Raw genomic sequence first — 121,335 nt, 5'->3', positions numbered from 1 at the left:
CACTATTGATGGGTTTGGGTTCCAACTGACCATATAACTATTTGTTTTCTATTCATCTCATTGTCTGTTCCTTCTTTTCTTCTTTCTTGCATTCTTTTTCAAGTTCCAAGTTTCCATTTATTCCTCTCCATGGCTTTATTTACTCCTTATTTTACTCTTCTTTTGTGGTACCATTAACAATTATGACAAGCATCATTGAGTTACTTGTATCTGATGTAAATTAGCACTTTTACCATTTCAGAGATGATGAAAAGACCTTAGAAGACTATTACTCCTAACTCCCTGTTATTGTTGTCAGGTGTTTAAGTTCTGTATATTTGAAAGACCATACAATAGTATGATTGTCTTAAGTTAATTGAATTTAATAACATATTTACCCTTCTGCTCTGCATCCTTCAACATTATTTTCACTGGGTTTATTTCTTATTCCCAAAGAACTCTCTTAAGGATTAATTTTTGGCTGGATCTTGATAATGTACCTTTTAATTAGTTAATTTGTTGGTTTTTTTTTTCTTTCGAAAACTGTCTTCTCACTAAACAACTGTACTTCCATGGAGGCCCTTGTCCTAAGGGTTCAGCAAACTTCCCCCATACCCCCAACATGTCCTTCAAGCATGGTTAATATATGGACTTTAAGATGATAAATTATTCTCTGTGCTCTGCTTTGGCTACATCTCAGAAGACTTGCTATGCCATATGTTCATTATCTTTTGATTGAAAGTATTTTCTTATTTTCTATGTGATTTCTTCTTTGACCCTTGGCTTATTGAGAAATATACTACTAACTTTACAATAGCTAGAGTTTTCCAAATTATTTTTATTGCAGTTGTCTACTGTGTGAAGCATAAACAATGAATCCCAGAACACTGAAAAAATAAAATGAAGTTTAAATTTTTAAAAAAATACTCTGAACTCTTTTCACCTTTTAAAATTTTGAGATTCCTCTCCTTTTTGATGATCTGAAATGTTTTTACTTTACCTTCATTTTCAAGAAAAATTTTGCTGGCTATAGAATTCTAGGTAATTAGAGTTTTCATTTCAGTTCCTTGAAGACTTGAAGTGGCGCTTCTTAAATTGGTCTATTTCCAATTAACATGCAGGTTGTGGCCCTTCATGGTCTCAACTGAAGTTCTGGGATATTTGCTACAGCTCTTCTTCTTAGCAGGTGCTGAACTCCAGGTTTTGTCCCCCACTTGAGGCAAAGAAATACCTCTTCCCCAGGGTACTGAAAGCCACTGCCTCCCATTCCTCCATTCACACCCTGGTACCCTGTTACTCCTCTCTCCTCTCCACGTCTTGCTTTGAGTCAAGCAAGACAGAGATGATACAGTTCCACACCGCAGGAGTGTCCATCACCACTTGTCTTTCCCAGGGGCAGTAAGTAGTGCCTATAGCCTAAGTTCTCACCAGAAAGACAAGGCTGAGTCCCCAGGTAGGGGAGTTTAAGCATCAAGGAGCAGGTAGGGATGTGCTGAGTTGAACTGCTGCCTTCTAAGTTCATTTGCAGTCCTGATGAAGGCTTTCTTTCAAACTGGTGGCCCCTGTGCCCTGGTGGGTATCTATAGGTAGATGGAATCTCCCTTGGCCAACCTCTTGTGCCTCTCAGATTTAGGTATGGCCCATCTACAGAATGCCTGTGCCCTGTGAGCCTGGTGGCCGGAGTCTGAAGCAGAAGTAATGTGGTCTTTGCTTCCTGGGAAATTCTCCTATAACCCTTGACTCTCAGGAGGTTTGTGTGAAAAGAAAAAAATTTTCATTCCTCTTGAAAGAGCACTGAACATTCAACCTGGCTCTACCTTAAAGTTCTCTTCATTCTGTCTTTGGCCTCCGGTCCACGGTCCAGCACTGCCTCTGGAAAGGTCAGCAGGACCATTTCCCTCCTTCCCTATAGAGATCAAGCCCACAGGTGACTGGACTCACTGTAGACTCATAGACAAAGCAGAGAGCTGCCCAGGTCAGGACCCCTGGGAATTCTACTGGGGTTTGACAGTTACTGCTCCAGAATGGGGCTTAGGACTGAACAGATATGTACTCATCCACGTCCACAGAAGCATTAGGCACAAAAGTCCGAGGTAACCTATATCTACCAACAGATGGATGGATAAACAAAATATTTTACATCAATACAACAGAATACTATTCAGCCTCAAAAAGAAAAGAAATTCTGTCACAAAGGATAACATGAGTGAACATTGAGGGCATTATGTTGAGTGAAATAAGCCAGTCACCAAAGAACAAATATTGTATGACTACACTTATATGAGGTACCCCGGAATATTCAAATCCATACAAACAGAAAGTGGAAAGGTAGTTGCCAGGGACAAGAGGGTGGGAAGAGATGAGGTATTACTATCTAATGAGTGCAGAGTTTAAGTTTAGGAAAATGAGAAAGTTCTAGGGATGGATGGTGGTGATGGTTGCACAACAATGTGAATATACTTAATACCAATAGAATGTACAATTAAAAATGATTAAAGCAATAAACTTCATGTTATGTATCTTTTGTTACAACAAAAACACTACATATACCTATTAGGGGCTCAGGAAAATTCTCAATTACAAAGGAGAGAAGCATATGGTTCTGCAGGGAAGTCCAGGTTGCTCCCATCACATGCTGGCACCACCCTCCAGAGCCCATGTGTCAGCAGGGAGAAGCAGGGAAGAGAACCCCTTCCCTGAACATAAACGAACTCTAACCTGCTGGCTGTCCTCTGCCAGTCTCCCAGCTGGCCTGAGCACTGCTGCCTCTTTCTACAGCAATGTTATCCACCAGGGGCTATTATTGGCCCCTCTCAAAGCTGTGCCCTGTATCTCAGAACACCTGATGCTTGCCTGGGTGTCCAATTCTTATATAACATTCAAGATCAGTCATTCCCAAGTAAACATTAAAACTCAACAGAACACACAGAGTAACTATTATAAGAATATGTTATCCTCTGTGGAGAAAGGAAAACCCTCTTACACTGTTGGTGGGAATGCAAGCCAGTACAGCCACTCTGGAAAAGAGTATATGGAGGTTCCTCAAGACATTAAAAATAGAGCTACCCAATGGCCCAGCAATTGCACTTGGTATTTTCCCCAAAGATACAGATGTAGTGAAAAGGAGAGGCAGGGCACCTGGGTGGCTCAGTGGGTTAAAGCCTCTGCCTTCGGCTCGGGTCATGATCCCAAGGTCGTGGGATCCAACACCGCATCAGGCTCTCTGCTCAGCAGGGAGCCTGCTTCCCCCTCTCTCTCTGTCTGCCTCTCTGCCTACTTGTGATCTCTCTCTCTGTCAAATAGATAATAAAATCTTAAAAAAAAAAAGTTAAAAAAAAGAAAAAAGAAAAAAGAAAAGGAGAGGCACATGTGCCCCAATGTTCATAGCAGCAATATCCACTATAGCTAAACTGTGGAAGGAACCAAGATGTCCTTTAACAAATGAATGGATAAAGAAGACATGGTTCAGATACACAACAGAATATTACTCAGCCATCAGAAAAGATGAATACTACAATTTGCATCAACATGGTTGAAACTGGAGGGGATTATGCTAAGTGAAATAAGCAGAGAGAGACAATTATCATACAGTTTCATTCATATGTGGAACATAAGGAGGACCATAGGGGAAGGAAAATAAAACTGAAGGGGAGGAATCAGAGAGGGAGACAAACCATGAAAGACTCTGGACTCCAGGAAACAAACTGAGGGTTACAGAAGGGAAGAAGGTAGGGGGATGGGGTAAAAGGGTGATGGGTATTAAGGAGGGCACATGTGGTAATGAGCACTGTGTGTTATATACAACTAATGAATTGCTGAACACTATATCAAAAACTAATGATGCATTATATGTTGGTTAATTAAATGTAATAATAAATAAATAAAAGAATATTTTATCTTCTTGAGATCTGAAAGTTTAGATAGCAATGTTTTTTTTAATGGTGCAAAGAAAGTTCTGTTCCTCAGTCGTTCAGCTATAAGTCAGAACCAGGACCAAGCACCAACATAGTTCAATGCTCGAGGAACCCAGACCAAGGCCAATAGGCCCCTGCTCTCCTGCCTCATCCCACACTTCTGGCCTTGTCCTTGGGATGATAAGCCAGTGAATAAACATGCTTTCTATAGGGACATTACTATTCCTTAGCTCTGAATGAGTCTCATTGTTACTATCTCAAAAGTTGGAAAGGGGAGAGGGATGAGTAAGCCTTGGTGGTGGTTATTAAGGAGGGCACATATAGCATGGAGCACTGAGTGCAGTACATAAACAATGAATCTTGGAACACTGAAAAAATAAAATTAAATTTTAAAAAAATGTTGGGAGAGACCAAGACAGCTGGCAAGACAGCCACAAAAAGAACAGAGCTTTCCTTTTTCAGGGAGGTAGGGTCAGAACTGGGGCCTTGAGAGGAGGTGGGGTATGTGTGTCCCCTGAGGCCAATGGGCACAGACCAGGAGAGATCCACAGACAGGTTTCTGTACTGTCAGAGCACTTACCAGGATGCCATGCTATTGCACAAATTAGAGAAATACATATTTAGGGAAATTCCACAGTATAATGCCTCTTCAAAAATGTCAAGGTCAGGGTGCCTGGGTGGCTCAGTCAGTTATACTTATGGAAGTATAAGTCATGGGGATGAAAGTCACAGCATAGGGACTATAATCAATGGTGTAATAGCATTGTATGGTGACTGATGGTAGCTACACCAGCTATACCTGTGGTGAGCACAGCATAACATATAGACTTGTTAAATCACTCTTTGTCCACCTGAAACTAATGTAACATTGTGTGTGAACTACAATTTTTAAAAAGACACCAATGCTGAAATAACTCAGTCTGACAAGGAGTTTAAAGCAACTGTTATAGAACATTCAAAGAAATAAAGGCAAGGACTTTTGAAATGAATGGAAAGGTAGGAAATATTAACAAAATCAAGAAAATTTAAAAAGAGGTAGCAAACAAAAACAAATACTAAAATAGTAGGCTCAATCCAAACACAATCAATAATTACATTAAATATAAGTGATCTAAAGTAAGAGATTGTCAAAATGAATAAAAATATGACTCAACTACATACTTTCCTTATTCATATACAACATGATTATATGTATGCCCAGAAACATCATATGAGTACATGCATCATGTTGTGAAAATCCCAAGGAAACCAGCCCCAAATCCTATAGAGCTAGAGTATGGTTCCTGCAAAATGGTAGATAAATACATGGAACAGAATAGTCAAGAAATATAACCACTGGTAGCCTACTCACTTTTTACATTGATGTAAAAGGCAATTCAAGGTAGAAAAACACTCTTGCAACAAATGGTGTTGGAATAACTGAGCTCCTTTGGGCAGTAAATGAATCTCAAACTCAAGGAGTAAATATGGAGGAAAGAAGAAATAAAATCATCCTATTATGCTCATGCTGGGGTGGGGGGTGGGGGACAGAAGAGCAGGAAAAAAAATAAGTCTAAAGAGTTCATCTTTAAGGGGAGAAGGCGTGAACAGATAATAGTCTTGAACAGCAGGTGTGATAATCATTTTAAGAATAGGAAAATACAGTTTTACTTGGGACTAATATTCTGTGCTAGATTGATAAAATGGTTACAGTTCTTTAAGCCTCCCTATATCCACCCCCTTTGCAAAGGCGACTTTACAGTTCCTCTCACTGAGAGGTGGAGTCTCTTATCCTTTTTCATGGAATGTCACAGAAGTGTCTGTAAGCCAATTCCAAGTCTAAACCCCAAGGACCTAGAGCACATCCTCTCATTCTCTTGGAAGCCTGTCACCATCATGGGACATGCCTGTTACCCTGCTGAAGCATGAAAGGCCATGTGTAATAGAATCAGGTGGACCCAGGTGAGACCCCTGACACATGAGAGAATGCCACCAAGATCAGCAGAGCAAAGATTATGCTTAAAAAGTTGGAAGGGAGGCGCGTGGTTGGCTCAGTCAGTTGGGTGTCTGCCTTCAGCTCAGGTCCTGATCTCAGGGTCCTGGGATTGAGCCTCACATCAGTCTCCCTGCTCTGCATCAAGTCTGCTTTTCCCCCTCCCTCTGTGATTTCTCGCATTCACACTCTCACAAATAAATAAATAACTTAAAAAAAAAAAGGTTGGAAGAGCTGAGAACACAAAATAAATCAAGAGAAAATGTTAGAACACTTAACGTAATATGCAGAAATTAACTGCACAAACTGCATTAAACCTGAAAGAATCTGGGCAAAGCAGCAGACACTGCTTTGGAAAGTGAGAAGCCATGAAACTTTCACGATAGCCTTATACCAACTGTAGAAGGATTTATTGTGACTTCTTGTTTTTCAGACTGTTCCTGAGTTATTATTAACATTTATTTAAGTAGAAAATATGCATATTGTTTGCATCTACATTGATATATGGATAATGTATCTTCAGTTTTATCTATAGTTTGCAGATGATATATTATAGACTTATTTATTATCTATAGATGTGTTTAAAAATAATTTCATACAGTACAAAATGGAGTGCATGCATGGCATATACTGAAAACAGGAAATATATGTCAGTTCATTAAACTTTATTTCAGTTTTATATATGTAGGTATGTGTTAGACCATAATAAACACTCTATTTCTTCCTGTGGAATGATCTAACATGTTTATAGCCTAGTACGTTGAGTAACAAAAGAGTCTGTGCAGCCAGCAGAAAAGGCCAGTACAAGAATAACTATTCTTTTTCTGTTCTGTACACACACCATCTTAACCCCTCAAGGCCAGGCTGCAATCACTCTTTGATAGGCTCATATTTTTTGGCCTTGTCTTTTCAGATTTGCAGTCAGACAGTGATCCTCATTTAAAAGAACTTCCTCCATTTGCTATGATTACTTATAAGGCTAGGCATTCTGGTGGCAGGTTCCCAGATATTTATAGCTCTGCCAAAGGTTTAGAAGTTGTTTACACCTCTTTGTGAGGTTTTTAGAAAAGACTACTTTAGAAAGGATGGCTTCTCACAGATATTATCCCAAACTCCCCCAACCCATGGCTTGAACAGGCCAATCAAGAAATTCCAGTTAATGAATCTATCAATAACCAAACTTTACCTGAAGTCTTTTGTGCCTCAACTGGTTTCATTTTTGTTTGCAGTAGACAGCATTTCCCATGGGCATGAACGTTTAGATAGCTGGTGCACAAGGGGTCAATGCTTATGGAGACATTTAACTGTCCGAGTCAGCATCTATAACACATCAGAAGTTTCCCACTTGCCCTGCCTTGAGCCTCCATAGCCACCTTCAACAAAAACTTCCAGGAGGCATACATGACTCCAGAACTGCCTCCAAAGGGAGAACCTTTCTCACATGCCAATCAACACATGACCAGAAATCTCTCCCTAATAGTAGGAAAGCTAGCCAGTCCCACAGCCAAAGCAGTAGCAGCCCAGGGGTAATCACTTGACTCGCCAGATAAAGTAGTTATAGACAATCACATGGCCCTTGATTATCTACTTACTGAACAAAGAGGCATTTATACAGTTGTGAATTCCATCCTTTTTACATGGATCGATGCCTCTAGAGAAGCAGAAATTTAATTATAGAGGATCAGAGAGCAAGCAAATTTCTCCTCACACTCCACCATCTTGATCTATTTAGCTGGCTACCCTCAGGTTTCAGCTCCTGGCTTAGAATGATCATACAAACTGGATTTACCACATTACTCTAATTCTACTTTGCATAATTATTCTTCAACTTCATACCTGCTGCCTGTCAAATGTCTGCAAAAGGGATGCATCCAAGAGGATGATGTTGCTTCAATGCGTGGAGATGATCTCCAATGCTTACCACGTTGATAAGATAAAGAGTGTGGGTGGAAAAGGCCCGAGACTTCTCCCTCCTACCCTTCCTTGTTGCTCACATGTGGCCTCAGTAGTTTCAGTGAGTGCACTTTACCTCCAACATAGGACGTGACAGCCAGCACAGGGCTTTCCTGGCAACAGGACAAAGGCACAAAATGGGAGAAATCCTTGTGATCAGTGATGCTCTCTAGGAAAGATCTTGATCAAAAGCGGAAAATGTGGAAATGCCGAAAGGACACCTCATTTAAAATGGAGTCGGGAAGCCCTGAAGGGAACACTCTCTTGCACGTACTGTTCCTGGCAGTGGGCAGCACCAGCAGGAAGAGAAAAGATAAAAATTATCTTGACAAGGAGGACATTTTTCACATAGGAATTTCGTCTCCTGCCTTTAAGAAAAAGGAGGAAACCCCCTCCCTGTCCCAGCAACGGTGCACTAAGCACTGCTTGCCCTCAACGAGAAACCACCACAGTCTGTAAGACTTGTTCTTCTCCAGTGAACTTTTGCTCAAAATAATCCTCCCTGATGTCCTCCTAAAACCTAATGAAAGCTGACCTTCCTTTTGTCTCTTCAGACTATCCTATGGTTCACCATACTGTGTATGTCCCAAAGTGCGATTCCTCTGCTATCTCCAAATAAACTCACTTTGCCAGTAAAATAACTGGCAGTTTTATTTTTAAGGTTGACGTCATCAGAGAACTTACAAAAGCACAAGAGAATGTGCGACTTTTAGAAACAAACCAGGCAGACTTCCTCAGCATGTCCTTCAAACTGAGGTGAGAGTTTGGTGGTCAGATAACTTCTTCCAATGGAGCGCATCCAAGCCTGTGGCAGGAAAAACATTAAGCAAATCCATGTAAACCTGAAACTAAGTGTCCTGTTCAAAGTTGAGCGGAAGACTTTCTGACAGCGGGCAGTTACCCTCCCTCCCCTTTTAATTTCAGCCTCCAAACCAACTGTCAGTAGGATGCGGAAAGCCTCCTGCCAGGAAGAATGTTTTTTTGTTCTTTTTTTTTTCACTGTATGTCCTCATCTTCCCTCTTTATTTTTTTTTTTTTTGATTTTTTGAAATCTTTTTTTTTTTTTTTTAGTTAACATGTAATATATTATTAGTCCTAGGGGTACAGGTCTGTGAATCGCCAGGTTTACACACGTCATTGCACATACCTTCCCCAATGTCCATAATCCCATCACCCTCTCCCTATCCCCCCTGCCCTCCCCGCCCCCCGCAACCCTCTGTTTGTTTTGTGAGATTAAGAGTCTCTTATGGTTTGTCTGCCTCCTGATCCCACCTTTTTTCATTTATCCTTTTCTAGCCTCCAAGCCTTCCACATTGCCTCTCAGCTTCCTCAAATCAGGGAGATCATATGATAATTGTCTTTCTCTGATTGACTAATTTCGCTAAGCATAATACCCTCTAGTTCCATCCACATTGTTGCAAATGGCAAGGTTTCATTTCTTTTGATGGCTGCATAATATTCCATTGTATATATATATATCACATCTTCTTTATCTATTCATCTGCTGATGGATATCTAGGTTCTTTCCATAGTTTGGCTATTGTAGATATTGCTGCTATAAACATTCAGGTGGACGTGTCCCTTTGGATCACTACATTTGTATCTTTAGGATAAATACCCAGTAGTGCGATTGCTGGGTTGTAGGGTAGCTCTTTTTTCAAATTTTGAGGAACATCCATGCTGTCTTCTAGAGTGGTTGCACCAGCTTGCATTCCCACCAACAGTGGGAATTTTCTTTTCTTTATTTTCTTTTATTTTGCTTTCTTTTCTTTTCTCTTCTCTTCTTTTTAATAAGATAAATGTACTAGGAAGTGTACCCATAGATGCATTGTCTTGTGGCAATAAAGCCATTGGCCCATGTTACCCATAAATGATCCATGGTGGGATGTGGGCTGAAAATGGTGAATGAGGACTAGGTGGGCCTTGGTGGCTGCTTTTGGGACTTCCAAGGGACAGTTATGTGGTACACCCAAATGGGCAGTTTGAGGGGAGTAAGGACGATCTGGTCCTGAGTTTGAGGAGCTTCACTACACAGTGGGATTTTCAAAGAAATTTGCAGCAACCAGGTAGAAATATAGGATCGGATCTCAAAATAAGGACCTGGCGTGAAGGCAGTTATATAGGGGTCTACTCTATGGAAGCACTGAATGTGGCCAAATTCTTAGTAGTTTTGAGTATGGAAATGAGGTTCTTCATTCAGAACCCATGACAGTGGGTATAATTTGGGGATCTATAACCTCTCTAAAGTTACATACAACATTTTATGTGGATGTTTCTCAATGCTCAAATGGGCTTTTTTTTTTTTTTTGACACAGAGAGAGAGAACACAAGCGGTGGGGGGTGGGGGTAGCATGAAGAGGGAGAGGGAGAAGCAGGCTCCCCACCGAGCAAGGAGCACTTTGTGGGACTCAGTCCCAGGACCCTGGGATCTTGACCTGAGCTGAAGGCAGATGCTTAACCGACTGAACCACCCAGTTGCCCCTCAAATGGACTTTTTAACTGAGAGAGATTTCAAGGTGAGGTTTTAGAGAAGAATGTGAAATTTCTCACAGTAGGCGAAGACCCATAGATATTGAGGAAATAAAGCAGTCAGGAGTTGGAGAGCAGAGAGAAAGTTTTAAGCAATGTGGGCTCCTGTCTGAACCTCACCAAGACTATAAGTTGAGACTGACTCAATGCTTTCCAGCTGGGCACCCAAGAAACAGCTGGGCCAGAACTGGTCTGAGCAGAGAGAGCTGGAGTGGGAAGGTCCATACACTTTAGCTTAAAGAAACCAATGGATTCCCAGGGAGCAAACAACCAGATGGAAGACATCTGGGGCAAACAATCAGATGGAATGCTGCTGGGATTGACAGAATAACTTCCCCCCAGAATGTTCTGGTCCAATTCCTGGAATCTGTGAACAGGCTGCCTCCAAAAGCAAAAGGAATTTGCAGGTGTGATTAAGCTAAGGCTCTTAATATGGATAGATGAACCTCAATTATCTGGGTGGGTTGAAATAATTACAAGGATGCTTGTGAGAGGGAGGTAGAGAGTCAGAGAAGGACAGGTGGTAGAAGAATCAGAGGTCAGATGAAACATTTAAAGATGCTACACTGTTGGCTTTGAAGATGGGAAAGGAAATATAGGCTAAGGCATGCAGGTGGCCTCTACAAGCGAGAAAATGAGAGAAATCGGTTCTTCTCCAGAGCTTCCAGAAGGAATGCAACCCGGCTAACACCTTAATTTTAGAATTTGTAATCTCCAGAACTGTGAGATAATAACTGTGTGTTGTTTTTAAGCCAGTGTTGATGATAACTTATTACAGCAGCCCTAGGAAACTAACACAGCTTCCAAGAGAGCTGTGGAGGAGAGGTTACTAGCAGTGGAGGCTGGGGTAGAGCCAGGAAGGGACTCACAAGAACTGTATACTGCATAATTCCCAACAAGTCCAGAAGCACTGCAGCTGGTGCCATGTAGGAACTTCTCAGTATCTCCACCCCTTCTTTTTCTCCTCATCCCCACATCAGAAGGGTCCTGAAGTAAGATGGTAAGATGAGGCAGATGGAACAGATGGGGAAAATGAAAAAGGAGCTATCACTCTTCCCTGTAGGCAGGCCTCCAGGAGGAAGAAGTATAGCATCACAACACAATCCAAGCTCTAACCACCTGGAGAGACTGGTTCTTGATTACAAGACTGAGGTTGTATGTATTGTCTGAGAGTGCCCTAAAAGGTTACAGGGGACAAATAGCATAGCCGGAGCTATTCAATGGGACAGTGGAAAGTGAATATAAAGCTGTCTCATGACTTCATGCATACATGGAGTCTGCTTCCCATATGGGGCACATCTTTTGTTATCTGAAAACCATTGGCTTCTCCAAGGGAGGCCATGCACCTCCCAAATTTAAGAGTTCTTAACACAGGGTGTCATCTGGGTGGCTCAGAAGATTAAGCGTCTGACTTTAGCTCAGGTCATGATCTCGGCGTCCTGGGATTGAGCCGGGCTCCTCATTCAGCAGGAGCCTGCTTGTTCTTCTGTCCCTCCCCTTGCTTGTGTTCTCACTCTCTCTCAAAAATAAATACATTAAAAAAAAAAAAAGGAAAGAGTTATTAATACAGGCTGTCGCACCACTGCCATCATCGTGCCAACCCCTTGGATCTCAACAAAGCTGGATGATGTTTCAGAATGGCCGACAAGCCTATTTGAGAGCAGATTGCATCCAGATTCATTCAATATGACAGGAACCAACTGGGAACAATTTATATTGACCCATCATGCCTTAAATGGGAGGGACAGCAATTCCTGAGGAAAGCTGCCATTGTGGAGAGGTTGTCTAGTCTTCCATTCCAGAAAACCCAGTGCAGCATCACAGTGCAGAACCAGCAGCCCATGCCAGATAGCTGCATCAACAGCATGGTTGTGGGCCAGCTCAAGGCTGATGAAAACCCCATTGTGGGGTTCTACCAGATCTTCCCATTAAAGAACATTGCCAATGCTTGGCTTTGCACCAGTCACATGTTCAAGGCTTTCCCTGCACAACTTCAAATGGTTTCCTCCCAGCCAAGCACTTCTGCTGTTCCTCTTTTCTCCTCTTCTTTATACTATTCACATTCCTCCAGATATTCAAAATATTATACACAAACGATCAGGGTCATGGTGGGAGTGGGCTCAGTGTGCTGCTGCTATGGAGGTATTGGGCATGACGTTTGGACACTAGCTGCATCTGACAAAGTCTGTGTTGAACCAGCACATACCTTGGAAAGACTTAAGTAATGCAAAAGCTTGTCCTTTTATTTCCTTATTTTTAACCTACTGGCAAGTTGCCCTAATAACTCAGAAGTGAAGGGAAAGGTGGCTGCCTAACTGCCTGGATATTCATCTGTTCAGATGTTTCAATGTCTCATGATACAATAACATCACAAATATTTTCTTTAAAAAAAGAATTATTAACACAGAGGAAGAGACCAAGATTTAGGCCTGAAGGAAAGGTGATATCCTGGCCAGGCAGAGTATAAGGAAAGGGTGATAAGAAGAGTCCAAGAGAAAGGCAAAGGACAGAGAGGATGTGGTGTTCACTTGGCTGACCTGTTTGTGCCCCACTGCCCTGTGATCCAGCATCCCCCATGTCTCCATTGCTTTCTGTCACTCCAGACCACCCACGGTGCTGGCTGAGATGGGTTCAATAGACAGATGCACCTGGCCTGGCTTCCACCCAGATCATGCTGGGCAGCAAGGCATACCCAGCATGGGGTAGCAAGAGGGTGTGTGTTGCTAAGATGGAAGCCCCCAAAAGAGAAGAGATGAGTATTTGCATAAGTGTATGTGTGTGATAGGTGAATGTATGCAAAAAGAAGAAGAGAAAGTGGGACTGAACTTGCCAACCATGACAGAGTATTCCTGCTCATCCACCAGGTCCAGCTATAGTAGAGAGGGTGGAGGAGGAGGGCTGTGGGTTTCAATTACTGACCATTTAAATATGGCCAGGCAAGGAAGGTCAGTGGGATCCTGCTTGGCCCTGGAGGGTAAGGGGGGGTTGGTTTCTTCCTATCACTCCCCAGGTGAGGGACAATGGCCAGACTCTGGCAGGTCCCACAAATCCTGCTGGCCATACTGGTATCTCTGATGGCCCTCACCTACCAAGAGAAAAGGAAAACCTTTCTGAGGGTCAAAGAAGTTCCTGCATCAGAGTGCTATGTGGCAGCCACTATGCAGTATGTGATCAATGACTTCAATGAGAAGAGTGATGACAAGTACAGTTTCCAGATTGTGCATGTCCTGAAGGTCCAGAAGCAGGTCAGTGCAGCCCCCTCTCCTAGCCATGCCTTTCCAAAGGGGACAGTCCAAAGGGGATGCCCATACAAGTGAATTTCAGCCTCATTTAGTTTCAAGTGGGAATTTTAGGAGAAACATAAATTCACTGACATGGATGAAATTACTTAAATGACACCTAAGAGCAGGGGTTAACAGATCATACCCCAGGAGCCAAATATTGCCTGACTGAAACTTTTGTAAATAGTTTTATTGCTACCCAGCCATGTCATGCATGCACACATCATCTAGGGCTACTTTTGAGCCACAGCAGCTAAGTTGAGTACTTGTAATTGAGATTGCATGGATTGCAAAGCCTAAAAGATGGACTATCAGGCCCTTTACAGACAGTTTACAGACCCTTGGCCAAAACAATTAGTATCATTTGAGTTGCCCAAGGGGTGCCTTTGCCCAGAGATTGGTTTCTGGAGAATTCTCTTTGAATGGCAAAAGGACAGGAGTCAAATAAGAGGGGGAGAGACAAGCCCACCAATTTGTCCAGGAAGGAGTACTTGACCTTGGGCACCATGCAAAGGAGTTTTTGCCACAAGAAGCTACAGAGAAAGGAGAAGTCCTTTAATCTCCTTGCCACTTGCTCCCCACAGATTACCAACCATGTGTAGTATCATGTGAACATGGAAATGCGGCAGACCACCTGTCAAAAGTTTGAGACTACTAACTGCTCCTTTCAGGAAGGAGAGATTTATAAGGTACTGTGTGAATGCACATTAATTCAGGAAGAACTCACTGGGGTTTTCTGTGGTATTAGGATGAGGGAGGGTAGAATTACTGGGGGTATATTCAAGCCTGCTTGAAAAGAATGCATAGATAACAATGACTTACACAAAGAGGAGAAGTGAAGGTAAGAGTGACCAAGATCCTACTTGGCAGGCATTGCTCCTTTGTTGCTGAAAGAATTTGGGAGACAAGGAGAGTCAGGAGTCTGAATAATTGACTATAACAACAGGGTAAAATCAGAAGATCTTTTTGATGTGACTAAGCTGATGGAATTGGTATTTTGATTCCAATTTTAAAAGAAATGTAAGTGTGTAAGCCTCCTACCCCCAACCCTGGGCTTTCAAATGAAAAGCAAGAAAACAAAATCAAACTAAGAAACTGTTTATTAATTTTTCATTATGGGATAAAAGAGAAGTGAAAAAGAAAAACAAAATCTTGAGAGAGAATAGGGACAAGGGAAGGAGGGAGAGGGTGTGATGAATCAATGGATGAACAAAGAGAAATGCAGGGAAGGAAGGATAGATGGTGATGGGTGGGTTCAAGTAGATGGATTCAAGTGGATGGATGGATGGATGGATGGATAGATGGATGGATGGATGATGGATGGACGGATGGATAGATGGATGGATGGAGAATGGATGGACGGATGGATAGATGGATAATGGGTGGATGGACAATGGGTGGGTGATGAATGGATAGATGATGGATGGATGGATGAGGCCAACAAAGGCTATGTAAGGGAAAGTATGAAGTAAATGACACGTGAGTAAAAATAAGGAGGAAAAAAGAATCACTGGTTTCTATTATGAGTATGGCAGGATGGAGCCTATTTTTAGTCTCCAATTATCACCATAAACAGAAGGATGTTTTAGGGAATGATCTCACTAATTATACTATCAAGTGATTGAAATCAAAATAAAAGTCAAATCATGTTTGGATGGAGGCATGGTGAAGTGGTGTCATTTCCCCAACTACATGTGTTATATCCTCCTCCTGCTCCTTTAAAATTTTCACTTTGCATGTTGAACTTTTTTGAATACTGTTTTTGTTTTTTTAGCAAATTGAATGCTTCCACTCAGTGTTTGTTGTTCCTTGGTTTGAAAAGTACAGAATCCTGAACAAAAACTGCACCAATGGCTAGGTGTCCCGGAGCATGTACCTGCAATCACTATACATGAAAGTATCCTGCAATAAGCAGTAATTCTCAATATAGAAAATAAATATTTGTCGAACTATTATCTTAACACTCTTAGTGTTTATGATTCCACTCTTTTTTTTTTGCCAGATTCTTCAGTTCATAATGATATAATCTGAAGTTACTCAGGGCAAGGGCAGTTTGGGGATTCTAATGAGGCAATGTGGATAATTCCTGACCTTATAGACTATACTTGCATGACAGCAGAATTTCAACCCCAGCCTCATTTCAAGTAGGAGTCTTTAGACTGTAGAATAAGTAGAAGATGAGAAGGAGGAGGGGAAAAGCTGAGGTTACTTATCTGATCAGACAAAATCTGTTTGCAAGTGTGACCTACAATGCATTCTCTGAAGGGCCCAATGAGGAGGATCCCTTTTCTTGCTTAAAGTGTTGAATAAGGACAAATAATACAAGTAATTTTAAAAGATGAGAGTCTTTGTTACCGATAAGGACTAAGTTGGGTGATGTGTGTTATTTTTTCAGGACAATGAACTGTCTAATACCAAACTATAGATTTATACCCCTAGCCTCAGCAAAATTGGATCAGGGCACGTCTCTTCACAGAGGACTTCACTTGGAGTTACCAGGGGAAATATGTGCCCATGTGGGCACATATTCATCCCAGATAGACCCATCAGAATAATTCCTCCAAGAGACAAATGATTGAAGGTGGAGAGAAACTAGGAAGACTATAAAGGGACTCCCTTTCCACTGGTGCCATATTAGTAGTGGGGACTGAACATATACACACACCAAGCCAACAGTTTGATTCAGGATTTCAAATAGTGTCACCAACTTCATCTCTCCACTCCACTTCTTCCATGTGGTCTCAGAGGGCTGCCAGCTGGGTCACATCTGTCCTCATTCACATCCAGCAGGGGAGAAAAAGATCTCATTCCCAGGAACTGAGGAAAAAGCCTTATGGCTTAATACTACTGGGGAACTTTAGGGACATTATAAAACACACACACACACACACACACACACACACGCACGCGTGCACTCACAACTTTCTAATTCTTACACACACATGCGTGCACAATCACAACTTTCTCTTACACACACACACACACACACACACACACACACACATATCTACCTGAAGGGAGAGGGAGTAAGGTATTTATGCTACAGCCCAGTTAGTCATTGACTGCATAAAAGCTCCTATAGGAGAAATTAATTCCCCAAAACCACTGGTATGGGGTGGCTTGAGGGCAGAGAAGGCAGCCAGAGATGAAGGGGCGTAGGTGCTGCATTTGGAGCTGACATGCATAGTAAGATAAGACGTAGGAGGATAAAGGCAAAGTGTCAACGGGGTACTCTTTCTACATGTGGACTGTGTACAGGGATTCAAAATAGACACATCAAGTCTCTACCAGATAGAGAGAGCCGGGAGCTTTGAAAGAAAAGTATTTTTGCCTCCTACACTTCCTACCAAAGTTCTGGAATGCTCAAGACCCCATTCCAGGTGGTGCTCAGATAAAACTCCCCTCCATGAACTATTCAGGAAAATGTTAACATAGTTTCCTCATCTTTAATTGAAAATAACAGTACCTATTTCTTGGGGGTAGTTATAAATATCAATGATGATAGTGCATGTAAACTACTTAACAAAACAAATATTCAAATGGATGGTAATGATTAGTAAGAATGCTGGCAGTAGCATTAATACTTTAATATTAATCAGTCATACAACTATTTGCTGGTGTTTTGGCTGCTTTGTCTGAAGGCAAAGTTTATTAACCTGGGCTAGAATAAAAGAAAGTTAGAACATTTATGTCCATTGATTCTTTTGGATTTATCAGGCCAAGTTTTTTTAATTTATTTTGAAACAACAAAAAGAAGACACTTATCAGATAGTACAGGGGGGTCTCTTGTATGCTTCATTTATTTTCCTTGCATGGTCACATCTTTTGTAGTTATAGAAAAATATCACAAGCAGGAAATTGACACTGTTATAGTTTGCATGTGTGTCATTTTGTCATCTGTGTAGATTTGTGTGACTGTAATCACAATCAAGATATAGAACTATACTGTCATCATGAAGTTGCTCTGAACTAACCCCTATACAGTCACAACTCCCTTTCTTCACCATCTGAAACTCCTTGAAGCCACTAATTTATTCTCTCTTTGGTTGTACCATTTTGAGAACGTTATATAAATGGAATCAAGTATGTGACCTTGATGCCCTTGGAATCCATCCAATGTGTTTCATGTTATCAGTAACTTGTTTAATTGTTGAGTAGTATTCCATGGTATACGATACCATCACAGTTTGTTTAATTATTTACCTATTTTAGGATGTGTTTGTTGTTTTCAGCTTTTACAAATAAAGTTTCTGTGAACAATCATATATGAGGTTTTGTGTGGAGGTAAGTTTTCATTTCTCTGGGTTAAATTCTGAGGAGTGCAATTGCTGCACCATATAGTAAAGTATATTTTTGGACTTTCTCTCTTTGAAAAAGAAACTGCCAAACTATTTTCCCTCTGTAATGTCCCTCTGTATCCCTGGTAATTTTCTTTGCTCTGAGATCTACTTTATCTGATATTAATATAGCTTCTCTCGCTTTCTTCTTCTTCTTCTTCTTCTTCTTTTTTTTTTTTTTAGTTCTCCAGGTGAGAATTTATTTTTTACTTTTTATTTATTTTTATTTTATTTTTTTAAGATTTTATTTATTTATTTGACAGACAGAGATCGCAAGTAGACAGAAAGGCAGGCAGAGAGGAGGAGGCAGGCTCCCTGCCAAGCAGAGACCCTGATGCGGGACTCGATCCCAGGACCCTGGGATCATGACCTGAGCTGAAGGCAGAGGCTTTAACCCACTGAGCCACCCAGGTGCCCCATCTCTCTCTTTCTTCTAATGTTCACATAATATAACTTTTTCATCTTTTCACTTTCAACTCACACATATGATTATATTTGAAGTAAGTTTCTTGTAGATAGCATTTAGTTGTGTCATGTTTTATTTAATCCACTTCACCAATCTTTGTCTTTTAATTTGCTTATTTAGACCATTTACTGTAGATTGCACATTCAGTGTAATTGCTGAAAGGAATTATGTCTATTATTTTATTTTTTCTTCTCTCTGTGTTTTGTTTCTGTTTTATAAATATATAAAAATATATAAATTTATAAATACAAATTTATAAATTTATAAATATATAAAAATATATAAATTTGTTTCTGTTTTATAAATACATTGACATTATAAATACATAACTTGTCATTCAACTGGTGCTGATTTCTTACCAGTTTGAATGAAATGTAGGAAGTTTACCTCCCTTTATACCCCTTTATTATTCCTCATTTACAAATGTCCTAAATATTTCTTCTGTATACATTGGGAACCACATCAGGAAATGATATATTTTTGCTTTAACCATCAGACATAATTTAGAAAACTCAAGAGAAAGAAATATTATTGTATGTACCTATATTTTTACTTTTTAAGTTTTTCTCTTCTGATACTTTAAGATCCTTTTTTTAAAAAGTTCCTTTATATTTAGAGAACTTCTTTTAGCTGTTATTTTAAGGTGGGTCTTCTGGTGCAAATTCTCTAGTTTCCTTCCATGTGAGAATGACTTATTTCCCCTTTATTCCTGAGGGATATTTTTGGTGGATACAGGATTCTGGATTGACAGTTTCCTTTTCTTTTGGCTCCTAAACAACATTGTAACACTTCTAGTCTCCATGGTTTATTATGAGAAATCTGTTGTCATTCAAATTGGAGTTTCCCCCCTATAGGTAAGGTGCCTTTTCTCTTTCACTGCTTTCAAGATTGTTTTCTTTATCTTTAAATTTCAGAAGTTTAACTCTGATGCATTTTGCTGTACATCTCATTGGGTTTATCCTGTTTAGTATTTACTCACTTTAGTAATACACATTTGAGTAACATACATTCACTTTGATACTATACGTTTATGTTTTTTGCCAAATTTGAAAAGTGATCAATCTTGATGTCTTCAAATAGTTTTTTAGTCCCCCTTTCTCCTATCTTTCTGCAATTCCAGTGTGTTGGATATTTTGTAATAGTTTCAGCAGTTTCTGAGGCTCTGTTCTTTTCTACTCAGTCGACTTTCTCAATATTATTCAGATTGGATAGTTTCTATTATTCTCACTTCTGCTTTATTTATTTTTTTCCTTTATTCCTCCCATTCCACTAGTGAGCCCACACATTTAATTTTGTATTTCAGTTATTTCACTTTTTAATTCTAATATTTCCACCTGTTTTTTTCTTTACATCTTCTATTTCTTTGCTGAGATTGTCTGTATTTTAGCTGAGACTTCCCATTTACTCATTTGTTTGAGGCATGTTGATAATTGATCATTGCAGCCTTTTTATGATGACTGCTTTAAAATCCTTATCAAATGGTGGGTATCCATCCTTTCTGATGGCTGAGTAATATTCCTTTGTATATATGAACCGCATCTTCTTTATCCATTCATCTGTTAAAGGATATCTTCCCTTCTTCCACAATCCTTATCAGATGATTTTAAGATCTGTCTCATCTCTATGTAAATATCTGTTCCTTTTCTTTTCTCATTTAAGTTGACATTTTACTTAGTAGGACAAGTGATTTTCTATTAAAACCTGGATGTTTTCATATTGTACTTCTGGATCCCACTTATATGTCTCTTAGAAGGCCTCCTCTGACAGTGCTATATAGGGAAGAGGAACACCATCTCATCACTCCCAAGTGGGCAATGAAGGCTAGGTTCCTCATTCAGCCTCTGTTGACACAGGTCAGGGAGATTCCTCATCACAGCTGGGTGGGATGGGAACTCAGCCTTTTGCCCCACCCCCAACCCAGGCTCAGTGGGGAAAAACAGAACTCCAGGCTCTATGTGGCCTCCACTATCACCACAGGGAATGTGTGTGGGGAGCAGGGGGGTCGTAACACTCAATGAGGTGAAAGCTCTGCACCCTACTTGGCTTTCTGTGACACCATTTCAACATGAGTATTGGGCTCCTCATTACAGTCTCAAGAGGTTGAATATCTACTTTCCCTACTCACCCTTTGTCGGGGGTCAAGGGATTGTAGAGCCTCATTTTTTCCTTCAGTATTTGCAGGGAGTAAAGCACTTATCTAAATGTTCTCTGTTCCAATGGGGTACCCCATCCTGATCTTTTGGCCAGAGAGAGCACGTTTTTCCTGAGACTTTTTTTATCTGCCCCTATTGTCATTTCTAGGTTTCCCTCTTCCTCATCTCCAAGTCTGAGCTACAAAGCACAAAGGAAACACAGGGTATAAACTTCCTATAGCTGCTGTCAAATGTCCACAAACTTGTTGACCTCAAACTGTAGAGACTTGTTCTCATACAGTTCTGGAACCACAAAGTCTGAAATCAAAGGTGTTGGCAGGACTGTGATCCCCACAGAGGCTCTAGGTGAGAATCTGTTCTTTTCTTTTTCCAACCTCTGGTGGCTGCTGGCTTTGCTGGGCTGTGGCCATATCACTACCCTCTCTGCCTCTGTTATCGCACACCTTCTCTTCCATGATTCTCTGCTAAATCCTTCTCTGCCTCTCTTATAAGGAGATCTGTCTTGGGTCTCTTAGACATCAGGGACTGGACTCCCCTCCCCCATCACAGAGGCCTACCTTGTGTCTATCCTTCCTAGTTGCCATTCATAAAAGCAAAGCAAATGGGTAGGGCAAGAAGAGTTCACTTTAAAAATTCAAAGCAAAGTTATAAAGTTTAGTAAAATATTATCAAAAGAATAAAGTATTATTTGAAATCACATAAATAAAGCTACAAATAAAACAATTAGGTCATATAACCAAAAGATATTTTAAAAAGTAAAAACTAAGAAGCCGAACAAGGTTTAAATCAATAATTAAATAACATTAGAGAGGTAAATTAAGTAAAAAATTTGAAAATATTTTAAAAATCTTGAGTAAATTAGCTAAAGCTGAATGTACATATATCCTATTATCCATGATTCCACCCTTAGCTGTATGCTCCACAGAAACTCATGCATATGTCTCCCATTAGACACACACATGCATATTTATTCTTAATATCTATTATTCTTTAGAAACTAGAAACTACCATAAAGTTCATTATCAGTAGAATGGATAAATGTAGTGTGGTATAATCACAAAATAGTATTCTACACAATCTTAAAGTGAGCTACAATTATACACAACATGAAAAAATTCAGAAATATGTTGAATGAAAGAAGCCAAAATCAAAAGAATATATACTGTATGATTCCATTTGTAAAAGCTCAACCAACACGTCAAACTCAGCTAGGATGGTAGGATCTGGAGAGAGACTCTTTATCTGTAACATGAAGGTGGGAGTTGCTATTTCATAGGTTGTTATGATAACCAAATGAGAAAGTGAGGATAGCAGGCCCATGCAAGTCACCCACTCAGCCCTCAGTGACAATAGAGTTGCTAAACTGGATGTTTCTGCCTTCTCTCTTGCATGAAAATTTCACCACCTCTAACACTGCACCTCTGCTCTCCCTTCTCTCTCAAGTCACTCAGGTGAATCTGAGGTTCTTATTTGTGTGTTTACTCTTTCCCTTTGCAAATCCTCTTTCGAGCTGCCATTAGAAGTGTGCTGGTGGGTCTGGTCACTGAGGACGTTCTCACTGTTCATCTGCTCCCCATTTCTGGTCTAGTGTACACCTAATCTGCTCAACTATGAGTTACATAAGGGAAAACGCCATAGGTCTTATTCCTCTAGCAGTGAGCACTTAGGAGGCTCAGGAACTCTCTGTGAAGAAAAGAGATCACACAGCCAGCCCAGAATGGTCTTTGGAAAGCCCCACTTGTAAAGTTGGTCTTCGTTAAGTGTGGGAACATGGATGGCAAACAGTTCCCTAATCTGATACAAAACTATCTCTAAGTGATGAGAGGACCTCATTGTGTCTATACTATTTATACAATGTGATTTATACTGAATACATTTTTTTCTTTCTGGGAGTCTGAAGCTTGGACACATCCTAGGCAGAGACTGCCTATGTGTGCAGCTCCAGGGAAAACCCATGACACTGAGCCTGTAATGAGCTTCCCTGGGAAAAACATTTCATACATGTTATCATAACTCACTACTGGGGAATTAAGTGCATACTATCTGACTGCACCAGGAAAGGACTCTGGAAACCTGCACCTCATTCCCTGGAACTTCTCCACATTAGCCTCTTCCCTCTGCTGGTTTTATCTTATCCCCTTTCACTGTAATAAGTCATAGCTGTGAGTACAACTATGTGTTGAGTCCTGAGGGTCTTTCTACTGAGTTACCAGACTAGTGAACTTAGGGACTACAGCCACACTCACAAAGATGTGTAAGTCACAGAGAGTATAGGGAAGAAACATAGCTTCTGCAAGCACAGGCCAGGGGTCAGAATGTGCCTGAATCACAACAACTTCAGAGACAGGCACTGAAGTAGAAAAACTCTGTTTCCCCCAAAGAATTAACATCCTTCTGTTCAAATTGCAGCCAACACCCTAAGGGCCACTGAATATGTGCATGAGTAAGTGTGAGCATGTGAACATGTGAGCATGTACATGAGTGTGAGTGTGTGTCTGCGTATGTGTGGTTATGCTTGTGCATGAGTGTGTTGTGAGTGTGCATGTACACATGTGTGAGTGTGCATGTGTGCACAAGTATGAGCAGGTGTATGGAGACCCTGTTGAGGGGGAAGAGGTCCTTAGAAGTCTAATAGAAAGTGCACAGTATGACCATCTAAGTTTTCAACAAATATCTTTGCACCAGTGCATTCAAGCCTCCAGACAAGAGTTGTTCCAGAGTTGGTAATAGTTCATCCAGGGCACAGTGTACACCAAAAAATCACAAATGAAACTCTGTCGAAGGAGAAAGAAAACAGCTTTCAGGGAAATATTTTTTGAAGGTGAACAAAAAGCTCCTGCCCCCCAACAAGCCTTTATCTGGGGGAATCTGGACCAGTCCCCATGTCTGCAGTCACATGGTTGGGCAGAGTGGGGTCAGCCTGAACAGGGATGTCACCCTGGACGCCCCCTGTCCAGTCACTTGGGACCTGGAACAGGTGCACCTGGAGCCTACAGCCCAACAGGATTCTGAGATGAAATCTGGGCAGGACAGCCTGCAGTAGCAGCATTACCTACTGTCCTCCTGCTTCTGCACTCAGGAACAGAGTGTCCCTTCTGTCTACACCAGCTTGCAGGTGGTTGCACCAGGATAGACTGGGAAAAGCCAGAAAAGATGAGCAGAAGTTGGAAGACAAGAAAGAAACTAGATAATTCCCAGGGACAAGAGAGTATGAGCTGAGACCAGAGCAAAGCCCCAGGGAAAGTAAACCATTTCCACCTGAAGGTCAGGGGCAGGACTGCCAGGGGAAGGCAGTCAGGGCTATGACAGCTCAGGGTGAAGAGACTGCCCAATCAGAGAACCTTCCTCCCACCTCTGGACACCTCCAATGGCACTGGGCAGCCTGAAGGCCCATATCCATACAGTTAGAAAAGCTGTCGATGTCCAAATACTTTTTAAAATTTTACTTTTCCCCCTTTGATCACAAGTCCCTGCTCAAATTACTGTCACCACACACCTTTTTCAGCTTCTTTTTGCTTTGAATGGGGCATGAATTTCTTGAGCTGTTTCTTTTGCATTTGGTCCGGCTAATCTTCACAGATATCATATATTCCACTCCAGTTGTGAGCTACCGAGAAAGAGTGGCACGGTTAGTGTCGGCTCCCAGCATCCAGTTGCTGAACTTCTCCAGGAAAAGCTAGGCCATGAAGCCCCAGGACCCACACTCCCTGTTTCCAGAGCTCATACACTAAAACATGTCTCCCTCCTCTCCCAGAGGGAGGATGCACAGTATCAGCTGAAGCCCTTGGTCGACCCTCAGCATGTGCAGAGTCCTTCCCCTTGCTCTGGACTGCCTTCACTTTTGCAGCCATAGAGGGTTTCTCACCTGTCTCCCTTGCGTCCTCAGGATGAAGGACTGGCAAGACATTGAGTTTGGCTGCCCAGAAGCCCCAGAACACCCCATATCTATACACATGATCCCCAGAATGCATAGGGGTGCATCTTGTCCCTTGGCTTCACCCAATGTCCTCCCTCCCTACTCTCCTTCTCAGCCAACCTGAAGGAAAGCAATTTAGCAACACAGCTAAAAAACAGGAGTAGAAACTGAATTGATTTGGGGCATTTGTTTCCCTCCTACCAGCACTGCACCCTTGAGCAAATGCCCAGCAGCCTCCCTTTCTTCAGCTACAGATAATAATAATAATAATAATAATTGGGCCAGCTCAAGTTGTTGTTACATGCGCTACAGAGAAGCATGCATCTTACTGAAAGCACAAAGCAAATTTTAAAATAAACTATAAGGAATTATTAAGTGTTTTAACAAAGTGTGGGGACCATTACTCTGAAGCAGCTATGGAATTAGGAAAGCAATGGAACAGAAAACAGAAGAATTGTGCTCGAGTTCTGCCTTTACAGCTGCCAACTCTGTCTCCGTGACCAAGCCCTGCCACCTCCCTGACTCAGTTTCCTCATCTAGAAGATGGGGAGAACAGTGCCAATTTCCTCCTAGGCTGTACGCAAACAGTGAATGTGTAAACCATAGAGAACACACACTAGGGCTATTTCCAGCTGCTGGGCTCTGTCTTGTTTCGTTCATGATTGAGTGCCAGGCTGTAAGGACTCTGAAGGCAGGGAGACTGGGAAAGCCCTTTGTGGCAGGACCCACACCCTGCAGTGGAACTCCAACAAATGCTTTGGGGATTCATATCCTCTACTGGAAATGCCTGGGTCCCTCAAGTCAACACGTGGGAAAGAGAGCTCTACCCTGGGGAGGGGAGAAGCTCCTGGAAGTTCTTGCTTCCTTGTCCCTTCATCAGGGTCAAACCAAAGGAGAGGGCTTTGTACTCTCCCTGGTGGTGGTAAAGGGAGAGAGCGCCCACACTGCCCTCTTGAGGAAACTGCCCCCAGAAAAACTCAGGGTGGTTGCAGGAGAAGGAGGCTTGAGGGCATTATGGCCATCCTGGTCCCAGCAACTGCCACCTGAAGAACCTCAGGATGCAGGGCTCCTTTATCTTTGTCAAAGGACAGTTCCATCCAGGTGTTGGCATCTTGCAGAGCTTTCGCACAGCATACTCCATAGATATGAAAAATCTAAAATACTGGCCATAAATTTTACTGACATTCCAGTGTGCAAAGTGTTTTTGTACTCATTATTAGACTGGATTGCCAGGTAATAAGAGGAATCATCATACTCATACAAATATTTTCACGAGTGCTGCTTTACTCTTATCCTGTCCACTTGCAGGTGAAGAAACAGGCCTGGAGAGTATGAATAGCTCTTGACATAGATCTCACAATGAGAGGGACCTGGAACCTGGGTGCATGTAGCACATCAGGCCCTCCTCCTATACCCCTCTGTGAGGTATTAGGACACACACCATCAAGCGGCGGAAGGACCTAGGTTCCCCTGGCTTCCAAGGGGCACACACACTCTGTTCCTTTATCCTTCTGAATGACATTAATAGCTCATAAACTATTCTTCTAGAGTTAACTGTTAATGATAATGGACTGACTGCACAAGACAGCCCTCTTGGGAGTCTCAGATTTATCCTTGGGAACGTGGACCTGGGAGAACAAGCCAAGTTGGCAAGAACTTTGGTCATTAGCCGCCACCTTGTGGCCAAGTCACCTCAGTGTTCGTGGGCCGCATGAGCCACCATCTTGGGGCAAGAGTATGTGACTGAAACAGGGACAGACTGATGTCCACACTATGATGTCAGGCCTACTTTGTGTCACACTAAGACTGACTGCCCCTTTCTGTGCCCCGGCCTTGCTGGTTTCGCCTGTTTCCACTGCCTCCTGCCTCTCTCTTCTAGCCAGAGACCTTTACTCCTGTCATTTTTTTTCCCCCAAAATCAGGTTAATTGAACTAAAACGTGCTATTGCCTCCACTCTAACTTACATATTGTTTACTATGTAAACTTGAAGGGAAGTTGGACCCACGAAAGTGGTTTTCAAACAACTTCTCTTTCCTTGTCATCTTCAATTGGTGTATTTCAAAGAAACTTTGTGTGCAAAACACATAAAAAGAGAGATGATCTGGTTGAAGTCTGTTCCTCACTCCCTCTTCTCCCTTTCGCCCGAAAATATGCCCTGTGCAATTCCAGATTCCTTTAGAATACAGCTAGAAAGCTGAGACTTTACAGCCCTGGACACTGAAAGACTATGTTGAGGGGGAACCTACAGAAAATGTTTCTATTTCACCAAAGCAGACTATTAAAGGAAACGAAGTCATCCTCATTGGCTGTCACTCTGGTAGGACTAATTTCAGAGCAAAAGGCAATTCTTTTCAAGAAAGAATAGCTGAGAACCTCAGAAACTGTTTTTACTTCAGACCAAGAGTAACAGAGTTAAGGTTTCATTCCAGTCATTCGGCAAACTTTTTGAAAGTGTGGCAAAGGCAAGTCTGGGTCCAAATCACTCCAAAGCATGCTCATCCCAAATGAAGCCTCCCCACAACCTTGGTGAAACCATCACTTGGTTCTCTCTGGGAACCATACCGCATCCCTGAATGTCCACGTGGACATTGCCCACATGCAGAGAAACTGAGACACAAACCTGCATCTGACTTCGAAGTAGCTTGTCGACTTGAAATAAGTAGGTGTCATTGCTAGCATTGTTGTAGGTTTCCATGAAGAACTGGAGTGTTGAATTCATATTTGCCTTGCTCATGGACTTCTCCTGGAAGCCTTCCCATCTTTGAAAATGACCTAGTTTGGCTGCCAGGACCAGGGCAGCCAACAGCCACAGAGCGTTCCTCCAGCATCCAACTCCCATCTTGCAGCCTCGGAAACCTCCTATTCACTGCACCTGCCAGGGTGGGGTTGGAGTCAGACTGCAGCACACTCACCCTCCCGCAGTGCCTCTTGTCCTATAGGCTTGCCCAGGTTAAGCAGAGATTGAGACCCCAGCCTCGTCCTTCCAAGCTTCTGCCCCCAATCCAACCAAAGGACCAACCCAGGAAATCTCCCTGCATGGGTGCTCAACTCTCTTTCAGGTCTGTACATTTTCCACATATTTATAATACCCACTTCATTCTTCCATTATGCAGGCAAGTATAATTTCTAAACAACTGCAAGATGGACAAAACCCTCTCCCTGCCTTCATAACTATCAGGAAGAAAGCCCCCAGAACAGAGCTTTACAGTGCTGTGTGGTAAGAAGTATATTGAACAGAGAAATGTCATTGGTGTGAACTGAAAACTTACAGAGGAAATTGTATTTGAACTGGGATATGAGGAATCAGGATATGGAACAGGGTTTGATATATTCTACTTACCTATCGTGGGTTCTACCTGTCTAACCCAGCCATCAACTATGCCCTGTGCCTCGTTCAGAGATGGGTTCTCTTTACTCTCCTGCCTCCTTTATCAACATAGATTTCTGCTGGCTGGATCCCACTGTACCTGCAGGCCCTGGCACTAGCTCTTGCTATCTTGGTGTGACCCTAGTAGACCTTTGTGAGGTAATATTAGCTTCCCTGTGAGGGGGGAATAAACTCTGATCCTTATTCAGAAATTAATCCTGAAGACCCCTGAGGGTTAGGTGTTGCTAATTTGGGGCAGGAAAAAATTCTCTTCAGCCCTCTTGGGGTCTCCGGTTGGACCTAAGAATTAAACTAATAGAAGAAAAGCATACAGGTTTTATTGATGGTTTATATATGCATGGGAGGCGTCACAAGAAAATGAGGACATGAAGAAGTGGCCAGAACAAAAAGCTTATATATTCTGTAGACAAAGAAACAGTAAATGTGTGAAGAATAAACAAGACAAGGTGTTCTGACTAGGAGTAATAAACAGTGGAGAAAAAACAAGGTTTGCTTATACAGCCTTATCCCCCATCTCTGGGGATAAGGATGTCCTCCCTCTTCCTGGTACATGGAAGTTTCCTTTCACATGGGCAATTTGTCTTCTGTTTTCAGGGAAGAACGGCTCCGGGTGGGGGGTGGGGGATGATCAGAGTGTCCTTCCTGCTTCACCATTTTCTCAAACTCCTTAGGCTTAAGATCTTCAATGCACCAAAGTGCCGTATTTGGGGGTAACATGCCCTGAACCCATCGCCTGCATCCAGAAGCCTGTAATAGCTCCCCAGTTTAAAAACTTTTAAGGTGGGATATTAAATGGGGTCCTGCCACAGAAAAAAAAAAGAATTAGTGGGACAATTAATGAAATGTGAATCAAATCTGTAGATCAGTTCATAGCACTGCACCAATGTTAACTTCCTAGTTTTTACCGTTGCACTGTACTTACATGAGATGCTAACATTTGGGCAAGTGGGGTGAACATTTTTTTTTCTATTTTTGTACCCTTTTTGTAAGTCTGAAATTATTGTAAAATAAAGGTTAATTTTTTTAATTTTTTTGTTTAAATTCAATTTGGTTAACATACCCTGTATTATTAGTTTCAGGGATAGAATTCCCTTCAGCAGTTCTCAGTTTGTTTCCTAGAGTTGAGTCTCTTATGATTTGCCTCCCTCTATGTTTTCATCTTATTTTTTTAATTTAAATTCAATTAGCCAACACATAATACATCTGTAGTTTCAGATGTAGTGTTCAACAATTCATCAGTTGCATATGACACCCACTGCTCACCTCATCATATGCCTTCCCCAATGCCCACCACCCTGTTACTCCATTTCACACCCACATTCCCTACAGCAACCTCAGTTTGTTTCCTATAGTTAATAGTCTATCATGGTTTTTCTCCCTCTCTGATGATTTCCCTTTCAGTTTTTCCCTCCCTTCTCCTATGATTTTTTGTGCTATTTCTTATATTCCACATATCAGTGAAACTATATGTTTATCTTTCTCCAATTGACTTATTTCACATAACATAATACCCTCCAGTTCCATCTATGTTGATGTGAATGATAAGTATCCATCCTTTCTGATGGCTGAGTAATATTCCATTGCATATATAAACCACATCGTCTTTACCAATTCATCTGTTGAAGGACATCTGGGCTCCTTCCACAATTTGACTATTGTAGACATTGCTGCTATGAACATTGGGATTCAGGTGCCCCTTCAACTCGTTACACCTGTATCTTTGGGGTATCTTAGTAGTGCAATTTCTGGGTTTTCATCTTATTTTATTTTTCTTTCCCTTCCCCTATGTTCATCTGTTTTGTTTCTTAAATTCCACAAAATAAAGGTTAAAATGTTCAAAAATAAATAGGACCTTAGTCTTCAGGAAGCAGCACACATGCAGCACCACCTTGCAATCTGAATCTCCTGGGTTCATATCTCTTGCTGGGTGATTCGGAGAGACAGTTAATCTCTGAGTCTCAGTTTCTTCATCTGTAATGTAAGAATAGGAAAAACTACCAATCTTGGTTTGTGGTGGAGACTAAATCCAGTACCAAACAACCTGTTCCCAGGTCAGGCATCATCCAGAGCTCAGAAACATCCTCTAGGGGATTCTTCCATGACTCTGAATGTACACGCAGAAGCCCATGGTCTGTCAGACCCCAACTGCCCAGGGATAAGATCACCCTCTAGTGTGAAAATCCTACTAGGACTTGTTACAATATCCTCCCTGACCCTCAAAGCCTGCCTTGTAGGACTTGTCCATCTGATGGAACTGGCTGCTTTGAACAACCTGAGCCAGAGCTGCAGGAGCACCACTGTCACATAGATGCATAAGGATTCTGACTGATGTGCATACAGACTGGCCTGGAAACCCGAGATATACCCTGTGGACCTGAAGAAGGCAAAGTAATATTCAATGGACCGTATTGGAAAATCTATGAAGATGGGGCCAAATACATAAAAAAATGATCTACTTAAAGTAATAAGCAGTGTGCCTATCTCCAAAAAGTAAGGGAAAAATGAATTCCCAGTAATTTGCATGGAATAAGAAAAAATATATAGACCATGGTTCTCCCCATACAATTAAACAGAAAAAGGGACCATATCTGTCACACCTGGAGTTCTTTGGCTTATGGTGGCATAACAATCTCTGCCTCTCTCCACATGGCCTTCTCATTTGTCTCTTTGTCTCAAATCCCTCCCTCCTTTCTCTTAAGAATGCCAGTCATTGGATTTGGGTCCTACCCTCAATCCAAGGTGATCTCATCTTGAGATCCTTAACTTAATTATGTCTGTGAAGACTCAATATCCAAATTAGTTCACATTCATAGGTACTAGGAGCTATGACTTGCATATATATTTTTGAGGAACACAATTCAACCCACTAACTTGTCTACAGAATATGAAGAAAATTGGGGAGTACAAGTGTATCCATGTATATTAGTTTCCTATGGTTTTGTAACAAATTCACATGAATTTGGTGGTTTAAACCACAGAAATGTATCGTCTTATAATTCTGGAGGCTAGAAATCTGAAGTCGTTTTCACTAGACCAAAATCAAGATGTTGGTAGGGCTGTATTCCCTCCAGAGGCTTCAAGGGAAAATCTACCGCCTGCTAGCATCTCTTGGTTTGTAGCCACAATACTCCATCTCTGCTTTATATGCCCTCCTTCTCTTCTGTCTGCCTCCCTCCTATAAGGATATATGGATGGTATTTAAGGCCCACCAAAAAAATCCAGAATGATCTGCCCATCTCAAGATCTTGAACTTAATCACATCTGTAAAGTCCTTCTTTACCACATAAAACAATGTTCACAAGTTCCAGGGGGCCATTACTCAGCCTACCACACTATGGATTCAGGAAAAATAGGAAGAGTGATTATTTCCATGAAGGGAGGGTGACAGGGGCCCTGGTCATGTCCCTGGAGAAGGAAAAAGGAGAAACAAACACATCCATGGGAATAAGGGGAAATAGGAGACCTCATCAGTTCTGTGCTTAAAGGAAAAACAAGTATCCTGGTTATGTCTGTGGAATAAGTGAAAAATAGGAGACCTGATAAAATTCATGGGATAAAATGCCATCGCATATGCTGAAAAATAAAAATAAAATAAAACAAAATAAATTTTCATTCTAAATTAAAAAAAAATTTCATGGGATAAGTTGAAGATAGGGATCAGCATTTACGCATGAATCAGAGGAAAAGTACAGGAGGATAGATGGTTTCCATAGTTGGAGGGGAAATGGTGGTTTTGATTATGTTCATAACAAGGAGAAAATAAGATTCCAATAATGTTTGTGGTATGAGGGATAAGCATGGGGAGTGGTTAAGATCATAGAATAAAGAGAAAATGAATAGCCTGGTTATATCCACAGTCAATTGTGAGAAAAGGCAGTAATATAAGGCCATAAAATGAGGGGAAATTAGGTACCTTGGTCATGTCCATGGAATATAGTGAAAATAAGGTGTCTAGCAATGTCCATAAATTAAAAGAAAAATACTGAGCCTGATAAAATCCAAAGAAAGGGAAAATATTAGGGCTGATATTTCCATTCAATGAGGAGAAAATACAGGGTGTGCCTGTTTAATGTGGGGAAAGTTGGGGGCTTCGTTGTGTCAGTGGAATAAGGGGACGAGCAGAGTTCTCTGGTCATATCTGTGGAATAAAAGAAAATTAGGCAGCTTCGTTGTGTCCATAAAAAAAGAAATAGAGAGGATGGCTATGTCCATGAGGTAAGGAGAATATAGGAACCCTGGTTATGTCCATAGAATGTGAGAAAAAGCCCTAGTTGTATACATGAAAGAAGAGAAAACAGGGGACTTGGCATGTCCATGCATAAAGAAGAAAATAAGAGGCCTTTAGTGCCTGTGAAATAAGGAAAAGCATGAGGTCTGATTGCTTCCCAAGGAATAAAGGGAAAATAAGGGCCCTAGGTGTTCAGGAATAAGAAGAAAATTGGAAACATGGTCATGTCCCTGGAATAAGGGGGAAACATATGGCCTGATTAAGTCTATGAAAGTCTATAATGAAGATGGGAGGTGCTGATTATATCCATTTAATAGCAGACACAGGGAGTCTAGTCATGTCGAGGGAATTAGTGTGAAAAGAAAGCGGGGTCTCTGTGTGTTTCCATGGAAAAGGGGGAAAGTAGGTAAAAGGGAAAACTCAGCTTCCCACCTTCCCACCTGTGTAGGGAAAACCCTAGCTCTTCCCTGTGTTCTCCTGGGAACTCCGGGGAGTCTCCTTTTCTATCTTACAAAACATACTTTCTGACACTTCTGGCTACCAAATATGTGAGTTTTTCCTCACAAGCAATTCTCCCCAACACAAGTTACGTGTCCACTCTACCTGGAGACAGCCTCAGACCCCACAGATGAAGGGCTTAGTTTGCCTATCACCACCTTCAGACACTAGGTGCAAGTACAGGTTGTCAACTGGGCTTCAGTGACCGACTGGCTATAAATCCAAGGTTCCCATGACTCCCTTTCTAGGTTTAATTAATTTTCTAGAGTGGCTCATAGAACTCAGAAAAACACTTTTTCCCAGCTTATTGTAAAAGCATACAGATGACCATCCAGATGGAAGGGAAGCGCCGGGCAAGGTATGAGGGAATGGGTGTGAGACTTCCACGTCCCATCCTGGAGGGCAACTTTCCCAGCACTTTTACATGGTGACCAACCTGGAAGCTTTCCAAACCCTATATTTTTAAGATTTTATGGAGACTTCATTGTATAAGAAATGATCTATCTTTGACTCCATTTTTACCCTTCTCCCTTCTCACAAGCATAGAGGGCAGGGCTGAAAATTCCAAGTTTCTAACCACGGGTTGTTCTGTCTGGTGACCAGCCCCCCACCCAGGAGCTCACTCAAAGTCACCTTATTAGAACAAAAGGCACTCCTTTCACCCAGGAAATACAAGGATTTTAGGAGCTCTGTATCAGGAACCAGGATCAAAGACCAAAATCAAATATTATAACTAAAGATGCTGTTCGTACTCTTACCACTTAGGAAATTACAAGGGTTTCAGGGCTCTGTGCCAGGAACCAGAGGCAGAGACCAATGCATATATTTTATATTATCTCATAAATTAAAACCTATTTATGTCCCTAAAATAAAAGGGAAGTAAGTAGAGGCCCTGGCTCTATATATGGCCCAATAATGTCCACAGAACAAGAGGAAAACAGAGAACCTATTTATTTCCATAGAATAATAGGAGATTATATTGTCAGTTACAATCATGGGCTAAGAGGAAAATAGGGACCCTGATTATCCATGGAATAATGATATATATGGTGGGCTGGTTATGTTCACAGGAAAAATGAAAAATAGGAGCCTCATTTTGGTCAATAAAAGAAGGGAAAATGAGGTTCCCAGTTATAGCCTGAAATTATAAGAAATATGGAGTCTGTGTATGTCCATGAAATAAGGGTGGGTGCATGGGAGGAAATGTAAAGGGACATGAGGAAACTTTGGGTGACAGATGTGTTCATTTTATGGAGTAGAGTGGTGATCTCACAGGTGACACACATCAAAGCTCATCACATTGTGCCCTTTATTATAGTCAATTATACCTCAATAAAGCCATTTGGTTAGACAGACGGATGGATCGATGGATGGATGGATGAAGGGTGTGGAGAAATAAGCACAGAGCTTCCTATGGGACAGATTTGGCTGCCCTTTTGCCCCTTTCCATGACTGGCACCCAGGGCACTGACAGTCCAGAGTTACGTGGGTGCAAGTATGAGAACATTGAGGACTGCAACGCAGCATCTCCCACCTGCATGGGCCCAGGCCACCTTCTCACTTGCTGCTGCACCCTTCAGAGGAAAACAAGTCAGCCTCATTAGTAATTGGTGCTTAAGAAAGAATAAGCATCTTTCCCAAAAGCCCAGCACACCTGGCCTTCTGACTCATAGGCTAAACCTGGTAGCAGGGCCACTGTTGGAGCAGTCACAGTGGCAAGGGCATGAGATGTGTCTTAGATCAACCCAAGCTGTGTGGTGTGTGGGTGATATGGTGGCAGGCTAGAGGGGGCTGTCTGTGAGTGCACAACTGCCTAGTTGTTGCCAACCAGCCTTGGAAATTCTTTGTCAGGCTGCTCCCAGGGGAAAAAAATAGCAGGAAACAGAGGGAGAATGTATCTTATCACTGCAGGCAGTATGGCTCTGCTGGTGTGGGGTGAGGAGTCTGGAGACTGGGAATTTCCTGGCTGCAGCTTTTAATCTACCCCTTTACCCTACCTTGTCTTTACTACCCCTCCCTCACAGATGAACTTCATAGGCTCTTCCTTGACCCCAGTTCTCTTGGGCCTGCACAGACCACTCACCAGTCTGGTCAAAACCATTGCTCATCATGATTTGCTTCTGATTGGAAACCTGAAGCAGGGTGCTATTGCTCCCCAAAGCGGGAAGGGACCGGGAGGTCATCTAGCAGGTGAGACTCCATGCCCCAGGATGCTGTGTATGTTCCAGGACAGGTAGCTAGGTAGACCATTCCCACTGAGTCTAGATCTCCAGGCTGGTCCATTCTGGTGTCGCTGTGGGGCCAGGGGCTGCCATGAAGAGTAGGAGAGCTGCACAGCAGAGTCAGACATGGAGCTGCCTTTCCACAGTTGCTTGGCAGCTGCTTCACCTTCTGAGTCTTAGTTACCTCATCTGTAAAATCCATATAATAGTAAATACATCAGGTTATTATAAAAGGTACAGAAGAACCTAGCAGAGCCTGGCACACAGGGCTCTATCATGTTGGCTATTTTAATAAGAAGGGGAAACCTCCAAAAGCCTTGGCGGTAAAGCAGGTCGAACTGCCCTGGGGGCTTCAGGCTATTTCCTGGGAACTTCGCCCTCCTGGCCTCTCTCCATCCCCATTGCCATTGACATCACACGACATAGAGAAGAGTCATGGTGTGATAACTCTCAGAGAACAAATATGCCATTGCAAAAAGCAGGGATGATCTCGAGTTCTTCTCCCCTTATTTACTTACTTACTTATCTATTTATTTGTTTGAGCACTGTTTGATAAACTCTTCCTTGTTCTGCTGTCCACTGGCTGCTGACCTGAATATTACCTTGACAAGAAGCAAATATATTTGAGAGCCCCCCGCCGCCAGAAACCCCTCAAAGCCAGCCCAGCGAGGAACAGTCTGGGCACCTACTTGAGTACTCTCCCAAGCACAGCTGCAGGGGAGCATTGCTTCGGCTGCTAGTGGCAGCTCCAATGACAGCCCCAAGCCCCTGAGCCCTCATCCCTGGAGCTGCAGCAGAAGAGTACGGCTGACATTGGCTGGAGATGCCCGCTGGTCCCGGGGAGCAGGCCAGCAGCAGGCGCAAAATGTCAACAATGACAAGGTGGTACTACAGATGGCTCAGAGCTGGCATTGCCCCAAAAGGCTCAGTGTACAATTTCCCTTTCCAGTCAAGGGAACAGGGGAAATCACAAGGCTCAGAAAGTCAGACATGTCACAAGACACAGAATATTCTCAATGTCTCTGTAGGACCTTCACCTGGGGACCGAGGGTAACAGGGTTTGTCAGCTGGCCATTGTCCTCATGCAGCCTTTGGTCTCCTTTCTGTGGCCATTCTCCCTGGTACAGCATCGGCTTACCAGCTCCTAAACAGGCTACTCCATTTAAGGAACCCTCATGTCTCATTTTGAAAGCAAATAAAAAGCACATAGTCTCTGCAGACGGTGGTGCTCCAGCTGGACTTCCGTTTTCCTGTGAGCAGGCAACCATCCTCCTGAAGCAACAAGCAGCAGAAGTTGAAGAGGCCCAAACTTTGTTGTAACTTTCAAGTGTTCAAGTCCTTTGTCCATCTTTTCTATGTGGTTGTTTGCCTCCTATTGATTTGCAGGGTTTCTTTATCCTTAGTAATAACAATTTTGGGGTATATTTGCTGTGGATACCTTTTCTGGGTTGTGATTTTGTCTTTTCATTTGAGTTCTATGCTATGTTAGTGAAAAGAAATCCTTCATCTTAATGGAGGAAATGTATTGATCTTTTCTCTTATGGTTTGCAGTTTTGATATCTCACTTAGGAAGTCAAGGTCATGAAGCTACTTTCCTGTATTTTCATCTAAAACTTCTGAAAGATTTCACCCAAAACTCATGTGACACTAATTATACTTCAATTAAAAAAAAAAAACTTTGAATAGTTTTAAAGTTAAGCATTTCACACTTATGTCCATAACCATCAATATTTTTGTGCCAGGTGTATTTGCTAATATCTCATTCAGAATTCTTGTATCCATGTTCCTGAGTGAGACTTGCCCAAGATTTTCCTTTCTTACACAGACCTTTACTAGTTTGGGTCTCAAGATTGCACCTTATACAACAAAGCTGGGGAACATGTCAGTCAGGGTCCCTGCAGTAGATAGAGCCATGATGAAAATAGGAAGGTTTATTTAAAGGGGATACTTACAATGTTGCAGGTATAAATGAATCCAAGGGCACAGGACTGTCATTTGCTGGAAGATAAGGGGAGTAATCGAGATGTCAGGGAGCCTCAGCTGACTACCTGGCAGAGGGACCAGGGAACAAATGCCTTGATCTCACTCACTTTCTGCCCTCCACCTCAGGCTGGGTACCTCATTGGCCTCCTGCACCAGAAGTCAGAGGACATGGGACCCTATTGGTGGAGTCCCTACAGATAAGCCTCTTGGGGCAGAGAACAGCAGAAAGCAAGGTAATACGTGGGATGGGGGGTTGATCAAACACAGGGACATTTCCCTTTATCTTAATTCCCTGGAAGAGCTGCTAGTTTGTTACTTTTTGTCCATGTCTTTTAGGGACTGGGAAAGAGAGAGTCTACATGCAGCTGCATTTCTTTATTTGGACACTCTCCCAATGTACAGCCAATTCTCAATTGAAGTAGTTACGGTCTAGAAAATCACTACAAACACTGAGTTAACAAGTACTGAACCATTGCTCCTAAGGGAAGCACAGGTTTGGTTCCCTTGAGTCTCTGGTCACATTTTTGTAAGCCCATTAACACAAAACCTTGCTTTTATTTGACACATATCTTGGCATGTTAACACTGAACTCATAGACAACAGCATTATAACTTGTGCCTGAACAAATCTTATCTAACATGTATCTTCTCCCTAAAGCACAGCACCATCTTCTTGTGCTGAAGATCACCAGGACACTTATTTACAGTATGAGCTTAAAAAAAACAACAACAAAAAACAGTGTTGCTTTGTCCAGCCTGAGCTGAAAACATGTATATCATGTCACTCAAATTTTTCATGGCTCTACACATGTCTGTAAACAACTGCAGAAATGCATAGTAATGATATGAGGCTTATAAATGGATTTTAGCAAATAGACAAATTTGCAAATACAGAACCCGTTAATGCTGAGCATTTACTGTATTTTCAAATACAGTCACTATGACAGCGTGGAGTGGGCTTAATTGCAAAGATCAGTAGCAATCTGGAAAATGCTTATATATCCTAAAAATGAAATACAGATATACATTCTAATAATACCTGTGCATCTGTAGGTTTAAAAAGATTTGATAGAAACAAACAAACAACAACAACAACAACAAAAAATCTAGTAGAAATGGCTGACTTTTTCCTAAAATTTCTTCTAGTTAAAGAAATTTAGATCAATTAAATTAAAATAATAATGTGAAAGGAAATCAAAACAGTCCAGGAAGTACACCCATTTTCTTTGTAAGTCATTGTGCCTGTAGTTTAGAACCATAACTCTGGCAAGAACTATATCAACTATTGAGAAGAAAAGTCTTAGAATATTTCATTACATAAATAAAAGTTGGGTAATCTTGGTTCTTACGTCCATTTGGCATTTTTAAAAGCATCCAGTTAATTTTAAGCTGTGTGGTGGAATTTCATATCAGTTCATGAAAAGAAGAACATTAATTAATGACAATATTACTTTTTCAGAAGTATTTACTTGAACTTAATTTACCATTTTCTATGTTTCCTTTAACAGATATTTTGTAAATTTAATTTTGCTTTTTCTAATATTTTGGTCTAAACTTCACAGAATAATTTCTTAAGAAAAGAATATTAACAAATATAATTAAAAATAATAAATATAAATAAATATTTAAATATAATATTTAAATATAAAATAAATATAAATAATTAACAAAGCTGTCTTCAGGAATATTTGTAGCAATTTCGACACGTGAAATCTCTCAAACACACAAACATACACACACTACTACTGGCTTGAAGGTTAAAAATATATATATAATAAAAACCACTTATTTAATTATCCCTCTGAAGTTCCCCATTCAATTTTCTCAGATTTTGTGAGTCCATGAGGAAAATGAAAAGAATGACCATAAATAGAGTAATTAAATTCTAACCTCAAAGCTGCACAAACTGCGGAAGCCCAACCTCATCAACATGAATAGAGAACATTTATTTTCATGAATTCATTATGTGGATGCTTTTGGATGAAGAACCTGGAATGAATTCTTTTCTTCACTGCCTTCTAAAGGGGACCACACTGGAGCAGCCCAGGCCTTCTCCCTCCCGACACCTTTGAGCCACTCTTTGAGTAAAGACAGAAATAAGGCTGAGATATCAGTGAAGTTGGGGCAGAGTCTCCCAGGGTTCCAAGGCCCTTGCAGGTGACAGGCTGCTCCCCAGCCTGGAGGAGTCCAGCTTCACAGATTTGTTGTGCAACCAGGCTCCCTTGAATACAACCCTGGTGGGTTTAACACATCTGCAAATCCTGTAAGACCCTGTCCTTGAAGACAGGTGAACCTGAGCAATTTTCTTCAGGAAAACAGAACTGATGCTTCAAACTTGAGACATTAAATCGTAAAAGTAATTCAGCAGCCGTCTGGCTACCATTCCTCTAGCACCTTTGGAGCCCTGGCCACCATGCAAACATTCAGAGAGAGGTACTAGGAAGCTCAGCTGGTCTAGCCTTTAGAGTCTTCCCCTCTCAGGCAGCAGGCATGAGTAGCCCTAAGATGACCACAGCTCCAGCTACCACCTGAGTGAGAAACCCTCAAGTGAAAACAACCCATCTGAGCCCAGTCAGGGCCCAGAACCACAAGTGATAACAATAATAAACAACTGCTATAGCTTTACACCCCTACATGTGAAGTGGCAACTGGAACCCCAAGTATACAGTTATTCACAGATGACAATATCGGTTTATGAATTTGTAATGAACACCATGATTGTGCCTGGGTACCAGAACACACCTACTGTTCCTCAGTGCATATGCCCCCTATCTTAGTTTGTGTGGTCCCAGAAGCAGACCTTGAGACCAGGATTCTAGGGAAAGCAATTTCCTGGGAGGTGACACCAGAAGGCAGCACCAGTAGGAGTGTGGGGAAAGGCAAGGGAAGAAAGTCAATAAAGAGTACAGAACAAACAGTGTTCTACTGTGAACAGCTGGAGCTCATTGCCACTGCGGATCCCTAGGAGAGAGTGTAAAACATTGCTCAGAGTTGTCCCACCAGAAGGGTACTTATCTTCCAATTTTCCAACACTCATTGATTGGGAGCTGCTCTTATGAGGCCAAGAAGTACTAATTTCCTTGTTAATGTAGTTAATTAATCCTCCTCATTTCTTTGGCATTCAAGCAGAGCAGCCTGGAAGGCCAAAGAGAACCCTGAGGAGAATTTCAGGTGCTAGCAATTGGGACCCACAGACATGGGAACACCCAATGCTAGTCATAGCCAGAGGTTTCCCACAGACTTTGGAATCAAAGGGAGGGATGACATTAGGTGAACTGCTCCTCACGTAGCTGCTGCTCAGGTGTGGGTTAGGCAGTGGTCCTGGGAGCCAGCTGAACTCAGCGGCGTGGGAGATACTCACCCAGTGCATTGGGCTGCTGCACTGGCCACTCAAGACATTAGTCTGGACAATCCTGGAGATACAATGCATTTGTGCCCACTGCACCTTCCCTTGGTGCTGGTCTCCACACAGGACTCTTCCCATGCTGCACACCCTTCTATGAAAACATACAAAGGACCATACCTTGTTTTTCACACAGACCATTTTCCGATCCTGCCTCTCTAACAGCTGGCTATTCTTAAATGGCTTCAGCCTTGCCTTTGCAGAGCACATCTCAGGGTGAATAGTTGGACACTCAACATTCCAGTTTAACTTCCAGTGTTCATTCAGTCTGAATGCCCATGAGTCTTCCCTGATGGTAAGGAAAGGCCTGCAGGTTGTGTTTTGTTCTGCCTGGTAAAGTATGCAGACTCCTCCTTTCTTGCTCCATCTTCTAAGAAACTGTCTGAAGTCTCTTCTTCCAAGTGTCCAGAGCTGCTGAGAGGCAAGACATGTCTAGACCAGCAATGCCAACTTTGTGCAATAAATCGAAATGATCTGTATTTGTGCATTCCAATTGAGCATTTGAAATGTGGTTAGAGTGACTGAGAAACAAAATTTTACATTTGATTTCATATTATTTGAGTTAGATTTAAATGGCCTCTTGTGGTGAGTGGCTACCATCCTGGTCATCACAGGTGTACATCATGGGTCCTTCGTGCCTACTCTAGGACAGTTTCTACTTGAGGGCTTCACTCTTTCCCTGGTCCACAAGAGTGCAGGTCCCCATCTCCCTCCTGCTTGGAGGATTCCTCATCTGTCTCTTGTTATCCTTGTTCTTTGAGTTTTGTCTCTGTGTCCTGCTACATTCCCTTATCTAGTCTCTGCAAGAAGAAAACAAGTGCTTTATAAAATTGTGATTTGAAGTTTTTTTCCCACTTGGGTGTGGATTGGGGAAGGATGGGAGTGCCTGTCAGAAACAAGAGAATGAAAGAAATACCCAGAAACATAAAAAAAAATGTCAGGATGTACCCTGTCACCCCTAGCTGCATGTTCTGGCTTAGAGGAGGCAGTCTATTCTACCTCCTTTTGAGCTGACCACAGATTTGAGAATCTAGAATTGTATGCTTTACAATAGTGCACAGAGAATTCTTTTTAAAATGTACATTTCCTAGTCCCCAACCTCAGGAGATCCTGATTTAAAAAGCTAGCAGCTTAGAGATCAGTATTTTTGAACATCCTTTTACTTTGGGCCAGCTTTGGGAGCTGCTTAAATCAACATATTGATGCTGCACTTAGGAGCTTTTGAGTTGGGCCGACTCCATGAAATCCCCATGGATTGCTCTGCTTTTCAAATGTTTATGTCTGATTTTGCAGTTTTTCTCTTTAATCCTACATTTACTGACACTTCTAATTTCCTGCCTCCTTATTCTCCAATACTGCTATAAAAGAACACAAATTAGGTTTTCAAAGTTAGAATACTGCATTTAGTGAATAAATTCTGCCTGAAGACCTGACACTTCCATCTCTAGAGTGCCTTCAATGTATGGACTCTGCAACAGATGCTTTAGTTACCTTTCTAGGAGTTTGGCCTTTGTTGCCTTGGTCTCCGAAGACAGCCTCATTCTCTTAGATATATTTCATGTGCCAGTGCCCACAGTGTATTTATTAATAGTTTGACTTTGTCACAAGTTCTCATTTGGCAGTGATTTTCTTGTTTCACCACCATTGCTTTAGCATTGCCAAATGTAAATGGTCTATCTAGATTTTGTATAAAACAAAAACAAAACAAAAATAGCCACTCCCTCCAGGACGGGCCTGGAAATTGTTGGCACATGATAGCATCTATCTATGGATACTTCTGCCCTGAAATTAGAAGACCTCTGGGCAGGCCAAATTGTGCCCGAGGAGACTCAGTCTCTACGGCTAGCACCGTGTAAAGGAAAAGAGAGCTCAAAGCCTCCCAAACATGGGAAATAATTCAGTCAATTAAAAGAGTGGATTATGCATATGTAGCCTAAATGCAACTTATTTATAACCAAGGAAGAGAAGACCCACATTAGGTTGTAACATGAAAAATAACTCTTAATTTATATTGGGGAAAATGATAAATTCTTAAACGCCTTGCTCTGGGGATAAAAATGGCTCTTTCTGCCAGCTGTTGCTGGTGGGTGGGTGGGTGGATGGGCATCACATGGTTAATGAATTTGCTTTCGGTGGCTGCGTTAGATTCCCTCCTGCAGAACTTGCGCGTAGGCTGAACGTTCCAATCTGTTACCTCCCGTTTCCTCGTCCATCGCCTCGCCAGATGTCAGTCGCGGTGAGCAAGGGATTCCTGAACCAACGTGATACTGCGTGTTTGAGGTTATCCTTACTAGAGAGCCGGGCGTCATCTTCCATTTCCCCCGCATACTTAAAAGATTAAAGTTCACCTTGGACTAAGACCCCTACGGAGAGTCACGCCTCTCGCCCCGAAATCCCTGGCGCTGGCAGTCTGCAAGCTCTGATCCCCACCCCGCCCCGCTCTGCGGCCTTCTGGGAAATGTAGTTAACGCCTCACACATCTCCGCCTTCAGGACCGGACCCGGCACTACAAGTCCCGATAGGCCTTGCGCGCCTCGCCGGCGCTCCCCGCCTCTGCGAGAGGAGGGCGAAGGCGCGGAAGGCGCGTCGGAACCGGCTGAGGAGGTTGTGGTGGCTGCAGCGGGCGACATGGACAACGCGGGGAAGGAGCGTGAGGCAGTGCAGCTGATGGCGGAGGCCGAGAAGCGAGTCAAGGCCTCCCACTCCTTCCTCCGAGGGCTGTTTGGGTGAGCACCAGACTGCGAGTGCCCTGAGGGGGGGGTCTCCCGTCGCGGGCCCCCTCCCCAGCCAGTTGCCCCCTTGCGTGTCCTGTTGAATCCCCTCTCTCCCCTGAGACGCCTGTGGGTCCTCATTTCCCCTGCATCTTCCGGACAGCTCCTAAGCCTTAGGGCATCCTTGAAGCACCCCCTCCAAGAATGCCCCGGTGGCTCTCAGAACCCCCGCCCTCCCTCCAGAGATGCCCTTGGGTCCCCAGACCTCACCCCCGTACCTCCTGGAACCTCCAGAATCTTTCGGGGTCCCTCAGCCCCCACACCGTCCAGACAGCCCCTGGGGTCCCCAGAGGGCCCCCATGCCCTCCACGCCCCCACCTGCCGGGTGTTATCCTTGCGTTGGTGGGGGGGTGCCCCACCGTCTCACCTGGAGGGTGCTGTCGCCGCGGCTGCGGGACACATTTGTTCATTTCGCCATGGTTGAAGCTGCATCTCTAGGAGACCGGTGTTGGTGGGAGGCCAGCCCAGGAGGAGCCGGAGGGGCAGGTCCGGGGACACCCCCGCCCCCCCCCCCCGCCCCGGCGCCTGACCCTTGCATCTGGGCGCATCTGGCTGAGCGGTGGGCCCCGCGGAGCAGCAGACTGGCGTGGCGCCCCCATTCCAGAGATCGTCTGCGGGTTTGCCTTGCGCCAAGTAGATATTTAATAAACGTTCGTTGGAGAACGAGTACGTTTCCTCAGCGTAGTATTTTTACTTCAGCAGAGATTGATGGGTTTGCCAGGGCCTGCTGTTTGATTAAGGATAACGCAGCTCCTGTCTAAGTAGGTGTCTTTTGGGAATCCCGTTAATTTTCTGTAATTCTCCCATGTTCTCCTAGGGAAGGTCTTAAATTCAGACTTAGCAAAAAGCAGAGCTTGCACTGACAGTTCTGGGCGGTTAAATATGTGAATGATTCAGCTATTTAGGATTAGAGAGGCTGAAATTTCCTTGTGGTTTTTGTTGTTGTTTTTCTTTTTGAAAGTGAAAGATCTGCCGAGCAAGAGCATATTTTTATTTTTGAGAAGGACCAGTACTTAATCGTTGCATTATTAGACAGGTTTATTTCTGCTCTGAATTCAGTTTGGAATCTGTTTGTTTTACCACCAGGATTCTTTTGATTATAATAAAACACTACCATTGATACATCCCCAGGAAATGCTTAGACGCAGCTTTCATGCAGAGCACTGTAGTAGGATGGAAAGATGCGTAAAGGTAAGGGTTCCTATCTGCAGGAACCTCTCAAAGGGCATTTATCCTAGCTGGTTTCTAAATTTCTCATAGGATTTGTAGTTCCAAACATAGCAATTAATCACAAGTCCCCTCCTTTAAAAGTTACCCAGATATACAGTGATACTTAAGAAACACTGTTCCCCCTTTAAAAGTTACCCCGATATATGCTGTTACTTAAGGAGCACTACCTAATACTTGATGCTAACACCAAACAATAGCTCCTTTCTGTGATTCACAGCACATTTAAAATATATTCATATAAAATTTAATGTCCTAGCACCTCCTGCCTAGAGGTGATCTTAATGTCACAGAAGATTTCAAGTCAGAATGTACTTCCCTGGAAGAGAATCTATAATTGGCAGAGTAAAACATTACAGCACTTGATACTGGTCTCAGGGGAACCCTTCTTTTTGTGAAGAGGTGTCGTGTTTATTGTTTTTATGAAACTAGGCCAAGTCTTGAGCCAGTAATCCTAAAAGGATTTTAAAAAGGCTTTTATTTATAAACAAGCGTCTGTTTTCTCCTTGATTGTTGATCACCTGTTTCATTGACAGAAGGTATAGGAAGACTTTATTTAACCTTCGCCCTTTACAGTCAGTTTGCACAAAAGTAACTTCATCCTAGGCCTGGATATGGCAGGCCAGTTGATTGTCTTAGCTTTTGGATGGCGCAGGGGGCGGGGGTGGCAAGGTATTTAGCCTTTCTGTGCATTAGTTTCGTCTGTTATAAAAAGGGATAATAATAATATATCTTACAGTGAGGGTTGAGTGAGTTTATGCTTGTAAAACATTTAGAACCATTGGAGATGTGATTATGAAATATTAATTAGCATATTCATAAAAATTGTCAGCCACTACTTACCGAGGAAGCAAAGAGCCAGACAGATTAGGTGACTGCCAGAATTTCAGAGCCAAAGACCTTGAGGACTAGGTCTTTGGTCTTTTAATTAAAGATTTGAAAGAGCTTTGTACCATTTAAGTTTATTTATCCTATGGGGGACTGTGTTATTTTCAGTGAATGTTGGCTCCAGGAAAGTTTAGGGAAGAAGAGTGCTCAGGGTTCTATGAGTTTTAATGGTATATAATTATTTGAAGCCGAAAACCAGGCCTAGTTTCTCTGTCAGTACCAATAGGAAGACTGATTCTGTATCAGTTTTAGATGTTTAGAATCTTCCAATATATTTGGCATCATTTGTACCTCTCCTCATCCTTCTAGGCTGGAGCACATGTTAGTCCACCCTGCCACCCTTCCTTTGATATAGAAATTTTCCATCTACTTGTTATCCTTTCTTGAAACCACAGTGTAGTCCATCTCCCAGTGTCAGACTCCTGAATTCACTGAACATACATAACTGATGTGTATCATGAGTATCATCCAAGCCCAATGTAGTTAAGAGCTGACCAGTTAGTGCTTTAAAGGGAGCAGGTGATGCTGTTCTAAAGACATTGGCCGCCATTAGAAGGTGCTCAGCATATTGTAGAGTACTTTGTATGGACTCCTTCTCATAATCCAAACTGCAGATTAAAATGTATTAGGAGCTTAACTTCTTCACCCCCTGTTTATCCACCACCCACACAGGTTTTATGGCAATACTGTATTCTCTGTACTATTCTTTTTCTCTTCTTTGTTGCTTTCAGTAAGGTTAGTTGAAAATACACATTGTATATTCCTAAGGAAAGGTCAGTCATGTATTCTGTGTAAAAGGCACAAGTCCCATTCTTGTCTCCAAGATGTTAGCGAACCACTGAGGGATGCCACCATCACAAAATACCTATTATGCATGTTCTGCTTTTCTCCTTGACTGCCAGTTTAGAAAGTCGTGTGTTTTTATAGCTGTAGTATTGAATTAAAATTTACTATTTCTGAAGAGCTTAGCACAGTATAGCAAAACTACCACCAAAAGAGCAGTGTTTTCATTTCATTTTTTCCCAGGGACGAGCTATGGAATTTTGTAGTTAATTTCAAATTCAATTATAGAATCTTAATGAACTGCCAGTAAGATCTTAAACTGGCCTGAGTGTGACGTAGTTTTGAATTGCTAAGGTCTCTCTTACTGTCTTTTCCTTGTTAATAGGAGGCCAGATTGGGGATAGCCTGCACAGTGCACATCACAGAGAATGGCTGCTTAAGAATGACAATTGGAAGATGTTCTGCATGGCTAATGCTGTCTTTCGCTTTGGGTTGTTGCCCAGCCATAAAGCTTGTAAAGAGCCATGAATTTGGCAGTGTCAAATTTAATGAAAGACCCTATTGGGTTATCTTGATGCTATTGAGTCTGTAATTTCTTAGCTATTTTTGAAAATTGGGAATATTTCGGGGCACCTGGGTGGCTCACTGGGTTAAGCCTGCCTTTGGCTCAGGTCATGATCTCAGGGTCCTGGGATCCAGCCCTGCATCTGGCTCTCTGCTCAGCAGGGGGCCTACCCCACCTCACCCCCACCCTGCACCCCCTGCCTCTTTGTCTGCTTGTGATCTGTCAAATAAATAAAATCTGTTAAAAAAAAAAAAAGAAAAAAGAAAATTACTATTTTCTTAAATTTTTATTTCTTAAATATTGTAGGCCATTAATTATGAGTATTCTTCACTCAGCCTTATTTCTACAAAGTCTGTTTTTAAGTTTTGCCAAAATGTGGTAAGGACATATGATAGCATTTGTAAAGCATTAGGGGCACCTGGATGGCTCATTCAGTTAAGCAACCAACTCTTGGTTTTGGCTCAGGTCATGATCTCAGGGTGGTGGGATTGAGGCCTGAGTCAGGCTCCTTGCTGAGTGTGGAACCTGCTTGAGATTTTCTTCTTCTCTCTCCCACTGTCCCTCCCCACCACTCCTCTTTTTACAAAAGGGGGGGGGTTGGTTTTGTTTTCTAGTTTTAGTGCCAAGTTATAGTTTGTGTATCAAATGATAAAATCGTTCTAGATTGGCCTATATTGTTTGCATTTGCAGTGTTCACCTCTGTTCTCTCATTGTTGTGAGCTCTGTGAGGTACACTTGTTTAGAAGAGGTAGGGAGGACCCATGGTGGTGTGTAGCTCCAGAATGTAAGCTCCTGGGGAGTCTGTCCTCTGTCATTGCTCTCACCCCACACCTCACTCGACCTGTGTCATGCAGTAGGCACTTAGTGGATATTGGTGGAGAGAATGTGTGAATCCTCCTATCATGCTGATTTTTTTTCTCTTTAGTTTTCAAGAGCAAAGGCAACAAAGTGAAGGGGAGTTCATGTCACTTCCTTCTATGTTTTACTTAAATATGTGTTTATTATAAATGTAGTAGCTTCTACATATGTGAGAAAAATGCAAGGACTATGGTAAAGTTCCAATTAAAAAGTAAAGTATTCCCTGAGTCTCCTCTCTCCTAAAGAAGAATGATACTCCCAAGAAGTAATGATTTTTAATTTCCTTTTAATTTTTCTGATGATTACCACTGTAATTCTAAATAATTTTGGAATACTTCTACTTCCTGATTTACTAATTTTAGACAATATCTATTGACTCTGCTAAAAATGATGAATAGTTGCATGGCCTTGTATTTTCTCTTACCTCTTGATTTTATTTAGTTAACTGTCAATCTCTGAATATTAATGTTTATATATGAATAACATTTAAATTGTAATTCTAGTTTTAATTTTAAAAAATTTTTTTTAATTTTTAAAATTTTTTAAATTATAATTTTACAATTTAATTTTTTAAATTAAATTGTAGTTCTACTTTTAATTCTTTTTTCCAATGGTTCCCTGTTTCTGTGAGTTACGTAGTGGCCATGAGTAGGTTGTCCAAGCTGGGATATTTTCGAGCTGCCAGGAAGATGGGTGTCTGTCCATCCAGCCAGGACACAGAATCATCCAAGTTCTAGGATACTTTGCAATCTGTTCTTATGCTTCACTTTGTGTTCATTTGATTAGATGGTAAGATCAGTAAAGCTTTTGTACCTTTAAAGCATTTTCAGTGACTAACACTTAGGGTTCATCTCTTTAATCTTAAGCCTTTTCAGAATAGCTTTATTTTTGTTGTATCTCTCTTATTGAGCACACAGTTGGCTTTTGTTTTATGAGCAAATCTAAAAACCTTCAGTCCATTTACATTGTTTGTATGACTGGTATATAATTGGTTTTTAAATCTGTCATCCTGCTTTGTTATATTTATTATGTCTTTGTATTGATTATGTATGATGCTTTTATTTTCTTTCTTCAGGTGATCTCTCTCTCTTTTTTTTTTTTTTAAGATTTTATTTATTTATTTATTTATTTGACAGAGAGGAAATGCTAGAAGTAGAATTTCAGAATGCTAACCATTTCTGTATTTAAATGGACTTACAAGTAATGGTAATTTAATTATAATTGAAATAACTAACAGATCATTACTTTATTGCTTAAAGTGCATATTCATGATAAGGAAATCTCTGTCAACTTGTTTTAATGAGTGTTTTCATTAAATATTGAAGAGTTATATTTTAAAAAAGATTTTATTTGAGACGGAGAGAGAGAGCATGAGGGGTGGGGAGGGGCAGAGGATGAGGGAGAAGCAGACTCCCTTGCTGAGCAAAGAGCCAGACTTGGGGCTTGATTCAAGGATTCTGAGATCATTACCTGAGCTGAAGGCAGACTCTTAACCAATTGAGCCACCAGGTGTCCCAAGCTTACATTTTGAAGGCCTCTTTAGTATCTGTGGAGACAAACATGATTTTTCTCCTTAGTTACTAATATGTTAATGGATGTCCTCATATTAAACTGCTCTGGCATTCCTTGAATAACCCCTCTGGATTATGATATAATTTTTATTTTTTTAATGTGCTATTCGATTCTGTTTTTAATTCTTTTCTTTTGAATTATTTTCTTTATGGTTCTTTTGTGTATAGCCCATCAGGTTGATGTATCAGTGTTACAGGTGCCTCATAAAAATAATGTAGAGATTTTCCTTTTAATCTCATGCTATGGTTTTGAAGGTTTAAGTGAACCCTCAAACGGACTTTTTTTTATGTTCTTCAGTTCAGTAGTTTCTTCCCTCTGTCACTTCTGTGTTTTTGCATTTACCCTTCTTTCTTGATTCTTTCTATCTTTTTCCTCCAAACAACTAATATTTTTGACTTATGGGTTTTATTATTTTCCTGTTTTCTGCTTTTACCTCGATTGCTTTCTTCCATTTTTCCCTCTGGCTTTTTTGGGGTGAATGGAAGATGGTGTTTTTTTTCACTATTTTCATTATTGTATTTATATGGATCCGAATATTCATGGATGAATTTTCCTTTAAAACTGTATTAATGTTTTTAAATTGTATCCCCCCCATCTTGATATATAGTGTTTTTTGTTATAATTTGTTTCCTCTTTAGCCCAAGGGTTTATGGGTTGTGTTCGAGGTGGAGGTGCTTTGATTTCTAGTTTTCTTTCATTATAATCAGAGAACTTACTGAGGTTTTCTTTGCCCCTGATATATGATTGGTATTTATGAATGGCCCTTGCACACTTGCAAAGAAGGCAGATGTTCTCTTATTGGAGTATATGCCTGGATAGAGATCCCTGAGATCTAGATATTGATTATGTTGTCAGGCCTTTCACATCTGTGTTTATTTGTTGGCCACTTGACTTTCTTGAACCAAAAGGGGTCCGGTCAGATCTCCTTTTATAAATGCATTTCTGTCTGTCTTGCATTTCTTGTAGTTTCTGGTTTATAAAGGTGGCTATTTATATTTTGGTAAGTAGATATTCACAATTAATATAATTTTGTTATGAATTGTATCTTTAGCATTAGCAAGTGAATTTCATTCTTTCATTTGGTATTTTTGAGCTCAAATTCTGCCTTGTCTAATACTGGAGTAGCAGTCCTTGCTTTTTTATTATTTGCATTTGCCTGCTTGAGGACCGTATTATGTAAAAGGATTATACATTCGGCCTGCTGCCATGTGACCTGTGCTGCCTGGCTCTGGGCACTTCCCTTCCCCATTGAGTCTTCTCTGGCCCATGACTGACTTTGAGGGAGTGTGTGGAAGGGGGATGCACACTCTACTTGAGCAGAATCTGCAGGGGTCATCCCTTGCCCTGGTTTAAAAAAAAAAAAAAAAGAAAGGGAAAAAAAAAAAAGAGTACTCCAGATAGGGCTACATGCCAGAATAGAGAGAAGACACATGGAGAAAGAACAAGCACAACTGGCCTGCAGTTATAGGTAAACTGAGTGAGAGAGAAGCCTTTGAAGATTTGAGGGTTATTTGTTGTTGCAACAAATTAAAGTTGGTAGATGTATGTGGTATACTTGCGACGATCTCCTTAATCTTAAGCCTTTTCAGAATAGCTTTATTTTAATTGTATCTCTCCTATTGAGCACAGAGTTGGCTTTTATTTTATTTTATTTTTTAAAGATTTTATTTATTTATTTGACATAGAGAAATCACAAGTAGATGGAGAGGCAGGCAGAGAGAGAGAGGGAAGCAGGCTCCCTGCTGAGCAGAGAGCCCAATGCGGGACTCGATCCCAGGACCCTGAGATCATGACCTGAGCCAAAGGCAGCGGCTTAACCCACTGAGCCACCCAGGCACCCTTGGCTTTTATTTTATGAGCAAATCTAAAAACCTTCAGTCCATTTACATTGTTTGTATGACTGGTATATAATTGGTTTTTAAATCTGTCATCCTGCTTTGTTATATTTGTCTTTGTATTGATTATGTATGATGCTTTCATTTTCTTTCTTCAGGTGATCTCTTTTTTTTTTTTTTTAAGATTTTATTTATTTATTTATTTGATAGAGAGAGAGAGAGAGAGAGAGAGAGAGGAGAGCAAGGGAAAGAACATGTGCAAAAAGTGGGAGAGGGAGAGAAGCAGGCTCCCTGCCCAGCAGGAAGCCAGATGACAGTCTTGACTCCAGGACTCTGGGATCTTGACCCAAGCTGAGCTAAAGGCAGACACCCAACAACTGAGCCACCCAGGCACCCCCATGTGATCTCTTTTCTGTGCATTTTTTTGGGGGGGGGAATTTTGTATTTTTGTTCTACTGGTAACCTTTATACTATGAATCTTTTTTAATGTCCTTAGCTCTGGTAGGCATTTAGTATTTGTTTGATGTGAAAAACACCCTTTACCTATGTGCCAGTCCCTGAGGTTGTTCTAACTTTTTCCCTCTGTCCAGCGTATGTGTGTGGAAGGACAGGGTTCAGTTATTTGTACTTTTTTGGAACAGATGTCTCCATTTTATTTTTCTACCCTGTCTCTACATTTTTTCTCTTCTCTTTGATCTGTAGTAAAACATATTCAATGCCCCCACCACCAGCCTTTTCACTGATGTTCCTTAGTCATCCCCATAGTTGGAAGCCAATATGGTATTCCTTAAGTCCTTGCTTCCATCAGTAGTACTTATTTGTTGACTTGGCTGACTGTGTGATCTTTTCTTCCCTTGAGTTTCTTCAAAAATGTTGTTCCCCTGTCAACTTGCTTTGTAGGTTGTCTTGCTTTGTATGTTGGTGCTGAAGTCTAAATCAAGCTAACCTGATTTTCTTAATTTTGTAAGTGACTTTGCCTGGAAGCCTAAAGATTTTCTTGATTTATAAAATCTGATAGTCTTGAGGTGCCTGGGTGCCTCAGTGGCTTAACCCTCTGCCTTTGGCTCAGGTCATGATCTCAGGGTCCTGGGATAGAGCCCCACATCCGCACATCCGACTCTCTGCTCAGTGGGGAGCCTGCTTCCCACCCCCACCCCTGCCTCTCTGCCTACTTGTGATCTCTCTCTCTGTCAAATAAATTAGTAAAGTCTTTTTAAAAAATCTTTAAAAAAAATCTAATAGTGTTACTAGATGTGTTTCACTGGGTCAGTTTTCCTAGTACATGATGGACCCTTTCAGTATTTAGATTCACATCTTATTTTGTTTATATAAAATTTTCTGAAATTAGATTTTTAAATATTATTTCAATATTTTCTTTTGTTTTACTCCTATTTTCAGATACTACGTTTATCCTATCACTTTTTCTTGAATCCATTTTCTTCCCTTATTTCACTTCCATGCTCTTGGCTGTTTTCATTTTTCTCCTCAGTGTTAATAGAATTTGTTCTCCCCATAGGTATGTTCTAGATAAGACTTTACTTCTGAGATGACTTGGTCTTTTTCTTTCTTTTCTTCTAGAATTTGAAATAGGAGTTCATGGTCTTATTTTTTGTGTACATGTAGGGAAGAAGAACTTTACCTTTGTTCTCTACTCTCCTAGGTTCTCCAGACAGACTAACAAGAAAAAGTAGTTATTGAACACAGGTAGCAATGAGTAACTCAGAGGGGTAATTAGAACTGGGCTTATAGCGCCTAACAAAGAACGAGGTATTTATAGAGAAGTGTCAGGACAAAAGGTTTTAGTCTTCTAAGGAGGCAAACTGGAAAACAAAGGAGTAAAGTTTGTTTGTGCAGGCTCATTTCTGTATGAACTTTCCATCTGCTTCATGACCATAAAACTTTCCCAAGAGAGGGGATTATGGCAGTCCTCATTTCTTAGAAATTTCTGTGTTTAGTCAAATGGGGAAGCTCTTAGAAGGTGTCTTTCTGGATCTGCTATTCTCATTTTCCTCCAGCTCAAAATAATCTTTATGCCAAAGTGGTGTATTTTGGGGTGGCATATTCTGGTCCCCTGCATGCTCTTGCATTCTGAGTTTTAAGTTTCTGGCCTGTGATGTAGTTTCATATCTATAAATGTTTGTTTAATAATCTTTAAATTATATGGAATTGTTTTTGTCTGCTTTGTGGTAGTTTGGGGGAACATTTTTGTCAGTTGCAAAGGTTTTATTCTTAATTCTTACATGGTAGCTTTGTATGGTTGCTGCTTGCCTTCTTCTGTTTAGAGTGTCTTGGATTTTCTTGGGATCATAATAGCATGTGTTTCTGTAATGGGAGATGAAGGGTTTGGGTGCTTTCACAGGTTTCTTTCTTAATTTAAATCCTCTCTTCCATAGATATCGTTAAGGACTTTTTTTTTTTATTGAAAAGTGTTAGGGAGGAGTGCTAGGGGTGTGGTGTGACTCTTGGTACTGCGATACTCCTTCGTTTCACAGGACTCTTAGTTTATTTCTATCACTGGTTTTCTTTCCTTTCACTACCAAGCTTCCATGGAGCTGCCTCTGCCTCTCCCAGAAGCCAGTTCTTCTGGAGGCCACCACCTCTAGCCACATTTTCTTTGCATTTCCCTAGTTCTAGCGCTCTAGTGGCTGTGATGTTGTGATGTAATAAGAAATGTATATTTGTTCTTCATCCTTGGTTCCTGGCACAGAACTTGTAAAGCACTTGTGGGATCCTCAGTGATAAGAGTGAGAGAAGGATCTTCTGTATCATAATAAACCCCTTTCAACATTACTAAAGTTTTTGCTAATGAGGTGACTGTTGTTGGGGCCCTAGGTGGCTTCAGAATGAGGGCTGGTCCTCAGAGGAGCCAACCATATAGTTAGAGGGTTGGAACTTTCAGCCCCACCCCCAAACCTTCCCAGGAGAGAAGAAGGGTTGGGGATTGAATTGATCACCAGTGGTCAGTGATTTAATTAGTCATGCCTATGTAGTGAAGAATCTTCCCAGAACCCTAAATGGTGGGTTCAGAGAGCTTCTGCGGTGGTGAACATATGGAGGTATTGGGAGGTGGTGCCCCTGGAGAGGGTATGGATGCTCCTTGTACTCCTTCCAATATACCTTGCCCTGTGCATCTCTTCCATTAGCTGTTTCTGAGTTACATCGTTTGTGATCTTAAGAAAATGTTTTCCTGAGTTCTGTGAGTTCTTGAAAATTAATCATATTTGAGGAGGGGGTTGTGGGAACTCCTCATTTTTAGCCAAGTTAGAGATGTGAGTACCTTGAGGACCCATTACTTGAGAATGTTGTCTGAAGTAGGGGCAGTCTTGTGGGACTGGCCCCTTATCATGTTGGGTTTTCATTGACTCTGGGTAGTGTCACAGTTGAATTGAATTGTAAGACACCTAGTTGGTGCCTGCAGAGAACTGGAGAATTAGATGTGGAAAACCCACATGTTTGGTGTCAGAAGTGTTGTGAGTAGGGAAATAGCGTTTCTGTTAATGGAGATATTTTAAACAGAGTTTGAATTTTTCTCTCCTTTCTGGATACTTTTTGTGTTTGCTTTTTAGTTTGGATGATAAATGGGAAAACTTCCAAAAAAATGTAATGTGGGTAATTTCTTCCACGCAGATCCTGAATGGTCAGCATTGTTACTGAGACCTGTGTGCCAGGCCCTGTTCTGGTTTCTGTCCCTAGGGTCAGCCTAAGGGCTAAAGTAATGTTGCTCAAAGATAGTGAAAGTAAGGAGCTGTCCTCGTTGGTGAGGTCTTCTCCCACGGGTCCCAGGCATTCGGAAAAGTTATCCCTGTTTGCAGTCCTCTGATGTAGTTTGACATCCATTCAAGATACTTCGATTATGATAGAGTTGAATTTTGTCTCTAGTTCTGCTTTCACACCGAAACAGCACTGTCAGTGTCATTTTTTATATTTCTTCTCTGCTACTCTGTGATTTTAGAAGCAACTTTGCTTCTCCCTCAGTAGTTGCCTCCTTTTCTTTTGGGTACATCTCATTGTGTGTGCTGTTAGTCCCCATGATGCTACTTTAACGCCCCCCTCTTCTCACCCACAGTCCTAGAAGAGCATGTACTATGATTGCCAGTGTTTTGTAGTACTCCAAAAATAGTTCTTATTCAGGATGAGGAAAAATCAAGACTTTAGATTATTTGAGGATTAATTCGTTTTTAAAAAATCAATGACTGATCTGCGTTTAGATGTTATGGGAGTTCATTGAAATAATGGGCTGTAGTTTCCTAGGCTGGATTCTCCTCCCCGTGCCCCCCAGCATCTGAATCGGAACAGACAGGGTGGGATTGTGAAGAGAGGGAGGGACTTGCAGGCTGGGCTCAAGGTACAGCTCTGTGGTTCACTGGCTCCTGGTGGGACATGTTGGGGCTCTCACCATGTTTCTTCAGTGGAACATGGGAGGTGGGATGGGCACTCAGATCTTTTCCAAGCACTGAAGTTAAATATTTTTTCCTCGGTACTCTGATCTCTTCATGGGTGAGAACATTTTTTTTTTCTTAGTGTTTTCTGACACTGATCTCAGTGAGTGTCTCCTGAATAAGCAGTGTCAAGAAGGGAAGGGAGTCCGCCTTGCCCCTGGAATCGAGAGTTGGTGGAGTCAACTGAGGCTGCATGGGTGGGATAGTGATGGTGGTGGTAGAGGTGATGGTGGTGGCAGTGGTGGTTCTTAGGGCTGGTCAGTTTCCTTTTGTAGTGCAGAAGGCGTTTTCTTCAAACGTCTGGTAGCATAATCTCCCCAAATAGTTAAGTATGGCTCAGTTTAGCTTCTCTTAATGTCAGTTTAGTGCCCTGTACTTATATTTATATCACTTTATAATGTAGATTCCCTCTTAGAACTTAATTCTCTTTTCAAGGATCTTATACCTCACTTATGGAGGCTTTGAATAATAACCATTTGAATTATTTGAACATAAGTTCTGAGTATCTGTCCTTAAAATTCAGAAACATTAACTTTCACATGAATAGAACACAGTAGGCATTTGGAATGATTTCAGAAGTACATTTCTTCATAAATTGTTAAAGTTATGTTTTGTTTATGACAAGTGAGTTTTTCTAGTGCTTATAAAATGAGTATACTTCTCAAGATTCTATTTTAGGAGAGGGGAGTGTTTTAGTTTTTATAAAAATATATTCATTATTTTTATAATGATCACTGAACATGACATCAGGTTCAGCGCCACCACATGACCTTGGGTGAGCCATTGACCTCCATATACTGTTTTGTTTTTTCTTTTTTTAGTTTTATTTAGTTATTTGAAAGAGAGCACAAGCAGAATAAGAAGGAGAAGCAGGCTCCCCACTAAGCAGGGAGCCTGACGAGGGGCTCAATCCTAAAACCAGGGCTCAATCCCAAGACCCCTAGATCATGACCTGAGCCAGGCATCTGCAGATAGAATTTTCTCTTCTGTCAAATGGATTTAGCATCTTTCACTGTGGTTGTAATAATGATGGAAATGACATAACATATGTGGAAATATCCAGCATAAAACCTAGCATAATGTAGGCGTTCTATTATTCCTAGCTGAATCTGTCTCCAAAAATAATAGGGTAAAGTACATTTTAATTAAGCTAGTTTTATTTGGAAACCTTTAATAAGAATGATTGAACTATAATTACAGTGTAAGATTCCTGGTACACTTTAGAAAAATAAGACAAGAAAGTGGTAAGCCTTTGCTAGCTCCAGGGAATTATGGACGGCTAAGATAAAAAACTTAGGAATTTTCCATTGGGGTAATTAGCTAATTGTTTTATTGTTGTTTTAATATATAAGGGTGTGATTGAAAGAAAGCTTTGCTAATTCTGACAATATATTTTTGGTGTGGCTTGTCGCCATCCTGTCATTCACTGTGTGACATAGCCCCCAAAGGTTTTATTTTTTTTTCTTTTTTTGTGTGTGGGGTGAGGAAGAGAGTGGTACAGCTTTATATATAATAAGTACTGTATAATTCATCCATTTAAAGTGTCCAGTTCAATAGTTTTTACCATAGTCACAAAGCTGTGCATCCATCATAATCCAATTTTAGAACATTCTCATTGCCACCAAAAGAAACTCTACTCTCCTTGCTCCTGCCCATTTTTCTCCCAAACTCTAGGCAACCCACTAATCTGTTTTCTGTCTCTATAGATTTGCTTACTCTGAAATGATATCTTATAATATGCTCATGGCTTCTTTCATTTAACATAATGCTCTCAAGGCTTATCCGCATTAGAGCTTTAGAGTACTTCATTTCTTTTTATTGTCCAATATTCCATTGTGTGCATATACCACATTTTTTTATCTTCTCATCAGTTGATGGACATTTAGGTTGTTCCCACTTTTGGGCAGTTATGAATAATGCTAGGGTGAATGTATACAAGTTTTTGTATGGGCATAGTCTTTTCATTTCTCTTGGGTGTGTACCACTGGGTCATATAGTAACTCTACGTTTAACCTTTTGAGCAACTGGGGCGCCTGGGTGGCTCAGTGGGTTAAAGCCTCTGCTTTTGGCCCAGGGCATGATCCCAGGGTCCTGGGATCGAGCCCCATCTGGCTCTCTGCTCAGCAGGGAGCCTGCTTTCCTTCCTCTCTCTCTGCCTGCCTCTCTGCCTACTTGTGATCTCTGTCAAATAAATTTTTTAAAAAGAAAAAAAAAAACTTCCTCGGAAGTATGATTTGAGCAACTAACTAAATGTGGCTGCAGCATTTTACATTTGTACCAACAGTATAGGAGGGTTATAATTTCTTTACATCCTCCCTAACATTTGTTATTATCTGTCTTTTGATTCTAGCCATCCTAACAGGTGTGAAATGGGATATCATTTGTGGTTTTGATTTGCATTTCCCTGATTACTAATGATGTTGAATAACTTTTCATGTGCTTATTGGCTGTTTGTGTATCTTCTTTGAGGAAATGTCTAATCAGATCCTTTGCCTATTTTTTTTAAATTATTAAGTCATTTCTTTTTTTTTATTGAGTTGTAAGAGTTCATTACACATTCCAGATATAAGTCCCTTCCTTAGCAGACAGGCATGTCCCTTATTTGTACAAATATGCCCCCAAAAAAGTCTTTATGCCTTAGTACCTGCACATAATTATAATAATCATCTTGATTGAGTACGGACTCTGGGTTAAGCCCTGCAGCGGCCACTATATATGGATTATTTCCATTGATCTTTATAATGACCCACAAGTAGATATTCTGCTATCTGCTGTTTACACATGCAAAAACTTGAGGCCCAGAGAAGTAGTTACCGCCTAAGGTGTGAGTCACACTGGAGTCAGTGTACTGCACCGGAGGTGTACTGACACAGAATTGTCTATGTCCCTCTGCTAGAGCTCAGACTCTCTTTGAGTTTCTGATATATGCATATGTGCTCACTGTTGTTCATATTGTGCCCACTCTCCAAGGGTCAGCCTTGATCTCCCCTTTCTCTTAGTCCTTTTGTCCTTAAACCACTCTGAATTCTTCACTGCATATGGTGTTTTATCTTCATTCTTTGGTTATTTATGTTTATAGTATAGATAGACAAGGTAGAGAAACATCATTTATAAAAGGGTCTTCGTTTAGCTTAGGAAGAACGAAGGCTGAATTAGAAAACTCTGGTGCAAGTTACAGAGGATTATTTTTGCCTTTGTGTAAGAGGACATGTCTGACAGCTAAAGCTGTCCCTCAGTGGAATCAGCTGCCTAGGGGAGAACTTTCCATAACAGTATGTATTCAAGCAGCAGTTTTTAAATTTTTCTTAGGATGTTATAAAATGCATTTCCACATGGGTTGATGGTCTGAACACTGAGGCCCTTCCATGATGGAGAACAGCTTGTCTCCTGCCAGAGGTGATAATGTTGCAGTCAAAAAGCATGGCTTCAGGCTTTTGTTTTTGTTTTTTTTCGTTTGTTTGTTTTTAAAGTCTGGATAAACATAGTGCTAAACTCTTAAAAAACAGGGTAAAAAATGTCTTTAATCTTCAAATTTTAATCTTATGCAAGTATTGTACTTCTTGGGGCGCCTGGGTGGCTCAGTGGGTTAAGCCTCTGCCTTCGGCTCAGGTCATGATCTCAGGGTCCTGAGATCGAGCCCCACATAGGGCTCTCTGCTCAGCAGGGAGCCTGCTTCCCACTCTCTGCCTGCCTCTCTGCCTACTTGTGATCTCTCTCTCTCTCTGTCAAATAAATAAATAAAATCTTTAAAAAATATATATTGTACTTCTTATTTCTCCAATTGACCTAAAACTTCAATTTCTATACATGGAAAACTCTGATTAAAAACTCTGGCTCTAGAGCGTATCATGCTTAGCGAAATAAGTGAAGCAGAGAAAGACAACTATCATATGATCTCCCTGATGTGAGGAAGTGGTGATGCAACATGGGGGCTTAAGTGGGTAGGAGAAGAATCAATGAAACAAGATGGGATTGGGAGGGAGACAAACCATAAGTGACTCTTAATCTCACAAAACAAACTGAGGGTTGCTGGAGGGAGGGGGGTTGGGAGAAGGGGGGTGGAGTTATGGACATTGGGGAGGGTATGTGCTTTGGTGAGTGCTGTGAAGTGTGTAAACCTGGCGATTCACAGACCTGTACCCCTGGGGATAAAAATATATGTTTGTAAAAAAATAAAAAATTAAAAAAAAAAAAAAAACAACTCTGGTTCTAGGGCGCCTGGGTGGCTCAGTGGGTTAAAGCTTCTGCCTTTGGCTCAGGTCATGGTCTCGGTCCTGGGATGGAGCCCCACATAGGGCTGTCTGGTCAGCGGGGACCCTGCTTCCTCCTCTCTCTGTCTGCTTCTCTGCCTACTTGTGATCTCCGTCTGTCAAATAAATAAATAAAATCTTAAAAAAAAAAAAAGACCTCTGGCTCTGAGATGAGTCTGTATTTGAGTCTCAGTCTGAGACTCAGTCTGAGACTCTGTATTTGAGTCTCAGTTCTGTGGCATCCTTGGGGTATTTACTTTACTTTTGTATGCCTCAGTTTCCTCATTTAGAAGACAGGAATAATAAGTGTGTACCCTTTGGGCAAGCAGCTAAGATTCTTTACTTGTCTGGCGCATAGTAAATGCTCATTAAATGCTTATTATTTGAGGGAGGGAGAGTTAGAGATGTGGATGGTTGCTGTAGGAAAACTTAACCTCATTTTTAAATTTTTCTCAGAGGAAACACAAAAATAGAAGAGGCTTGTGAAATGTATACCAGAGCTGCAAATATGTTCAAGATGGCTAAAAATTGGAGTGGTATGTATACATTTTTTTGTTTTTTTGTTTGTTTGTTTGTTTGTTTTTGCTTTTCAGGCAGATAACTTTAAAATCATCTTGAAGGAAGAAATAGCTGTCTGCATTCCTCCTGTCTCACCTCCCTGGCTGAGACAGGTGTGCTTGCTGGAATAACTGGTGTGGCCACCGTGGCCTGGAAGAAAAGAACCTTGATCTAAGTGAACAAAGCCTGTTTTTTTGTTTGTTTGTTTTTTTACCTAAACATTGGTTGAGAATTTCTCACTGTGGGAGGAGCTCTGTGGTAGCTGATTGAGGTTACATTGAGAAATGTGACAGTAAGAGTGTTATTTCTATAAACTCCAACAGATTTATTGTTACTTTTTAACATAATGCTTTCTATCCAGTGAAATTACACGTAACAAAATCAATTCCAAAATAGTGGAATTATTTTATTGGTCTGAGAAAAGATGACTCTTTCTAACAGTGATTTGAGAATCAAACTTGTCCCCTACTATAAAAAAGGGGCTTGTTATGTCTCTGTGATAGGATCTTTCTGTAATGAAAATGGAGCCAGCCTTCAGCTAGAACAGGGACTGGGTCTGTAGTCCTGGCTTGCACCTGCTACATGATCTAAAGTAGGGATGTTGCCCTCTACACAAATCTTTTCCCATCTGCTTTTTTCCCCTAGCTTTATTGAGATATAATGAACTATAATATTGTATAAGCTTAGGGTGTAACTGTGTTGATTTACCCATTAAGGCTGACACTTTAAAAGCATTTCAGTATAGAAATATAAGAATCTGAATGAATGGCCCTTTCTGAGTAAAATTCACTTATCGATTCAGTTTTAGCTTAAAAGGATATGTTATGTTTTCAAAATGTACTTACACCTGAATTATAATATATTGAAAACTGTAGAGGAGAAAAGAGCATTGTCTCACCATTTGTATCTTTTGTATCGTATAAAGGTATAATCCAAGGAATGATTTGCATGTACTGATGAGATTGGCCATTGTATGCATAACAGGAGCCAATCTGTTAGAAGCATTTTACTTGGGAGGCCCAAGGTATTACTGTACTCTACTGAGGCAGAGCCCATCAGAGCTGCCATTCAGTTAGCTGCTACCACATGTGCTTGCCTACTCCCCTGGCAGCCCCTCCTGTGGGACCGCCAACCCCATGATTCACCAGTTTAAGGGTTAAAGCATGGTGGGCAAGGGTTCCCCAGTCTCACTCAGTGGGGGACCACTTCCTCTCTGATTGCTCAGACTGATGTCTGAGATTTTCAACACTGCCTGGGCACTCTTTTTCTCTGGCCAGAGCCAGAGTTGAGCCTGGGCAGACTGGATCGGGAGTCCGTACTGATTCTTTTCTTTTCCCTCAGGTGGAAGTCCAGAAGCCTGAGTAGGAACTGTGTGGTTACCTCTGGAAGAGGAGTCAGAATAAGGGATGATAGCCAAAGCTTTGTGGAATTGAATGCTTTATTTCTTAATACCAGCAATGGGTTTTTTTGGTGTCTGTCACGATTTTTGAAATGACTAACAATATTTTTTTAAGTACCAAAAGGTCTTCTGATGTTCGTCATCATGTTTTTTCTAGTGAAGGGATCTCTTTCCCTTCTATTCCTATAAGTGCTGACTTCCCTATTCCAGACCTCACTGAGCTGTGACCCCACAGGCCTTGTGCTTCCCAGTCTGTGGTGGTTCTCTCTGAGCCAAGAACTTCATGACACTGGGGTCTCATCCTTGTCCAGGTTCCTGGTGCTGGCATTAAGGCATTAAAGCCTTCCAGAATTGTCCCCATAGCATTTTCAGCCTTCACCTCCCCTGCCTGCTGTGTTCATCCCTCCTGCAGGTAGCGTGGGCTTATCAGTGGCCTCTGTTCTGAGGTTTTTCTTGCCTTCAAGCATTTATTCCTTGTTCATGTGACTCCTGTGGCTAGGCATTCCTTCCCTCCTTCTTTTCTGCCACTCCAGAATTTACAGTCCCTGATCAAAACCTTTTTGAAAAAATTCTTTGCGTAAACCTTTCACATTATGTCTTGTCCCAGCAGAAACCCGGACCGCACCTAACCAAACCCACCCATCATCCCACAAGGAATGTGCAAGTTTTCACACTAACTGGGAGAAAAAAACATGTTAAACCTCATATGAAGTTCAGTCAGATTTTGTTATAACTTAAGAAACTTTGAGTTTTGAAATTGTGGGCCTAATTTTCACTCTTTGAGATACTTACTTTGTCCGAGAAGGTTCCATCAGCGCTTTCTTCAACAATGACAGCCAAGTCCATTGGGCGCTGTGAGAAAAAAGATGAGCAAATAAGTATTCCTGACCTCAGTGTTTTACCTTTCTTCAAACACCTGTAGCTTGATGCCCTGGTCAGTGTTTAATATATGCTGGAGTTGAACGGGACTGGCTCTGGTACTAAATGGAGACCTGTTACTCAGGTGCCACTTGGAGGTTTCCTGGGGCTGAGAGATACTTTTGTCATTGTTCAACTTGGTTCAGGTTTCTTTACACATATCTGAGTTGCACTTGACCACATTTACATGTGCTTTTGACTGAAATGCTGCTTTTCAGTGACAAGGAACTTTTCCAGGAGTAGGTCCAGTACTTAAGAGCACAGACCACCCTGGGAACACCTGTTCCTCTGTGATTAATTGTAGTGACCTGTCTTCTTCAGCTGCAGGAAATGCATTTTGTCAGGCAGCCAAGCTCCATATGCAGCTTCAGAGCAAGCATGATTCTGCCACCAGCTTTGTGGATGCTGGCAATGCTTACAAGAAGGCAGACCCTCAAGGTAAGATGCACCTCCATCTCTGTGACTAGAACCATGGGGTCAATGTCAGGGACCTTTCTCACAGGATATGCTGCTCAACCTTGGAGTCCTGGGAAAAATAAATTTTTGTGCTTTGGGATGATAGACATTTTAGTAATTTTAGGGATTTTTCCATAATTATTTTGAGGTTTTATGAGGAGAAATTATGTTCAATTTGTCCTGGCTATTTAGTTGACAGCACTGTTTTCTTAAATGCCATTTAACTTTATGAATATATTATTACTCAGTAAAGAAAAAGAATGGTCCCTCACTCCTAAATATAAGTGCATTTTAAGATCCAGTTAATGGGAGATTATAATATCTGATAGGTAAAAACAACTTATTCACCCAATATTCACCTGGCTTTTTGAGGAATATTTTTCAAAGTACTGGTTTTGAAGAAAGAATGAACTTGTATATTTAAAGTGGCAAAATTTTGCAAATATTATTTCTTTTCTAGTTAAGAGTATAAACTCAGTGATTAAAAGTACTAACTTCTTCCTATAGCACATGCACTAGTAGCTGTGGAGTCTCATTTTTCTCTTTTAGCAGTGCATTTTAACAGAGAAATCCCAACTTTTATTATGAATATATAATTGAGAATGAAGCTGCTTCCAGGGCTTTTGTATAAAGATTAATCACATTCTATTTCCACATGTTAAAAACTGGACATGGCCTAAATGAACAGCACGGATAGAATGGTAAAATTATAATGCATCAGTATTCTAGAATATGATGCAGGCATTAATAAAGTCCCTGGATTAAGAGCTTCTTCAATGAGCGTCAATATCTACATGGTAACCAAAGAACCTCATGAGAATTGAGATCTCAAATTTATGAAGAAAGGTGTGCACATAGAAATGCATCCAGAAAACACTGGAAGAAAAGTGGATCATAATACTAGCAGTGGGTTTGAGTGGCATCGTGGGTAGGTTATTTTTCTGTATTTTTAAAGATACAATAAACCACATTTCTTAATATAGCGTGGGAGGAAGTTGCTTTTAATTTTGTTAATCTGTGCACCTTTCTAATGCTTCAGTCAGGCCTTTTCTCTTTGCTGCCTCCTTTAAAGCAAAAGCAATAAATTTGGAGCTGTCCCCCATATGTCAGCCTTATAAAGACCACCATTTTGTGACAGGAAATTTGTTGGCTCAGTGTTTCAGAAAATGAATAGAATTTATTAGCTGTATCACTAGATTTTTTTTTCTTCCTTTTGGCATATATCGGTACACCAAAAATTAGCGTCTTTTAATGTTGTATGAAATGTTGACTTTGAGTTGTTTGAACAGGTATTTCAAAGTGCTTTTGATTTTGGCTGCATGAAGAATCAAATCTATTGAAATGATCTTCCTTATGAAGGACTGTCTTCTATAATTCATATATATTATATATATATAATTCATATGAATTATATATATAAATTCTAGAAGACATATATATGTACCCATATATATATATATAACATATATATATGATATCATTTGAGGAATGTTTTTACATTTATATTTTAGCAACTAAAGCTGATCAGTGTTGATGACAGCCCACATGGTTTTGTCTGCTTTTTAATGTAGTCTTGGCCCTGGCTGGGGTCTTCACTGTCAAGTTGAGGGTACTGAGCCAGTCCCAGGCCAGCTGCAGTTACACCTGCTGGGAACTGACCATACTGAGGGGTCTGGCCTTGTGTGTGATTTCTGCTTGATTTTTACTAACTCACCTGCCCACCGTCCACAGCAAATGCAACCTCTTTAACATTCTAGTAACAGCCAGGAAGATAGGCTCCCCAGAACCCTCTTTGACTGAATGGATTTTTCATTGTTTTTCTTAAATGCCTTCGCTTCAGAGGCTATCAACTGCTTAAATGCAGCCATCGACATTTACACAGACATGGTAAGACACTGCCTTGCTTGAGCGGCTATGGGGTGGAATCCTGGAGATGGCTTACAGTTGTACTTTTGTCGTTGTTTTTTGCTTTCCAAAGGGATTGACATTCAAAATGGTAAAAGCAGGACGTAACTCTGTATTTTTGTTTGTTTTTTTTTTTTTTAACCCCAGGGAAGGTTTACAATCGCAGCCAAGCACCACATCACCATTGCGGAGATCTATGAGACCGAACTGGTAGACATTGAGAAGGTAAGCTGGGCACAGTTCCTCCACAGCTGGGTACGAGGCAGGTGGATGACATGACTCAGGGAGCTCTCTCCCAGAGTTAAGTGGTACAGCGCCATTGAGATGGCTTCATATGGAGGGTGGGTGGCCTGACAGACTGAAGACTAGATGGGCCTCTGTTGGGGTGAGCGCGTGGCCCCTGAGAGCCGGGTAAGGTTTACCAGGCCTTCCTGTTATCTCTGCTCTGGGTGACTCATGTCAGGAGGGTGGTGTCAGCAGAAGTCTTTCTCTTGGTCACCAAGGCCTCTGTGGCCCTGTGAAGGAAGCTTTAGGACTGCAGGCGTCTTCACACCTTTATATTCAGGCCCTGACCTGGAGGAGGAAGGGAGCTGAATGCCAGCTTGGCCACACCTGGTCTGGTTTGCTGAGCTCTGATTTATAGTAGCAAAAGAAGAGAGGCAGGAGAAAATGCTCACTGAGCACCACTGTTTCCCAGGCTCTGTTCTTGCTTGCATGGTGTGGATTTAACTGCTTTCCAGTTTTACAACACAGAGGTCCCCTGATGGGTGTGGGAGTTCGGACTTGGAAGGACTGCACTGCCTAGAACCACTTAGGTTGGAACCAGCGGAGCTGAGGCAAAGCTGGCCCCAGCACACAGCTTCCTCCTGTTTCATACTGTCTTCTCACAGGAGATGGCTGGCAGGGCTCAAGGTCAAGAGGAAGACATTTGTCAGACTCCAGAGGCTGCCACAGTTCTGGAGACAGATGTTTGTGTAACACTGTCCTAAGTACTATAGAAGGAAGACAGGAGGTGTGAGTGAGAAGGACAAACAGTAGTGGAATCCATTGGTTGTTTTTGCCAGGCTGATGAGCACCATGCATGCTCTTAGGAGTACAGCTGTGTCCTATCTGAATAGTCAGAGCACTCCTTGAGCCTGCTGTGGCATCAGACAGGCGTCCCTCTTCCTCTCTTTTGTCTCAGGGTTTCTCTCAACCTCTGGCACAGGTGCCTAATGGTGCCTCCTCTTCTCCCCGCCCTCTAGTGTGGGGCACCCAGGGTTGACTCCTTGTCTTCCCTCGCTCCACATTGCTCCCTTAGTACTCTTTGTGCACTCAGCATCATAGCTTTACAGATCATCTGTATGCCAGTGGCTTGAAAGTCCATCTGCAGTCTGCATCTCTTTACACCTCAGATTCTACCCTCCTGTCTGTGACCATCAACCTCCAACCCAGTGTGTCTGAGTCAGAATTCTGATACCCCACCATGATGTTCCCCTCCAAACCATAGGCATCCTTGCCTTCTCCTTTGCTGTACTTCCAGCCTACAGGCGATTTCTCTGATGGTGTCCTCCATGCTCCCACGTCTGGGCACCTCTCACTCAGCCTTGTTGTCAGCTTTCCCTAGATCTCTGCAAGGAGCCTCCAAACTGGCTTCCCTTCTTTTCCTGCTTGAGCTCTGAGTCCTGGGCATAGGGTCCTCATCACCCCTTCTTTTGGATTCACCCTCTTCTGCTTCTGTGCATTTTCTTAGGGAAAGGGGGCTTTATACTGACAAATAGCATGTTGACCAAAATTCTAGGGGACCATCAAGAGGGTAGGTGTAATATGTTAGCAAGTTAGGAAGATGGACACTGTTGTCAACATAAGAAATTTCTTCCTGATACGAAATGGTAATTTCATATATATTATACTGGTTTTGATACTGTGAATAATAGTGACCCTCTACCCCAGTGTAAGGATTGCCAGAGCAATCCTTGTCAAAAATACATCAAATTGTGTCTCTACTGCTTACAACCTGATGTTGCCTCCCCTTCACCCAGAGGAATAGCCTTGGAGATGGACTCTGAGGCCCCACTGATCTGCCTCTTCACCCGTGTGCCTCTCTGAACTTTCCTCTTGCTCTGCCTCACCGTTCTCCCCCATGCTATACCATGCTGTGGCCACCATGGCCTCTTTGCTGATCTTCATACATGCCAGATGAGCTCCTATCTCAGGACCTTTGTGTCGCTCTCGCCAGCAAGAACGACCCGCAAACGTGATGAGGAGCAAACTTCTTTATTAGGGTTTCTATTAGCGTCTGACGTCTCAAGCAAATTCTGGCAATATATACATGTAGGCGGTCCAGCCCAGTTATCTAGTCACTGCCCTGTGCACTCAGTCTCCTCGTGAACCCTTATGTAACCACAGAGGGCTCTATTGTTCTCAAGCAGTAATCATGCATTTCTCTCTTGGCTCCTGGTGCTGTTCATGTGTTAGCCACGAGCGCACCCATACCCTACCTAGCCAATCATTCTCATTTCCTCAATCTTCAGGCATTTTCGTCTACATGACTCCTTGCATCTGCTGGATGGCTCTCCACAGCTCCCCCTTTTTTATTTGTTTATATGGCAGGGATCGTGCCTGTCTTAGGTTGCCAATCCTCAGCACACAGGCTTACCCGTCATCGGGTACTCCCCCTGGTCGAGGAGCCCCTGTCTTAGGTTGCTATGGTGAGGGATCAGTCTTACCCGTCTCTGGCTACCGATCCAGCATACTAAGCCATATTTGGGGGGAGGTACCAGCCTCCAGAGCCATCATGGCTTAGACCAAAGCCCGTTGCTATAGCCGCTGTTGTCGCGCAATTCCACAGATGCATATTAGAAGGAGTACTTGAGCCAGAATCATCAACATGATCAGGGCTCTTATGCCTGCCCAGGTTTTGAGGAATGAGACTGATTGTTATGACATACTAACCCAATTGCTGACGGAGTCAAGAGATACTTGAGTGGCATTCAAGGTGGTACTTTGAGCCTATTGCGAGTGATTAACTGGTGGTTACGTACAATAGCTCTCACCTTATAAATTTCTGCGAATATAATTTTAAGTACACAAGGCAAGAGGCACATGAAAAGAATGATTACCACTAGTACTCCTACAATTGTTCCTACAACATACCATGCATGCGTCAGAGAAGGGAAGTGAGAGAATAAAGAGCTCACAAAGCTTTAAGCGTCAGTAACAAACATGAGTTAGGGTGAGAAGATTGCACTCTATGCTAAGCCATTTGAAGAAGGGCTTGAGGCTGGGCAGTCTCTTGTCTCGACCACAGTTGAACCGGCTCCGCCTTCATGGGAACTGGCTGCAGGACAGTCATCGTCGCTATCATCACCATCACCAGCATCCTCCACAGGTTCCACGGCCACCAGCCTGGTGAGGCGTTCCGGCACCCAGAGTGGAGCAGGCGCATCCTGTGGAAAAATACAAAGGGAACCTCGGTGCCATCTAAGCACCGGGTCGGGTTTGGATAATTGGCCTTGCAAGTCTCCTGCCCCTCTCAGAGTCTTCCAAGCCCTGAGGGTCGCCGTGGCTATCTGTTGATACACCGCAGGGGGGTATGTACTCTGCACTTGGGCCCCGAGATATGGCCCTGTGCCCGTCAGCATTTCCAAATTCCATTGCGGGTTACCTGCGGCTGCATTTCTCCGTGCCGTGTCCAGACAATTGTCCTGATTTTGGATTTTCCATTCTAGATATTGTCCTCCACTTAATACCGCCCTGGTCAGGTTGGCCCAATCCTCGGGAGCGAGGTAGAGTGCTCCCAGCGACTCCACAAGGGAGACCGTAAAGGCTGCTTGGGGCCCATAGCTGCTAACTGCCTCCTTCAGTTGCTTCACCAACTTAAAATCTAGTGGCTGGTGGTACCTCTGATGATTCTGATCTTCTAACACTGGAAAAAAACCTTTCCCCGGGCCAAGGACCTCTCTCCAATTCTCCGCGGCGCAGCCCGAACAATAGCACGTCTTGGTGCAGCTGGGCTTATAAGGTGGGGGCCACTCGTGGGGCGGCGCTGTGGGGCTAGAATGCGGAAGCGGCGTAACTTTCGTTTTTAATTTCGATTGTGCCACAACTGCGGCTTCCGCCCCTGCTCTCAGCTGCGCCATTACTTCTCCCTGCACCCTTAACTCTCCTAATACCTTTTGCAATTCCGCCTCTTTATCCTCAAGTCGTTGCCTCATGGCTTCCAAATCTGTCTGGAGACCGGGAGATTCCTCCTTCTTGTTGTTTGCCTCTATCTTTCCTAGCTCCTGCAACTCGCTTTCTGACATCCCTTCTGAGCTTTCGCTTTCAAGGTCAGAGTCTCGGGAGGAGCCCGAGTCTCGGGAGGAGCCCTTACGGGATTCTTCTTTCACTTGCTCAAAAACTTCCCCTCCCTGTAGTACTGCTCGCTGCAGGGGCTCTCGGGGGGATTGCAAACATACTTTCACCAGGGACCACACGGCGAGAGTCCCCGGGGATGTAGAGGGACAGAGTTTTAAGTCCTCGCCCAGGTGTTCCCATTGTGGCACATTTAGGAGCCCTTCTTCTATAAACCAGGGGGCAATCTCTGCTACTTCTTTTAAAAAGGCCCTGGCTGTTTTTGCCTTTAAGGGGGTACCGTTCATCTTGAGAACGTCTTTTAGGGGATCTTCCATTCTACGTCTACTAAACTCGTTCCCCATCCTGAGGAAACTTTCACTTGTATTGTCCTAATCCTAGGAACTTTCCCTGTCACTCACTAGACAGAAATAGGTGCACTCCTTACCTTATCGTTGCTCTATCCCAATCTCCGTTTTGCGATGCGGACAGTTTCCCGGGTTGTCGGCACCAGTTGTCGCTCTCGCCAGCAAGAACGACCCGCAAACGTGATGAGGAGCAAACTTCTTTATTAGGGTTTCTATTAGCGTCTGACGTCTCAAGCAAATTCTGGCAATATATACATGTAGGCGGTCCAGCCCAGTTATCTAGTCACTGCCCTGTGCACTCAGTCTCCTCGTGAACCCTTATGTAACCACAGAGGGCTCTATTGTTCTCAAGCAGTAATCATGCATTTCTCTCTTGGCTCCTGGTGCTGTTCATGTGTTAGCCACGAGCGCACCCATACCCTACCTAGCCAATCATTCTCATTTCCTCAATCTTCAGGCATTTTCGTCTACATGACTCCTTGCATCTGCTGGATGGCTCTCCACACCTTTGTACTGCTGTTTCCTCTGTGGGGCTTTTCCACAGATGCCTACATGGCTAACTCCCACTTGTCCTTCAAATTTTTGCTCATTTGTTACCTTTTCCATGAGACTTATCATAACCACCTAGTTAAATTGGAACCCTGGCCTGTCACGAATACATACCCAGACACCTCCCCTACCTTAGCTTTTTCTTTTTTTTGCAGCACACTTATTGCCTTACATCATATGCTACAAATGCTTGCTCATCATTCCTGTTATTCATCATCTTTCCCTACACTAGAGTGGGTGCCTATATCTGCACAGAGCTTTGCCTCTTGTTTACTGATGTATCCCAAGAGCCCAGAACTCTGATGAATAAGCAGATAATGCACCCATCTCTGCCATAGCAGCATACTTACCAAAGCACATAGAATCTTGGTGTGGGGAGTTGTCTCTTACTGCTAAAGTTGGATTGGCATTGTTAACCTTTGCCCTCTCACTTCATGCTAAGCTCTACCTTGTAGCTGTGCAGCACAAAATTCAATGGCTTTTACACAGAATTTGTGATTTGGCCATTTTTTGTCATAACATGCCATGGTTTTCTAAGAATACTTTGCTTGTGACTAAATCTGGGCCACTGAGTGTGTTGCTTGTGCCCCTTTTTATTGGGGAAGCTATCTGTAGACTCTGGAGAGGGTGAGGAGACCCAAACCTGAACCCTTCTTTGCTCCCTGGTGCAGAATTGATAATGAACAGAAAGGAGATGGGTCTGGTGTGGCTGGGATATTTTTTTGGTCAAGGTGTCTTGAAGGGCTCAATATCTTTATTGAGGTTGAATCATCGCGGGGACAGCAGTCATGCAGAGCATCTTTCTAGCAGAGGTTGCATTGTCGACTCCTTGCCCAGCATGGTCAGGAAGGAACTCTGAGTCAGGAGCCCACGGCACTGTGTTGCCTCTGCTGCCAGGCATATTTTCGGGCAACCACTTCATACATGGGTCTCCATAAAATTCAGAGTGGATAAAATGATCTATAGCATACTCTTGTTTTCCTTCTTTAAAGATTTTGATTTGTCATGGCAGCTTCTAATGCCCTGATGGTTTTCCTGCCATTCTACGAGTTGGCCAGCAGGTGGCATCTCCCTTCGCTGATGTGGTATGCCCTTTTAAAAGCAATTTAAGAGTATTACTCAGCACATGCAGGGTTACCTTGTGGTGTTTCCTGATATTTGGGCTCCTGTGTTTGTTTGTTTGTTTGTTTGTTTATTTATTTATTTAAGATTTTACTTATTTGACAGATATTGAGAGAGAGCAAGCACAAGCAGGGGAAGCAGCTGGCAAAGGGAGAGAGAAGTAGGCTCCCTGCATAGCAGAGACCCTCCCTCACTCCTCCCCCATCATGACCTGAACCCAAGGCAGACACTTAACTGACTGAGCCACCAGTTTAGAAACATTATTGCCTTAGCTTGGTGCTCGAAGTTTAAGTTTGAAAAATCAATGATCAGTTATATATATTGTTTGAAAAATCAGTTGTATGTATATAATGTAAGGTATCTTACATTTCATTTACTACAAATGAATTTTTTTCCCTGTTAATACAAGCTGTTGTATGTTCTCTGATTTAGTTAGTGAACAACAAAGTATGGAGTTTCAAAGACTCACATTAGTTTTTTGATTTTATGAATTAAACAATAATAAATGGGTCCTCTTTAAATGGGCTTTTTAGAAAAATTTTCTTAAGATTTAGTCATTTCTTTTAAGGAGAGAGTGTGCACATGCATGTGTGTGTATGTGTGAGAGAGAGAGAGAGCAGGGGGAGGGGCAAAGGGAGAGGGAGAGAGACAGAATCTTCAAGCAGATGCACTGAGTGCAGAGCCTGACTCAGGGCTCAATCTTATTCCATGACCCATGAGATTATGACCTGAGCCCAAACCATGAGCCAGACGCCTAAACAGCTGAACTACCCAGGCGCCCCTAAATGGGCTTTTAAATGACCCAGAGGAACTGTGATTCATTTCTGTTTCAGCCCCTCAAGAACATGATTTAATACTGTTTGTTACTGTGTAGGTGTGCTGTGGCAAGTTCATGTTAGGTCCTATCTAGGGGTACATGTTCTAAGAATTGATCCCATCTGAAAGCCGTTTAAATCTATCTACAAAGTAGACTCTTCTTGTGACTTAGAAATTGCATTTGCTTTAGGACACTGATGAGGACCACAGTCCTAGAGGGTCTTGTCTCTCATTTCAGGATTCATGTATTTTCCAGCATCGTGACATTTACCAGATTTCCCAGGAAGGAATATTATTGCAGTTCCTTTGGTGGGCTACTTAAATAACAGGATAACAAGCTGGTTTTGTATTTATTGTTATGTGTGGTGTTGCTATTGGTGGCTGTGCTCTACTTTTGATATTTATCATGGTCTTTGAAATTGTAAGAAACAGCAAGCAGATTTCTAATGGGAAGGGTCTACTTGTGCCTGTTAAATTTCACTACATTTTAAAATTCTAAACCAGGTGTGGACATCCAAAGATGACCTGTGAGGCTGTTGCCAGGCACCCGCTGGTGAAAGGACAACATAGGCAAAGGGTGGGGGCCACGGGGACTCTGGAATTTCCCGCCCCTTACCCAGAAATAGTTGTAGAGGAACATGGTATCACTGGTGCGAGTCCTTAGGAACCAGATTACTATTTCCCAGTGGGTTGCAGTTTGCAGCTGATTGGAACCTGTATCTTCTACACAGGGATAGTAGGGCAGGTCTCTGTCTGGTACTTTCCAGTGTCCTTGGAAGAGCCAGTCCCTAGAATGTGGTGGGTCAGAACTGATTCCTGGGATAGATGTTTAGTGGAGTAGGAAGTATCACACCACAAATAAGCTTTCTACTACCAAGTATTCGCCACAGCCTGTGGAGGAGAAGGTTGGTGCCTTCATGAAGATAACAGAAGCCATGGGATTTACAGGACCTTTGAAATACAGTAAATGGAAGATTAAGGTTGTAGCCCTGCGCATGTATACTAGCTGTGTGGAGAAAACTGACTTTGACTTTGAGGAATTCTTTCTAAGGTGTCAGATGCCTGATACATTCAATTCATGGTTTCTTATGACTCTGCTTCACATCTGGGTGTGTCTAGTCCAAATGAAGCAGGAAGGGCAGAGTGGGAAATACTTGTGTGGGATCATAGTTCATTTTATGTGGGACGATGTTACAGTGTGGCAGAGTCATGGGGCTTAGGATCATCTAAAGCAGAACTATCAGATGGGGTCACAAAATGGGTTAATGTGTTTTTTTCCATTACGATGTTCTCCCTACAGAGTGAGGAATGAACAGAGTTTATATATGTATTATAAAAGTCATACATGTTCATAGACTAAATAATCAAACAATAAAAAGCATTTAATGTAAAGACAAGTGTTCTTTCCCCATTCCAACCTCCCAAAAGTAACCATTTTTTTTTTAAGATTTTATTTATTTGACAGAGAGAAAGATCACAAGTAGGCAGAGAGGCAGGCAGAGAGGGGGGGGGAAGCAGGCTCCCCGCTGAGCAGAGAACCCAAAGCGGCCTCCATCCCAGGACCCTAAAACCATGACCTGAGCTGAAGACAGAGGCTTAACCCACTGAGCTACCCAGGCACCCCAGAAGTAACCATTGTTAAGAGTTGATGTGTATCTTTCTAGTTGTTTCCTATATAAGTGTAAATTATAAATATGTGTCCTTTAACATGACACAAATGGGCTTAACCATACAGTTTTGCATCTTGGCTTTTTAACTGAATACATATTAATTTTTTTTTTTTAAGATTTTTTTAAAGTAATCTCTACATCCAACCTAGGGCTCAAACTCAAGACCCTGAGATCAAGAGTTGCCCCAATGACTGAGACAGCCAGGTGTCCCTATATGAGATACGCTTTTACTTTATGATTGTTTTTAAAATTCAAAACATTTTAACTAAGACAAAAATCCCTTTAATCATGAATCTCATCGATAACCTAGTCAGTTACCTCTTTTCAGGTGGTAATCAACTGTTTCCACTCTGGTGTTTATCTTTAAAAATCTTTCTTCTGTGTTATCTATAGAAAATATGTAATATTGATTTTGTGTGTGTATATTTGATTATACATATCATCCTGTGTACTAATATGCAATCAATATGTACTTAATTTCACTTGACAGTATGTCTTGGAGATTTTTCCATGCTACATGGGAGTTACTAAGTGGGAGGTCGTCACCACATTGTATTTGTTATAATTATTTTCACACACTCCTATATCATTATCAAATGGTATCCTGTGCTTACTCTATGTATAAAATTGTGGTCTTTGAGGCTAAATCATGGAGGTGATGGTTTCCTACTGAGAGGATATTTCCAAATTCTCATGTCTTTGGAGGAATTGTATATATAGGAACCACAGTGGACATGTGTTCATCTTAAGATGTTTTCAGGGACATTTACATGCCTTTCTCTGGGACAGCAGACCATTGGCATTTCTGTTCATTCTAAAAGGAAGATAGCATATGTCAGAGTTTTAGCTCCTATATAGCAGCGTCATCATCATTTGTTTTGGAGTCAGTGAGTACTGACTGTCTTTGTAAGTGTGTTCTTTGGTTTCTTGTTCATTTTTTTTCACTATCAGGCCTTTCTGCTATCTTTGCTATCCAGAGTGGGTCAGCAGCCTTGAAGCTATTCATGTAGCAGAGTGTTCCACATGCCCTCAAGTACTTACTGTCCAACTCTGGCAGCACCCAGTGGATATAGGGTGGTACTTCTAGTACCAAATCACTTAATGACAACCAGTGACACCCCCTGGCCAGCCAAAGCTTTAGCTGACTGCCATGCAGTGGCACAGTAGCTCTTCTGATTAGCCTGTTTTTTTCTTGTCACCATTGACTAAACTTGCCTGGACGTTAGACTGCTAGAGCCATGTGGGCCCATGGCTTAATGAGCTATAGGTTACTGACTCTTAAACCTCAGGAACCTCTTAATTATCACCCCCCACCATGAATTTCCTTTGGACTTCCATAAATACCTCCATCATGATCTCCAGCACTTTGAACCTTCTGTGTTACTTTATAATGTTAGTTCCACTTGACTGCATGCTTTGTAAAGCCAGGAGACCTGTCTTAACCACGTTTTTGCTTACATAGTAAAGGGAAACACTGAGTGAATAAATACTTGTTGAATGAATGAATAAATTGAATTTCAGCCTCTGAAATTGTTTTAAAGCTTCCCCCCCCCAAAAATGAGCTGTGACAACTTCTTTTCTCTGAAACTTCCCTGTTAAGCCACTAGATTAGGCTTTCCTTTCAACTACAGCTTCTGTCAAAACTTGGGAATATCATAAAGTTTGATTATTGTTTTAATTAGTATTATTAAAAACTAAGCTTTGGTTTTCCTTTTTACTATGATAAATCTAGCTGTAGTTTACAGTTATAACATTTCGATGAACCACTATCATTATTGAAGAACTATTAGGTTAAACCATATTCTCCACATTTGGCCATTTATTTTTACCCCCAGAACAGCAGTTACAGACAGTTCAATCCAACACTGTTCATTGAGTTCTGGTGTTGTAAGAACTGTAGAAATAAGTAGTGACACTCCCCACCACCCTCCAGGAGGTCTAGGGGCCATCATTTGAAATGCAGCTTGCCTTCATTCACTTAGCATCTATTTATTGAGCACTACTGTATGATAGACATGCTAGGCTCAGGGACATAATGGTGAGTGAAACTCTCATACAACCTGCCCTCGCAGAGCTTACGTTTTAGTGGGAGAATAAATGCATTGATCAGATCATCCCACAGGCATGTGTATGTGACAGCTCTGACAAATGCTCCAAAGGAATCTGTCCCAGATGTTTTCTATATGTGTTTATGTATTTGTAAAAAGAGGGCCACAGTGTGTCTTTCATGTATTTTTGTTAATTTAATATTTCATGAAGAAATTTCCATATTGATACTGTCATTATCTTTTTTTTTTTTTTTTCAGGAGGCTCCACCCACCCAATGTGGAGCCCAACACAGGGCTTAAACTCACAACCCTGAGATAAGGCCTGAGCTGTTATCAGGAGTTGGACCCTTAATCAACTGAACCACCCAAGCACCCCATCATTATTCCTTTTTTTTTTTTTTTAAAGATTTTTTTTATTTATTTATCAGAGAGAGAGAGGGGGAGAGAGTGAGCACAGACAGACAGAATGGCAGACAGAGGCAGAGGGAGAAGCAGACTCCCTGCTGAGCAAGGAGCCCGATGTGGGACTCGATCCCAGGATGCTGGGATCATGACCTGAGCCGAAGGCAGCTGCTTAACCAACTGAGCCACCCAGGCGTCCCCCCATCATTATTCTTAATCTTAGGGTAGTAGTCTATTATATGCCTTGTTTCTAATTTTGCCTCTGTTATAAATAATACTCAGAAAATTTATTGGGGGAGCATATTAGTTAGGGTAGGCTGACCAAAAAGACCCAAACCATAATTGTTTAAACCTAGAAATGTCAGGGTGCCTGGGTGGCTCAGTCGGTTAGGCTTCAGCTTGGGTCATGAACCCAGGGTCCTGGGATCAAGCCCTGCACCAGGCTCTCTGCTCAGCAGGAAACCTGCTTCTCTCCTTCTGCCTGCCCCTCTGTCTGCTGCTCTGCTTACTTGTGCTCTCTCTATCAAATAAATAAACAAAATCTTAAAAAAAAAAAAATCCCGGAAATGTCAGTTTTTCACACACTGTCAATGTGCTTTGTAGTCCAGACTTGGCTAATATTGACTGTGACCCCTTTAGCCCGAGGCCTCAGAGTAAACAAATTCTATAAACCAAGTCATTTTTGGTCTTGGTCATTGTACTAGTACCTGCAGAAAGTGGGGGCTGAGGCATTATGGCCAAGTCTGTCTCCAGTCAGCTCTGAGGAGCCATACCCAAAGCTTTAACATGGTTCCCTAAGCCTGTTTGGTTTGTTGTTTGTCTTTGTGCCTCCCTCTTAAGTCATTACTTGGTACTTCCTTGAAGCTATGGGCTTAGTGGGAAGGGAACACCTCTAGACTGTTGTTTGCATAATGCCAGCTTCCTCTTTAGGACTTACTGGGAAAACCTTGAAATTTAAGGCATAGCTCTATAGACCCACCACCTGTTTCTGTACACCCACAAGTTAAGATTGGTTTTACAGGGACACCTGAGTGGCTCAGTCAGTTAAGCAGCTGCCTTCTGCCCGGGTCATGATCCCAGTAACCTGGGATTGAGTCCCACATCAGGCTCTTTCCTTGGCAGGGAGATGACTTCTCCCTCTGCCTCTGCCTGCTACTCTGCCTGCCTGTGTTCGCTCTCTCTCTGACAAAGAATAGGTTTTACGGGGCACCTGGGTGGCTCAGTGGGCTAAGCCTCTGCCTTCGGCTCAGGTCGTGATCTCAGGGTCTTGGGAACAAGTCCCGCAGTGGGGAGCCCGCTTCCCCCCGCCTCTCTTTGCCTGCCTCTCTGCCTACTTGTGATCTCTCTTTCTGTCAAATGAATAAATAAAATCTTAAAAAAAAAAAAAAAAGAACAGGTTTTGCATTTTTTAATCACTGTTGGGAAAAAAAGCAGTTCGTGACACATAAAAATCATGTGAAGTCGAAATTTCATTGTCTACAGATAAAGTTTTTGGAACATAGACACGTTGCTTTTGTGGCATTGCAGGAGAGCTAAGTTGTTGCAACAGACCGTATGGCTCACAAAATCTAAAATATTTATAATTTGGGCAATTACAGAAAAGTTTGTCAGACACCTAGTTTAAAATGTTGTTCAAGCTTACGTTTTGCTGTTTGGGATATAGAGGTCATTGGCCTTTCCAGTCTTATGAGGCCCTATCACTGGACTTTGCCTATTCTTTTATAATTGCCTACAAACAAGCTAATTCTTTCCCGAGTTCTCTCTCACAAAACTTTGCTGCCATAGAGCTTCTTCCCTTGGAGTTTCTGGCTCCAGTAGGGCTGTGTTTGTGTTCTGCCTTCTGAGTTGTCATATGCTTGATTTCACTCTATGTTATGCCACAGGGTTCCTAACTTTCCAGCCTGCAATTTGTTTCCTCTCCACTTGACTGTTAATTTAGCACCACATATTTTAGATTGAAGGCAACATCCTTATTCTAGATGACACTTAAGGTATTAAGGAGGAAATTCTGTGCTGCTGTAGTAAGCTGTAGATCTCTTCATATGTCTCTAATATAGCTGTCCTGGGTTTGGCAGCAGTGGGTACATGGTGGTTGAAGTATATTCTTCCCTTTGTAGTAATTTAGGAATCAGGTGGACAGCAGTTCTGCTGTCTTCAGTTTTTGGCTTCCACTATCACTCCAGACTTGTTCATTGGCATTCTAGGTCTTGGGAGCGGAAGAGACCTGGAGAAGGGTGCACAGTTAGTTAGATTGACAGACCAAGCCTGGAAGAGGCTCACAGCATGCCTCTTTACATTCTGTTGGAAACAACAGGTCACAATGACCTGGAATTGCATTGGGGGCTGGGGAAATGATGTAGCTGGGCGTTTGCTTTGGGGGAAAGGAGGAAGAGATTTTGATGGATGGTAAGTATTCTGTCACTAGGCTTCTGGATGTGCATGCTCTCTTGTCTTCCCCAAATAAAGGAGGCCAGCTGTGAAAGGTGTGCTGTTGAAATAGGTTTATTATCTATAGGAATAATACCACTGCAAATTAATGTGTAATTGTAGCTCTTCTGAGTAGTTTGAATAAAATGCATGTGTGTTTTTCAGGCTATTGCACATTATGAACAATCAGCTGATTATTACAAAGGGGAAGAATCCAACAGGCAAGTGCTGTTTTTCTTAATATAATTAAAATTGGTTTTGTTACGTGCGATAAAAGACAAACCTTTACTATACTCTGTGAGCATATCAGGCTGTACCAAATAAAGGTGTTGTACTGGGATACCTTTTAATTTTTCTGTTAAATTTTGTTAATTTGCTCTGCTCTGGTTCTTGATTTCAGTTCAGCTAACAAGTGTCTGCTGAAAGTGGCAGCGTATGCTGCCCAGCTGGAGCAGTACCAGAAAGCCATCGAGATCTACGAGCAGGTGAGGCTGCTGTGGTCTCAACAGTTTCTGGTAGAAGTCACTGAATCTTGTTCTTTCTTAATTATACATTTTATTTAATTTTACTTTTTATCAAGATATAATTCACACATCATATAGTTCACTCTGGTAAAGAATACAAGTCAGTGGGCTTTAGTATAGTCACAATTGTGTAACCATCACCAGCACCTAATGCTTGGAATTCCAAGTATTTTTGTTATCCACTAGTGGGGAGGACTCCATTCTTCCCTCCTCCCAGTCTCTGGAAACCAGTATATAGTTTCTGTCTCAATGGATTTGTTCATTCTAGGCCTTCTAGGATAGGTGTCCTTTTGGGACTCACTTCTTTCACATAGCAGTTTTTTTTCAAGGTTCATCTTTTTTTTAGCATGTAATGATACTTCCTTTCTTTTCATAGCTGACTAATATTCTGCCGTCTGTTTACCTGTTTATCAGGAAATGTTTACCATTTGAGTTTTCTTCATTTTTGAACTATTTACGAATAATGCTGCTCTGAACATTTGTGTTCATGTTTTTGAGAAGGGAGGCTTGCCATTGTCTTGGTTATATGCCTGGGATTGGGATTGCTGGTTTATGTGGCAGGTCTGTTTTTAATTCTTTGAGGAACCATCAGACTCATCCACAGCGCCTGCCCCATTTTACATTCCCACCAGCAATGTGCCAGGATTCCAGTTGCTCCTCATCCTTAGCAGTACTGTCTTTTTGGTAATAGTTATCTTAGTGAGTATGAAGTAATTCATTGTGGTTTTGATTTCCATTACTTCTTACCTTCATGGTTGGTGATGTTGACCCTTTTCATGTGCTTGTTAGCCATTTTATATCTTCATTGGAGAAATGTTTATTCGATTTCTTTGCCTATTTTTGAAGTGGGGTGTTTGTTTTTTAGTATTGCATTTTAGGAATTCTTATTTCTAAGAAGTTAGAAATTCTTGTTTTAGATATTTATATTTTATTTATATTTTAATTCGTATTTTAGATATTAATTCCTTATCAGATATATGATTTACACATATTTTCTCCTATTCTTTGGGTTGCTTTTTACTCTGTTGTTGATGTCCTTTGACATGTAGTTTTGTTTTTGTTTTTTTTTTAAAGATTTTATTTATTTATTTGACAGACAGAGATCACAAGTAGGCAGAGAGGCAAGCAGAGAGAGAGGAGGAAGCAGGCTCCCTGCTGAGCAGAGAGCCCGATGTGGGGCTCGATCCTAGGACCCTGGGATCATGACCTGAGCCAGAGGCAGAGGCTTTAACCCACTGAGCCACCCAGGTGCCCCTGACATGTAGTTTTTAACTTGGATGAAGTCCTAAGAGATTTATAGTTAGAGCCCTTAGGTTTAGGTCTTTGATTCATTTTGAGTTAATTTTTGTATATAATGTTAGGTGAGGACCCAACTTCACTCTTTTGCTTGTGGATATGCAGTTTTCTGAGCACTTTTTGTTGAATACACTTTTTTGCCATTAAATGGTCTCAGCCCCCTCATAGGAAATTATTTGAGTGATACTCTGTTTGACTATTCTGTCCCATTAGTCTTATATGTCTGTCTGTATGCCAGTATCACATTGTCTTGATTTTATGGCTTTGTTTTAAAATTAGGAACTGTAAGTCCTTCAACTTTGATCTTTTTTTTTTTTTTCAACCCAAGATTATTTGCCTATTCTGGGACCCTGTCATGTCCATATGAACTTTAAGATCAGTTTGTCAGTTCATACTTCTTAGCCAGCTGGAATTTGATGAGGATTACATTGAATCTATAGACCGATTTGGAAAATATTGACATCTTAACATTCTTAAGTCTTCCATACTATGAACCCAAGGTGCGTTTGCTTTTGTTTAGATCTTCTCTAATTTCGTTCAGTAATATTTTGAAGTTTTTAGTGTGTAAGCTTTGCACTTCTTTGATTAAATATACTTCTAAGTATTTTATTCTTTTTAATGCTATTGTAAATGGAATTGTTTTCGCAGTTTTCTTTTCAGATTGTTAATTGCTAGTTTTATATACTGCAACATTGATGAATTAGTTTATTAGCTCTAATGGGTTTGGGGTATTTTTGTTTGTTTGATTTTTGTTTATCTTTGATTCCTTGGGATTTTATTTGTACAAAATCATGTATTCATGCCATCTGCAGGTAGCTCTACTTATTCTCCAGTTTGGTGGCCTTTTACGTCATTTTCTTGTTATTTGCCCTGACTAGACCTTCTAGAGCAATGGTAAATAGAAGTAGCAAGAGCACACATCCTTGTCTTATTCCCATCTTAGACAGAAAGCTTTCAGTCCTCATCATTCAATAGGATATTAGCTGCAGGTCTCTGGTGGATATGCTTTATCAGTTTGAGGAAGTACCCTTTTCTTCCTTCGTAGTGTTTTTATCCTCAAAGTATATTGGCTTTAGTCAAGCACTTTTTTATCCATCTGTTGAGATGATCATATGTTTTTTGTTCTTTATTAATATGCTGTATTCCATCAATGGATTTTCATATTTTGAGCCAACCTCTTACATTCTTGGGATAAATTCTTCTTGATTATTGGAAAGTTTGAGGGTCTTCAAGAGTACCTTCGGGTTTGATAATTCTCTGGAAGCACTCACAGGATTCAGTGGTTAAGTTGTTATGCCACAGTTATGGCTTATTATACCAAAGGATACAGATTAAAATCAGCAAAAAGAAGAGGTGCTTAAGACAGGGTCCAGGAGAGTTGCAAGTATAGAACTTCCTTTTGTCCTTCCCCAGTGGAGTTGTACAGACAGTACTTACTTCTCCCAACAATGATGTGTGATGAAAATATCCATGGAGTATTGCCAACAGGGGAAGTTCACCTTATTGGGTGTCTAGAATTTTTACTGTGGCTCAGTCACAGATTCTCCAGTCCCTCCTTAGGTTGAGCTGAACCATATTGTCAGAGACATCCAAGTAAGCAAAAACACTCTTTCAGGTGGGCATTCCAAGCAAGGGCTTAGAGTTGACTCCCCAGGAGCCACAGACAAAGGCAAGACCTCACTTAGGAGAAAACTAATCCTGTACTGTATAATGTGTAATCCTTTTTATAAGTTGTCTCAGTTAGTTTGCTAGTCTATTTGGAGGATTTTCAATGTACATTCATGAGAATATTGATCTTAAATTTTCTTATGAAAGCTTTGGTTTTGGTAGCAAGGTAATACTGGCCTTATGGAATGAGTTGGAAAGTATTCCCTTCTCTTCGGAAGAATTTGTGAACGATTGGTGTTTGTTCTTTAAACATTTGGTAAAATTCAATGATTTTTTTCTGTACTTCTGTTTTTAAGTTTCATTGATTTCTAATGTTATTATTTCATGCTTTTTTTTTTTTTAATTTAAATGTTTTCACTCCTTTATAAATCTTCTGTACTCTGGCCACTCATTCCTCTCTCGGTACCTCACACCCCTGGCAACCACGGAATTTTTTATAGTTTTGCCTTTTCATCATGTCAAATGGTTAGGATCACACAGTATATGGACTTGCCCATTGGCTTCTTTCATTTTAGTAATCTGCATTTAAAATTCCTCCATGTTCTCTGATGTCTTGAGAGCTCATTCCTTTTTAGGGCTGAATTATTTCCCATTATGTGAATGTACCCCAGCTTATTTATCCATTCACCTACTGAAAGACATCTTCATTCCTTCCAAATTTTGGAATTGAGAGTAAAGCTACTATAAACATCCCCAAGCAGATTTTTGCATGGACGTTTTTTTCCACTTCTTTGGGTAAATATCAAGGAGCACAATTGGTGGATCTCACGGTAAGAATATGCTTAGTTTTGTAGCATACTGCCAAAACTGTCTTCCAGTAGGGCTGTACCATTTTGCATTTCCACCACCAATGAATAAAGTGCCTGTTGCTCCACATCCTCGTCAGCATTGGGTGTCGTCAGTGTTCTGGATTTAGGCCATTCCAATAGGTGTGTGGAGGTATCTCATCATTATCTGAATGTCATTTTCCTGATATCGTATGATACGGAGCAATTTTTCATATGTTGACTTGCCATCTGTGTATCTTTTTTGGTCAGATGTCTTTAAAGATCTTTAGTCCATTTTTTAATTGATTATATACTTTCATTTTCTGTTTTAATTTTTTAATTTTTTTTATAAACATATAATTTATTATTAGTCCCAGGGGTACAGGTCTGTGAATTGCCAGGTTTACTCACTTCACAGCACTCACCATTCATGCTTATTTTTTTAGATTTATTTTACTATTCTTTTTTTAGGGAGTTGAGATAGGAACTGAGGTTATTGGTTTTCCTCTTTGTTGTGTATGCATGTTTTGTGCTATAAGTTTCCCTCTAAACACTGCTTTCACTATGTCTCAACAATTCTGTTATATTATTTTATTTATTTCATTGTATATATTGATTTCTGTGGATTGTTTAGACATGTTTTGCTTAATTACCAAGTGTTTGGAGATTTTCTTCTTTATCTTTCTGTTGTTGATTTCTGGTTTGATTCTGTTGTAGCTGGAGAATACACTATAATTTCAATTCTTAAAAATTTGATAAAGTTTTATTACTCAGAATATGGTCTGACTTGGCATTTGTTTGTGGGTCTGCTGTTGCTTCATAACGTGTTCTGTGGTGTTGATCAGGTCTTCTTGTTTGATGGGACTGTTGAGTTCCATATATTTGTTGATTTTCTATCTCAATACATTGTTGAGAGGGGAGTGTTGGAGTCTCTGTGATTGTGGATTTGTCTCTCTTCTTTCATTACTATCAGTCTTTGCTTCAAGTATTTGCAGCTCTGTTGTTTGCTGTATACATGTTTAGGTTTGCCATGTCTTTTGGTGGGTTGACACTTTTATCATTATATAATGTCCCCTGCTGTCCCTGCTAGTTTTCTTTGTTCTGAAGTCTACTTTATCTGATACTAATATAGTCTCTCCTGCTTTCTTCTGATTAATATTTATATTATCTTTTCCTGTCCTTTTTCTTTGAACCTGCCTTTATCACTGTAATGGAAGTGAGTTTCTTATGGATAGCATATAGTTATGTTAGTTTCTAATCTATTCTCTGAATATCCAATCTAATCTAATCTAATCTCTGAATCTCTTTTAGTTGGTGTATTTAGACCATTTATATTTAATGTAGTTATTGATATATTCAGGCTTAAGTCAGCCATTTTATTTGTTGTTTTCTATTTATGCCCTTTATTGTTTTTCTGTTTTCTTTTTCCTGAATTATAGTGCGTTGGTTGATTATCTGTAGTGTTTTCAAGTAAATGTCTTTGACTAAATACTAGTCTTTGACTAGTTGCTGTAGGTGTAATATGTACATGATTTATCACAAGTTGATGATATTACCATTTTATCATTTCCAGTGAAATATAGAAGTCTTACTTTCTGTCCCTTTGTCCTCCCCATTCAGTATAAATTAACTGTTTTCTCTACATATGTTGAAAACCACCTCAGTCAAGAGGTAATTTTTAATTTCAATCTTCTAACATAATTTAGAAAACTCAGGAGAAGAAGAAAAGCCTATTGTATTTACCCATATTTTAGTTATTGTGTCCTTTTTCTTCTAATGTTACAGGATTACTTCTTTCACTGTTTCCTTTGCATTTAGAGAACATCCCTTTGCAATTCTTTTAGGGCAGGTTTTACTGGTGCAAATTCTTGTTCCTTCATCTGGGAATGTTTTGATTTCCCCTTGATTCCTGAAGCACGTTTTCCTGGGGTATATAGTTCTGGGTTGATAATTCTTTCCTTTTAGCACTTGAAAAATGTGCCACTTAGGGCCTCTGTGGTTACTGATGAGAAGTCTGCTTTCATTCAGACTTATTATTCTCCTGTAGGTGAGGTATTGTTTTCTTTTCTAGCCACTTTTTTTTTTTAATGCTGATTGTATTTATTCTATTTTTTTTTAAGATTTTATTTATTTATTTGATAGAGACACAGCAAGAGAGGGAACACATGCAGGGGGAGTGGCAGAGAGAGAAGCAGGCCTCTTGCTAAGCAGGGAGCCTGATGCTGGGCTTAATCCCAGGACCCTGGGATCACAATCTGAGCCAAAGGCAGACACTTAATGACTGAGCCACCCAGGTGCCCATTACTGGCCACTTTTAAAGTTTTTTCCTTAGCTTCTGTTTTTGAGAAGTTTATGTGACTTGGCTTGGGTGTCTTTGCTTTCATCCAGTTTGGATGATTGACTACTTCAATCTGTAGGTTCTATGTTCTTTGCCAAATTTAGGAAGTTTTCAGCCATTATTTCTTCAAGTACTCTTTCTTCCCTTCTCTCTGTCCTTTCCTCCCAAGACTTAGACAACCTGAATGTTAGACCTTATTTTATAGTCATATAGGTCTCTGATGATACTCTGTTCATTTGTTTTTGTTTTTGTTTTTTTTCAGTCTGTTGTCTGCTCTCTGTTATTCAGACTGAGTAATTTCTAGTGTTCTGTCATTAGTTCACGATTCTTTCCTCTCCTGTCTATTCTGATGTTGAGCCTATCCACTTTTTATGAAGTTATTGTGCTTTTTAGTTCTGAAATATCCATTTGTTTCTTTTTTATATCTTATGAGATTTTTTTTTTTTGCTGAAAATTTCTTTTTTCTTTATTGATGCTTTCTGTTTTTTATTTAGTTTTAAGCATTTTTTTTAAAGTTTTTATTTATTTGACAGAGAGAGAGAGAAATCACAAGTAGGCAGAGAGGCAGGCAGAGAGAGAGAGGGGAGGAAGCAGGCTCCCCGCGGAGCAGAGAGCCCGACGTGGGGCTCGATCCCAGGACCCTGGGATCATGACCTGAGCCGAAGGCAGAGGTTTTAACCCGCTGAGCCACCCAGGCGCCCCAGTTTTAAGCATTTTTATAATCGCTTATTGAAGCATTTTTTCTGAGGGCTCCTTTAAAATCTTTGTTGTATAATCTTAACATTTCTGTTACCTCAGAGCTTTCATCTGTTGGTTTTCATTTAGCTTAAGATCTCATGTCTTAGTGTTGTGAGCTACTATGACAGCTGGACCTGATCATGTTTAAACCTTCTCTCGGGGTGCCTAGGTGGTACAGTTGGTTAAGCATCTGACTCTTGGTTTTGACTCAGGTCATGATCTTATGGTCATGAGATCAAGTCCTGTTGTTAGCCTCAGCATGTGCTCAGCATGTGCTCAGCATGGTGGGTGTCTGCTTGAGAGTTTCTCTACCTCTCCTTCTGCCCCTCCTGCTCATGCTTTCTTTCTCTCTCCTTAAAATAAATAAACCTTCTCCTTCAGCTGGTTTTCTGTGACCCTGCTCTGGCAGAAGAAGGGGCGTGTTGCTTCACTTCTGGGTGGGGGTGGCCATTCCCACCCTTGCTTGCTCTCCACCAACACCACATTGGGATTGTTCTCATTATTGCCAAATGGTGATAGAAGTCTTAAGCCTACACTAGGCCTCTTCTGAAACCATGACTCCTGGGAGATTAGAGATGATGTCTTATTCCTACTGGGTGGAGGCAAGGCCCAGGCTCCCAACATAGTCTCCATTGCCTTGCAGCAGGCATGAAGGAGGATGGGCCATTACAAGCTGGCAGGGATGAAGACATGGCTTCCTTCTGGGCCTTCAAGAAGCCACTTTGGCAGGGGTTTGGGGTTCCTCCACAATTGCAGTCTCAAAAGCATTAACATCTCAGCTCCATCTAGGGTCTTTACTGAAGTGAGTAGGGTTAGGGACCATGGTGTTCTATGGCATTGGCTAGAGTGAGCAGTAATTACCTAAACTTTTCTGTCTTTTTAGGTTGCCCTTTTCCAGGTCCTTCAGCTAGAGAAAGCAAATTTCTGAATATTCAGAATTTTTTCTTTCTTTGCTTCTTTCCTCCTGCATCTAGTGTGGCATTTATGAGTTGCTGGCTTTTTCTATTTTAGGTTGGGGATAGATGAAAGAAAAAACCCAGAGAACTCCCTACTGTATTTTATGTGTGTCTCAAGGACCCTAGCTGGTCTGCTATTTTGTCTCTACTTTTCAGTCTCCTTTTGTTGATTTTATATAAAGTGACTGGGGCTCTCAGTTGCTCTTAGTAGGAGGGATAGAGAAAAATAATGTCTTTTCCATCTTCCTGGAAGTAGAAGTCTTCTGAGTCATTTTTAACATGTTAGTGCTTTATGTATCAAATATTGTTTCTTATATAGTAAAATTTTCTAGTGTGTGATACTGAGTTAAAAAAATATATTCATAGCAAAACTGATGTAAGATATAGATATTTTTTCAAGGGAAGGTAAGGATCAGTTTGCCTACTATAAAAAAGCAAACCTTTGAAATCTATTCTGCTTTCTGTGCCTAGGTTGGGGCAAACACCATGGATAATCCTTTGTTGAAGTACAGTGCAAAGGACTACTTCTTTAAAGCAGCCCTCTGTCACTTCATAGTAGATGAGCTGAATGCCAAGGTAAGGAGTCACACAGCGCGAGTTTCCACTGCACTTTACCCATGAGAACTCGCCCCAGGCCTTCTGTCATTCATGATATGCTTTGTTGGGTGATAATGGTTATAGCAAAACCAAGCTGCATGCATTAATAATAATAATAACAGTTATACTACGCTGTGCTTCCTAGCTGTAATCTTGAAACTGCTGCCGAAGTGGTAGCTGTGTTCCTTTCAGTAGTTTTGCTTTAAAGAAATTAGGGGGTTGGGGCACTTGGGTGGCACAGTTGGTTAAGCATCAGACTCTTGGTTTCAGCTCAGGTTGTGACTCAGGGTCCTGGGATCCAGACCTGTGTCGGGCTCCTGCTCAGTGGGGAGTCTACTGGAGATTCTCTGCCCCTCCTGCTCATGCGCTCGCTCTCTCTCACTCTCTCTCTCTGTGTGTCTCTCTCAAACAAATAAATCTATCTTAAAAAAAAGAAAAAGAAATTAGGGGGCAAAGTGGTGAGACAATAAAAGTGGAATAACATCCTTTGTTTTAAACTCCAAAATTGTGTGGGAACACGGACTGGGGAGACAAGAGGCAGAGACTTAGACTGTCGTTGTGTCTGGGGCTCGACAGAAGTAAAGCTGCTGAGAGGGAAGGTGTCCTTCCCTCCAGACTTAAGCAGAGTGGTATTTATGTGGAATCTGGACATTGTTAAGGAAGGGTTTCTTTATGTAGTGAATGGTCACAGAAACTTGGTTTGTGAGTTTTTACAAATTAGATTTGGTCCAAGTTGTTTTCTCTACAGCAACCTAATTTAGAAAAACTGATTTAGAAATTTATTCTTAACTGAAGTTAGTAATTCAAACTGAACAAGGTTTCCTGTGTTGATTTTGATGTTGAGTTTAACAGCATACTTCTTATACATTTAAATAGGCTGCAGATAATTCTTAACTGAAGTAGTAAGATGTTCAGATAGAAAGGGCTTTATTTCCTGATTCAGTGAGTGGGGGCATTAATGAGTGGCTTTTCTCTTTCAGCTTGCTCTTGAGAAATATGAAGAGATGTTTCCAGCATTTACTGATTCAAGGGAATGTAAGTTATTGAAAGTAAGTAACACCACAACTTTGAAGAAGAAAAACACCCTTTGCTGTCAGGTGGGATCAGGTCTAAAATGAAACTCTAATTCTCTGAGGAGCACTGGTACTCTCCTGCTTTTGTAGAATAGGTCTCAGATGCCAGCAGAGTCAAAGACATAAGCATTGTGTTCTAAACCAAGCAACTCAGAAATGTTAGCACAAAAACTAGATTCCTGACTTGGGGTAACTTGTGGCTTATATTTGAGAATTTCCTCTATTCTGTAAGGTGTTTGGCAACATCAGTTAATGTGATACTAAGGCTATTTCTGTATTTAAAGTATCTATTCATAGGTGGAACATTTTAGCCTACCAAACTAATTTTTTCATGCTTACGCTACCAGAAACTTCTAGAAGCTCATGAAGAACAGAACAGTGAAGCTTACACTGAAGCAGTAAGTTATGCATTTGCAATGTAGTACATTCTCAGTTTAGAAACATCTTTTCATTGTATGAGTGCTGAACGTTTATTTGAAGATTTTTCCGATATACCTAAGTTGTATTTCCCAAAGGCTATGTTTTATATGTCCCACAAACCTTTGTAATTACTTAATTCCATTAGCCTGTTGAATTTAGCTGGGAGACAAATTTAATACACTATCACATACTGTTAAAATTCGCTGTTTGAATGAAATACAGCTTGAAATATAAAAAACAGAATTTGGTATATTCTTGGCATAAAAGAAATGGAAGATTTTTTTTTTTTTTATATACTCATTAGTTTTCTGTTTTCCCATATTTGCCATCTTATGTTTATAATTAAGCAGATTGCTCAGTATCCTCCATTAATTTACTCATGGCTTTGACATAATAGTGGAAAGGAATGTTTTTCATTTCAGTTTGGCTCCCAAACCATTTGAATCATATTTGAAATACCACTCTCTGGTAATGCACTGAAATGAGTTAAAGAGATTCCACTTCCACATGTCCTTCCTGTCTCTGCAAGTACGCTGATTCATGTTCAGTGACTATTCGAACACCATGCATTTTCCATGTTCCATTCTTATACGAGGTTTCATTTCCCTTGTCACATTAAGTATGCTCTTCCAGTTACAAAGGCAGTTAGGAGCTCAGCATGTTAGCACATAGAGGGGTTTAGAAAGCACAGGAACTTGTCACTAGCTCCATCAAAATAGTCACAGAACACATAAGCCATTTTAGTGAAGAGAGTTATAAACTGGAATGAATGATATAAACCATTTTTCATGAAGAAAATTTATAAACTAGAATGAAGGATTTAAATGAAGAAAGTTGGAGGGTTATCACTTAGTAATGTTTAAATAGCTTGGGGTGTATTTTTTGTGTGTGCTTTGGTTATATTTCCATAGACTAATTTCTGTTCCCCTTTATTTTTTTTAAACTAGGTGAAGGAATTTGACTCAATATCTCGCTTGGATCAGTGGCTCACGACCATGTTGCTTCGTATCAAAAAGTCCATCCAAGGGGATGGAGAAGGAGACGGGGACCTAAAGTGAACATTTATGTCTTTGTGGCATGCAGCTGACTCCTCTTTAGTTTCATGTTAGGGCCACATGATCTTTATGGGATGCCCATTAAATGGCTTAATTCTGTTGCCCATGGGCCAAACCATCTGTGTGTTTAAGTTCCCTGTGTTTGTGTCTTCATGAAGTGGACGGCTGGGAAGCTCCTGTGCATATTGTGGGTGCAGTGGGCTATTTCATGTTTGTCAGAGACCCAGAGTTTTCTGAGAACTACTTCAGAATCTTATTCCTGTTGTTTTGATATCAGCAGAGCCTGTGTTTAACTTTATCGTGTATTTTTATGTCATTTTCTTAGACTGGAGTACCCAGCCTAATCATTGTAATAGATGCTTTGCATACTTTCCACAAATTCGCACCTGGATGTATTCTCTAAGTTTACATGTTTAGTTCAGGATGGTTGTTAGGAATGAGCTTTATGGCTTCACTTACTAAAAATGGTTTTTATTGTTCTTGTGATTCTTTTGATGGTGCTAGTGATCATTTGTTTGCTTTTTATATTGTTGTGTTTGCTAACATGCATGCGAAAATTCAGAACAGCCGGGGTCTGCCAGCATCACTTACTTAACATTGTGAGAAAAGGGACTTTCCTGGCAGGGCTTGCTGATGTGTATGGGCCAGTGTCAGGGTGAGTCTGATGGATTTATACTCCTTCACACACTAGAGATCTGTACACAACAGTTTTTCCTTTTCCTGGAGATAGTTCCCACTTTTAGTTGGAGTGGAACCCTTTATATTCACATAAAAGTAATTTGAAAGGCATGTCCTTTTGTTTACTTTCACGTTCATACACTTGTCCACGTTGAGATGATGCCTGGTGTGCCACCACCATGTGAATCCGCGTCAAGGCCACAGAGAGACCAGGTCATTAATTTTACCCTTTAATTAAACGTGATGGGTTAGGTGGTGTAAATACAGTACAGAGGTTTGCCATGTGTCCAGTTGGGGAAGAAGGGCAACGAGCTTCTGAGGAGAATTGATTTTCTTCTCAGCTAATGGAGTCATTTTGGCTTGAATGTTTGAATTTAGTTGTCATTTTGGTTTACATAATATTTGCTCTATTGGTTTATGAATTTAACATGCTGATACTGTGCTTTAGACATGGTCTTGTTTTCTGAATCTTCTCTGTATTTTTATGCTTAACTGACTTAAGTTTGATGTGTATTTTTTTGCCAGTCCTAGCTTGTAGGTCTTTCTAAAATTATGCTGCTACCATTAAAGACGATAATGAAATTTCCCATGTTAGGTCAGATGGAAACTGGCATTTGAAGGGTGTTTTCATTTTTGGATGTCCCTCCACTGGGATTGGTAGGCCTTTTTTGGGCGGAAGTAGAGGGTACGCCACAAAAAGGGCTGAGCATGGAGGAAGGCAAGGGGATGGTAAGCATGTTGGACTGAGATGAGGGAGAAAGTAGCAAGAAAGTAGCTGATAGGGCCAGCTGACGCCTGGTAGTAGAGGCTGTCCTTCAGGTCACTGTGGATTTCCTAGCTGCGGTTGTGGGGTCACCTGTGCCAACATAGCCTGGTGGAGAGGAAGGTCAGAGATGTCACAGGGTGGGCCAAATGGACCAGAAGACGTGGACACTCTGGCCTTGTGACCTGGGATCTGATGAATGTTCCTTCCTTTAAAGGTCTGGGATTCTTAGAAGAAAGCTGGCTATCACTTATAGTACAATTTGGAATGCAGCCCTTTTGGTACTTTTTCACTTCCTGTCAGAATCTCTTATGAAGAAATGATTAGAGCAGAGTGTGAGTTCCTATGCTTCATCTGTTCCACAACCAGCCAAATGCACTTTTGTAAAAGTGAGGTATGGGAAGGAGGGTGCTTTTTTGTCTGTGTCCTCAGACTGTAAGTCTCTCTCATCTGGAGAGCATTTAAATCCTAGCCTGCCAGGATGCTTGTTTCATCACTAGTGTGCAAGGTTTGTTTTCACTTGTTAAAAGGTCCTTCTGATGTGACCACTTAAAGTAAGAACCAAATGATTTCTCTTAGGATTCCTTTAGCTTTCAACATGGTCCCCTCAGACCCCTGTCTGAGAAAGAGGTATGGTTTGTAAAAATAGTACTGGCACCATTTTGTTATGTTAGTTGGAGAGTTGCTAGTTTGTCTTGAAATAAACACTGGGATCAGTGGCTGGGTTAAGAATTTTTTGTTTTTAATATTTCACATGAAAAAAGTAAAAATACTTGTAATGGCTAGAACAGAACTGCCAGAAAATAAGAGAATGAGAAGAAAGTCCATTAACATTATCCAAACTTTTGAAATGTCCCGTCAACATAGGGTAGTACCACAAGGCCCGAGTTAGGTTTTCAGGAGTTACAGAATGTTCTTTATGAATAAAATATAATGACCATTTATGTTGGGTTCTTGTATTTTATCAAATCTGGAGTTAGTTCATAGTCAGAGTCAGTTCAAATTTCTTACAGGAAAGCTTTGCTTTTTGTGGCAACATTTTTATAGCTTGTGTGAGTTCCTTTTTTATTTAATGATTTGAAAACAGTATTTTTGCAGTTGTGACAGTGTGTAATGACATCCCTGTAACCAAAGTGTGTGCATTTATTGTTTTCTCTGATACTGTGCATTTAAAATGTCCAAATGCAACTTCTGTGGCTTCCTTCAGGGGACCCGGCAGTACAGCATGGCACCTGCGACCCTCCTGCCTGCAGTGTGAGCTGTGGCCTGGAGCAGGCTCCTGCCTGCGCAGTGCTGTGTTGGGCACTGCAGGGTCTCCTCCCTCGTGTTCTCGGGTGGAGGATTATGTTATGAAAACTAACCATGTGATGATCACTCTACCTTAGCAGAAAGAATATGTATGTTTTATGTCACCCTGTACAGAAAATAAAGTGGAAATTATGAGTATTTTGATGGGTCTTTCGTATGTAAATTTATACAAATCAAGAGTAGCTTCCTTTCCTTGAAGGAGTTCCCATTAAGGTTTAAGGCAATGGATATTATTTGCTGGGCTCTTCGAATATCCATCCAAACAGTTTAGCTACCTCAAAACCTCCATCACTTGAAAATGCAAGGCACTGGAGCAGATCTGCTAGCAGAAGATTTTTGTGGAAGCCCTGGTTCTAGCCTGTAGGTACAGTCCCTGGGTTCACATGGTGTTGTCCATTCTGGCCACACCTGGCAAAGACTTTTCTGGCATCCCTTAGGCCACAGTCACCTCCAGGTACAAGGAGGTTGGGTTTCTAGAAAACTGTTAGGTGGGGGTAGGGGGGTGAGGAACCCTGAAGCCCCTCAAGTCTGTTCATAGTGTGGGTATTCATGTCACTCTGCAGGATGTCTTAGCGGGGTGACATGTCCCTGAGGCAGGTCGAGCCACAGGCCACTTGGGACTCAAGTTGGGGGTAGAGGCTAGTGTAGGCTGGCTCCTCCCCTCTGAGCACAGTGGTCAGGTCCATCAGTATATTCACAACAACTTAAATAAAGATATTTCAAAGCAAATTTTAAAAAATGAATGGTAGAACAGGCTGTTCCAGTTTAGCCATTCTGAGTTGATCTGTCTTATTCAGATGTCTCTTAGAATCCTTTCCTAATGAAAGCCACCATGGTGGTTTAAAAACCTGGTTTTGTCAGCTGTGGTAAGGGTCCTCGTACAGATTGGCAGAGGTAAGCGGGTGCTTTCCAGGGCTCAACTGGGATGTTACGCCAAATGGCATTCTAAGCCATGTTTATAGCCTGCTTGGTTATTTGAGGCCGTCTTGGTACAAGTGAATGCCTCTTTGTAAGAGTGTCTCGGGCCTCATACTTCCCACCAAAATAATATTGTTACTTCAAGTAACATGACCACCACCAAGTTTATTAGTTAAGAGACAAGCACTCATTTGGTCTCCAAAAATTTCCCTGGTGTGGCAAGGTATAAAATTGAATGGGTTAGAATTAAAACTCTCAAAGTTTTTGGTTTGGATTATCACATATAGCGAAACCATATTTCTCTTAAAGTCAGTCAGTATAAAGGTCTTCTCTACCTACCACCACCACAACATGGCTTTCTTCAAATTCTGTACAACAAATTTGGGTAAAATCAAAGGTGGCAGAGTGCTTTAGACTTTGTGCTGCGAGCATTTCCCACAAAATGTTTGGAAGGCACTAAATCACCCCATCGCCTATCATGATGCTATGGGAGGAACAGCACCAGCACTTTGGGTACTTTCTGATTACACTTTTGGGACCGATATACTCAGAGGGCAGCCTTGTTTTCTCTCAGCAAGACTGTACTTGGATGAAGAGGAATCATGACACCCCACAAATCCCTCTGTGCTGGGTTTTCTGCAGGGTTTTTGCATTTCTCTGCTCTCAGGAGCAGACTTACTTTCCTGGTAAGGACAGAAATGGGTCTAGTTGGAGACACAGCTGTGACGGAGCCTGTCACATCACAATGAAAAGGCCTCTCTGCCTCTGCCCCAGCACCAACTGCACAGGTAGTAAGCCGTCCCTCACAGGAGGCCAGCGTCCCTTACCACCAGGCTTTCACATCTGGCGTCAATATGCAGTCCAGTTACATAGACAATCCTAGGACTACCCACCCTGATTTTACATTTCATTGCCCATGAAATGGAAGAGAATTATACTTGTTCCAGTTAAGAATCTTATTTCTACAGAGCCTAGATTCTAACAGTGGAAATAAACTTTAGATATGCAAAACATTTTAGAAAGCAAACATTTATTAACACATTAAACAATTTTTTTGTAGAATTCTAAAGAAACAAATTCAAGACAAAAATTCTTCCAGTAGGTAACAAAATAATCTATTATTTAAATTCCTTCCATTAAGATGACTTTATTCCATGAAACAGTACATCAGCTGGGCAGTCTCATTCTTACCAAAAGTAAAATGCTTGTGTGACAGTTTCACTGTTGCTGTTCTGTAAACACAACCAGGATACACTGTCATCACTGAAAATTCAGTACTGCCATCTTCAAGAGCAAGTGTGAAACATGTTAGCACCTAAAACATCTTAGAGTGGTTTTAGTATTTACTTAACATGTTACAAGTTAAAACAAAATAAGCATTTAGGGAGAGTCTTCCCACATTAGTTTCTGGCATGGTACAGCTGTATCTTCATCCTGGAACTTAGGATAAAGTACCTTTCTCTTAGAAAGTGAACATGTTTTCACAGCAAGTTTAATAAATTAAAATACAAGGAAAACAACTAGTGAACAAAAAAACTCTTCGGGTTCTCTCTTTAAATATTATGTTTAGGGTTACATGTGAGTCAAAGCACAAAGCATGCGGCCACACATCCAAGCCACTGGAACCAAGAATCAGGCTTAGCAAATAAAGAATTAACTTCACTGCAAATTCATTTTAAGCAGAAGGCCAGCATGAGCCAGCCACAGGAGCACTGAAGGCAAAGTTCCTGGTTCTTCACAATCTACTCTTAAGGCATAATCAAAGACAAGTTCCAAGGGTTTTGGTCCCTTCTGCTTATGTGCTCACATGTTCCCAAGGAAAGAAATGTGAGGGAACTACTTACCTGTTTCAAGCTCTTGATACATAAAAGAGGAATTCTGCATTTCTGAAAGTCACAGAGTTAAGTCAGGAAAACCTAGCCAAAAATACTAACACTCTGTGTTCTAAGATTTGCCAGATCACCTCATTGCTACTTGTGAATAAAAGGACTCCACAGTGTTTCAAGTGTTCTAAAGCCTCTTACTTCACTTTTTTACACTTCTGCAAAAACACTACACCATTTGCTGCTAGAATCTTTGGTAGGACAGCTTTTACCTAATCAGACTTTAGGAATGAAACCCAACAGCTACACTTCATTTCAGCAGTCACTCTACGGCCAACTTCCTAGCTGTGAATGTGCTATGAGTACAGATTACAGAAAGCTATTTTTCAAGTGTTCAAATTGTCATTCCTTTTAGTGCCTACAGACAGGAGGTGGAAGAGAATGAATGCAACCATCCATTTCTTCAGTCCCAACTCAAGGGTCCCCAAGCAAATCGACTTGCTTCTGTTCAACAGCAAAGAGCTGAAAATACATGGTCCCAGTTTTATTTCAGCTTGGTAGAAAAATAGCTTAAAATTATCAGGGAACTAAACCCACACAGAGGGGTAAGGCAGGCTGAGAGACCAGGGAGATCACTAACATAAACTTCATGAGCTGGGCCAGGGCTCTGTATTCTACATTTCCATAGTTGTCCAAACTTCCTACACATCAGGACAAGCGTTATGCATACGACCTGCACCAGGATCCAGTGAGGTCATGTTAACTGCTTTGTCGATCAAGCATAGCTGAGATCATGCAGACTAGGATTTTTTAAGGGGAAGCTCTAAAAATGCTTTGATAAAGACGTGCAAGTTAGCAGAGATTCAGGAAAATGTGCAGAAGGTATTGCCCACTCTGCTCGCAGACAATTCGTCTTCGCCCCTGACGTGAACCTGCATACAGCAATCACACATGCGGAGACGCAGCGTAGGATCTGCCTGGCAGGCACCAAAGCTCTCATTCCATGTTGGTCAGCGAGTGAAGCTGTGTTGGCATCGTGTCTGCCTGTGGAGTCAGCTCACTGAGCTCACTGATGGTGGTGGCCAGCAGTGTGTCCTGAGACACCACGCAATCGTCCGACTTGCAGGCTGCGTCTGCAGAACTGTTCTCATGCACTGTGGACACACTGCCTTGGACTGTGGCAAGGTTGTGAAAATGGCCATTTTCTGCAAAAGACAGCAATTTATCCGAAAGTTTGGATGACGTATATTCTTCATCCAGCTGCTCAGTCTTGTGCGTGTCATCGCTCTTGGGTGAGCCATCTACAATAACAAGGAAAGACTTCCATGGAGTATTCTTATCATGTATCTACAAATCAAACACAAAACAGAAGTCACAACATGTCTCTGAACAAGTACATCTTTTACAACAGTGGTCTCTTTTCAACTTCAATTTAGTGTCCACCATGGCAAAATACCCTTCCACTAATGGCCAACTATTTCTCTACCACCACTGTCACTGTTAAGAAGCACGTGTCATAGACTGTGCTCTTGGGGACCCGAGACTCAGTTCTTCGTTCACATTGTGAATGTGCTCCCTGCAGAGAAAACCTGAAAAGGAAAGGCCCACTGTCGTCTTCTACGATGACCCTATGGAATGATGGCCGGCATTTCTGTCTAGAGTTACGTGCACCTGGGACCAGTGATTTGTCATGCAGAAACTGCGCTGCTGCTTACCGAGGTATGCCGCCGCAGGGTGGACTTGTCAGTGAATGTCCGCCCGCACGCGTTACACATGAATGGCTTCTCCCCCGTGTGGATGCGATGGTGACGCTGGAGCGCGTTGAGCTGGGTGAACTGCTTCCCACACTGGTCACAGCAATAAGGACGTTCCCCTGAGATGGGAAGAGAAAAAAAGTCACTGGTTGATCTCTCCAGCCTACTGTGTTGAATTCTGGTATGCTCTGGAATCATGCTCCTAGGAGACCACTGGAAAGCAGCAGTCAGAAGGCTATGCTGGGAACAACTCAAGAGTCGACTGACAGGTACAAATCTACTCCTGTGATATCAGGAGTTTATGCTAAACTTCTGGGAGTTTAAAAAGCAGGTACTACATCTACACAACTAAACCTGTTTTCCACAGTAACGGAATATAAAATTCCAAGTCCCATAATAACTGAATTTGTGTGTGTGTACACTAATATATCTGGACCATTACTCCGAATTCTAATCTGAAAGTATTAAAATGTCCACATATCCACATCCACATCCAAACACTCCTACCTTTCCAGTTTGTGAGAGCCAGAAACTAGAAACTCAGAAATTTTAAAATGCTATATGACACACAAAACAATGCTAAATTCTGATAGTTTTCTAGTAAACATAAAACTTTTGGGACATTATCCTTGCCACACTAGGGAACTCCCCTTCCCTAGAGACATGCCAGCCATACCTGTATGGACTTTAATGTGCTGGTAGAGTGAATTCCGCTGGGCAAAAGTCCTGAAACAAACTTCACATTTAAAGGGTTTGGATCCAGTATGGATTCTATTGTGATGTTTTAAATACTCCTTAGAAGCAAAACTCTTGCCACATGTTTCACACATGAAAGGTCTTTCACCTACATGAAAAGGTGAGACAGGAAGTTAGAAATGCTACAAGCACCAGAACCCTCGACGAGCTGGCCCACACTCTAGAACACGTATGAAGTCACAGCACGTGACATCTTCACATTGAAACTGTCCTAAAACATTTGTGTAGGATGCCTGCTATTTCCTGCAAGTTCAGGTAAAATATCCTTGGGAATCCTAAGAAGGGTTCCACTAGCCTAGAATTAGATCATTAGTCGGCCCAAATTTTATAAATTTAGTCATTCCAAACAAGAAATTAATATTACAATCTGTTTGGGGGAATTGTTGGATTTTTCCAAGCAGCACTGGTGTGGCACTTTATCAGAACCAAAGTGTCCCCTGAGAGGAGAGAAAGTTTATATGGATACATATGCACCGCTGTTCTGGGGCAGCAACTCCAACAAACCTGGGCTGGTTTACAGAACAGGAGAAAAATGTTTCTACTTCATGTTGCATAGTTTTAGTCTTTTAATCCCACAAATCAGACTCATCTGATCATTAGGTGTGCCCCTGACTTTACAAACATCAAAATAAAAATACTGGCTTTAAAAGACCGTGAATACATTAATATTTTCATCAACTGACCAGTTCTCACTTAATGCTTCAGTGTGACCTGACCTCACCTCCATCCCCAATCTTCCATCAGGCACCAATTCTTATTCAGGGTGTCAGTAATTCTCATCATTAAATGCCTCAGCACTGCCTTGCCTGCATGTGAACTTGAGGCTCATATGGCAGTCTTTAGAGTTAAAAATTTTTAAATGCAAGCAAGAAAGAACTGGATCAGTATGGTAACAGCAGTGTATGACAGTTAGATTCTACATCCTATACACTAAGGTTCTGAACCTCAGGATGGCTGTGCTCAGTTTGAATAGAGTCAACCTGAATTTTCTCCCTCACATAATAAAATCACATCACAAAACTTTGAAAAATAGAAATGAGATAATCCCACCACCTAATATATTATATAGCAATTTATTTTCATCTAGTCTTCTATGTGCAGGTTTTCAATGTAACTGGAATTAGCTGTGTGCACAACTGTACATTTTCCAATCCATATCCAAGCACAGGTGTTTTTCATAACGTTCATAGCCCTGGGAGTGGCCCCATCAGGTGCCGAGAAGGGATGGATTTACCAGTTTACTGAACCACTTCCTTGTGGTTGGACCATCAGGCTGTTTCCAATGCTCTGTTATTACGGAGAGCAAGAAGCGGGATGAGAGCATATAGCTTTTCCCATATTTTGGATAATTGCTTTAAGACAGATTCCTGGAAATGGAATTTGGGGCTAGAACAGTAGGAACTGTTTCATACCTCTTGATACGTAAGACTCACGTGCCAGCTCCTACTGCCCAGTGTGCACGGCTGCCACCATGAGCATGCCAGCACCAGAGAGCCATGGGCATATTTGAGTTGTTTTTGCTCACTTTCGAGATGGAAAAGCTATATCACGGCCTTAGCCTGCACCACTTTAGTAGATGCCAACTTCTAAATTAAATGGCAGTTTCTTCTACAGCTAGAAAGACATTCAATCACAACAGCATTGAGTATTTACCTGTGTGACACCTTTTATGATAAATCAGCATGTGGTTCTGAGTGAATCTTGCACCACATTCATCACAGACAAAAGGTTTTTCCCCTGTATGAATTCTGAAAGTACAACATTCAGATGATAACTTAGGATGTATCTCAAAGCTCACTTTGCAATATAATTTCCACTCTAGCCTGCAAAGATGGTTATTCCAAGAGACCAAATGAGAACGGCTGAAGGGGAAGTACACAGGCCCATGACCTCCATCCCCAAATTCGCTTCTGCTGGAGGCCAGCTGGCTGCTGTGCTTCCCCAGGGGACGCTGCAGGGCCCAAGCCAGCAGACACTCGCCTTTGCTCCCTCTCTTCACCACTGAATAGTACCATGCAGTATTTGCAAAGCTTCCTCATCACAGTAATTGACCACAAACACCTTGGGGACTACGGCTGACCAAGCACCATGTGATCAAAACCGTTACCAACGATTCCTAAGACGACATGAGCAGTCCAGAAAGAACGGTTCTCAAAATGTTGAAAAAAGCTGGTTTCTAAGGAACGCGCATCAGCATTTGAGTTTCACAACTAGGATGAAGCAGCGATCAACCACGACTCACTGCGTCCTTCCTGTCAAGGTTTTAACTGATCACAGAGTAAAAAGAAAATGAACACCATGCTACCACCCCAAAGACGCCCCAGCCTGACGATGGCAGGTCTAGAAAAGAGGAGAAACTGCTTCTCTGGATTTCAAGCATAAACAGCACTGGAAGGAAACCATTTTTTTTTAAGTAAAAAAATAAAAACCAGTGTACTCCACCTACAGGTCAAAAATTATGAACAGAAGACACTGTCCTCATTCTGAAGGTTAGACTAACCAGTGGCACTTTCCAAGCCCCGAGAACGAACACCTACAACCAGAGGAGGGTCCTAAAGCCCTAAGAGTCCTCTCACTGAGATCTTCAATGGGACCATGGGACCAGCTGGTCACAGGTCCAAGTTCTAAATGAAGAGTAAGGAAAAGAGAAATGAAGGCCATTAGCCCAACTGGCCCTCAAGTATAAGCATGGCAGGCATGGTAAGCTCCAGAGGCTACTCTGGGATTGGGAAAGCCTGGCCTGCAGTGGCCGTGCGACAAGACTGTCAGGGCCTGGGTTTCATGTCCAGGCTTCTGTGCTGGCACTGGGCACAGGGTGAGGGGGATAGCCATCAGCCCGGGGCCTGTAGGAAGGCTGAATAAAGAAGAGGCACTTTCACCAAGAAAGAGAATTCACAGACGTCCCAAAGCAGACCCCCAATTTCTAGAGGCCACAAATTAAGAAGTGGAACATCTGCAGACATAGCCACACTGGTCAAACCCTGGAACGACCTCGATCTCTCCCCAACCCCATCCTCAGAACACAAACGGGCCACATGGCAGGCAAAGAGCACCCTCGCAGTGGCTCTGGCCGGTGGCCCCGGCCCTACCTCATGTGGGTCTTCAGCGCCGAGGGCTGCGAGAACTTGGCCTCGCACTCGGTGCAGCCATAGGGCTTGTGGCCTGTGTGCGTCCGCTCGTGCAGTCGCAGCGCTGTCTTGGAGCTCAGGCCCTTGCCGCACTGCTGGCACTGGTGGCGCTCGCCACCACCCTCGTGCACCTGCACCACGTGCCGCTTGACATCCTTCTTCCGCTTGAACTTCTTGCCGCACAGCTCGCATGGGAAGTGGCGCTCGCTGCTGTGCACATGGCGCTGGTGGCTCTTGAGGTTGCAGCGGTTGGCAAAGGTCTGGCCGCACGTGTCACAGCGATGAACCACCTCAGTGGCCACCCCATGGTGGTGCCGGATATGTTTCAGGAAGCTCTTCTCATACAGAAAGGCTTTTTCACAGATAGTGCACTTGAAGTTGCTCTTCCTCTTCTCGCCCTCCTCCTCCTCGTCATCATCCTCCTCCACACCTCCTGCGTCCTCCCTGCTGCCTGCTTTTGGCAGCTCCTGGGCTGCCTCCACTCCCACTCCGCCCTCCTCACGCTTTGTGACGGGCTCCACCTCTGCTCCCATGGCCTCTGGGTTGGGGTCCTCGGGGCTTTGGCAGTCCCCCATGTCATCCTCGGCACTTTTCTGCTGCTCTCGCAGCCTTCTTGTGTATTTCTTTTTAGGGATTTCCACAAACACCTTTCTTCCAGCCAGCCTTCCACTGGCCCTTCTGATTTTGGGGTAGGGAGGCTTGATTGCATCTTTTTTCTTGTCAGGTTTCTCCTTGGACTTCTTCAGGGGCATATCTGGCAACACGCCATTGCTGATTGTCTCTACTAGGGGATCTGAGGAATCCCCAAGGCCATTAGTGAGAGGACTGTCCCCTGGGGAACGTGCCCTGGGGTCAGGAGCAACAGCGGCTTGGGAGTCACCGCTCCCTTCTGCCTCCTGAGACTCAGAGAAGTTCTGCAACTCCAGAAGTACAGATTCTAACATCTGTTTCTTCAACTGAAAACAAGTCTCTGATAAGTCCAGACATTTTAGTTTCTCAGCCATTTCCAGCATTCGCTGCACCCGATCTTCTTCTACCTGTACCTTTGCAGTGTACACAAACTCGAGAAATGAGGCAAAGTCAACAACTTGTACTTCATTTAGATAAACGTTAGTCCTCGTACCATCTACAGTCTTCTCATTAAGGAACATCTCCTTAAAGAATTTGCTGGTGGCTGCCAACACAGCCTTATGAGCCATGAACTCTTCACGGACGCCCTGGTATTCCACGCTGACAGTCACATCACACAGGTGACCAAGAAGGCGTAGCTGATGCATTTCATGCAGAAGGTTGAATGGTGAGGATTTGGATTCCAGCAGAACCGCACCACTTTCCATGTTTCTTCTTTCGAGTAACAGCTCTGAAAACAGAAACAAGAATTATTCATGCCTGAGCAAATACCAAAGTAAAAGGATTAAAAGTCAAGATTATTTCAGTTCTCTAAAGGATATCAACTGATTAACAACCAAAACCTAGCTTTCCTCATCTAAAGAGATAAGTCACGCTACTTCTTAGTGAGTTCTAAAGTGAAGTCCTAATGCACCCTCTTAAGGTAGTATATGCACCAAAAAAAAAAAAAAAAAAAAAATTACTATGATTTCTCCCAATGATAAACATAATTAACCAAAGTCATACTTAATGAAATATATTACAGCAGTAATCTGCTTAGCTAGGTCATTTTCTAACTTGCTTATAGACACACCTCAAAACCATAATAGAATTTACAGCAACAACGTCTATCTCTTTGACCAGGGAATCAAATAATTAAAACACATGGCCACCAAACCTTAGAGGATCATGTCTGCCTTTGAAAACAACCAACCTGGGGAGACTGGGTGGCTTAGCTGGCTGACTGTCTTTGGCTGGGGTCATGATCTCAGTGTCCTGGGATGGAGTCCCACATTGGAGTCTGCTTATCCCTCTCCCTCTGCCCCTTCTCATGCTGGTGCTCTCTCTCTCTCATAAAGAAATAAAAATAGGGGCACCTGGGTGGCTCAGTGGGTTAAGCCTCTGCCTTCGGCTCAGGTCATGATCTCAGGGTCCTGGGATCGAGCCCCGCATCCAGTTCTCTGCTCCGTGGGGAGCCTGCTTCCCTTCCTCTCTCTCTCTGCCTACCTCTCTGCCTACTTGTGATCTCTGTCTGTCAAATAAATAAATAAAATCTTTAAAAAAAAAAAAAGAAATAAAAATAAAATAACATAAAATAAAAATAAGAAAGAAAACAACCAACTTGGGAGACTGGGTGGCTCAGTTGGTTAAATGCCTGCCTTCAACTCAGGTCATGATCCCAGAGTCCTGGGATCAAGCCCTGCATCCCACTCCTCTCACAGTGGGGAGCCTGCTTCTCCCTCTGCCTACTGCTCCCCCTGCTTGTACACAGGCGCATGCTCTCTCTCTCTGACAAATTAATAAAATCTTAAGAAAAGAAAACAACTAACTATAACTACTTTCCACAAGGAAAACTTGATAAAAAAAATAGTCCATAATCCATGGCCATTTCCAGCACCCCTAGACACCTCATAATTGAATTACTGTTACTCTTTGAGAATAACTTCACAAGCTGTGCTACCTTGAACAAGTAACTTAATTTCTCTGAACCACAGTCTGCTCCTCTGTAGAAAGATGGCAGAGCCCATGAGGCTCCAGTACAAACATGTCAAGTGCTTACAGCTTCACCTGTGGCTTGTAAGCTACTTGCTACTGGCTTCCCATACACGAGGCCTAGGTGCTATTGTCGCTATTACCTTCCCCATTTCACAGAAGAGGAACTGACAAGATTAAGTGGTTGGGCCGGGGCTTGAGCCAGGGACTCCAGACTCACACTGAAACTGCTCAGCATACCTAAGCAGTGCCAAATGCAAAGAGCTGCTTTTCCTCCCTAGATCTTTCCATGACTGGAAACTGCAGATTTCACTCCCTACCCAAGGTCCCCTTCCCCTGGCTTCCGTGGCCCCCTACACCAGCACAGGTCACTTCTTTACTGGAACTACTCTTTCCTCAGACTCCCTATGTGCTTCCTCAAGATGCACTCCAACCCTATGCTCTAGAATCTACCTTCATTTGTAGAATCTACAAATGTTTTGGCTCCTAAATCTCCACCCCTGTCCAAAGTACCCGTCCTCCTTCTATCTCCCTTCAGCCAGATCTTAGATGTTGCCTCAGACTCAACATGTCTAGGGCAGAACTTGTCTTCATCTTTCCTGGAAAACCATCCTCACCTCTACCCAGTTTTCCAGTCCCACCAGTGATACTGTTTCCAGGACCTGGGGCTACAGCTGGCTTCCTACAACCACCAGCCACCCCAAAACACGAAAAAGACTGCCCTCTGAGAGTTCAACTGTAACTAAGAACATCCAGGAGGCCTGAACAGTTACCCGAAGACACCCCACAGTCAACTGAGAACGCCCACCAAGCCCAAATGGATAAGGCAGGGAAGGGGCGGTACACTGGCCAAGGACCATCACTGATTTCAGCCCCAGCGCCGGAGAAATGGCTGCAGAGGGCTCTCTCAATCTGATGCCCATCCTCCCCAGTAGCCCTCCACTGCCCCAAACCTCTGCCAACCGGGCCCTCAAGCAGACGTGTGAACCTACAGGCGGCGAAGAGAGATTTCTGAGTCAATCAATAAAGTGGTTGCTGAGTGCGATTTCCCATCCTGTCTGAGCACAGGAAGGGAAGACAGTGATCATGGCGACAGGAATCCTCTGGCCTGTGTGACAGCTGCATCTCCCACTGTAATTGGCTGGCGCCCGGCCGCACCTCTGTGTCCGAGCATCTCCCTCCCGCCGGCCGTTCTCCGCGGCTCCTCCGCACTAAGGAGGGTGCGGCAATCCCTCCCGGCCCCGTCCGGTCGGCCTCTCGCTTGGATGGCGCACGCCCCCGCCCCCTCGGCCCCTCCGACCCGCACACCTCCAAGGGACACACGCTCCCTCTGCAAACGGATCCGGTGCCTGCTGGGCCGCGGGGGCATCCAGGGCGCCCGCGAGATCGGGCCTGGACCCCGACCCCGGGCCGCCCGAGGCTCCTGCGCCCCCGAGGTCCGCCGCTTCTCCAGGAAGGCACGCGCTGCCGGCCCACTCGCCAAGCCCGGACAAGTCGGGAGGCAACGGCTGGGGCGAGAAGCCCCGACGACCCGTGGGCCGCACACTCACCTCCCAGCCGGCGTTGCCGCCGCCGCCGCCGCCACCGCGCGTCCACCGGACCAGGCCCCCGGGGACCGACGGCTGGCTGGGCGGGGCGGGACAACAGCGCGGGCGCCGCCGATTGGCCGCCCCGGCCCGCTCCGCCCCCAGACGGCCCCGCCCCTCCCGTGTCTAGGGGTGGGGGCTGCGCGCGCACGTCTGACTGCGGAGACCGTTCGAGCAGAGTTACGTGATTCGACAGATGCTTGGAGCCCAAGTCCATGCTGGATTGCGTCACCAGCAGCGAGTCACGGTTTGCGCCTGCGCAGAAGACAACGAAGGCGGTTCCGTGGCTGTTCTTGGCGCGGAGGGGGCGGGGCCAGGACAGCCCCAGAAGGTCACGTGAGTGGGGGAGGGGTGCGTGGTCACTTTCGGGCCTGTCTTCGGTTGCCTGCCTGTGGCATTTGTAGTCCGGGTGGTACACGTAGTCCGGTGCGTTGTCCGCCACTCGAAGAAGGGGAGGATCTACGACGGCGGCTGGCACCGGGAAGGAGCTGGCTTTCCGCGTGCGTCCTGAGACTGGCCGGTGGCGGACAAAGCGCTTCCACGTGCTGCAGGACTGGGTTGGCTAGGGGCGGGGTGCTCGGCGGGCATTCTTCCCGCAGGGTCGCCGCCAGAGTTGGCCCCGGCTCAAGAGCCACGAGACCCCACCTCTCACCTTGCTTCAGCGTACCGTGTAGGGTCCCGGGAGTCTGCAGCCACGCACGTGGTTTGAGTGCTCATTGTGGAGCTTCCCAAAGACCCAGCCGCCCTTCGGTGGAAAGAATCCATGCTCCGTCTTTGAATCCTTCAGCCCCAAACCTTGCTGCTTCCATGCATCCTGTGCACTCTTAATCAAAATTCTGTTCTGGAAGACTCGCCTTAAATTAAACTTCCAGTTCTCGATTAATCCGGCCTGACTTCCCGCTGCGAGCCAATGGCTAAAGATTTGCGAGATCCTGTTGCTACTGTGGCCGGTGCACTGGGCGGGGTCTTACCCTCAGGGTGTGCCGGTAATTTGTAGGACTATAAAACGCAGATTAAAAATCAGACGCTTAACTTTCTGTTGAAAATATTTTCCTCCCCTTTTTGAGCAAGTAGTTTAGAAAAGTGATCATTGTAAGTATTTTCTCTTTGAGATGTACCTAATTCCTTCTGAAGATTAGCTAGGCCCTGAGTCAGCTTTATGATCCAGAACCTAGAACAGCTGTGTTCAAGGGCTCCCGAAGCCATCTGTTCGCAGTGTAAGCATCCAGAGAGAAAGCGCCCAATCTCCCAGTTTCCTAGGAGACTAACTTTAATGGGCGCCTTGTTCCAAAGTTGCACAACTAACTCCTGTCATAAAGGTATGAGAAGTGTGTTTTTACTCTGGATAAGCCAAGTAGATGACCTAGATAGAGAGCATGAACTATGTGTGATCAGTAGTAGTGTCTAGTCGTCTTACTGGAGCACTAGTTATTACTGTACATTGAGACAGATTGTACCTAGTTAGCTAACATGAAAAGGCTGAGATTTCTTTCCTTGTCAATTGCCTGTGATGCATGTTACATTCTGGTTTAAGGCGTATTCAATAATACGCCTTAAAAAGTGTTTTCTTTACTACTTTTATAGAGATTAGGGGAGAAGATTTTATTTTCCGTTTTATCTCAACAGGAGCCAGCTTCCCACACATACTAGGTACTAAGTCAGTATTTGAAGAGTGAAAGAGATGCATCTTTGCTTAGGCACCCTCCTTTTTGTAGTCCATGATTCCAGGAAATTGGTATGAACACGATTTTCACTTGTGGCCCCAGATCCAGAATAATTTTTTATTTTATGATTTTATTTTACATTGCTAAAAGTTGATTTGCATGCTCACTTAAATCTTCATTGCTTTTTGGCCATTTGTGTATTTCCTTTGGAGAAATTTTTATTCATTCAGATCCTCTATTTTTTTAGTTATTGTTCTTTTTATTATAAACTTTTATATTCTAGATGAAAGTCCCTTATCACATATATTTTGTAAGTATTTCTTTTTACTTTCTGGATAGTATCTTTTGAAGCACAGGGGTTTTTAACTCTGAGGGACTCCAGTCTAATTTATTTCTTTCTTGCTTTTGGAAACTGTTGCTTAATTCAAGGTCATGATGATTTATCCCTACTTTCTTCCAAAAGTTTTAGCTCTTACATTTCAATTTGATACATTTTGAGTTAACTTCTGTATACATATGAGGTAGGGGTCCTGCTTAATTCTAACTGCAGGAGATTATCCAGTTTTCCCAACATTTGTTGGAAAGACTGTTCTTCCCCATTAAACTGTGTGGCCTTCCTGTCAAGAATCATTTGACTGAATGCCACCATTTACTTCTGGACTCTGTTCAGTTGATCCACAGGACTATCCTCAGTACCACACTGTCTCAGTTAGTGTGGAGTTTTCCTTTTTCATGGAGAGGTTTTAAAATTCTTGCTGATCTGCCAGTCTTTTCTCTTGGGTTTTCTTCTGCTGATTTTAAGCTCAGGTAACACTTGTAAATATAGAGAGGACAGGAAGAACACAAGTGCAGAGATGGTGCCCAGAGCACCTACAGTGTCCAGAACAGGCTGTACATGTGGCTCTGAGATTCCTGGTAGCCAAAGGGAAAAAAGCCATAAAGCTTTGTCTACAGAAAGAACAATGCAAATTTAGTTTGCTCAGAGGAAGTTTTACATACAGTGTGGGAAATATATGTCCTAAAGAGCATTCTTAAGATGAACTGACCTCCATGTTCTTCTCCATCATCATTTTCATCTTTTCTCTCTTCTTCAAATTTGCATTAAATGAATTTGCTCCCTCCTCTTCACAGCCAGCAGATTCCCTGTGATTGGCCCCTGCTGATCCAGGATCTGATGCTGCCCCTGTGTTCCTCCAGGTACATCTGTTTCATCATGTCTTGCCCCTGATCAGCTGGTTAAGTGGGACCACCACCCAGCAAGCACACTGGCTGCAGTTTTTGTCTTGTCTGGATTCATGTATTTCTCTGTAGAAAAACAAGATGTAATTGCAGTGAATAAACATTCATTTACATGAACTGGGAAACTATAAGAAATAAGGTAAACATTGGAATGAGATATAATGCACAGCTCACATCCCCTATGTGGGGATCAAGACTCAAAGGGGAAACTGGCTGATGAGAGACCGGTGGGTTCCGGATTTAAAAAAAAAAAAAAAAAAAAATTACTCCTTCTTAACCACAGGATTTGAGGCAAACAGCTCACCCAGTCTGTCAGTGCATGCCTCTCTAAGAGCCCCTGGACAGGTGGAGGCCTTGGGAACATCTCCCATCACTGTGGTGTTAGACACACTAAAAGAATGTGCTTTAGTGGGTTAGTGGTGCCAGCCCCTTGGTATTTAGTGTCCAAACATGGCAATTCCTTGGGGGAGAGCCTAAAACCTCAGAGATGGGCAAGAAAATGGCACGTACCATTCAGAGACCTCCTGGGTGTAGAGCAGTGGCTCTACACTGGGGTGGGCACAGGACAGGCTGCTGGAGTGGCTGCACATCTGTTTCAACCTGGGTGGTGGTTACAAGTGGGTTTGTTACTAAGCTTAATATTTGTTTTATGTAGTTTTCTGTATTTGTGTCTTATTTTTCAGTAAAAAGAAAGTAAAAGGAGATAAGAAGGCATGCTTATTCCTCTCTACCATGTAACATGTGTTCAGTCAGTGTGCATGCTCCATTGTTGACTGCAGACGTGGCCACTTCTCTACTTGGTCTTTTGTTTCCCACACGGTAGTTATTGGGTCACTCAGATCACCAGCAGGGTCTCTTTAGTTACATTATAAGCTCACTTTGTTCCCGCAAGTAAAGCAAAAGGAATGGTATGTGTCACCTTGAATTGCTGACCCTGCCAGAAGCCAAAGATATTTCCCAAGTTAGGCTGTAGAAATAAGATTTGAAAAATTCCAGCAAAAGAGCCAACTATGTAATAACTTGACAATCCTGCTACAAATCCTTAGAAATGGTAGCTTAAATATAGCAGCTGTCGTTTGAATTCATGGCCAAGTTTGCAAGAAATCTGGAAAATCTCTGGGGTCCAGAAATAAAGAGGGAGCTCAATATGAAGCCTGTTGTTGTGGGAGCTGCACTGCCCTAGAAGGGGCTGTGGGTCTGGTCTTAATAATAGAGCTAGGAGTCTGGATTTACACACACACACACAGAGTCTGAAAAGTAAGAGTGAAACCTTGCATAAAGCTGAGCCTCAGAAAGCTGAGAACCACACCCTCAATGAAAACAATAGTTTAGAGAAAACAAAATCTATTAGCACAGAGAATCAAGTAGTTGTTGAGTTTTTCCTGAGTTAGGGGTGTAAAAGTCTCTCCTGAAGGTTTATAAATATGGGCCTGCAGATGCACATGGAGTTGTTGTTCAAGTTATGCTCCCCTGAGACCTGGGAACCCGTTAACTTGGAAATTAACAGAAAGCCTGGTCTCTGGCCAGAAACATTCCAGGAGCACCCGTAGAAGCTAATGTAAAACTGCTCTGGAGGGACGGACAAGGGAGCAAGATTCCTGAGCAAGTGGATGCCAGCGGTGGAACATCAGCATGTTGGACCTGTAAAAACTTTACTGGGACTCTCAGATTCCACCATAAATATGTTCACATTGTTTAAAACAAAAGAAGGACTTAAATATGTGAGAATAAGATAAAGAATAAGCAGATATGAAACAGGACTAAATAAAACTTCTGAAAGTTAAATATACTCACTGAAATAAAAAGCTGCGTTGAAGTAAGCAGCAGGTTTGGCACAGCTGAAGAATTACTGGGCTGGAAACAGACCTAAGGATATTACCAAGAATGCAGTAGAGACACAGATGGGAGATAAGAAAGAGAGGTTAAGGAAGATGGAGGAAAGAATAATAAAGTCTAGTATATTCCCAGTAGGACTTGAAGAAGGAAGAAAGACTGAGAGGCAAGAGCCAAAGAAATATTGGCTGGTAATTTTCCAGAACTAAATAAAGAAACTCTCAGGTTTGGGAAGGATGGATAAAAATAAATTTATATCTAATCACAATATAATGAAACTACAGAACGACAGAACCAAAGAAATCTTAGAATTATCCAGAGACAGACCAGAGAGGACTGAGTAAGATTATCTAAGATCATAAAAGGAAGCGTGTGATGTGAAAAGAGTCATGTGGAGGGCCTCCAGATCAAGGTAAGGAGACAGGTAACCATAAATTCAGCAGGAGAAATGCTGAAGAGCAAGTAGCAGCCTTCTTTATGGAAACGAAAAAGGATGAATTCTACAGTAAAACAAAATTCCCCATTCAACAACTGAGATTTTTCTTCCCCTCAATTTTTCTAGTTTCTGGTCTTATCTGATGTGTGACAGTTAATTTTGTTCCAACTTCACTGGCCCAAGGGAGGCTCTAATAGTTGGTAAAATAGTATTTCTGCATGTGTCTGCAGGGGTAGGAGAAACTAGCATTTGGTTCCGTAGACTGAATAAAGAAGATCCACCTTCACCAATGTGGGCCGCATCATCTAATCCATTGGGCCCAAGTGGAACAAAAAGGCAAAGCAAGGGCCAATTCTCTCTTCTTGAGCCAAGACATCCATCTTCTGCCCTCAGAGCTCAAAGCTCCTAGTTCTTGGGCCTTTGGACTCCAGCATGTACACCACTGGTCTCTGACCTCAGACTGAATGATTCCCTGGCTTTACTGTTTTTCACCTTGCAGCCAGCAGAGTGTGGGGCTTGGCCTCCAGAGCCGCATGACCCAATTCCTGTCATGAATCTCCTCTTTATTTATCTCAATACATCTAGCTACTGTATCTCTGGAGAGCATGGACTAATCTACCATTCCATATCCTCTAACCACCTTGACCTTGCCCTTGCCTCCCACCCTCCATTTTAACTGTCACTTTCTGACCCTATCTGAAAATTCTTGGCACTAAGATATACTCGCAGGACAGAAAACCTATTAAATCATGGCCTCAATTAATTCTCCAAAGTTTTCAAACCACTAATTCTTGGAATATGTGTCACATTTTCTCATATGAGTCCATTACACTGCATTCAAATCTACAATTGAAAGAGGTTTCCTTTTTAATGAATCTATATTACAATGTAAAAATTCTTACGGTTGTTATTAAAATTTGATTTTATATTTTTATGTATTTTATATTTTGAATATCTTCAAATGAATGTCTGGTAGTTCAACTTCTTATAAATACAACATTAGATGATAATTCATTCACTTGCCTACTGTAAGGTTCAAAATAAGAGTCCAACCCGCAGGTTCTAAAATCAAATTATAAGTCTCAGCTCTCTGGTGATGAAGCAAATGTTTCTATCTGCCATTTAAACATCTTATCTTTTTTGCTGTTTATTTATTAAGCAATTCCAATAGTAAGTCAAAGTGACTGGAAGTTTAAACCCTGACAAAACCTGCTGTAACTTACTGTGAACACAGACTCTCTCTCTCTCTTTCTCTCTCTCTCTCTCTCACACACACACACACACACTCACACACACGTGTCCCTACCATGAGTGTTGCAGGCAGCTCACTACAGAAGCTGCACAGCTCTCCACAGCACCCACATTCATAGGGCTTCCCCTAGTATGGCTTCCACTGTGCCTGGCACACTGCACTTCATGACAGAAAGGACAACCTTTCTGTAACACTACTGCAATCTTACTATCAAGAATCTCATGTAAGTATTTAAAACACCACATGACGTTAGAATCTGCTAGAAGTCTAAATAGACATAAAAACAACATATGTGGGGGTGCCTGGGTGGCTCAGTCAATAAGCATCTGCCTTCAGCTCAGGTCATGATCCCAGGGTCCTAGGATGGAGCCCCGAATCAGGTTCCCTGCTCGGTGCTGCTTCTCTCTCCCCCATTCCATCTGGTTTTGTTCTCTCTCTCTCTCTTTCTCTCTCTCTCTCTCTCTCTCTCTCTGTCAAAAAAAATAAAATCTTTAAAACAACAGCAACAACATGTGTGGACAAGAGCAGCTAGGATTCTGTATTCCAGGTAAGATAGTTAGCATTCATTGTCAGAAAGACTTCTTCAGTTGGGTGTCATAATAACTCTAGTGCTTGACCAAGTGAAGAAACCAGATATGACTATCATAAATTTTATATTGAGTTCCCTTTAGAAATGCCAGATAATCAGGTTCAAAGGTAGAAATTATGTCAAGCTTCTTTACAGAATTTTTTGGAAATCAATAAGAAAAAAAACACACCAACAACCCAAAACAGAATTAGCAAAGAACACAGACAATTCAAATACAGGTGTACAAATAGCAGAGATTTCACTGACAAATGAAATAGTATAAAAATGACAGACCAATATCTAGATAAATTGCCCAAGGTTAAACACAACGTTTGATGCAGCACAAGTATCCATGGGGAATGCAATCTCAGGGTCAGTTAGGAAAAACAAAATCTATCTATTCACAGAACTGTCCTTACCCGTTAGCTATCCTGAAGAAATACAAGGAGGTGAGCAATTTTCACGTAAAGGCACTCACTGGAGTGCATTTACTAAAAGTTTAGAAACAGAGTACTTACCCACAAGGAGAGGACTGAATAATTTACATAGATCTATGCATTGGTTTATTATGCAGTCACTGAAGTAACGTTTAAAATTATTTACTGGGGGCGCCTGGGTGGCTCAGTGGGTTAAGCCGCTGCCTTCGGCTCAGGTCATGATCTCAGAGTCTTGGGATCGAGTCCCGCATCGGGCTCTCTGCTCAGCAGGGAGCCTGCTTCCTCCTCTCTCTCTGCCTGCGTCTCTGCCTACTTGTGATCTCTCTCTGTCAAATAAATAAATAAAAATCTTAAAAAAAAAATAAAATAAAATAAAATAATTTACTGGAACTAGTGGTAATTACTACACAATGTATACATTTATAAAGTATGCTATAAATGGAATTTTGTCAGCTATTACTTCCAGTAAAACTGGAAAACCGTGGGGAAATGCTCACTTTATCATAATGAGTAAAGGAGATTACACTATTCTCATAAGAAATGATCTGATTTAAAAAACAAATCTATAAAACTAGATAAGGAACCGTGCGGAACTCGACACTGGGGAGACGCGCGCGACCGCCTCGGCCCGCCCAGCAGGACACGCCCAGCCGCTCACCCGGCGCCACCCGAGTCCTCCCCGCAGTCCAGGCCACCGCCCTCACGGACTCCCAGACGCACCACTGAAGTGAGGGCCAGGCGGCTCACCACGCATTGGCTGTCGGGAAGTCCGCCCCTCCCAGCCGAGACCTCTCCTTTTCAGGGCTCCTTCGAGGGCAGACGGCGGAGCTTGGGCGCTGGGTCACGTGGGCGCGCCGCCGCGGGTGCTGTCAGGCCGCCTTCCAGTTCGTCCTCGGTGGTCGCAGGATGATGATGTTGGCGCCATCCCGAGACCCGGGAAGTCCCGCTAAGGTGGGGGAGCTCTTGGTTCAGAGGGCGGCTGCGGGCAAGGGCGCCGGTTTGCAGGGGTCCCCGAGTACCAGCGAGGGGATAGTAGTCAGTCAGGCGTCGAGGCCGCGGCGACCCAGAGCCTGGCGGCCTGTCGGTTCTCGGGAAGAACGACGGCGCCGCCTACTGGGTGATTTTCTTAACGTTTGTATTCCCAGGCTTCCGAAGACCAAGAAGTGGCTTATTCCAGATGAAATGAAGCATATCTACGTAACTTGGGGGTCAGTCAAAGTTTGAATTTTAGCACCCGCTGTAGATTTGGGCAGATCATTAGAACTTTAAGTTACTTCTCACAAGGTTAATTGGTGACTTTTAAATTTTTCAAATGTGTATTTTTTTTTGAGACCCCAATATGTTTCAGTGAAGCATCTACCTAGAGACTTCATTGCGCTAGGTCAGGCTCGGGTTGGCTGCTCTGTGGCGAGCAGGGAGGCCTCTCATCGTGGATACCTGCAACTTGAATGCCCTTTACACCTGCCTACGAAAACATACTCTTAATTCTTAAATGAGATTTTAATCGAAAAAACAAAACATGCATACTATAAAAATGGAGAGTCTGAGAATATACATCAAATGCCTTGTCCTTACATTAAGACCCTAAAATCCAAACCGGGACAGCTACTGTTAAGTTTTACATGAACTTAACTTATTGTTAAGTTTTTGCCAGTCCTTCCAGAAAGCCCACACATACAGCGCAAGCCTAACAGGAATCTCATTTTTTAAATATGAAAATCAATTTTCTCAACTGTAAAATGAGGTTGGAAATAGTGCAAAACACCTTGAATAGTTCTTGGAATGTTGACTGCACTGCCTGTAATAACAATTGTTAATATACTACAAAGATTTTAAATTTTTATCTCCAAGATTTCATGTCCTTCATACCATGTACAAGTCTGCCTCTTATTATTTTCAAGGCTGCACAATAATCCATTCTGTGGGAATATTATAATTTGCTGAATCTCTTCGTGTTGGACATTTGAGATTTTTCATGATTATCACAAAGACTGCTATGATTAATTATCTTGTATGAAGATGTGTGTGTTTATGGCCATCTGCAACATATTCATAGAGTTGACCCTTGAGTAACAGGGGGTTAGGAGCACTGACCCCTCTATAGTCAAAAATCCACATACAACTTTTTTTTTTTTTAAGATTTTATTTATCTTATTTGACAGACAGAGATCACAAGTAGGTAGACAGGCAGAGAGAGAGGGGGGAGGAAGCAGGCTCCCTGCTGAGCAGAGAGCCTGATGCGGGACTCGATCCGAGGACCCTGGAATCATGACCTGAGCCGAAGGCAGAGGCTTTAACCCACTGAGCCACCCAGGCGCCCCCCACATACAACTTTTAACCACCCCCAAACCTAACTACTAATAGCCTACTGTTGTCCAGAAGCCTTAATGATAACATAATTGATTAACACATATTTTATATGTATGATGTACTATATTCTTTCAAGAGAGTAAGCTAGAGAAAAGAAAAACACTAAGAAAATTATGAGAGAATGCATTTACAGTCCTGTAATGTAAAAACTCCATGTTTAAGTGGACCCACGTCATTCAAACCCACGGTAACTGCACATAGAAATGGAACTACAAAGATAAGTAAGTGTGTTTGAAATGTCACTTGCCCTCAGAAGAACCTGCACCAATCAGCATCCCCCAAAACTGGGCAGGAATGCTCCCTTCCCTGGACCCTAACCAACATGGAGTACAGCAAAATGTTTTGGTTCATTATCACTATGATGAATGAAAAGTACTAGTGATTCACGTCTGTTGGACAACTTTATTGAAAGTTGCCAAGCGGCCCATCACACTGTCTTACATGTTAAAAAAGATTAATTGAGGGGTACCTAGGTGGCTCAGTTGGTTAAGTGTCTGACTCTTGGTTTTGGCTCAGGTCATGATCTCATTGGTTTTGAGCATGAGCTTGCCCTCTGCCCTTCCCCCCACCTTGAGCTCTGTCTGGCTTGCTCTAAAATAAGTAAGTCTTAAAAAAAAAAAAAATGACTTGACTTCCAAAAGACCTGGAGGTGGTGCACATGGGGTTTGTGGTTGGATTAGTTCTATAGTGCATCAAACCATCATGCATCCAATTTCCTTTTTCCCTCTGCTCCTCAGTTGTTTGCTTGGCCCAGGTCCCTGAACCTGCTGCTCTGGCAGTAGCAACAGGATTATTCTGACTGCCTGAGACCCACTAGAAGTTTACCCAGAGATGAGCAGGGGTCCAGTCCCTTAAAAATCTATTACAAGGGGGATTCCAGGGAAATGGCCACAACATCCACTACAGCAATATGTAATTTAAAAGTGAGATTGGGGGGCCTGGGCAGCAGAGTCAGTATAGTGTCCCATCCAACTCTTGGTTTCAGCTCAGGTCATGATCTCAGGGTTGTAAGGTTGAGCCCTGCGTCAGGCTCCAAGCTCAGCACGGTGTCTGCCTGAGATTCTCCTTCTCCCTCTGCCCCACCCACTTGTGCGCGCACACTGTCTCTCTCTCTCTTTCTCTCTCAAATAAGTAAATAAATAAATCTTTTAAAAAATTCAAAATAAAAATGAGGTTGGAGTGCTTTGTCTGATCTTAATAGGTCATCTGTATTGCTATGATCTGCATGCATGAATCTTTCTACAAGTTTTCCAGTTTGCTAAGCCTTTTACTGATTTATAGAAATTATGGTAAAGGAACTGGTAAATGGTAAAGAAATTCTCTTTAAATTGTTAAGAAAACATCATTGTCCTGTGACAGATATTTTCCTCAATTTATTGGCATCCTTTAGGCTCTGACAGTGGCACCTCCTTAAATTTTGCACCGTAGGCACCTCATCTTACCAAGACTCAGCCTTCTGTCTATGGGACAGAGGAACTTCCTGCAGCACTTTTTAAAAAAGATTATTATTTATTTATTTGAAAGACAGAGATCACAAGTAGGCAGAGAGGCAGGCAGAGAGACAGGGGGAAGCAGGCTCCCTGCTGAGCAGAGAGCCCGATGTGGGGCTCGATCCCAGGATCCTGGGATCATGACCCGAGCCGAAGACAGAGGCTTTAACCTACTGAGCCACCCAGGTGCCCCTCCTGCAGCTTTTTTTACAAATGAGACATGGTGCCAGAATTAGGCCAGGTTGTGGAGGAGGCAGGGCTGGTTTTTAAGGTCAACCAATGCAGCATCTGATCTCTGATCTTCCCCCAAGACACCAAAGCTACCTGCTCTGAAAGCAGCTCCTACCAGACTGCCCTTCCCAGTCTGAGAGAATCAATATAACTTTAAGTGATTAGTGGGAGAATTTAGGATTCCCTAGTCCTGTTCCCCTGTCAAGTCTTAGCTGCAGGATCAGACTCCTAAAGGAAGCCCTTCCCATTCTGCCCCCGAGCCCCCATGCTCCAGGATTGGGCCTAGATTGTACCGATCATTGGCCTCATCCTCACCCCGCATATGACCACCCTCTTTCCCATGTGTTTCTGCTTTTTCCCTAAGAGGTGGCATCTATTTCCATTCTGTTGACCTTGAACTCAGCCATATGACTTGATTGAGCCAATGGAATGTGCAGAAGTCACAGTGTGCCAGTTACAAGCCTTGGCATCAAAGGGCTAAGCCTATTCCTACTTGAACACTTGCACCTCTGCCATCACCATGAGACCACCCCTGGGAAAGCCCATTGATCCCAGCAGGAAGATGGGGGCATATGGATCAGAGATTTGCCAGCTAAGGTGAATCAGCTCAGCCCAGGCTAGAAGAGCACCCCTGCACACCCACCAACCATAACTTGCAAACTCCAATAAGATCAGTTATGCCTCAGCCTTGTGTCACCTGAACGAAGTAAAAGCTCCTGCTGTGTGCTACTGAGGTCTGGGGATTATCTGTTACGCAGCATTATTGAAACCATAAGTAACTCACACAGAACCCTACAGAAATCTGTGCAGTCTTTTCCTATTGTATTTACATATTGAACCCCGACTTCAGTCAATAAACTGCTAGCACACAGGGGTCTCACTTTGGGGACATACCTATTTCCAAAAACTAGCACAATGCACAGACACCATCTTAGCCAAATTCACAGTTATTCTGACCTGTGTTAGAATCTTAATAAGTCTTTATAAGCTTATATTTTACTTTTAGTAAAGACACAGGATGTTTTAAAATATTGCTCTGCTGCTTTGTTGAAAAAGTGATGAAAACACTGTTTACCCTTAATAGTGGGGATAAAAATACTTCGCCTAGTCATCCTTAATTTCAGAAATGATGGGGACAAGTTAGAGATGACAACCTGAACACATCTATGCAGTTCTCTGGCATTCTGCAGGACCCCCGAAGACCCCTCTCTGGTTGTTCTTGCCCCCTACCCTTGTGATTGGGAGAGATTTCTGCTCCTGAAGGAACTGCTTGCCAGGAGACTCTTAAGGGTCTTATGGTCCTGCAAGCTGGATTTTGGGGACAGAATGCTAATCACGAGTGGACTCATTTGACCCTACTTGTCACTCTGAGGCAGACCTCCCATGGGAATTACCACCCACAAAATTTCAAATGTCTACCATGGGCTTTTAAGACATCAGAGGCTGAGTTCTGTCTGTGCCTGGCTCTTTTGCTGGCCTGTTCTTTCCTCTGGCAGGGGTGGAGGGAATCCCTGGTTCTAAGAAGAGGAGGAGAGCTTCCCTGAGGGTGGTCCAGGCCACACCCCACGCTATGTGGCCCAGCACCTTGCAAGTCCAGGTGGCACCCCCCATCACTGCTGGCGGGGTTGGAGGAATGATGGAGTGGGCTGCCCTGGGGCCGTCAACTCTGTGCTCAGACTTGGGCTCTATGAGTAAGGTGGGCATGACCCCGGAGCACCCTGGCATCTCTCAGGCAGGATTCCCATGCCCATAAGGCCCACTTAAGTATTGCGGGCCTGCCACGTGAACAAAACACTTGACAAGTCCTTGGTCAGTGAAGTTAATGTCTGGCCTGGGCAAACAGGGCACTGACAAGTAAGAACATTAATTATATAAAGGTTGGAATGCAATGCCTGCAGAGTCGCAGAGTCTGGGGCAGGGCAGTCTGAGGCTTATGGCTCAGAATAGGACAAAGGAAGGTGAACAAAAACTCAAGGGGGTACACGTGCAACCTGGGGACTCCTGGGAAAGATCTCTGGGCAGGAAAACAGCCAGCGCAAAGACCCAGAACCAGAGGAAGGGTGCAGGAATTACATAGCTGGACACCTGGGCCCTGCCGGAGGTCCCTAACCCCAGTCCAAGGGCCCAGCTGATGGTCTAGAGAACCGCTGCTCTTGAAGTACTCTAGAGTGCATGTAGAAATAGGGATCAGTCTTTGCAGACTCAGGCTGCTTCCTAGGGTTGCGGCTCCTGATGTCCCAAAATGGGAGTACTTCTGTGGCTGCCTAAGATTATGGCCTCTTCATTGTATTTCAAGAAATGTCATGAGCAAAGAAAAAAAAAAAGGAAAGAAATGTCATGAGCTGGTGTGCTCGACTACCACCAAGTGCTGATGTTTACTATACCAGCATGGATGAAGAGAGACCAGCTGGCCATACGTGGAGGATGCCATGCTGATGTGGGATGGATAGCCCATCTCTAGACAGAAGTCTCAGGGTGAGTTTTTCGGCTCTGGCCCTTCCTGGTCATTCCACATCAGCACAGTCCACTGCCAGCCCATGAAGCCCCCAGAAACAGATGGCCAGATGAGTGTCTTCATTGTGATCTATGGGACAGTGAAGTTTGAGGGCTGTCCACCTTTGTTTTGAAACCACTCACCTGGTCACCACCCACAGATAGGTTTCAGGGATCTGCCAGGGGTGGAAAGGGGCTCGCCCTCCACATGATCTGTAGTGTGGAGGCAGGCCTCACTTCCCTTGTGGTTGTGCACAGGGCTGCTGAAGCCCTGTTTTCTACTGAGGTTTACACCTTGAATATGAGCAGTCTATCTGCTGAGTAATTGGCAGTTTTCTGTAAGCTATTTTTTCCCTTGTCCTATAAAAGGACCTAGTTATGAAATCCTGAAATATAAAAATTCAATGGCAATGTTGCCAAGTTAGTGCAGCTGGGAATGGCGGTGGGGGGTGGTTGGAAGAGTGTTGGGGGAAGGTTCATCCATGGCAGCTGGCCCCCACATGCACAGCAGTTCACACATATGCATGGCATTCCTTAGGGAAATAGCTCATCCTCAGGCTAGAGCAGAAGAGTCAGGCACATACTCTAGCCTTTCCACTCCCACCTGACCCTGTCAGGAAAAAGAATACTCTGGAACTGGATTGCCTTAATCACTTTGTGCCAGTCAGTGAAAAGAAGCCAACTAATCACCTAACTCATATCCCTCTCCCAGCTGAGAGGTGACAACTAAAGAAGGACAGCAGCGGAGCACAGGCAGGTTGCTGAGGTCTCTTCTGCCTTGCCTCCATGGAACCTTGATGGTCAGGAGAAATTCTCTCATTAGATGAAGTGGGGTTTCTGCATTTCCTGTCCTGTGCCCAACAAGGACCATGGAACCCTGTCTGGTTCTGAGACATATTCCAGTTAAGGAGCTCCCTGTACCCTCTGAACACTTAGGCCCCGGTGGTGGTGACATTCTTTCCTCATTTCAGGATTTCCCAGCTACCTGGGAATGTCTCTAGACCAGCAATTCTGCTTCCACTGTACCACCCAATACAGATGGAACCAACCACATGTAGCTATTCAGATTTAAATTAATTAAAAAAAAATAAAAACCCAGTTCCTCAGTCTTATGAGTCACATTTCAGGTGCTCAGGAGGCCCAGGTGGCTGGGGGGACATGCCTGCCCATGAGGGCTCTGTTGCAAAGCCTGATAACCCCCTATTCTCAGCACTGGTGGCCGCAGCTCCCACCACTCCCCCTCTTCCCTGTTTCCAGAGATCACAGGGTGATTTAGAGTTTACTAGTCTGCAGCATAAATTGGGCTAAGAGCAGGATGACCAATTAGTCCTAGTATTTCTAGGACTTTATTTATCTTAGCACTGAAAGCCCACCTCCAGGAACCCTGTCCTGGGCAAATTGGGTGATCAGTCTATCTGGCTAAGACCCACAGAGCAAATAATGTCTGAGGGGGCTATTTGTGGGATGGGGCCAGAGCACAGTTCATGCTGCCATACATGGTCCCTTTGGTGGGGACACCTTCGCCATTACCCTGATGACACTGTATTCTCACTCTTAGATGAAACAGTCCTGCATTCACCTCAATTCCACCTCCCTCCCCAAAGCCTCAAGTGTGAGTAGAAGGCTCTGTGCCTTGTCCCTTCCCTAAGCTGGGTCAGCCACCATCTTGGAGGAGGCAGAGGTTCCCCTCTAGCCACTTGCGCCCAACTCTGTCACTCCTGGGTTTCTCAAGCATGAACCTTTGGAGGTGAATGTTCTGGTAAGAGGAGTTTGTGCTCTCTGAACTTGTGATTTTTTCCTCTCTGAGGGTACTTGAATGGCTTTTCTGAGGCCCCCCACATCACTGAGGTGTTCTGGCCTTGGAAAACAGACTTCTTGTTCTGGGGGCTCATGCCTCCCTAGCAACTCTGAGGAACCCTAAGGGCCACCTCCACATTCCTGTCAGCTCTTCCCAAATGCCGCCCAGCCTGCGCTCCCTGCTCAGGCCCTTGTCTTGGCCTGGAAAACTGACCCAGGCTTGCTCCCGTGTACAGGCTCACCCCAGTGCAGTAGCTGCTGCCCCTTCCCCTACACTGTCTCCTCAGTACTGAACCCCAGGGTTCAGACTTTTTTGTTCCATGTCAGAGGGAAGTTAAGACCCTTCCCAACATGGCAGCAATGGCCTACCTAACCCAGCCATCCCAGGTGGATGCCACAGCACCGGCCTCTAGTAG

General features: G+C 42.4%; 4 protein-coding genes and 2 pseudogenes across 8 annotated transcripts; 4 read left to right on the top strand and 2 right to left on the bottom strand.

Annotated features, from left to right (window-relative positions):
- The first annotated feature begins 11,984 nt into the window (after window positions 1–11,984).
- LOC116596349 lies at window positions 11,985–12,516 on the top strand (annotated as a pseudogene).
- Window positions 12,517–13,367: 851 nt separating this feature from the next.
- CST11 (cystatin 11) lies at window positions 13,368–15,486 on the top strand. Its single transcript, XM_032353678.1, is given in 3 exon segments — window positions 13,368–13,592; window positions 14,213–14,317; window positions 15,403–15,486. Coding segments are annotated over 3 exon segments (414 nt in total).
- Window positions 15,487–22,646: 7,160 nt separating this feature from the next.
- CSTL1 (cystatin like 1) lies at window positions 22,647–27,987 on the bottom strand. Its single transcript, XM_032353763.1, has 4 exons — window positions 27,842–27,987; window positions 27,122–27,373; window positions 24,081–24,191; window positions 22,647–23,358 (listed from the first exon to the last, which is right to left on the bottom strand). Exons 2-4 carry the CDS (start codon window positions 27,338–27,340, stop codon window positions 23,275–23,277), a joined length of 414 nt encoding a protein of 137 aa, XP_032209654.1. The 5' UTR covers window positions 27,341–27,373; window positions 27,842–27,987; the 3' UTR covers window positions 22,647–23,274.
- A 14,775-nt stretch (window positions 27,988–42,762) lies between these two features.
- Window positions 42,763–92,681, top strand: NAPB (NSF attachment protein beta). Of its 2 annotated transcripts, XM_032351576.1 has the most exons (11): window positions 42,763–42,948; window positions 59,867–59,946; window positions 62,607–62,723; window positions 64,582–64,628; window positions 64,794–64,871; window positions 78,528–78,583; window positions 78,763–78,847; window positions 87,121–87,225; window positions 88,227–88,295; window positions 88,667–88,717; window positions 89,687–92,681. In XM_032351576.1, exons 1-11 carry the CDS (start codon window positions 42,851–42,853, stop codon window positions 89,795–89,797), a joined length of 897 nt encoding a protein of 298 aa, XP_032207467.1. In that variant the 5' UTR covers window positions 42,763–42,850; the 3' UTR covers window positions 89,798–92,681. The 2 variants fall into 2 exon arrangements, with proteins under 2 accessions (XP_032207467.1, XP_032207468.1); XM_032351577.1 differs by lacking the exons at window positions 42,763–42,948; window positions 59,867–59,946; window positions 64,582–64,628 and having other exon boundaries at window positions 62,664–62,723.
- On the top strand, window positions 71,720–73,306 carry LOC116595345 (annotated as a pseudogene).
- Window positions 92,682–94,698: 2,017 nt separating the features above from the next.
- Window positions 94,699–113,367, bottom strand: GZF1 (GDNF inducible zinc finger protein 1). Of its 4 annotated transcripts, XM_032351575.1 has the most exons (7): window positions 113,259–113,367; window positions 107,820–108,078; window positions 100,884–102,282; window positions 99,448–99,542; window positions 97,715–97,882; window positions 97,000–97,157; window positions 94,699–96,631 (listed from the first exon to the last, which is right to left on the bottom strand). In XM_032351575.1, exons 3-7 carry the CDS (start codon window positions 102,257–102,259, stop codon window positions 96,281–96,283), a joined length of 2,148 nt encoding a protein of 715 aa, XP_032207466.1. In that variant the 5' UTR covers window positions 102,260–102,282; window positions 107,820–108,078; window positions 113,259–113,367; the 3' UTR covers window positions 94,699–96,280. The 4 variants fall into 4 exon arrangements, with proteins under 4 accessions (XP_032207466.1, XP_032207464.1, XP_032207463.1 ...); XM_032351573.1 differs by lacking the exons at window positions 107,820–108,078; window positions 113,259–113,367 and adding an exon at window positions 105,074–106,446 and having other exon boundaries at window positions 94,699–96,585; XM_032351572.1 differs by lacking the exons at window positions 107,820–108,078; window positions 113,259–113,367 and adding an exon at window positions 105,074–106,444.
- Window positions 113,368–121,335: the final 7,968 nt, after the last annotated feature.

Source organism: Mustela erminea, chromosome 7 (assembly GCF_009829155.1).
Source record: "Mustela erminea isolate mMusErm1 chromosome 7, mMusErm1.Pri, whole genome shotgun sequence".
NCBI lineage: Eukaryota > Metazoa > Chordata > Mammalia > Carnivora > Mustelidae > Mustela > Mustela erminea.
Note: the sequence above shows the minus strand (reverse complement) of the source record. Positions and strands in the feature narration are given on the sequence as shown.

Coding starts and splice junctions, on each gene's coding strand:
- GZF1 (XM_032351572.1), bottom strand. CDS start 105,326: ATGGACTTGGGCTCCAAGCATCTGTCGAATCACGTAACTCTGCTCGAA. Junction 102,283..105,073: donor GCGGCAACGCCGGCTGGGAG/GTGAGTGTGCGG, acceptor TTCTGTTTTCAG/AGCTGTTACTCGAAAGAAGA. Junction 97,158..97,714: donor GCACATTAAAGTCCATACAG/GTATGGCTGGCA, acceptor TTCCCATCTCAG/GGGAACGTCCTTATTGCTGT.
- NAPB (XM_032351576.1), top strand. CDS start 42,851: ATGGACAACGCGGGGAAGGAGCGTGAGGCAGTGCAGCTGATGGCGGAG. Junction 42,949..59,866: donor TTCCTCCGAGGGCTGTTTGG/GTGAGCACCAGA, acceptor AATTTTTCTCAG/AGGAAACACAAAAATAGAAG. Junction 88,718..89,686: donor GTGAAGCTTACACTGAAGCA/GTAAGTTATGCA, acceptor TTTTTAAACTAG/GTGAAGGAATTTGACTCAAT.
- CSTL1 (XM_032353763.1), bottom strand. CDS start 27,340: ATGGGAGTTGGATGCTGGAGGAACGCTCTGTGGCTGTTGGCTGCCCTG. Junction 24,192..27,121: donor TACTTCGAAGTCAGATGCAG/GTTTGTGTCTCA, acceptor CTTTCTCGGTAG/CTCACAACTGGAGTGGAATA. Junction 23,359..24,080: donor GCAAAAAGAAGCTGAAAAAG/GTGTGTGGTGAC, acceptor CTCCTTCGACAG/AGTTTCATTTGTGATTTTTT.